Genomic DNA, 122,603 nt, shown 5'->3' on the forward strand with positions numbered 1-122,603 from the left:
GCAGCTCTAAAAATATCTGCCAGAAAGGCGCCACGAGCCAACGCACAGGAGGATGCAACACTTCTAGTAGAGTGGGCTCTCAACCTGAACAGGCAGGGCAAACCCTGTGCCTGATAAGCCAGGGTGATGGCGTCCACTATCCAGTGGGCCATCCTCTGCTTGGAGACGGCATTCCCCTTCTGCCAGCCTCCATGACAGACAAAGAGCTGGTCTGAGGTCCTAAAGCTTTGCGTCCTGTCAACGTAGCATCTCAATACTCGGACGGGGGAAAGCAAAGCTAGGGCTGGGTCTGCCTCCTCCAGGGGCAGCGCTTGCAGGCTCACCACCTGGTCCCTGAAGGGAGTAGTGGGAACCTTGTGCGCACAGCCAGGCCGGGGCCTCAGGATTACCTGGGAGTCAGCCAGCCCAAACTCTAGGCACGAATCGTCGACCGAAAATGTGTGCAGGTCCCCTACCCTCTTAATGGAGGCCAATGCCAGCAGGAGCAGAGTCTTCATTGAAAGAAACTTCTGCAAAAACTCAAATGGGCCCTGTTGTAGTGCTCTGAGCAATAGAGACAGGTCCCAAGAGGGCATGGGGGGGGGGGGGGGCCGTGGAGGATTTAAACTTGATAACCAGCAGTAGAATGGTAAGGAGCTCTAACATGTGTCTCTGAATTCACATCTCGCCATTCAATTTGTACCAATACTTCCAGGTTAAATTAATCAGGAAGGGTCATGTGACATTCATTTTAGTCAAACTGAGAATACAGCAAAATAAAGTACAATACCAACAAAATTAGGAAATTAATACGCACACAAAAATACACTTAAATCGTGAAATCATAAAGATACAAATAATATAAAAATTAATCCCTAAAATCGCAATACGGCCGTCATAACTCATAACTGACCTATCAGCGTCAGCTACACTCCCACCAAATTACCCTTGACTTATTTGAAAAACATGCAAAATGCAAACAATCAAATAATCAATGGAAATTTCCAGGCGTCAACACAATACATGAAATTAACCAACATAATTCCAACCCCACAATTCCAACTTCTCGCCCCCCTAAGGAACCTGATGATCAAGTCATGCTTCCCCACCGACTTGCCTTCCACGGGCTCGTGGTTGGCAGCAATCGCAGCCACATAGACTTTAAGGGTGGAGGAAGACAGGAGACAAATGGCACCAACGGAACCACCGACGTACCTGCGGTGGGGCAGCGAAGGGGAACGCAGGGACGCTGCGGGGTCAACGTGTGTGCAACAGCAACCTGCGTTCTGGCAGAGGGTGCCCACAGCTGCTCACTGGCGAGAGAGGAGGGTGAGTGTGAACCAAGACTGGCTCGTCCACAACTCCCCGTCCCCTCTGGGGACCCAGAGATGGAGGAAACTGCTCTTTTGTCGAGATTTTGGGTACCACTGACCATGAGGCCAGTGGCAGGGAAAAAAGAAACAAAAGATTCTCCACCCCCGGCCCTCCTCCGGGCGAGGGAGTGGTGCTTTCACCATCTCCCGAAGAGCATCCTCCTCCATCTCTGGGTTACCCGTCTCAGGGTCTCTTGCTCTTCAGCTTGCCACCAGGTTTAGCGGGGGCCTGGACTGCCCTGCGACCGTCTCCACGGCACTGCTTTGCTGGAGGCTGCTGCGTTTGCTGTGCGGGAGCGGGGGCAGCGGCAGGGGGCCGCCCTCGGCGATGAGTAGACTGATGCGCTGCCGCCAGCGGCCAGGTGGAGGCAGCAGCTGCCCGCCGGGGTAGGATGTGCCTGATGGCCTCAGTCTGCTTCTGTGCAGCGGAGAACTGCTGGGCGAAGTTCTCCACTGCTTCGCCGAAAAGGCCGGTCTGGGACACAGGGGCATTCAAGAACCGCATCTTGTCAGACTCCCTCATGTCGGCCAGACACAGCCAGAGATGGCATTCCTGGACCACCATAGTGGAGACCACGCAGTGAGCTTCGTCGCTCGTAGCGCAAGGTCAGTAGCGGTACAAAGCTCTTTGAGAACTTCTGGGTCGTGCTCACCCTCGTGCAAGTCCTTCAGTGTCTTGGCCTGATGAACCTGCAACAACGCCATAGTGTGTAGGGCGGAAGCAGCTTCACCACAGGCTGTATAAGCACTGCCGGTCAGAGCCGACGAGTACCTACAGGCCCGGGAGGGGAGCGATGGATTCCCATGACAGGTGGCAGCGGTATTTGGACACAATTGCATCGCAACCGACCACTTCACCGTGGGATCTCCGTATACCCCCGCACTGCCCCACCGTCGAGGGTGTTGAGGGAGGACGAGCCACCAGGACGGTTTCGGGCAGTGAAAGGTGCCATCCACGACCAAGTAAGCTCATCATGCACCTCCGGGAAGAAAAGTACCGGGGTGGGGCCCTGAGAACCAGCGCGAGCCACCCGTGAAACCAATAGTCCAACCTTGAGGGTTCGGGACACGGTGGAGGTCTCCACTCGAGCCTGTCCCTCTCAGCGGCCCGGGCAAGCATAGCCACCATTTCCAGATCCGAATCCGGCATCGCCGGCTGCCCAGATGGTGGCAGTGGTGCCGAATCCTCATCTCCAGAAAGGTCTGACTCACCCTCCGATACAAGGTACCAAAGGATACAAGTGGTACCCCACGAGAGGGTCCAGCCTGTTGCCTCGGCAGCTCCACAGGCTGCGAATTGCCGGTGGAAGGAGGAGCCCTCGGAGGTTGGTTTCTCGGAGGGGAATTCCTCACCATCACCGTAAGACCAGTCCGGCTACTGCTCAGATCTAGGAACAGGCACGGGCATCCCGCCCCTTTGCAGGAAACGGAGTCTGGTCCACGACGGTCATTTTCTCGCAATGGGAGCATGACTCATCCACAACGGCCGCCGCAGTGTGGTTAACACCCAGACACGAGAGGCAGCGATCGTGACCATCACCCGGCGCCAGGTAACGACCGCATCCAGAAATGCACAGGTGGAAGGGCATCTTTGAAGGACGTGTCTTTAAAAAGACGTGAATGCTCTTTCAGAGAAATTACTCTTTTAGTGTGCTGAAGCGCACAGGGGAGATGGTCGCTTGCAACACAATCAGAGGGTAGTGCAATCCGATGTGTGCAATCCAGTCGAGAAGGAAGGAACCACCGGCGCTGAAGTGCCGTGACTCCAGCACGAGAGTCTTCCGGAGAGCGTGCTTGACTTGCAGACACCGTAGTCGAGAGGCTATCAGGAGCAGAACGATAAGCGCTGCACCTGCTGTCTACTTATACTCACACTGTGATAATCGCATGCCAATGTGTTAGATACACTTGTAGTGGATTGGGCTCTTTAAGCAAAATCCCAATTTGTCGGTCAACCGACGTGACGCTGAGTGACCGACTGAAAGGGAAACAATATTAGAAATTGCAATAAGATTTAACAATGTTACTGTTTTTTTCTGTATTTTTGATCGAATAAATACAGCCTTGATGAGCAGACGAGACTCCCTTAAAAAATATTAAAAATCTTACTGGTCCCAAACTTTTGAGCGGCAGTGAGTGTGTGTGTGTGTGTGTGTGTGTGTATATATATATATAATAGGCAGTACAATAGACAAAATCTCTAACAGTACATATTAGTCTTTTGCATTACCGGATGTTTCAATTTTGTTATCATGGAAATAACAAATCCAGAAATGTGACCATAATGGGTAGCATGTATCCAAGACAACGAAGTTCAAATAAATATGAGGAGAGCCGTCAGTGAAGGTTTTGGATAATGCTCTGATCTGTTCAAGTTCAAACAGGCTGTACATTCAGACTTTGCCCCTCCTAGAAACTCATAGAGAAAGGGAAAGGACCTAATAGTGTTGACGTCTGTAGAGTTTTGTGTTGCATGTCATTTATTGCTCATTCCTGAATGTCTTTATTTTACTTTTCATGCTTGTAGGCTATTTTTTTTTTAATGAGCTCTTTTAACACGATCATCATGACCCAAAGGATTAAAGGCGTAATCCTGCTGTCTGAACAGGCATTATTCATATTACTCTACAAACAGCAGAATAACACCACAGCAGAAAAAGTGATGATTGCAAAAAGGATTTTACTGTGTATTTCATGGATGCTGTGTAACAAATCTAACAGATCCCGGAGCACGGAGGGATGGTCAAGACCTTGTTTTGCATTAATGGGGACAAGGGGTTTACGCTTTACATGTAGGCGTCATGTTTATACATATTGCGTTCACGGAAAGTCTGCGATTTCTCAGAAACGTTCTCTGGAAAGTTGAGGTTCCCTAAGTGCCTTGAACCCACTATTATAAATTGTTTGTTCAAAAAGACTTGGCGTAGGTGAATAAAAGTCACCAATTACGCATCTTTGTCAATTATTGTTTAAAGGAAATGACAGCATTGAGCAACGCAAGCGTCTATTTACAACACTATTTTGTAACATGAATCATATTTTTAAGCCTGTTGTAAACGGGAAGGGACCCTGCACCATCAGGTGTCTGTGTAATAGTGCCCATAATAAGGGTATTACTGGTATTACTGTCAATACTATGGTAAAATTCCTAAATGTCCCAATGACTTAGAAGTGAATTAGGTGGCAGGAAGCTGAACTCATAAAATACACTTTAATAAGTTGCATAGAGCTACTAATACTAATATTTAGCTTTTAATGAAATTAAAAATATCATGCTTGCACTATGTATTTTTTTCTGAAGTTATATATCCAAAGATTTTTTAGCACAACAGGTAAGCTTCTGATTTTTTATAAGCATATATAATATAATTTTTTTGCACAAAGAATATCAAATCAGTTTCCAGTGAAGAGCTATTTGAGAGTCCTTCAACCCAGGCTTATTGGAAATACATGCTTGTGGAGATATTTCTTGCAACAACGATATTACGTAGCTTACTTATGGAGATATTTTTGTGCCAATATTCATCAAACAAATCCAGTGTTTTGCAAATAAACACAATCTGCTTTGCAAAGAAAAACTCGACTTTCAAACAAACGCAAACTGATTTTCAAATTCAAAACTCTTTGAGAGAAAATGCAGAGGTATGGACAAATATATGTATTGTATGTTACAACTGTGAGACTCAATTTGCCTTTTTATGAGGAAACTTGGCTTGATTTTCTCACAAATGCGTGCAGGCTGATTTTCTCACACGAGTGCAGGCAGATTTTCTCACGTGCAATTGAGCAACTTTCTTTTCCACAAACAGCAGATGACGCTGTCGGTCAATTTACGCTAGTCTCCCGAGACCCGAAACACCTCTTTACCTTTTCAAACCAATATGAGAGGGGAACAGGTGAGTTTCTGTCTTACTGTCGCTATAATTAACCATTTAGATGTTTTCACAAAGTGACCCTACTACAGTGTCAGTGAAATTCACAACAAGTCTGTAAAGTTGTTAAAATGATTGATTAGTTCAAAAATCAGAGGTGACCTGGCTAAACATTTATCTAGTCTTTCCCTATAAAAACTGATCCATTCTCCGTACCTCTTATCCTCTGTTGGATCGCGGGATATAGAATATACATATATATTGATACAATTGTTCAACATTCAAAACAATGCAGGGGTATAACAATGTATCGTGTCACAATATATTGTAATACTAAAATGCAAATGTATAGTGGATAGCGACAATATTGTGTACCAAAAATGAAAGCATTTTGAATTTTATTTTTACGTTAGGTCAAGTAAGATTTATTGTCTTTCTTCTACAGTATGTTGAAATATGTTGAAACACAGCCTACAGTGGAGAGAAATGCTGTAGGCTACCTCTGCAGTAAAGGTTTAAACCAGTATAAAACTACACACAGACAACCTCCTGAAAGGAGTAGGCTAAACTAATTATACAAATAGACTACTATAATCAAACTAGTTTAAGTTCAGGTGAGCTTTATTGTGATTCAGCTATAGAAATGTACCAAAATATAATCTAAACATTAATATCCCTTATGAAAATTAACCATGGTTTTACTAAATAAATACCATGGTATTTGTAGTAAAGCTGCCTATATAGAAATGGTAACCTGCAAAAAAACATGGTTACCACACTTTTACTATAGTAAAACCAACTTCAATTTTCATAAGGGATATCATAGTTTATCATATTTATGTTTATATATAGTAATATACATGCCTTGTACAACATTTAAAACTGAAAGTGGCCTGTAAGGAGATATTTCATATTTCAAGCAATATACCAGCAGATTTTAGTCTGACAATAGCCTGTTTGGAGAAATTCAACTAAAATTATGTAGATTTTTATATATGGCCGAGCAACATTTTAACTCATGAAGTTAAGAATAAAAGGCTACCATCAGGAATTATATTAGTGGCTCTTTAAAATGCAAACGTTGGTCATCTGAGTCACTCCTAGAAGAGTCCTCGCTGTGTCTTCACCCGTGTAGCACGCTGTTTATTAAACCACTGCTTATTAAAATGATGAATTTAGTATTATATCAGTGTGAACTTGATCCTTCTCCCCAATTGACAGGACAAGAGTGACACCAGAAGATAAATATTCATCATTTTGCTAAGCTAAAAAATACGTAATTATTTTAGACAAATGATTGCAGTTACATCATTTAAAAAAAAAAAAAGTTTTATATATTGCACTAAATAATGTGATTTGTTTTCATTTTTTTATTAATAATTAATGACCTCTTGGGTGATATTACTATATCTGATACTAAATTAAATTGTCTAAGTTTTCATTTTTGGTACACAATATTGTTGCTATCTATTATACATTTGCATCGTTTTGAATGTTGAACAATTGTATCAATATATATGTATATATTTGTATATTCTATATCCCGCGATCCAACAGAGGATAAGAGGTACGGAGAATGGATCAGTTTTTATAGGGAAAGACTAGTTAAATGTTTAGCCAGGTCACCTCTGATTTTTGAACTAATCAATCATGTTAACAACTTTACAGACTTGTTGTGAATTTCACTGACACTGTAGTAGGGTCGCTTTGTGAAAACATCTAAATGGTTAATTATAGCGACAGTAAGACAGAAACTCACCTGTTCCCCTCTCATATTGGTCTGAAAAGGTAAAGAGGTGTTTCAGGTCTCGGGAGACTAGCGTACATTGACCGACAGCGTCATCTGCTGTTTTTGGAAAAGAAAGTTGCTCAATTGCACGTGAGAAAATCTGCCTGCACTCGTTTGTGAGAAAATCAAGCCAAGTTTCCTCATAAAAAGGCAAATGAGTCTCACAGTTGTAACACACAATACATATATTTGTCCATACCTCTGCATTTTCTCTCAAAGAGTTTTGTATTTGAAAATCAGTTTGCGTTTGTTTGAAAGTCGAGTTTTTCTTTGCAAAGCAGATTGTGTTTATTTGCAAAACACTGGATTTGTTTGATGAATATTGGCACAAAAATCGCTCCATACTTACTGTGTGTTTTGCGCCAGTTTTTAAAGGGAAATGTCCAGTGAGTGGCACTAAAATGCTCGTCCAATATGTCAACCATGGCCACGTTTTTTATTACGTTGGTACACGCATGTATTGCTGTGCTTTTATATTGCTTCAGGTACGTATTGCGACGCTTCAGAACTCAAAGTTCTGGGGAGTGTTGCTACATACCCCCTACACCAAACCCAGGGCTGTCACTATCGATTATTTTGGTAATCGAGTTATTATTCTGAAGATTAATTGAGTGATCAGATTATTATAATTTTTTTTTGTAGTAATAAAAATAGCCTTTAAAATTACTTTAAATACATATATAATAGCAAAAGCAAGTAATCATATGGTATTATTGAACAAAACTGTTAAAATACATAATGTACCATAAACGAGCTAACAAATGCCTGCAGAGTGGACACATTGTGTTCCCAGATGAACATTATCCTTAAACTTTTACGTTAACCTTTTTCCTGATGAGCCTACTGCGTTTAAAATTATGGGAGGCACTTCTGGAAAGTTCCACTCAAAAAGACTGCAAAAAATCATTTCAGATCATTAGATTGTAAAGATGGAAGATGGGGAAGTCGTGGCCTAATGGTTAGAGAGTCGTACTTGTAATCCAAAGATTGCGGGTTCGAGTCTCCGGCCGGCAGGGATTGTAGGTGGGGGGAGTGAATGTCCAGCGCTCTCTCCACCCTCAATACCACGACTGAGGTGCCCTTGAGCAAGGCACCGAACCCCCAACTGCTCCCCGGGCGCCGCAGCATAAATGCTGCCCACTGCTCTGGGTGTGTGTTCACGGTGTGTGTGTGTTCACTGCTGTGTGTGTGCACTCTGGATGGCTTAAATGCAGAGCACGTATGTCACAAAAAAAAAAAAAAAAAGGTTGTGCTACAAATAACCATTATCTGTAAATAATGAATATGGGACTAAATATGGGCTGTACATTTTCACTAATTTGATATTTTCAGAAGTCAGAAGAAAAATTTTACGTTTGATATTAATGTTACATGATATAACAACGATATCTATAGAATAGGTCTTTTCAGCCGGCTGCATTATTTTCCTTCTGATTATTTTATGTTTCCTTTGTATTCCGCTCTAAGTAAATAAAAAAAGATAACATATCTTGTGCATTTGTGGTCTGCTCTCCCGATTTAATTTACAATATAAACCATGAATAATTCCCTGGAATGTACTGAGAATCTTTTATTATTCTGTCCAAACACTCACGTTTCTTTCCAGGTTTGTTTTCACACGGACGCTGTAAAATGTAATTGTCAACAAATATAGACATATATTACTATAATGACATTTAACACATCCAAAATATTGCTGTGGATAGAAGGAGGATCTTTAGGAGTTATGGTATGTTGAAAGTAATTTTTTAATCCTTTTACACTTTTACATTTCCTTTTAATAAGCGATTATTAAAGGGTGAATAAAATAATGTCACCTCATTGCAGTTACAGTTTTTGAAAATGCTTATCATTGCATTCATAATAGCTTTAATTAAATCTAACCCTAAACCTACCCGACAGTGTTATAGATAAGTGATATAAAAATGCATTCGCTGATGTAACGGTACTATTTTAACTTCCTTTGGGTTTGGGCTTAGTTTCACAGGATTCGTACCAGCGCACTTCTCCTCACAAGTGCAACGCCGTATCGCATGACGTACCGAGCAGACCTACTGTGTTAGAAAACACATACAGTTTACAAATATTGGAAAACCAAAGAATTTGCGGGAGCTGAAGGATTTTTCTGAAGAACAGCAGGCAGTTTAACTGTTCAGGACAAACAAAGGACTCCTGAACAACTATCACTAAACAAACAAACACAGCTGAGGATCATTAAGGTAACAACACGGTGTTAAAAATCAAGGGTATGCAAACTTTTGAACGAGTCATTTTTATACATTCAACTATTATTTTCTCTTGTGGACTGTATGTAAACATCATTTATATGAAATATCTTATTCTGGTCAGTACTAAATAAACAATAACATGCATTTTGTATGATCCCTCTTATTTTGGTAAAACATTTAGCAGATTCTGAAAGGTGTATGTAAATGTTTGACTTCAACTGTATATATGAAGCTGAATGTGTGACGCTAACATTCAAAAAAGTATTAGTTTTCAAATCTCGCAGCATGTTAAAAACGTTTTGAAGTCATTACGTAATATTGTGCGAAAATTAGGCTTTCTTAATCAAAACTCTAGCCCTGTAAATCATTCAGTTTTGCAGAAATGTAGGAGGCATGTATTTCCAGTGAGCCTGGGCAGGATTTCTTCCTGTCACTGGCGTCCTGTTTGATGTCAGTAAGTGTAGTCTGTCTCTATTCGTTGAGACGGATCCCTTTAGATGAGCGTTCGCTGTGTTCACACATGCTCTGTATGCATTGGAGCGCAGGTCTGCAGCGGCATGCTCCTGTTTATTGAAGCCCACACATTCTTACTCCAAGCTCACTTAACCGTATCCTTAACTGTAACCATATGTGTGACACATCAGCCTTTGTGAAGGAGGAAGGACTCCTGGATTTCCTCGATCCGCCCGACCCCACCCACCTCTCGGAGAGACTCTGGATGACTGTGTGGCGTCGACCTGGAGGGCTGAGTTTCATTCAACACCCACTGGGTGAAACTGAAAGGTTCGAATTAAACAGAACCGAGGACTAACTTTGAAGTGTGACCTGTTTGCTCAGTAACTGACGTGCCAGTGCTTGTGCTAAAGGAAATGGCTCAGGACTGGATTTGTGAGGGTAGCATGTCTGAAATTACCACTGTAAATAAAACATTCTTGTGTGCCTCATCTGCCTACCTAGAATTAATAAAAAAGATTTTTGTCCTGTTTTCCAATAAAATATAAAACATCCTTAAAAAACATATATATCCTGCAAACGAGAAATTCAACTGATAAGCAAAACTACCTGCATGTGCATGTGATATTACAGAGAATCTCTTATATATCTTCCCTTTTTTCACTTTACATTCTGTATACATTTTTTTTTTTTTTTACCTTTTTAAAAACAAAGAATTTAAATTTACTTTACTTTTTTTATATATATATAGTATGGGATAAGATATTTTATATTAAGCATTGTTTTTTACGTACTGCAGCTATAAAGGTCCTGTTAAATTGGAATAATGAGCACAGTTGTAAGCTCGTCCCTTTGTTTTAATTAGCCTGTAGTGTTTAGTTTGTTACAGCGCTTGATAATTTGACACAGCTGAGTCAGTATTCGTAGAAGACAGAGACTGTAAATTTTATATTAATATATCTTCTGAAAAACACATTATCTAACATGACAAAGTAATTATTTATCTAAATGCTTGAAAAAAAAAACTATAAATAATTACATTGTCTACCCACATTAAATACACTGTATAAGCATAAAAAGACAAAGATGCTCCTATTTATTAGTAATTAGCAGAGACACTCAACATTAGTTTATTTCATTAAGCACTGATTTAAACATGTACACTCACCTAAAGGATTATTAGGAACACCATACTAATATTGTGTTTGACCCCCTTTCGCCTTCAGAACTGCCTTAATTCTACGTGGCATTGATTCAACAAGGTGCTGAAAGCATTCTTTAGAAATGTTGGCCCATATTGATAGGATAGCATCTTGCAGTTGATGGAGATTTGTGGGATGCACATCCAGGGCACGAAGCTCCCGTTCCACCACATCCCAAAGATGCTCTATTGGGTTGAGATCTGGTGACTGTGGGGGCCATTTGAGTAAAAGTGAACTCATTGTCATGTTCAAGAAACCAATTTGAAATGATTCGAGCTTTGTGACATGGTGCATTATCCTGCTGGAAGTAGCCATCAGAGGATGGGTACATGGTGGTCATAAAGGGATGGACATGGTCAGAAACAATGCTCAGGTAGGCCGTGGCATTTAAACGATGCCCAATTGGCACTAAGGGGCCTAAAGTGTGCCAAGAAAACATCCCCCACACCATTACACCACCACCACCAGCCTGCACAGTGGTAACAAGGCATGATGGATCCATGTTCTCATTCTGTTTACGCCAAATTCTGACTCTACCATCCGAATGTCTCAACAGAAATTGAGACTCATCAGACCAGGCAACATTTTTCCAGTCTTCAACCGTCCAATTTTGGTGAGATCGTGCACATTGTAGCCTCTTTTTCCTATTTGTAGTGGAGATGAGTGGTACCCGGTGGGGTCTTCTGCTGTTGTAGCCCATCCGCCTCAAGGTTGTGCGTGTTGTGGCTTCACAAATGCTTTGCTGCACACCTCGGTTGTAACGAGTGGTTATTTCAGTCAAAGTTGCTCTTCTATCAGCTTGAATCAGTCGGCCCATTCTCCTCTGACCTCTAGCATCAACAAGGCATTTTCGCCCACAGGACTGCCGCATACTGGATGTTTTTCCCTTTTCACACCATTCTTTGTAAACCCTAGAAATGGTTGTGCGTGAAAATCCCAGTAACTGAGCAGATTGTGAAATACTCAGACCGGCCCGTCTGGCACCAACAACCATGCCACGCTCAAAATTGCTTAAATCACCTTTCTTTCCCATTCTGACATTCAGTTTGGAGTTCAGGAGATTGTCTTGACCAGGACCACACCCCTAAATGCATTGAAGCAACTGCCATGTGATTGGTTGATTAGATAATTGCATTAATGAGAAATTGAACAGGTGTTCCTAATAATCCTTTAGGTGAGTGTATATTTAAACATTTAATTCTGCTAACATTTCAGAAAGGAATGCACACTAACACTTTTTGAGTAAGAAACTCCTCCCTTGCATGGGATCAGACACTTTCCAGGTCCTCGCTACTCTCTCCTTGACCGTGGCATCTAAAGTAAGATTTCATTTTAATAAACAGCTAATTAAACTAAATTATTTAAAAAGATACATTTATTGAGAATAACCTAACATTGATTAAAGAATGCCATTATAGATTTTTAAAAATTGATCAGTAACAGTGAATGTTGTGGTTTTTGTTGTTGTTTTGTTTTTTTGGTGCGTACACACACACGTTGGTTTTTGTGGATTATGGGGACTCTCCATAGGCGTAATGGTTTTTATACTGAACAAACTGTGTGTGCTATTGCCCTACACCAACCCTACACCTAAACTTAGCCCTCACAGGAGACTTTGTGCATTTTTAGATTTTCAAAAAAACACCATTTAGTATGTTTTTTTTTTAAGCCTTTTGAATTACGGGGACATAGGCAGTGTCGTCGTAAACCACCTTCATATTGTAATACCTCTGTCATACCCATGTCATTATACAAATTTGTGTCCTCATAAACCACATAAACATGCACACACAGGCATATATGTATTGTCAGTGTGTGTGTGTGTGTGTTTGTACCTGGTATTCACTACGTTATGGTCCAAATTTTAACCTTGAAAATCTAAATCTTCAGAAAGTTTAGTCTGAGGTGTAGGGTTAGGGTAAGGGAATAGAAAAGACAGTTTGTACAGTATAAAAACCATTACGCCTATGGAATGAACCCATAAAACATGGAAACCACATTGATATTAGACATTTAACTGTGCACAATTAAATCTTTAAAAATCTTGGTAACACTTTATTTTAGGGTCTCTTAATTAGTTGCTTATTAGCATGCATATTACTAGAATATTAGCCATTTATTAGTAGTAATTAAGCACATATTAATGCCTTATTCTACATCCCTAATCCTACCCAATACCTAAATACCTTTTAGGTATTTACCATAATACCATAATACCTTTTATTGTTTTAAGTGCACTCAGTTATTTGCTTAGGATAGGAAAGGAGCAGTACGTCAATGATTCATTTGTTTAGTTTTAAAGTTGCGATAGTTATTATAATTATAGTGTAGCCTGATCAATCAGATCTGCTTTTTTGTTTAGCATATTTGGGTAACACTTTAGAATAGGGAACACTTATTAACTATTAACTACGACATTTCCCTCAATAAATTCCTAATTAGCTGCTTATTAATAGTAAGTAAGGTAGTTGTTAAGTTTAGGTATTGGGTAGAATAAGATCATGTAGAATAAGGCATTAATATGTGCTTAATTACTACTAATAAATGGCTAATATTCTAGTAATATGCATGCTAATAAGTAGGGATGCACGATATTGGAATTCTGCCGATATTCGATATGCCGATATTTTTCAACTCATTTTGGCCGATATCGATGCCGATACCGATATATTTCCTTTTGTTTGAAAACAACACCAAGTCTCTCCTGTGCAGAAATTATAAGCAAAATATTATTAATTTTGGTTAGTTTTTAAACAAGAACTTATTTATTAGAATTAAATTAAAAATAATAAAGGTTTTTTAACAGTACATTGAAGCTTTGAAAATAAATATAAATCAACTATATCAATCGCTGCATTTTTTCCCCCAGAAAGATGCAGTGTTAACCCTAATATTTTATTTTAAGATTTAACATTTGTAGATGGTCTAAAACAAAAGAGTTGTAAAAATTCTGAAAATCTTTTAGAGCTCATGATTTGTTTAAAAAATAAAATGTTACACATTAATGAATAAATCAGTATATATAAAATTATTTAATTTACAAGTGTCATGTTTGTGATTTTTTTTTTTTCATGTAAGCTATAGCTTCTGACCATTAAATCAAAACATACTTATTTTATTACATCAATTACTGCTTTATTTAATCAGAAACACAGTCTAAATGTTATTTGTGTAGGCTATTTTACTTTTAATTTAATTAGAAGTAGGCCAACAGCGCCCCTACTATTAAAACTCCTTACCGAACGGGCATTAGGACCTGGGGGAGGCTGTCACTGCTGCCCCTGCTTGTGCTATAACTGTTTACTCTATCCCACACCGAACGCGTCATTCTGTACATGCCTTCACACATTAAAAGCAGCGATCCAAAACAGTCAATCTATTCATCATTCAGACAAAACTTTGCTTCAAGAATGAGCCACATTGCTGACGTGATCTAATCGCTAGCACACCCTGAGCACATGCGAGTTAACCCCTTCCCCTTATCGGCAAGACATATCGGCATAATTTTGCATGTCAGGCCGATGCCGATATTTACATTTAAAGTCATTATTGGCCGATTTCGATATCAGTCCGATAATATCGTGCATCCCTACTAATAAGCAACTAGTTAAGAGACCCTAAATTAAAGTGTTACCCATATTTCTTTTGAATGGATCCACATTGTAAAGCTCCAGTTTCAGAGTGTTGTAGGATGATCATCTTGGTTGCTGTAACAAGACAGATCCACATCAAACAGTGATAACAGCAAAAACTGAAATCAAGCGTGCGTGGTCTTGTCAAGCTTGCCATGCTTATGTCAGCGATGTGACATGCATCTTATGTATGACATAAGTATTATGTGTGTATAATATTTTTCTATTGATAAATTACTGCTGAGTATTTTGTTATGACACATTTCACAGTACTTAGTGTAATCACGGTGTATAAGTACAAGCCATGACAGCACCCATGTGACAACTTTGCCGTTTATACTGTACGCATGAATCAGAGCCGTGTAAAGAACAGTGCTGGGACGGTTGCTTTGGAAATGTAATAGGTTACAGATTACAAGTTATCCTATTTAAAATGTACTAAGTAGTGTAACTATTTCAGTTGCTTTATTAAAGTAATGTAACTGATTACATTTGATTATTATTTGATTGCTTTTCTAAATTTCGAATGAATGTTTTAACTTAATCATTGTCAAACATTTAAACCAGGCAGGGTTAACCTCAACACTGATTACTGTCAGACTTTCAAAATCCTCCATCAGTTGAATTAAGATTATAATCATTTAATTTAAATCAAAGCCACTACAAAATCAGACTTTAGCACCGCTTTTTACATTGAAACCGTTCTGAGGTTAAATACAGATTTAAAAACATAACATGAAATAATTTAATAGCTGTTTTTGAAATCAAATCATTGCATAACTATGCAGGAAACACTGGCATCTAACAGATAATCTTAAAAAAAAATAAAGCATATACATAAATCCAAATAGGAAATGAACAGTTATCGTATAAAGGCGTCCTATTCTGTGTCCTAAACTCCTGAAACATTGCTGTCTCATATTTCAGAGCAGTCAATGCAATTTGGGAAATAAATCAATTAAATATGTATATGTGTGGAAAAAATTCAGATGTAACCCCTTTGTAATCATTAACATTAGTAACTTGTAATTTAATTACATTTTTTTTCTTAGTAACTGTAACAGATTACAGTTACATTTATTTTGTAATTAAATTACGTAATTCCCTTACATGTAACTAGGTACTCCCCAACACTGGTAAAGAATCATGTCTTCAAAGCAGCAGCAGTCACTCTCTTAAATACCCTAACATAGCTGTGGTTACTAAATGACAAATAAAGAAAAGCAGAGATTAGTAAAGCACACACTGCTTGTAATGTGGGAGATGCAGAAATCTGACACATTGAGAGTTGGTCCCGCCTCTTTGAGCTGTAAAATACACATGCTCACGGGGAAGAGTTTCTGTTCAACAGTTGGCTGGAGGGAGTCCACATTCACACTTTGACTGACTGACATCTTCACAGACCTAAAGGCCATCATGTCTGAGAAGAATACAAGTAAAGAAGGGAAAAGTGGCGTAAAGAAAAAGGATAAGGACCCTGAGAGATCAAGCAGGTCTGACAACTCCCCGCAAGGTAAAGCGCTGCTCCGCTGAGGTGTGGGAAACGTGTCAGGGTTTGGGTGATGTGAATGGATTGACAGCTTGACTACTGAGTAGGCTTCAATTGTTTCTGAGTTCAGCTTTTTTTACTCTTGAGCTGCGCTTTTGGGTTACAGGTGTTGCAATCCACTGTGATGTTTGTTCGCCTGTGACTCTATCAAAGGAAAAAGGGCAGAAATGTTTGTAACCATTAACATGACCCACCGGTCTGGTGACTTCATGGAAAGGGTTCCCGTTTATCATTCAGGCTGCTTAACTTATAGATGATTTTATGATGGTTCGGTGGCATTCAACATTTCTCATATCGAATGCAAATTGTACCTTCACGAATTCTATTTATTTGCATTATATTTATCTAAAAACAATTTAAGCGAAAGGTTGAATTGGAAAAATGTACTTAAATGTGAGAAGGTCTCAGTATTTGGTCTGTCTTTTTTACTTTAATGACAGCAGCACTGGAGATGCATGAACTACACCTGATGAGCATGTTCACCAGCATGATCTGAGATGCTCCAAAGCAACAAAATTCAATATCAGGTGAAATTCTGAAATGCAATAGTTCAATATTCCATTTCAGAATTTCACTGTTTATTTTCAAATTTAAATTAGATTTGAATCAGATGCTGTCATTTTTGGACCCCATTGTATGTAACTGAACACAAACTCTTGGTTATTGATTATTAACACTAAGTATTAACATTGTGTGATAAGAAAAGTTTTCCATTAATATTTTATTTATTTTATGACAGCAGGGAATAGATTCTTTGAATGATCTCCTGGTGAAATATTAGGCAGAAGGCTTTCATTCATGTTTCTCAGCACTGATTCGGTAATACGCTCATGTTGAAACACGCTCGTGCCAGCTTTAGATGAAACTCGCTTGTGTAAAATGAGTCCTGTTCGTTGAGTTTCAGCACAGTGGCAGCATGTGTGTGTGTGTGTGTGTGTGTAAACACATGCCAGGAATTACTGAAGTGTTTGGACCTTCGAGTCAACTTAAAAATGTTTGAATGTCTCTCCGTTAGACATAAAATATCAAAGCAACTTTTATTTATTGTATGAAATCTTTGAAATCTAAAAGAAAAAATGATAAAACAAAAATAGATCTAGCGTTTAAAATAAAGGCAAAGGCATTGTGCCACTTTTTTGTGGTTAGTAGTCCCTGGTTAATGTGATTCTCTACACCTGTGCTTTTTCTGCTAGGACACCTGTGTGAGGAGAACTGACTTTATACATCACTAAAAATCAGCAAAACACCAGCTGATTCACAGCATGTTGATTTTGAGGAAAAAAAGTGATGTTGATGAATCATTTAGACATGTCTAAGAGCGGCTGAAGTGTCCAGATTGAATACTGTATATGATAGTAATGTAAATACATCTATGTACACTTTGTAAGGTAGTTCTGTTTGGTTTGGAGTTTTAATGTAAGTTTGTGTGGTATACTCCTCCAGTCAGAGGTATATCACTAATGGATCCCCCCCCCCCCCCCCCCCCCCCTTTAATTACAACAGTTTTATTATTGTTTGGAAAAAGGGAAAATAAGATCAGGGGCTGATCTGTCTGTCTGAACCTCATATTAGATCATGGAATTCTTCTCTCGCTGTACTGGAATGTGGACCCTGATCCGACTCGATTTTGCGGCCTAAGAATCAGTGTAGGAGTTTCCCCAAAGGGAACTGGTCCGTGACATAAAGAAACAGCTGGATGGGCAGCAGCCTGGACACAGAGACTGCGTCGAGTCGAGGAAACAGAGATCAGACACAAATAAAGCTGCTCAGTGTTATGTGTCCATGATTTTACTATGGTAAAATATGACATGCATTTATAACGCACTCAGTGGAGCATGTTGGTGGATGGACGGCATCTATGTGAGGAAACCCAATCGGTGTCCCAGTAGAGATTTCTTTCAGGTCTGTCTGTATTGCTGTCATCACTGTGCTGTGCAAACGATTCCTGTTATTAAAAGCACCTTGTCAAGAGGAAATGTTGTAAGATAAGGCAATAGCCTCCTGCGGATGAGCAAGATTTTTGAGCTGTATAGTTTATCATTGGGAACTGGGGGTTTGGACTGAATCAGAGTTTAGTGTTTCTGATGATTCACAATAAATTGAGCAGCTGTTCAGTAGAAATCTGACTTCTGTTAGATTTACCAGCCCAGAATTCAAGAATAAATAGCCAGAATAAAGGCGTTAACCTGTGCCATATGAGCTTCCCATGTCAAAAACTAAATTTAAAGTTTACTTAAAGTTTAAGTACAAATTTTGTACTTAATATACTAAAAATTGTTCTTTAGTACTTTTTAAGATAATCTTAAGAGCATCCAAGTGTAATCTTAAGAGCACACCATGAATGTGAACTAAAATGTGCTTTTAACATACTATCTCAGTATTAAAACATGTATTTAGCTACAACTAAGTACACTTCAACCCATCTTTCAGACACTAGTAGGTTCAAGTGTACTAAGTGTTAGTAATTTACTGTTAACTAAATACATTTTTATTTGCTGTAGTTATAGCGATGTTAAAATCACATTTTAGTTCATATTCATGGTGTCTCAAAATAGCACATTTGAGTACACTTAGATGCAAATTAGTGCATGAAAATAGAGCACTTTAAGTACATTTTGGAAGTGCACTTGTTTTTCACCTGGGTTGTGCTGTCTGTGGGGCCGTTATTGTAATCATTCCTATAACATTCTCACTATAATCAACACAGCAGCATTAGAGGGTGAATAATCACAGAAAAAATCTCTCCAGAACATCCTCTCTGAATAAATGAAAAAAACAAAAAACTTGAGTTATTACTGCAGCACTGCTATCACCCCCTGCTGGTTTGGACTTATAGCTAGTTTGTGCTGAGACAGGAAGATGTTAGGCTAACCCTATCTTTTAAAGAAGAAACACATGGAAATATTATTTAGTGTAGCTGTGAATCTACCTTTCCCGCTTAAGTCATGTTATGATGTTTCTTTCTTTAAGAGAGATGATGTGATGTTTGTAGAATTGAACCGAAATAATTAATGAAAGGATTACATGCAAAACCATTGTTTTATTCATTATAAATTTATTAATACTACATTTACAACACACTATATAAAACATGTGACAACATGGTCTGACCTGATATTTATGAAAAACACTTTCAGGTTAAATATGCATGAATTAAAGTATATAGTGTCTCTTTTGTGTCAGCACATATGTTTGGAACTGTCACTATTTTGAGAATGAATTCACACATATTTGTGTAATTGGGCTTGATTGATTGAAACCTGACAGTTTAACCTGTGTTTGTATGACATCCACTCAAGTGTGTGCACATTTTTACGAATTCAAAAATGTGTGGCTTTCAGTTTATTAGTGTCTTCATGGGTACTTCTGTCATATACTGCACAACACAAATTATATTTATATGGCTGTTTATTCGGCTGAATATCAAATCAAAGCATCACATTTAACTAGACAGTTTCATGGCATCATAAAATATCTCTGATGAGGGGACAATTATGCTTTCTTTTTTGTCTGTGTTAGTCATTTACTGAGAGGACAGCAGTGTGGCTTCCAGAGAACATCTGAGTAATATTTCTGCAAATAATTAAGCCCATTTTCCTTTTTTCTTTTTGACATGATTTCATGCCATTTAAGAAGAGCTTCTCCTCAAATGCCTCTACAATAAGAATATACTTAGAATGGGGTGAAATATTGCAAGATTCACCCTCGTGAGGGTTGATGGCTTTCTGTGAGTAATTTCTGTTTTATGTTCTGTGTTTTTGTTTCAGCGGAGCCCAAGTTAAAGGATCTGCGGAGCGTGACGGTGGAGGACGGAAAAAAGACCGTACTGAAGTGTGAGATTGTGGCGGGAAACCCAGCGCCCAGCATTAAGTGGTACAAGAACGGAAAAGAACTGGCAGGAAAAAACAAACCCAAAAGCATAAAGCTTAAAAAAAAGAAACAGTAAGTTCCTATAACAGAATAATATTTAAGAAGAAACATGATTATATGTTGTTCATGCTGCATGAAGATTTTGCTTCATAAGAAAAACACATGATTAGCTATGAGTTGTTCAGGATGAACAAAGATTTAGCTTCGAGTCAGAAATGTTACTGTTGTATTTACAGGAACAGATATCAGCCAGGTGTATTGCATGTGGGCAGGTGATTGTCAAATTTAACCCTGTGCAATCCAAACAGGCCTGTGCCGAGATACTGTGCAAGAGCATTGCATTAACTCTATTTTACACTTAAATTCAGCTCTTAATGATGCAAGACTGTTGATTTGGTACAGCGTTGGACTTTTGAGAAGCAATATAAAGAACCAACATAATGTAACTTTCTACAGGGGGAAAATATCTGAACTGCTGATCAGGAAGTCCACAGAAGCAGATGCTGGTTTATACACCTGTGAGGCAGTCAACAACCTTGGAAAAACAAACACTACAGCAAGCCTAACCGTCAGGAAAAGTAAGAATGCATCCTTTTTACAAGTATTAAAATCAATGTGCAAATCAGTGGCGAGGCTATAGTTACACTGGTCCACCCAGAACGATGGCCGTAGCCTACCACACAATCCAAGCTGCCAGAATATACTGGAAAAAAGCTAATCAAAACTGCAAGATCGTCCTAAGCGAACTTCTCTCTCAGGAAAGTCTGATTCAGGCTTATTAATCAGTTCATCCTCTCTTTTTCTCATACAATATGTAGCTTTGTGAAGTCAGATTCATTCTGGTGATTCAGTTTCTCCTCGACAGACCTCATGTAGCCTTGAAAAGTTGAAAAGCTAATCGGATTATATAACTGATTCGGTTATATAAATGAGGGAGTATTCAGGTTTTTGTACACTACCAGTCAAATGTTTTCGAACAGTAAGATTTTGTTTTTAAAGAATTCTCTTCTGCTCTCCAAGCCTGAATTTATTTGATCCAAAGTACAGCAAAAACAGCAACATTTTGAAATATTTTTACTATTTAAAATAACTTTTCTATTTAAAAATGTAATTTATTCCTGTGATTTCAAAGCTAAATGTTTAGCATCATTACTCCAGTCACATGATCCTTCAGATATCATTCTAATATTCTTATGTTTTCAGGCTGCTTTCAATAGAAAATTCAGAAGAACAGCATTTATCTGATATATAAACTTCTGTAACATTATAAATGTCTTTATCATCACCTTTGATCAATTTAAAGCATGCTTGCTAAATAAAAGTATTAATTTATACCCCCCCCCCAAAAAAAATAATATATATATATATATATATATAGTGTATATATATATATATATATATATATATATATATATATATATATATATATAGTATATATATAATAATATATATATATATATATATATATATATATATATATATATATATATATATATATATATATATATATATATATATATATATATATATATATATATACAGATTTGATTACAGAAATAAATTACACTTTAAAATATAATCAAATTGAAAGAAGTTATTTTAAATGGTAAAAATATTTCACAATATTACTGCTTTTGCTGTATTTTGGATCAAATAAATGCAGGCTTGGTGAGCAGAAGATAATTCTTTAAAAAACATCCCCAATCTTACCGTTCAAAGCCTTTTGACTGTAGCATATTTATTCAAAATCTAAATGTATAGTTTCTCTTCTTTTCTATGTTAGGGTTAGTCCCACTAACATTGAATTTTTAATTCATTCAGAAGCCCATTTTGAAATAATTCCAAATAATAAATGATATGATGGTTTAGAGGTACAGAATAAGGGATTTCTGGCCTTACCACTGCAAATAAGATACTGTAGGGCTGCCCGGAGCTCTGTAATGTGATGTATGAATCATGTTGAACGGTGAATCACACAGGAAAGTTTTATGAAGCTTCACATTTTTACATAATAGTTCAAACAGAGAGGTTTTATAAAAGCTAGATAAGCAGTTATTAATAAGCTGTTGTCTAGACTAGTGTTTCATGAGCAGGAGCTTAAAGAAAGGGCAAAGTTCTTCAAGTCAAGTGGTTTTCATGTAAAGTGCTTTGATGGCAAAGATCACTCTCATCACATCTGTGCAACACAAGATCAGCTGCTTTTTTAGGTTCAGTCTTGTTTAAAATTCACTTAAAGCTTGTTTAAAATTCAAATTATTTGCTTTTAGAATTTCTGTCTAATTAATTGGCTTATTAGTGTTGTTGGGTAAGTTGGTTATCAAGTACGAGTACTAGTGCTCAAAGTGATGCAGTCAAAGATATGAATGATTTCTTTTTAAGGAGAGGTGTGCTGTGCTGTTAAATGATCAGGTGCATCACTTTCACCTGCTAGACCATAGAATGGGTAAAACAAATCCCATTGATGCATATTGAAGAACCCAAGCCACATCTGAAGACCTGAATATCACTGTTAGTGCGTCCCAGTTCACGTAATTGCTCCACTTTGTAGTATAAATAGTGTGAGTGGTGTGTTAACACTGAAAATTCCAGCAAGAAGAAGTGCACTTCAAATAATCAGAAGATGCACTTATTTAAACCGAATGTTTGGACACTTAATGTGCTTGTTGCAGCTGCTCTAAACTCCACTTATAACCAGCATAGCAATGCCCTGGCCACCCAAGCATTGTGGTGAATTTTGCATGGGCAAACGCTACCTTTCCTCAGTAAAATATGTAACTCGCATTAAACTCATTCTGTCTGCTTACTTGCATCCACAACTGTAATACAGCCCAAATTGTGATATTGATCAACTGTTGTGAGTCTAAAAAGCAGTGGCTCATAAATATCTTCTGAAAGCTAAATGGGGCTCCTCTAGCCCAGTTGCAACATTGCAAAAATGATCCGTTTTCTGCTCCCGCCAATCCGGTTTCTTAATGCCTTTTTTTAATTAGTGAGAATGCAGTGCATTTGAATGATTGCCAAGAGAGAAAAGTATGAGCTCTTCCATGTCTCCCCTCAGGCATGAGAACAGCAAGCTAATCTGTTAATGTTAATTACTGTAAACGGCCTGGTATTGATGCCTCACAAACCAGCTAAAGAATACAGTTCTGTACAGATTTTCACTGTAGTGCGTGGTTTTAGGATGTTAAACATGCTGTGTTCATTATCATGGCCAGGAGCAGGAGACTAGAGCTGTGCTGTTCTAAATAAAATCAAAATAAAATGCAAATGCAGCCTGGTTTCTGATACATGTATAAACCCATTCACTAACTCCAAGAAAGTGTTTTCAACAGAGGAGGACCATCCTTTTAGAGACCCCAACTTCTCTGTCAGAGTTTGTAGAGAGGATGTGATGTATAATAACAGTTTTCCTGCGGTGATGGTGGTCAGTAATTGTCTGTGGGTGACTTTAATGAGTTAGAGACGTGCTGAGCTTTGTCCACTTTCAGAGCTTACAGTCGTATCTGAAGCCAGATAAACGCTGCATGCTCCAAAACCCTAAATCCATCTCCTTTCCAAAGGCTGTATGGATCTGCATTTACACTTTATTGATTTGTGGGATTTTGTCTGAGTAGTTTCCCCTCAGGTTCCCCATATAAGCGGTCCTCTCTTGTAACGTGAGACCACCGGCCACCATTAGACACTTCCTCATAGACTTCCACCAAATTCATCAAAGCTTCTCATTTGACCCATTTCAAGGAAACAGACTCTCTCCATTCCACTGATGCCACGACTGGTATTATATTCCAGTTGATCATGTAACACCTTTTTTATCTCAATTAATGTTGACAACACTGAGTTTTTGTGCTTCTTTTTTTTTTTTTTTTTGGAAAAGATATACAAACCAAATATAGTTCTGACTCATCTTCTACAAATCAAGTCACGTTTATTAGATGCACTTTATGCAATACAGATTAACGTTGTATAATTAATCAGTTATGCTCTACAGAAGACAGTAGAGTCATTATTCTGCTCAGTTTAATTCAGTGTTCTTTCAATTCAGGTCAATAACTTCCCTTGTGAAAAATAAATATACTAAAATGTATTTGAAAGACATTTATTTTGTCCTAAGTATACTACAAATACATTTACATATTTATGCACTTAATAAAAATACCCTGCAATTTTACTTTTAGTATACTAAACTGGTATACTTAAAATCTGCTAAACTGGAACAACTAATTTTGTGTTAAATGCACTTTAATTGTGCTGAAGTAGTGCTGAAGTCCAACTAAAGATATACTCAAGTATATTTGTGCTAAAGTGGAACTATTGCACTTTAGGTACACTTTAACATTTGACAATATGATATAATTTAAAGATCATACAATCTTATTAATAGTGTTTAATATTAAGAAATGTACATTTTGCACAAGTAGTACGCTCCAAATAAAGTTTAATTATATTTTTTATATCAGTAAGAGTCAGAAAATGTTAATAGATTTGAACTATACTTAGTATGAAATAAATGTATTTTAAATATATTATTTTTCTACTAGGGTATGAAACCCATTTAAAGGAGTCATATGATGCGATTTCAAGTTTTCCTTTCTCTTTGGAGTGTTACAAGCTGTTTGTGCATAGATAAGATCCCTGAATTTGCAAAGACTAAAGTCTCAAAACCAAAGAGATATTCTTTATAAAAGTTAAAGACGCTGTGTCCTGGAGACGCTGTGTTTCATTGTGAAAGAGAAACTACTTTGTTTCGGCTTCCAAAAGAGGACACAACTTGAAATCAGTGGTTCAGTTGTATTTACAACACTGTTCCAGGACAGTTCAACCCAAATATTAGAGTGTGTGCAGCGCATTTTACGGAGGAACCCGGGAGAGTAGCCTTGCTAGTGCAGTTAAATGGATCATTTTACTGAATATTAAGGATCGGTCCCACTTTATATTATATTCAGCAAATGTGAACTGTAAACTATATTCACACACCGAGGAAGACTTGGTAGCCGAAACGTTTGTGTCGTGAGTGCGAATCATAATTTCTTATACATATTTAATGCAGTTGTCACTCTCTGAACTTTGTTCACACACAGCCATAGTTCATTTCAATTCAAAGTTCTTGGTTCTCTGAAACAAGCTTGTTTGAGCCAAATCTGTATCTGCAGCAGTGGTCAAACAAGATTTACAAAACTCAAGACATTGCTCGGTTACATTACCACACAATGCTGCTGGATGTAAAAAAAAAAGTTGTTCATTTGGCTGGGAATTGGGAGGTGGGAGGAAAAACACTGACATTTCCGTTACTGGACGGCAAAAAAATCACAGACTAGCACTGATAAATGCAGAAATTACATCATGGCCCCATGTAAAACAATTAGGAGTGACATTTTAGGGCCAGTTTCATTTGTGTTTTGTCTCAGTGTCTGTGTGAGCTCTGTGGTCCGAATCAGTAAAGTCCAGCTGTGCTGCAGGACAAGAAGATATGTCATACATGTGGAATTTGGGTCCAGTATCATTCATTAGATTCTCTGCATATGTCTGAATGCTTTTCTAAGTGGTCATCTGAACGGGTCAGGTTTTAATTACAGTGTCTAGACATGTGTAAAGGTCTGTGGAGGACCGCTGATTAACGATAGACCAAACCAGATCAGAGTGAAATGCATTTTGGTGAGTGGTGCTTTCCTCTGCAAACCTCACTGCCAGCAGGCTGGAGTGCTGTGGGTGTTTGCCAAGGTCTCCCTGTACAGTCAATAGGGTGTTCTGCATCGCCTAGGGATCTGATGTACTGCGTTCTGGGTGGTTACTTTTTCACCAACCCAAAATATGAGTCAGATTGGCCTTTAGAGAGCGTCACAATGCTGTAGGTGTGGACAGGAGTCAGTTCTGGAGGTGTTACTGCAGTGGTCTGCAGACTGTAGCGTGTAAACGAGGTCTTTGTCTGTAGTGGTCTCTGTCACGCCACACTCTTCCGACTGAAAGCCATTTGGGAAAAGCTCAGAAGGAGAGAACACACTGCACCTCCAGACCACATGAATAATTACAGTATGCTGAGTGCTGCGCACTGCACTGCAGCAGGATCAGGAGAGTTTGGCTTTTACAGAGACATCATTACAATGATAAATTGACTAAATGCATCAGCAGTGTGACATTGAAAGGCTTTAAGAGAGATCGCAGAGCTTGGCAAGAGGATAATCATTTGTTTCATTGTTTTATATCTGCTTTGGCCTTGGACAAATGTATATCTGTTCAGATGATATACCGTATTTTCATTTCCAGAGTTAATTCCAAATTTAGAAAAATAAGTTAATAAAATCCTGTAAGTTTTCTTGGTTAATGTTCGGTGAATTAGTGATTGCGTAGCTGTTTCCTGTGTGAAGTGTTGTCTGATAAAAATATTGTCCAGTCGAGCAGTGCTAAATAACAATCAAGCGATCAAAATAATAATAAACAGGAAATACTGAAATGTACTAAAATAAAGAATGTTTTGAACTAGGGCTGTGCAAATAATCGAATGCGATGATCATGCGCATCTCATCACAGAACTGGCTTTACTGACGAGATGCACATGATCATCGCATTCCATTATTTGCACAGCCCTATTTTGAACAAATAAAAAGATCAACTAAAAGAACAAAAAAAAATTTCAAGATATGTACAAGTCTCAATATCTTGTGCAGTTTTGTTCTCATGCAAAAAAATAAACATATATATATACTGTTATTAAACGGTGGTTTACTGAACAAATGGCTTTTTCTTTAAATAAATTCAATAATAATGAATTTTCTTGGGATAAAAATCTACCTCAGCTATATGCTCTAGTCTAAATTATAAGCAGCTCTTTTACATTACTGTAAGGTTACAATTAACAACAGCGTTCAAACTTAAATTTAATTACCCTACTATTTATATTTAAATACAATCAACACTCAACTTAAAAAAAATTGTATGCAAACATGTAAACTGAACATTATGCAGTTTTTAAATTAACATGTTAATTAAAAAATTACATGAAGCATGAGATGTTCATTCATGTTTATTTCACATTAAAACTAGTAGTAAAGAGAAAGTGATGATCATGCTGCCGTTTGAATTGAGGCCTTTATACAGCTATATATATATATATATATATATATATATATATATATATTATTTATTTATTTTTAATTTTTTTACAGTATGAAACATGAAAAGATGAAACATGAAAAAGGCAGCATGGGACACCATTAGATGAGAAACAATGTAGGCTAGGATTTGTTTTTATATTGAAGTCTTTTGAGAGGTGGCAAAAGTTATATTTTGCTGAATCATTTCATAACATTATTTTCTTTGGATAACATGCCCTAATGTATCAGTAAGACCAGGAAGATGATTTCATGTTGTGTGAGATGGATGATCCTGCAACTGCGGCACCAGTCGGGCGGCTGCTGGAGGCGAGGACACTAGCACACGGTCAGACGTGACGCTGCGTCTGACTCCAGCCGTCCAGCACCGTGTCTCACTGCTCTATGATAGCACAGGAGAATTTCTTTAAAAGGTCCCCGATGTTTGTGCGTCAGCAGAGAAAGGCAGCGTTATTGAATTGCTGCCCAAGACCTTGTTCTGCTTTGTTAATAAAACTCTTGCCTTGACGTGTTTGGCATGAAAAGCGTCTCATCTCCTAATGCACAAGTAACCCGTCACACGCCGAACCCATGCTGTTTCACTTTACTGATCAGAGATTATTCCAGGACAGAATTCACAATTGTTAGCAATTTATAATTAATTAAACTTCCTGTTAAAAGGATTTAGAATTTATCCTCATTTCACTTCATGAATACTTAAAGTTAGCAGGTCAGATGTTTGAATTTGTCAAATAGTAGGTTTAAATAGTAGGTTTTATTATACTATTTATAGTGATACCATTGTAACTCTGAATACACTGGCCTTTATTATCTGAACAATTATATTTCATTATACCATATAGACGTATGCCATTTCCCTTTTAGTATGTAGATTTTTATCTATATATACTCAATATTAAAGGGGTCATGAACTGAGAAACCAAAATTATCTTGATCTTTTGACATATAAGAGGTCACTGTACTATAAAAACATCCTGTAAGTTTCAGAACTCAAAACGTAGCCGTTAGTCTAATGGCTCTTTGGCCATTCTGCCAAAACAACAGCTTGTGGATGTAAACAGCTTTACTCTATAATGTAATAGTGTGGATAAACACCGCCTCTGCAGAGGAAGATCAACGCCTGCTTCAACATCACTGCCTGTAGCCCTGCCCACCGATTCTACATCGCTGCCTGTTTAGCCCCGCCCACCGATTCTACATCACTGCCTGTTTAGCCCCGCCCACCGATTCTACATCACTGCCTGTTTAGCCCCGCCCACCGATTCTACACCGCTGCCTGTTTAGCCCTGCCCACCGATTCTACATCACTGCCTGTAGCCCTGCCCACCGATTCTACATCACTGCCTGTTTAGCCCCGCCCACCGATTCTACATCACTGCCTGTAGCCCTGCCCACCGATTCTACATCACTGCCTGTAGCCCTGCCCACCGATTCTACATTACTGCCTGTTTAGCCCCGCCCACCGATTCTACATCACTGCCTGTAGCCCTGCCCACCGATTCTACATCGCTGCCTGTTTAGCCCCGCCCACCGATTCTGCATCACTGCCTGTAGCCCTGCCCACCGATTCTACATCGCTGCCTGTTTAGCCCCGCCCACCGATTCTACATCACTGCCACTTTAGCCCCGCCCACTGATTCTATACCACTGCCTGTTTAGCCCTGCCCACCAATTCACGCATGTAGTGTAAATAACGAGGCGAATGCAGGTCTGTGCAGAAATCAAACGATAAAGATGCTCTGAAGACAACAAGACTCAAGTTGTGTTGCATTGCCTTCCTTCTGATCCCAACGTTAAGAAAGAGTGAATGAACTTTATTTTTAATGAAGATCCAGACTGTATCAGTAAGAACTCGGTCCTGTGTTCATTTCATTTTATCACAGATTTGTTTACAAACAAAGCACAATTTGATGCAGGATTTTCAGAAAGATTGAAACTGAAAGACGTTGCTGTGTCGACTATATTGGAACTGACAGTAATGTCACAACACAAGTGTGAGCAACTGTTTTTATTACATTATCACTATTGCTTTGTCTGCTAAACAGATTGCGTTTTTAATCTAAATCACAGCAGCGTCCATCTATGAAGAATGTACTCTGTGAAACATGCACAACTATTAGCCAATCACAGCAGTGGGCATTAACTTCTGAGTCTACAATCCTCCACGCCTATTCAAACAGAGCGTTCTGATGAGGGGGTCAAAAGCAGGACAGAAAATAGCCTTTTACTTCTAAATTATGATGTTTTTTTATGTAAAAATCTTGATAACCTTTACAAGTTGACCTCAGAGAACAGTACAAAATAAAAAACAGAGGCAGTTCATGACCCCTTTAACATATTCAGTAATTAAAAGTGACAATCTTAGTCCGCAGTAACCTATGCGTACAAAATCCCTCTAAAGGCTTTGTAGTAACTTTCTCAATCAAGCTCATTGTTGTCCTACTTATCAAGTACATCTGGTGTATATAAACTAAGGGTAATAGTTGGTCTCTACATAGAGCTGTGCAGGGAGATACACTGTTTCACATCACAGCTGTGTTTGTAAACACGTAAACCTTCTTTTTATAAGGACTTTTTTCTCAGTTGTTGCTGGTATGTCCAGCAGGACGCTAACATCTGTCCATACAATGAGAATCCATTTCCTTTTCTGTGAGAGTGAGGGGTCACGGCTGTTGACCTGACCTTATGACCCTACACACACCCTCGTGTACGTTTGAATCCCAGCCTAATGGCAATGAGACGTGGGACAGCTTAACAGGCCTGAGGGGACTTTACCCCTGCAGGGGCTCGATGCCACGTGCTGTGTGGTCACTAATCCCAGCTCATCTGATAATGGTGACAAGTCATCAGCCCACATCAGTGTTTGAGGGCCAGTCGAACGTAATCTGTATGTTTGTGTGCATAAAAGAGTGAGTTTGAACATCATCATCATCATCATCATCATGTAAAAACTTACATAGTGACGATGTCAAGGATGAGTCTGAATCTGACTAATCTGTTAAACAGATGGCCTCTGTCTGGGTTAACTCACTAGGTTTGGAGTCTCTCATGTTATAAACCTTGTTAATCTCATGAAACTCGTAAAATTATATTTCACTCCAAAATCAAAAGAAATTATGTTTTGCTCAAAGAATATTAAATCAGGTTTTTTCATGACAATTAAGCACATTTTAACTACAAAAAACTAGTTACTATGAAGCAAAAAAAAAGTTATTTTGTTTATGGTACTTTTAATTTAAGTTGATAAGTTGTTGTATTACAGTAATGGAAATCTGATGATGAAATGTCATTGAAAGTAATGGGGAAGAATTCAAAAGATTTATTGTCATGAAAATATAAAATGCAATATAATCCATAAGACTGAAAAAAGAATCTTAATAAAAACAGGCTTATTTTTTTAAATGCCAAACATAATTTCTTTTTTTTCTTGAGTTTTTGAAACTGAATATGTTGAAATTCACCCAAACACAAGTTTGAAGGATTTAGAGGTTTAGTTTCAAGGTACATTAATTTATTAACCTGTTTTGTCTTTGTAATATGCTAAATTATGTACATGCTAAATGTAATGTGTTAAATCATTCAATGATTTGTTATATTACATTTACACTTCCATATTATATTATGGCTTTAAAGATGATTCTCACTGTGTGAACAGTGAAATTAGCTTCATTTTGAGATCACTGAAGTGAATGAATCTAATGGCAGTGAAGGACTAGTAATGAACGACTTGAACTACATAATAGTGACAAAAGCAGTTAATTATAAAAGCTTTTGTTCTTATATGGTGTGTTAGCACAGCTGAGGTGTAAAGACGACGTCTCATTATATTAAAGCACTCTGATTTCCGGTGTGGCTGCAGTATTCCCTATGGAGTCTGTCCCTCATGCAGTATTTATTGGCCCTGGATGGGGGTTCTGGACCGCTTGCGATCTCTCGGCCCCTGAGTCAGCGTTCCTTCAGCATGTACAGGCAAATGTGATTATAGAACAGTAAAGGGCAGACTGAATGTACACCAACATTACTCAAACAAATCAATTTAGCCTTTAAAAATCAGTTCTGTGATTTAAAAACAGGCATTTGATTGAATGATGCTGTGAGGGGATCGTGAAGCATTTCCATTCATGTTTTATTCTCATTTATTATCAGCACCACAGCAGCCTTTTGAGAAAAGATAATACTTAAAATCTAATAACTGTGGTCATTTCTTGTCAGTTTCAACATCTACCAATAGACATTTAACATGCATATGCCTATTTTTTTATGTTTTGCAACTACTAAATTATAATTAAAAATGGTAGGTCCCACTTTATATAAAGTGGCCTTAACTACTATGTACTTCCATTTAAATTAATCATTTAGTACAAAGAACTTGCACTTATTGTTTACATACGTTTTACATTGTACTTATATATTTTTTTTAAAACCTGCATGTAATTAATTTCTGTAATTGCATTTATAATTACACTGTTGACCCATCCCTTACACCTTAACCCACCCTTAAACCTACTCATACCACCAAACCTGTCTCTAACCTTACCCGTATCCCACCTCAATAGCAGCAAATGTGCATTGCAATACAATATTAACGCAATGAGTACATTGTACTTATTTTTTATGCAAGTACATAGTAGTTAAGTCACCTAATATAAAGTGGGACCAAATAGTATTTTTAAAAAACTTGGTAAGCCGAAGAGTGAGCAGCACCTAAAATGTTATTTGATTTTAAATTTAAAATCTCAAATCTTAAAAAAAGCATGTGGACACATGATGCATCAATTCACCATGCATATACATGGACATAATATCTGCCATCGCCCATCCTGCCATCTAGATATCAGTATGGGCTATTAGCCATTGAAAAAAACATATCACTCGACCACTAATAGAAACAATAGCATCCTATTCCCCTGAGAAACAGCCCATCAATGTGTGAGATACAACTCTATCCTCATCCACAGCAGAATCAATGGCAGAAAGATGATGAGTGAATGAAAGAGAGAGAGAGACTGCCTCATTCGCTGCTGTTCTTCCTAATTGGATCAAGCACAGACTTGCCCGACTCTGTGCTCAGTGCAGACAGAGCAGGAGACAGAACGTGTGTGTTGGTGTGATGGATAAGGAGAGGGAGAAAGAGGAGGGGTGAAAGCAGGGGTGTGTGTAATCCTCACTCCTATCTACTCATCCTTGTGTGCGGTTCTGTGCAAGAAGTCTTTCCAAGAGTCGGTGCTTTGATCGGACATGCACCTGCTGCTGCTTTTGGATGATTCAGACGTTTTCTGCAGGCGCTCCAACCCTGCCCCCAGGTGAGTGCAGCACTCTCTGAGGCGGGATCCACCCTCAGGCGGCCTCTGGAGCATATGCCTTATTTATAGACTTGCTGCCTGTGTTTTTCTTCCTGCTCTGTGAGAACGAACCTGGGCGACAGAAGTCAGAGCCACGGAAGTCTTCCTCTTTAGTAACGAGGTTAGTCGGTTGAGCATTGTGTCGAGTCCCTTCCCCCTCGCTGGTGATCTGATAATGGAAAGAAGACTTTACGAGGCAGCATGCCTGCCGCAGCATTAGAGGAGTACTGCGCAGCTGCTTCTGAGCGACCGAACCAGGGGCAGAGATGAAGTCGGAAGCGGCGGAGGACATCTCTGCCGGACTTGCATCTCAAGAGGCTCCTTCGGATGCCTTGTCTGAGGTGGCCACGAAAGAGATGCCCGAAGAAGCGGAGGAAGACGTGGCGGGGGGCAGCGACGGCTCTGAGAGTGGATGCGTGCCTTTGCCTGTGGCCGCGTGCTGTGTGTGCCTCGATCTGGAGCGGGTGAGTAACTGCATCCGCTCTGAAAAAATCTGCATCTTACCCATCCTGGCCTGCTTGCTAAGTCTGGCCCTCTGCACTGCCGGTCTCAAGTGGGTCTTTGTGGACAAGATCTTCGAATACGAGCCGCCGACCCACCTTGATCTCAAGCGCATAGGACAGGATCCTATAATCAATTCAGACTTCACTCAGAACTCTGCATCAGTCTCACCTTCCACCCCGTCGACTCTGTCTGTCCCAGGACAGCCCAAGGTCTTTGTGGAAGGGGAGTCCACGGCCAGACCCTTTGAGTCGCCCTCATCGAAGGTGCCCGTTTTTACGCCCACTGCAGCAGTGACTGTCCACACAAATTCTGTGTCTCCACCCAGCCCCAAGAGCACCTTCAAACCCGTCCAGAATGCCACTGCAAACCAGTATCCATCTCAAACTCTGGAATCTAACGATATTGTTCCAAAGACCTGTAAGTACAATCTGTGTTCACGTCATAGTGTTCACATATGTGACCCTGGACCACAAAACCAGTCTTAAATAGCATGATGTATTTGTAGCAATAGCCAACAATACGCTGTATGGGTCAAAATGATTGATTTTTCTTTTGACAAAAATCATTAGGATACTAAGTAAAGATCATGTTCCATGAGGATATTTTGTAAATTTCCTATTATAAATATATCAAAACTAATATGCATTGCTAAGAACTTTATTTGGACAACTTTAAAGACAATTTTCTCAATATTTAGATTTTTTTTTTTGCATCCTCAGATTCCAGATTTTCAAATAGTTATATCTCGGCCAAATATTGTCCTATTTTAACAAATCTTACATCAATGCAAAGCTAATTTATTCAGCTTTAATGTGATATATACATCTCAATTTAAAAAAAATTGACCCTTATGGATCCAGGGTCACATATTTGACTGCATATGCATATTACAATTTTAGGTCTAGGTCTAGATGTTGAATGATTAAAATGGTTACGCAAACCCCTGTCAGTGCATTCTGTCCATTCATACAGGATCAAAGAACATTAATTGTTTATACATTTAAGCAATGTTTCATAGTGAGGGAAGAGCCGGATGTGAGTGCTTTTGTTAGTTCAAAGCAGGCGTGTTGTATCTTGTCAGTTGTGCTACACACTCCTGTGACTAAGCCCTGGACGTAACTAACTGAGATGGGCGTTGATAGTGACGCAGACGACCCTTTGAAGCTGCTTGACGATTGTTGTCAAATCTAAACACTGTTTCCAGTTACTTGCCCACACGAGTTGCATCAGACCCCACTCATGGCACATATAATGCATGATAATGCAGCAGTGGTGCAGTGAGAGGAGGACACTTCCTGTTGGCTCTGCTCCATTTCAAGGTCAGAGTCGCCACAAAGACTAGCAGATACCCTTCCAGAGCAAGATGATCGTCAGTAATACTATCCGCTCTCCACTGTGACTTTGAGAGCTTGAAGAATTATAACGCTGGAGGACTGCCAGACTTCCACTCTCGGATCTCGGATCTCCCTCCCTTCATTTTTTCTTTATCTCCTACTTTTTTTCTTGTAGCTCTGCCACTTTTAGCAATGTGCAGTGATGCACCGTCATCCTGCAAGAAGTTTCCTGAAGTCAGTCTGATAATGATGCTGCGCATGTATCTGCAGGTCACAGCTCATTATCATGCAGATGCCGAGCCCTTCAGTTCTCTGAGACTGAGATTTTCACTTTAATCCATTTGAAGGATTGGATTATCTCACCTTATCTTCCAAAGTTTCAGACGGCTGCTTGTGTTAAATACTGAGCAATTACAGAATCAAGATCTCCCAGGCGTCTGTTAGGAGATCTCAAGTAAAATCGCACTTTACTTATGATTGGGAAATATTTGTAATCAAGAATGCACCCTAGTCAGGCTGAGCATCATATTTATTTTGATGTGAATGAAAACAGAGCTGTGCTGGACTACTATACCTTACCTATATTGATTTTTTGTGTGTGTGTGTCTGCTGGACGGATTTCTTTTTCAGTGTACACAGCAGTCCAACCCACTGTCTCATTCATGTTAAATTATGATTATTCTGACCAGACCATTTCTGCGCAGACCGAATGTGATCAGTAACCTCACTTCACCTCAGAATTTTGCCCCATTTAGCTGCAGATGCACACTTTGCTTGAAGCAAGTGCTGCTGGGAAGCTCAAAGACCCTCCCTCTGCGAGCACTGTGATCAATTGTCCAGGCCTGAAATGGAAATGCGATCGGTTGTGTTAGAAATTTCAGTCTGAATCAATAGCAGACAGCAGATCAGCTGACTAACAAGGAAGCTGTGATTCTGAGCCTGATGGAATACATGGCAGATTTTGTGAGATGAAAGAACAGGACAGAAATATTACGAGAGACAAATGCATCATGGGCACATTCTGTATATGTGACTGCATTAGTACTTTATTGTACTAGTCATTTACATTTACATTATCACTCAAAGCCTGTGATTCTATCAATTACAGGTAACACTGAGTACTGATCTCTCTATATGATTGATGTGAGGAGAGAATGAGCAAATAGCTGGTTGTACACTCTTAAAAACAAAGGTGCTTAAAAGGTTTTTCACAGCGATGCCATAGAAGAACCATTTTTGGTTCCACAAAGAACCATTCAGTCAAAGGTTCTTTAAAGAACCATTTCTTACCTTTTTGTGATCTGAAGAACTTCTTTTGCCACAAAGAAGCTTTTGTGAAACAGAAAGGTTCTTCAGATGTTAAAGGTTCTTTATGGAACCATTTAGACAAAAAGATCTTCTATGGCACCGCACCTTTTATTTTTAAGAGTGTAACTATTTAAAATAGTGAACTTTGTAATTCAGCATGTGCCAAGCTGCAGTTGTTTGCCTGTTGTTTTAGAGGTTGTTTTTTAGAGTATATTAATGACTGTAATGGTTGTAAATAGTAGAGATACATATGTGGACCAACCCAGTAACGCTGATTTACTGTATTATAATTAATGTCAGTTTTGTGTTGTGTGGGAATTTTAGGTTGCTGAATGGTTGTTTGGAGATTAATGAAGGTTTTTTTAAGGTTCTTTAGATCAGTTTGTTGGTTTCTGGCTTCTTCCAGTACATAGATGATTCTCTACAGAACTTAATAATAATAGAATAAAAGAATAAAAAGTTGTTTGTGACTGTAAGTCGATGGCCTCACAGCTTCATCAGTCTGCTTGTCGTGTCCTTGAGCTCAGGGACAGTTCAACCTTTCATGTAGTTCAACATCAGAGCTCACTACTGAGCTGTTTTATAGATAGGCAGCAGTATCTGTCTTGGATCTAGAATATTTTGAGATGCTTTGCACGAACGACCTGACTCATATCTTACTGCAGTATTTCAGTGGGAGTAAAGCCAAGAATCAAACTTGGCCTTTTTTTTTACAATGCTGAATATATTGATGTCCTGCGTGGTAACAGCACTATAGTAGCAAGTTTTTCCTGTGGTAGATTAGTGTTATAGATTAAGTGACTGGGTCCTCTGTCATTTCTTTGTGGATTGGATTCTGCCTCTTCTTTTTTACTAAATATAAGGAAATTTAGGTGTACCCTTCAAACAGTAAAGGGTTCATGAACCAGCTAGTTTGTGCGACCACAGTGAAATGGTGCGTAGCACTAAGTACATTATAGTAAACATACATAAGCCATAGGTCTCTATCCCGTAAAACATGCTACTGATAAATGCACAGCACTGTGAACTCATTAAATAATGTATAAATAACTTCCCACAGACTTCTGAGCTGATGGCTTTATCGATCAGTGCTGCACGCCTCACCAACCTTTTAAAATGTCTTCCTCATGATGTCACAGACACATTTCACATTCATACCATTGCCATCAGGACCTAAAAACACAGTGTAGATGAGTTATTACTTAAGCAAGGAAAAAGACTCCTGAAGAAGCTTCTTTACTGTGATTTTGTTCTCAATTTTTCTTGAGTATTTCATATTTGGAATCCACTTACTGTTGTTTCCACTTTATCCTTTTTAATTAACAAATAATCTGTGAAGCTGTTCATTTCATTATTGGGTCTGTTCTCTTGCAGCTTTAGTTCAGTGTAATGAGGTTCACGCAGAGTTCATGCCCCGCTTTCAGTAGATGAGTTCCTCCCATCACAGCGCCTTTTACCTCTAATAATGAAGGTCTTGTCCTATGGATTGTTTTTCATCTTAGCTAGCTGGCAAATGTTTCACTTTCTTAATTGCAGCCACTGTTGTAAGTGTCCAATTGACCATGTGATGAAAATGGCAGTATTATTTCTCTTCAAATAGCAAACTCACTGTCATGGCGCCTTTTAACTGATTCAAGGATCTATTAATAGCATAAACATAAACTTAGTCCTTAAATTCAAAATGTTGACTTGTACTACTTTTATCACAGAATTCGTGGTTTCTCGATATTAACAAACCATTTACTACGACTTTTGCCTCAGTAAACTCCTAATTAGCTGCTTATTAATAGTGAAGAATATGTGCTTTATAAACACTAATAAACCGCCAATATGTTATTAATATGCATGCTAATAAACAACTAGTTAATAGTGAGCATTGGTCCCTATACTAAAGTGTTAGCGGATTCGTAGACCCAAATTATGCAAATATATTAACAAGACTGAATGTAGGAAAATTTGTTTACAAAATGTCATGCTCTCAATAGCTCACAGCATAAAACAGAAGCACCACACTAGTATATCAGGTGCAATCCAAAAGCTAAACCCAAACTAAATGCAAAACCTGATTTAACAATGAGCATAATGATAATGTGCATGCATGTAAGCATGCATCATCTTTTATTAGCCGTCTCTCTGGCGTTTTCTGTCCCATGAGGCCCATCTGCACGTGGACCTGAAGCTCATAAAGTCTCCGCAAGTCTCACACAAAGCCAAAGGACACAGCAAAAAATGGGTTTCAAACACCAGAACGGCTTCTTTTGCTTCATAAAACTTGTCTCTCAGAGGAGCTGTGTTTATCCTTATATGAAGGTAAAGTTAGGTTAATCAGGGCAATGCACATATTATTGATCACAGCATGTTCACCCCTTCAGTTACCGCACCAAATCCAAGTCTAAATCCAAACAGTGTATGGAGATGTGATTGTGAAATGGAGCCATGGGGTTGATGAATTCATTATTGTAATGGAGAGAGACCAGCTGAGGCAAACATCTCTGATTTAATTATGCTGGAATGAAGTGACATCTGGCAGTTATGAGCAAGGTAACGGTGCCGTTCTGAACAGAATCCTCTAATGGCCCGACATGTTCGATCCAGTGACTCAGCACATAAATAATGGTCTTATTTATGCTAGACATCCATCCTTAAAGTCATTTGAGTCAACAGCTTCTGTCTCACAAATCTCTTTGCGTTAGATTTTGGGTGAAAGTTTTTAATCTACATCATTTGCGGTAGTTTTTCCTGTCAAACTTTGAGCAGCACTGTATTGATTGTTAGATATGATTTGTCTCAGACACACAGACAGATAGTCTGTTCGCTACTGATGCATACTGCTCACAAAACGGGTCAATTACATGGGGTGGGCATGAAGGAAAACATTTTAGGGCGATACAAATGTCCTGGTTTGATACTGAAAACAAACAGAATGAAATTCTTAAAAAGAAAACCCTTTTAAGTACTTTGGCATAATGTTTATTAAATTTGAAAAGGAAAAAGAGAATAATATTTCACAATACATCATGTGGTGATACTAGCATGCAGAATAAAAAACAAAACAAGTTTTATGACTATGTCTCAAGATCAGTGTTAGCACAGGATGTACAGCTCCCCAAAATAATAATAATTTATAATGCTTTTACTTTGAAAAATATATTTTATTGTTATTGTTATTATTATTAGAAAATAAAGTTTAAGATGTGCACACAAATGTATTCAAGTTGTAAGGAAATGGTATTACTATTTACTTGATAGTCATACCACATGACTTTTAAATGTAATCTTTTCTTAAAAATTGTACAAAAGCCATATTAAACCAGTAAATATGAAGAGTTTGAACTAGGCAGAGATTTGACTAAAATATTTTTCTTCATCATAAACACTCTTTTACGTAATTGACCCATATTATGCTTTGTTTAATGTTGATAAAAGTAATCAGTACTTAGCACTTTTGGACAAGGATCACACAGTGTGTAGGTTTTGGGTGATTTCTGTTCAGTAACTAAATGTTTGATGCCATGAGCATTCAGTGGTATAGAGATGCTTGATAGTGGATTTCACAGCGCAATTGCGTCATGTATGTTTTATAGTGCACACGATTTCTGCTTTGCCTTGTCTTGTGGAGCCTTTGCTATCTGCAGAGGAAAATAATTCCGTCCATGTGTTATTTGGCCTTCTGCAGACCCTGGATTGATTGCAGAAAATTTTCCTGAAACGTCATGAATATGCAGATATCACAAGTGTCTTTTCATGACCTTGTTTGGTGGAAGGTAACAGGGTTTGAATGGAATGCCAAAGGCATTGTGTGTACAGCGAATATATGATACACTCCTGAGAACAGACCTCCCTTGAGTCTCTGCTGCATAATGATATTGGTGAGATGCACATCAGTCTTATATTACAATGCACATGGACAAGGTCAGCGAGACAGGAAACACTACGCCAGCAGCATCTCATGATGGCGACTGTTCATTTCATTGCATATTATCTAGAAAAAAATAAAGTTCATGGAGAAATAGTGCTTGCAAACAGAGAGATGTTAAAAATAAGTGTGTGTGCAGTCTGACTGTCCCACATTATCTGCTACACCTGTGAATCAGTGTGTGTCTGTGGATAGCTGAGCTGGGTTTACCTAATGATCTCCTTCAGAGTCTCATTAACACCACACACACACACACACAAACACTGTGTGTACCGTGTATGCCAAAGCGTACACGCGTGCCAAAGAGTGGCAAGCGTGTGAGAGCGTTTTCTGTGTTTGTGCGTCTGTCCACTCTGGAGATGGTGTGGAAATCACATTCCCCTCCGAGCAGCGTCTGATTTCCCAGCCGTCCACATAACACACGTCTTTCTGTGTGTTTTTCCTCTTCTGAGAGCAAGCAACATAATGAGCATTTGAATGCTAATGAGCCGACTTCTGAGAATAGACAAAAACATACCATCATGCTTCTCTCCTGATTACTGCATGATGAACTTTGATGTGTGTCCTTCATATGCTTTAAAGACACTTAATTTCACCACTTCATTTTACCTCTTCACCACAAATATATTTGGACAGTCACAGTTAGATACACTACCCACACAGTTAGATACTTCAAGATACCCAGACTTTACAAAGAAAATATTTGATGATAAAAAAAAATACATATATATATATATATATATATATATATACAATAGACAAAATGTCACTTTTCACTGTTTGTTAAACGTGTGAACTTCCTACAGCCTCTAAAAATCCACAAAACTTCATTAAAATTTATTTAAATACATGACATACAAGTTTCAATTATTTCAGTAGAAATTACGTTAATATTTCAGTTTACTATAAATACTTGTCTGTATTTGGCAGTACACTTTCACCATGTTTCAAAGAAAACAAAAGTAATTTGGAAAAGACAAATTTAAAATATAATACCTTTTTAATTTAATTTAACATGCAATTATCCAAAAACATTACTTTGCACAATTCTTTTAAAGTGTGGTTTTTTCTGTAATAACTATTCTTTTTAAAATGCTTGATTTGGTGCAGTGTTTGGAGCAACACCAACATATATTTATAAACAACCAGACCTTTTTTTAGTTGCTGGTCCAAGCTCTGGACAAAAGCCCTAATGAGCAGAAAGACTGGCAAAAAGCACAGTGCATACTTCTGTCTGAAATTGGTGATTAGTGCTGGAGTGCTGAGACTGAACTCCTGATGATCTGCCTTAAATATCCACTGAGCAGCTGCTTGCAGGATACAATTTCCATTGATGTATGGTTTGTTAGGATCGGTCAAGATTTGGCCGAGATACAACTATTTGAAAATCTGGAATCTGAGGATGCCAAAAAAAAGTCAAAATATTGAGAAAATCACCTTTAAAGTGGTACAAATGAAGTTCTTAGCAATGCATATTCCTAATCAAAAATGAAGTTTTGATATTATACAGTAGGAAATTTACTAAATATTTTCATGGAACATGATCTTTACTTAATATCCTAATGATTTTTGGGATAAAACTTTTTTTTTTTTTGACTCACACAATGTATTTTTGGCTATTGCTACAAATATACCCCAGCGACTTAAGACTGGTTTTGTGCTCCAGGGTCACAATATATATATATATATATATATATATATATATATATATGCACTCTTTTAAGCATGGTATTGTAAAAATAAGCCAGAAGAAGAAAAACACGAATAAGTGCATTACAAAAAAAAAGTGCATATACTGTGCTTGTAGCAATTAATTATGCTGCAAGCTAAATTTGGGCAGGTGTGTGTTTTGTCAAGGTGAGATTGTAAGTGAGATTGCTGCTGTGATTGTGATGTTGCAGGACATGATGCTGTGTTTGTTTGTCCTTTCTGCTTCAACAGCTCACAGTGAAGATCTGAAACCCCACAGAGAACAAAACACACACACACACACACACACACACACTCAATGTCACTCAGTATGTCTACACACATAATGTTCACTGACTGAGTTTAAAAATATGACACAAGCTCCAGTTTCCTGTAAAAAAAACCCAGAAACATTATGTGCCCATTTTATTTTCTTTGTGAATCAGCACTTCTGGGTGTTGTTTTTGCTCATTGTCATGGTTGACTTACTGAATTTAATTGCCTTTCCTGAGTAGATGTGTGTAATTGCATTAGTGTCAGAAAGTACACTAGAAGAGCACATGCTTTACTGTTGGGACTTACAGAACAAAATACTCCCGTTTTCACTTTTTACATAATGAAGAAACAACAGGCTGTTTGCATATATTTCTCTCCTCAGATAAATCACATTGTATTTCAGACATCAGCAGTGATGTAGTGTCTTGTTACACTGGGTCATTTGTTACCATAGCTGGTTACCACAATATAGTCCATTCTTTCCTTGGATTGTTCCTTGGATTGTCTGTGAAATGTTCAGCAATGACAGAGACACTGGATTGTTATGTCACATAGGTTAACTTATGATAGTTCACTAAATCTGGCTGAACTTGCTTCATTGCATTATGGGATAGGTTTTCTTCCTAGAATGTTTTGTGTGCCAGTTTGTGCCCAAAAAAACGAACTACTTTAGGTAGCCATAAGGCTTAATGAATCATGGGTAGATGCTCTTCAGGACCTTCTTGAGTATTCTCAACCTTCACATAACTAAAATAATCAATTTGGCCATTGCAACCATTAAAACATGCTAATTTTGCCAGTAGTCATTATATTTTTTCCGTTTTTGATTGGCTGCATCACCAGTCTAACAGACAAATGTGCAAGCAATAAGCAGTAATGCCTTCTTACCAGCTTTGCAGCAAATCAAAACATTGCTTACCTATTTAAAATTCACAGAATGGCCTGCTTTTATGCATGTTTAAGAGTCTTAAAAGCAGCATAAAATCATCCTGTCTCAGGATCCCACAACAGGTTCAGATCTGTAGCATTGATCAGAAATGAGTTTGTGCAAAATAGAGTCAGTATAGTTAATTAAATCTTTCTTTCCCGGTTCATCTTGTGCTGGCGACTTTACAGTCTATGAAATGGAAAGCTGTTAAGAGAAGTGCAGCTGGTGTGAAGACATTTCTTTAACAGGAACACATATTTTGCACTCCATATAGACTTCTAAAAACAGCGGCACCTACTTTGACTTCACCTGCCAATTTCTCTCTGTCTAGGCCAGTTAGATGAGGTACGATCTGGATATGGTCTCCTGTAGATCAGGATGCCTGTGGCTTTGCAAAAATCATCCATTAGGCCAGAAAGTTACCTACATTTTACTGCTGGTTATACCCTGTATAATTGTGTATGTGACAAATAAAAATCTTGAAATTCATGCATATGTGATTTAAGATTGACTTTTTACAGATTACTCATCTTTTCACTGTTTGTCACTATTATAATAGTGAAGCCATTAACAGTAGCTGGTGGTCAAGTGAGACTTCTGACCTGTTTCCACAGTACGATCATCAGTCTGTCCTTCTGCACAGCCCAGGTGCGACTAATTATTTTGAAGATGTTGGAAACAAAAGGATTTTCCTCACACCATCTGTCTCATAATCCCAGTGGTGTGCATGCTAAAGCGTAATTAACTGATCATATGACTAAAAAACAGACATTTCCCCGCCTGCTTTAGATATGACCTCACACTCTCTCTGTATGTTGCCTTCATCTCAGAGTACTTTTTCTTGTGTTGTTCAGACCTGTCATTATTAGTGCTCAAGTAGAGTATCACTGTATTGTATTTGATCAGACTTTTGATTATTTTCACCTGGTGGACAATAAAAGAGGAGGGAAAAAATCCCTCAGACTTGTACTGAAAGAGGGACATGAGCCAGATCACAGAGACTTGAGGTTGATTAGTCTATGAGAATGCAAATAAAGAAATCAGACTCTTTGCTTCTGCTCTGCTTCTGCTTTTGATATTCCTCCCTCTGGTCTACTCTGGTCTGTTAGTCATTTTTCATTTATTAGATTAATATTATGCTGTAATTAGGGGTCTAATGTTTATAAATGGCAGGTCAAAAGGTTTAGCTATTGCCATCCTCAACAGAAGGCAAGACGATCTACTCTTTTTTTTTTTACAGATTTTACAGACTTATGTTCAGCATTGCAAGTAGCCTAGCAAAACGTGCATGAAACTACATCTTATTCTGGACTGAGATAATACAAATTTGTCGAGATAGATAAAATGATTTTAGAATGTTTGACAGTTTATCAGAATACCTCATGGGCCAATATGTTAATAATCGTCATGCTAATAAGTAACTAATTAATAGTGAGAATTGGTCCCTAAAATAAAGTGTTACCAACGGTCACGAATCAGGCCTCTGTGGCTCTTTCCGATCACCAACAGACGGCACCCTCACCCGAGTATTAGCTCTCCACGTGCCTAGGACTGATTACCGCCAGGTGTTTCTCATTACCCCAGCTACTTAAGCCACACTCTCACTTCACCCCATTGCGAAGTCTTGTTTAGCCCCGTCTGACATTTCTGAGCGTTTACCCTGATTGTTTATTCTGTGTATGATCCTGGACTGCCTTGACCCTTGTGATTCTCTGCCGCCTGCCCCTTTGTTGTTTGATCTGTTCCTGACCTGTTCCCAGCCTGCTGCCTGCCCTGACCCTAGCCTGGTAACTCTTATGATTCTGGTTCTCTGTGATATTCCTGACGCTGTTGATCGACCACTGCCTGCTGTTGACTTTGATCTTAATAAACACTGCAAATGGATCCGACCACTTCTGACTCCTCCTTACAGAAGACTTCGCCACGCCAGGACCCAGCAGTGTTAAATCAACTCTCCTCAGAGGTATCAGTCCAAGCTTCGATGCTAGCCGCGCATCATCAACAGCTTCAGAAGCTCACCACACTTACCAAGGAGTTAGTAAGGACACTGCAAAAGTCCGCCATCAAACCCCACACCGCCCGCACCTGTGCCGGTGCCAACCACTCCATTTACTACATTTGCCAAATCTCATAACCTCCCTCTCATTTCATGTGAATCCCGGGTGGTGGTGGCAGCGCTAGACAGATGACCGTTGGGCTCTGGGAGGGTCAAATACCGAATTAGGACTTCAAACCTACACCTACACACCGAATCCATTAGACTGTTCGCCATTGAATCTCCTCAGAATCCTATCATCCTGGGCTTACCGTGGCTGGAGAGACACAATCCCCCTATTTCATGGTCACCACATCAAATTCTCCAATGGTCAGAGTTCTGTCAACACCACTGTTTGACCTCCAGCTACAAACCCACCAATCCTCTCACGGAGATGAGACCCGAGCTCAGAGATCTTCCTGAACTACCTATTGCATACCAGGACTTGTTTGAGGCCTTCAGTAAAGCCAAAGCTTCCAAACTCCCTCCACACCGACCTAGTGACTGTGCCATAGACCTCATCCCAGGATCGACACCCTCCAGAGGCAGAAACGTCCCTCTCTCACAACCCAAGTCAGAGACTATGAAACAATACATTGAGGAGGAGCTTCAATGTACCATCCAAGTCTCCAGCGTCAGCAGGATTTTTCTTCATCAAGAAGAAGGACGGAGGCCTCCGACCCTGCATTGATTATCGAGCACTTAGCGATATCACTGTCAAGTTTCACTATCCTTTGCCCTTGGTACCCGCCACCCTGGAACAGCTCCACTCCGCCAAATACTTCACTAAACTTGACCTGCGCAGTGCATACAACCTGATTCTTATCCTGAAAACTTTCTATTCAGGGACCATAGAAAGTGTATTGACTCAGTGCATCTCAGTGTGGTATGGAAACAGCTCCAATCAGGACTGCAAAGCACTACAGAGAGTTATGCGCTTAGCTGAGCGCATCTCAGGGTCTGCTCACCCATCTCTGTAGGACATCTACCTCAAACGCTGCAAAAATAGAGCTGTCAAAATAATCAAGGACTCAAATCACCCTGGTAACCGTCTATTCACTTTGCTTCCATCTGGTAAGCGCTTCTGTAGCCTGATAGCAAAAACTGAGAGACTTAGGAGGAGCTTCTTCCCCCAGGCCATCAGGCTCCTAAACTCTAACTCTGTGTCATAACATCACATGACTCTATGTAAATATCACCATATCAATAGCTATTCATCATTTTCTCTACCTCATATTGCTGCTATTTAAATACCCTGGACAACTTTTTGCACATTCCTCTTAGTACTATTTAAGTCAACAACATACTGACCTGTACTGACCTGCACATTTATATTTATATTTTTTATCTTTTATTTTATTCTCTTATTTTTTTCTACTTTTCTTTTTATTAATATTTGTATACTTTATAATTGCACTGTCCTTGGAGCGGACCTGACCTACATTTCACTGCTGGTTATACCCTGTATAATTGTGTATGTGACAAATAAAAATCTTGAATCTTGAATCTTGAATTCGAATTAGAGAGGGAGATGAATGGAAGACAGCCTTCTCGACTACATTTGGGCACTATGAATATAGGGTTATGCCCTTCGGACTTGCCAACAGTCCTTCTGTGTTCCAGGCATCCAGGCATGCTGAACCGATTCGTCATCGTCTACATTGATGATATACTGATATACTCCGACTCCCTTGAAACCCATGTTCAACACGTCAGGGCAGTACTCCAGCTGCTCATCAAGCATCAACTGTACGCCAAGATACAGAAATGTGAGTTCCACCAGACTCAGATCTCGTTCCTGGGCTATGTCATCAGCCCTGAGGGAGTTACCATGGACGACAGTAAGGTTCAGGCGGTGGTCAATTGGCCTAAACCCACGACAGTAAAGGAACTTCAGCGTTTCCTTGCATTTGCAAACTTCTATCGACGTTTCATCAGGAACTTCAGTGTGGTATCGGCCCCCCTCACATCTCTACTTCAAGGAGGTAAATCACGTCTCAACTGGACACATGCCAGTGAACAATCCTTCCAACAGTTAAAAGAGCGGTTTACTTCAGCTTCCATCCTACATCATCCCAATCCGGACCTGGAATTCACAGTCGAGGTGGATGCTTCAAACACTGGTTATAATTGTGACACTTGCAACATCTCCAAGTCATCCCATCAGCGACCGGCAGGTCTCCTCCAGCTTCTTCCCATTCCCCAACGACCTTGGTCCCATATCGCCATCGACTTCGTAACCAACCTACCCGACTCCAATCACTTGTGGGGTGGTGATGGCGCAGTGGATAAGACACATGCCTTTGGTGTGAGAGACCCGGGTTCGAATCCACTGTGAGACACCAATGTGTCCCTGAGCAAGACACTTAACCCCCTAGTTGCTCCAGAGGCGTGCGACCTCTGACATATATAGCAATTGTAAGTCGCTTTGGATAAAAGCGTCAGCTAAATGAATAAATGTAAATGTTATCGACCGCTTCCCCAAGGCCTGCCGACTTATTCCCTTCACTAAATTAGCCGCATCATTCGAGATGGCTGAAGCCCTAATACAACAGGTATTCAGGTTTTATGGCCTCCCAGAGGACATTGTCTCCGATCGGGGACCACAGTTTACATCACGAGTCTGGAAGGCTTTCTGTCAACAGCTTAACGTCAATGTCAGTCTCAGTTCAGGATACCATCCCGAATCCAATGTCCAGGTTGAGAGACTAAACCAAGAACTCACCCGCTTCCTCCGCTCCTACTGTCACAACAACCAGAATGACTGGAGCCGGTATCTGATCTGGGCAGAGTATGCCCAGAACTCTCTCAGGAAGGCAGCAACCGGACTTACCCCCTTCCAATGCGTTCTAGGATTCCAACCTCCAATGTTCCCCTGGTCAGGGGAACCCTCAGAGCTTCCAGCTGTCAATGACTGGCTAAGACGGAGTGAGGAGACATGGAACGCAGCCCACGTACACCTACAACGGGCAGTTTGGAGAGTGAAGGAACAGGCTGATCGTCGCAGGGAGGGGGCTCTGTCACGAATCAGGCCTCTGTGGCTCTCTCCGATCACCACCAAAGGGCACCCTCACCCGAGTATTAGCTCTCCACGTGCCTAGGACTGATTACCGCCAGGTGTTTCTCATTACCCCAGCTACTTAAGCCACACTCTCACTTCACCCCATTGCGAAGTCTTGTTTAGCCCCGTCTGACATTTCTGAGCGTTTACCCTGATTGTTTATTCTGTGTATGATCCTGGACTGCCTTGACCCTTGTGATTCTCTCCCGCCTGCCCCTTTGTTGTTTGATCTGTTCCTGACCTGTTCCCAGCCTGCTGCATGCCCTGACCCTAAACTGGTAACTCTTATGATTCTGGTTCTCTGTGATATTCCTGACGCTGTTGATCGACCACTGCCTGCTGTTGACTTTGATCTTAATAAACTCCTCCTTACACCAACGTTCCTAATGATTTTCATAAAGAATTCTATAGATTTATCCTGAGGATTATTATGGTCTGGAGCACATCAGCCAGCCCTTTCCAAGTAGGCATCTTGGTCATTACATAGATAAGCAATTTTGCTAAATATTAACTAGTAAAGTGACACTGCCTTTTAAAGAATGTGGATATTATTATTGCTAACAACAGTACGTTGAGAAATTAGAGACTAAAATAATGTGCCAGTGAAAGTAAGAGTTGTGTTTACTCTAACATCTGTAAACTTAATCAGCAGGACGCTTGAAGTGTTTAACAACTGTCTGAATTCTTCATTCAGTTTTTTTGTTTAAAACGTAAAAAGTATCTACACTGAAAAAAGTGCTTGTCGTTATAATAAAGAACATTTTATACTTGATCCAACTTAATAAATTTACTTTTTTGTCTTGTCATTGAGCTAAAGTAAAATATTTAACTGGAAGTAAAAGTAAGTTTTGTTGGTGTAATTTACACTATTTGCTTCAAATCAAATAACAAGTTTGCATTTTGTAAAAACCACGTGATCACTGACGTCATCAAAATTCGGTTTGAGAATTGTTCCCAGCATGCTTTTCTTTATGACTTAATAAAATGATGTAATTAAGTGTTATTTTATGTGTTTTCCCCCTGGTTTCACAGACAAGGCTTAAGCTAGTCCCAGTAAAATGCATGTTTGAGCTGTCTCAACTGGAAATATCTTGCACACCTTAATGTTTTCTTCTAAGGCATTTTTGTAAAAGTTGCTTTAATATCTTAATTTAACTAAGGACTAGTCCTGGCTTAAGCTAAGCCCCGTTTGTGAAACCGGGCCTTTGAGCAAGATGAGAAAAGTGGGAGACTTGTTTTGCTCAAAGAGCATTTAACACTGAGCATTTAGCATGCATGTACTATTTAATGTGCTATATGTTTGTTTATTTATTTATTTATTTAGTCATTTAGCAGACGCTTTTATCCAAAGCGACTTACAAATGAGGACATAAGAAGCAATCAAAACCAACAAAAGAGCAACAACGTGCAAGTGCTATTACAAGTCTTGGTTAGCCTAACGCAGTACAGATAATTATTATTATTATTGTTATTTTTTAATAAAAAGACATAGATAAAATACAATTAGAATAGATAGTGCTAGAGTTAGAGGGTCAAGTAAAGATGGAACAGATGAGTTTTTAGCCGTTTCTTGAAGATGGGTAAGGATTCGGCTGCTCGGATCGAGTTGGGCAGGTCATTCCACCAGATGGGAACAGTTCATGAAAAAGTCCTTGAAAGTGTTTTTCTGTGTTTTTGGGATGGTACAATAATTCGTTGTTCACTTGAAGAACGCAAGCTTCTAGAGGGCACATAAGTCTGAAGTAAAGAATTTAGGTAAAGGGGTGCAGAGCCAGTGGTGGTTCTGTAGGCAAACATTAATGCCTTGAATTTAATGCGAGCAGCTATTGGTAGCCAGTGCAAATTGATGAACAGAGGCGTGACGTGCGTTCTTTTCGGCTCATTAAAGATTAATCTTGCAGCGGCATTTTGGATTAATTGTAGAGGTTTAATAGAATTGGCTGGAAGACCTGCCAAGAGAGCATTGCAATAGTCAAGTCTGGACAGAACAAGAGCCTGAACAAGGAGTTGCGTTGCATGTTCCGAGAGAAAGGGCCTGATCTTCTTAATATTATATAATGCAAATCTGCAGGACCGGGCAGTTTTAACAATGTGGTCTGAGAAATTCAGCTTATCATCAATCACAACTCCAAGGTTTCTGGCTGTTTTTGAAGGAGTTATGGTAGATGAGCCTAACTGGAAGCTGAGATTGTGATGAAGCGATGGGTTAGCTGAAATTACAAGCAGTTCTGTCTTAGCTAGGTTGAGTTGAAGGTGATGGTCCATCATCCAGCAAGAAATGTCTGATAGACACGCTGAGATGCGAGCAGCTATCGTCGGATCATCAGGATGGAATGAGAGGTAGAGTTGAGTGTCATCAGCATAGCAGTGATATGAAAAGCCATGTTTCTGAATGACAGAACCTAGTGATGCCATGTAGACAGAAAAGAGAAGTGGTCCAAGAACTGAGCCCTGAGGCACCCCAGTAGCTAGATGTTGCAACTTGGATACCTCACCTCTCCAAGATACTTTGAAGGACCTATCAGAGAGGTAAGACTCAAACCACTGGAGTGCGGTTCCTGAGAAGCCCTTTCTCAATAGGGTTGACAAGAGGATCTGATGGTTGACTGTATCAAAAGCAGCAGACAAATCTAGCAAGATGAGTAATGAAGATTTGTCAGCCGCTCTTGCAAGTCTTAGGGCTTCAACAACAGAAAGCTTGTACTATTTAACAGAATATGTAACTATGCTATGTTACTATGTAACAGAATATGTACTATTTGTACTAAATCATTTTGAGGCTACTTAATTGGGTCACTTTTTCCAGTGTGCTTAATATGTACAATCTAGATTTGTATTCATGTGGATATTTGATTTAAAGTTAAGTTTATCCAAACAGATTCAGTGATAATTTGTAATAAAATTCTGTAAAAAATATATTTGGTTGAAAGTGAATTTTTAGTTTCAGTTGACTATAGAAATTTGATTTGGTCAAACATCTTTTTTTTCAGTTAAGATAAAGTAAACTAATTACTTGTAACAAGTTGAAGTTTTTTTTTTTTTTTACTTTGATCTAATGACACATGTTGTTCCAGTGTTGGGTTTTCTGTAGGGTTTCCCAGTGTAAAACCTTTAAATACTGTGCTTAATAGTAATTCTTCCATACAGGTCCATTAGAACAGGAAAACATGTCCGCTCCTGATCACACCGCATAAGAATGGCATTTTGCAGCCCGAAGGTGTGTTCTTTACACACATTACACAAGAGCGCTCTGAAGCACACATTCATTTCCTGCTGATTATGTTGAGTGAGACGTGTGGTTACAGATCAGCAGAAATCTCGTCGCATTGCTGCGTGCGGCTGTTGTGTGAAATGAATCCGGTAAACTCTGAGAGATTGGAGGGATGTTTGATATGACCTGCTTTACACAGCTCTTCCTGCCACACCAGAACCAACATTTGAAGAACAACGTCAGTTCTGCTAGTTTAGGCTTTCTCTGGTGTTTAAGCAATAGTGTGTCATGATTGAGAGTACATTGAAAAAAATAACTTGTAGGATTTACTTAAAAAAAATCGTAACAATTTGCATAATAAACACATTTTAGATCAATTTTACTGCTACTGCTCTGTACAATCTACTTACTATTGAACTTAACATTCATTAAGATATTAAGTAAATATATAATTTCACATATGGAATTAAGTAAAATCTACTTATTTAAATTAGGTCAATTTAACAAAGTTAGCTTGGCCAGTAAAAGTTTGAGTCATTTTTATTTAGTCAAAGCTAACTTAGCAATACTTTGATTTTTTTTAATATAGAACTAAATCATGCTTTTAAAGTGTACATTACTTAGAAATAAATAATACTATACATATCATGTAGACACCATATTTACATAATTAGTAATGCAGCACTCATCTGAACACAGAGACTTCAATACTTGGTACACAATACACGATGATGGTAACATTTTGTTTTGTTTTGTTGTTGTTTTTTTAGTATGAATGTGTCATTTTGAGTAGAAAATGTAATCAAATCACAAGCCACTAAACCTAACAACAAAATTGACTTTAAATTATTGCCTGAACTAGCTTTTCATATAGAAATTACATTTGTTTTTCTGTAGTATTTACTTGACCGCAGAATCATGTTCATCGGTGTACTGCTATGTTTTAGTATTCTAAACCTACTAATATTCTAACACTACTATGGTAGTCTAAACCTGACTTTATAATGTTATGATTGTTCTTTTCCAGAACAATACAATTGAATGCTTGAAAGCTTAGGGTACTTTTATTTTATAGAGCTCCTTTTTGAAGCTCGAATGCTCTAGTCCCCATTTTATTGTAACTGCAATAAGAATAGATAGCATGAACTGTTACCCGGTAGCCGATCTATGTTTAATTTGTGCTTAAATATTGAGCTTCTGTCCTCAGCTAGCATGCTGTGTGGCACGTGATCTAGTGTACGGCTTTAAGTGACCTGATTGTTCTTTAAGCGAACAGAAGTACTGTACATTGCAGATGTTGTATCATACTACTTTTAAAGAGGAAAGACAGCCTGTGCCTTGAACACACAGCACTCACTGAGTCACAGATAAACCTGCAGTATGATTCAGCAGTCTGTTAATATGTTTTTACATATTAGATTAAAACCCATCTGAAAGAACAAAATATACTTCAGTAAACCTATGCTCGGATGAATTTTTCTCCCTGTGTATTTGGGTAAAGGACACAGGAAAATGCTGGTCCAGCAGTTGCATTAGGAGAGGTGGCACGTTTGCACTGCAGCATGATGCAGTGTCTGTGCAGAGCCGGCGTCTTTGGTTTCTTCTCACCAGCAAAAAAAAAAAAAATGAAATGGAACCAAATCGATCCAGCAGTGCCCCTCAAAGTGCTCACGCAGAGAAAGAGACTCTGAGCGCTGCTGCATTGCAGTGGATGCGCTGCAGTGGCCCTGCACTGCTATTTTTAGGGAGCATTTATTTTGAGACTAGCTGCATCTTGCAGGTATTCTCACAGACATTAACTATACTACATGGGAAACTTTGCATTGGGTAGTTGACATGAAACACTTTTTGCAACTTGAAATGTCCTGTGTGACAATTTTCTGATCCGTTTATTGTTATTATACATGCCGCTGTTATGAGCACATAATAATTAAAGGTACATGAAATACTTGTATTTTCAAATATCGATTTGTTACACCACATGAACTAGCGGAAGTGAAAAGGTTTTTAAAAATGGTGAAAAACTTAGATAAGATATACACTCTCCTTTTTACAATACAGTTTAAATTTTTTACTGTTTTTATTAATTGCTTATTTTTATTATTTAATTGCGACTCCTTGACTCTGATGCTTCACTCAAGTTACAAATGAATTAATTTAATGTTCTATAACTGGACAGCTATGCTATATTATTTTAGTGTTTTATGTATTTTATATACTATTATATTATATATTTATATGCTATAATATTTGATATGGTATTATAGTACATTAATATTTTGAGTTGGCTTTTATTTTTATTTTTAGCTTGCATTTTAGTTTTGTTATGTGCTTTTGTCATTTTATTAGTTTTTGGATTGAGTTTAGTTATTTTTAATTTCAGTTTTTGCTGGAGTAATTTTAGCACTTAAACTTATTTCAGACTTTTTAGAGCTGCTTTACAGCACAATTGAATTGTGTTTTCATCATTAAATCATTATTTTCTTGTTTATCCCTGTAAAGCTGCTTTGCAATAATCTGTATTGTATAAAGTGCTATATAAATAAATGCTTGACTTGACTTTTTATATTCATATTTTAAACTAAAATCTTGATGGAAAGTAAAGTTATATGCCAACTTAATTTCAGCCACCACTTCTACAGTCGCCACTTAACTAAACCTTGGGAACTTTCCTTCTTTATGACCAGGTCAGTGTTCATTAACATGTCAAAAGACTCAAGTACAAGCATGAAGGTTGCACAGCAATGCAATTGTCCCTCCTCTCCTTTGCTCATCACTCATGTTTATTTGTAGCATCTTCGCTGTTTGCCGCCAGACTTTGGCTGCATTGAGATGTGCTCATACGTGAGTTGAATGATTTGGCTCATGTCTCTCACCTTCAAAAGACTCAAATGCACTCCTGCTGTTTTGCTGACAACTCCACTTTACCTTGGTGCCCATCACTGTGAGCGCAGGATGCCAAAATGCCAATATCGCATGAATAGTGTCTATTTAAAATCTTGTCATTCTACTTACAGTCTTTTGATTCTGCATTTTCTTTCATGCGCTGATGGTCAGTCGTATGCAAATGCGCGTCACTTTCCCATCTTTAGAAAACACTGAACGTTGTTGTGATGTGACGGATGATAAAATGTGCCTGATCACTAATGCTGCAGGTTTAATGGGAGTGAAAAACGGCAATTAGATTAACGGGACAAAAGCAATCTGTTACGCTGTCAATTATTCATGCAGTGCTGGTTGTCTCAAACATCAGCAGTTCGGATGGTAAAGATTGAATTACATTGAGCTCAAAGGCAGAATGTCTTCTGCTTCAGTGGTCACCTGATGGGGTCTGTGACCTACGAAGCTAACTCGATTATCTGTCAGGATGAAGGCTGAGTTTTATTCTAATCTGCTCATCTTCATACCAGCAGCGTCAAAATATCCCCAGCCTTCAGTGGCTGCTGTCCTGTATCGACAGTGAAGAGGGGAAGTCAGGATGGCCGGATATGGCCATGCGCTCCAGCCGTAAATGAGAGTAACTTGATGTCAGAGCTGGTTAGAGAAGGCTATGGATACATCCTGGTGGAATCGGTTTGGCCCTAAAAGCAGAAAATAGATCCATTAGTATGTGAAGTCATGAAGTAACTTCAGGAGGTTCTCAGTCAGTCACGCAGGGAATCGGTGGATCTCACGGTTGGGTTGTCACCAGTCCCTTCCTAGTAATGGTGACAGATCCAGAAGATCGAAAATATTGTTTGGTCAGTATAAATGTAACAGAAGTCTATGGAAAGTCCGCACAATTCACAGAAGTGTGTGTGTGTGTGTGTGTGTGTTTGTGTTTGTGTTTGTGTGTGTGTGTGTGTGTGTGTGTGTGTGTGTGTGTGCACGTTTTTGTGACAAATGTGGACATAAATTTATATAATGACACAGGTACACGGGTATTACAAGGTGAAGGTGACTTTTCAGGACATTGACCCATGTCCCCACTTTTTAAAACGCTTATAAATCATACAGAGTGATCAAAACACTGTGAGCTGAATGTGTTTTTTTTGGGTGGGGGGCATAGTTACATGTTATTTAGAATTAAAAGTAAATGTAGTATAGTTTAGATTTGTATTAAATGCAAATAAATGTATTGTCTTTGAAATATGGTTAAACTTTACAGCCAAATTTCCCTCCCTACCCTAGTGAAAAATAAATATAGGCTACTAAAATGAATTTGAAATACATTTATTTCATGCTAAGACTACTACAAATACATTTACATATTTATATACTTAATAAAAATACTCAATTACACTTTTAGTATACTAAACTGGTATACTTAAAGTCTGCTAAATTGGAACAATTAATTTTTGTACTTAATGCACTTTAATAGTGTGAAAGTAGAAGTCCAACTAAAGAAGTATATTTGATTATATTTAAATGTCCTCATTTGTATGTCGCTTTGGATAAAAGCGTCTGCTAAATGCGTCACGGGAATAAATTACATTTTAAAGTATATTAAAATAGAAACTGGTATTTTAAATTGCAATAATATTTCACAATATTACCATTTTTGATCAAATAAATGCAGCTTTGATGAGCAGAAGAAACTTCTTTAAAAAATATTAATATATATTAATATATCTTACTGATCCCAAACTTTTGAAAGGCAGTATATATATATATATATATATATATGTATGTATATATATGTATATATATGTGACCTTTTATTTCATATATTATCTTAAAGTACAGTTTTTAAAAATATACTTTTAAGATTTGAAGTGGGCTATAAGTACACATTCAATACAGTTAAGAGGGTCGGCCAGATTGTGACAACTTTGATTACTCGGTGCTGCATTGCTGACGCATTAGAGATGCAATGCCAGATGTGACGTGTGCGTTGAGCTGGTGTAGAGGTGCTCAGTTAAAAATGTTGATGAGCAGGGACTTTGCAGACCGGTGTGGCTGGAAGAAGTGCAGAGGAAGGCAGTAGATCCAAAGAGCTCAGGGAAACACTTTATCATCCCAGTGGTTGTCGACTCACAGGAGTGATGCGCTTTCATATATCCAGATATTATCGAAATGTTACAGGTACGGAGTGATATTATTTGATGCTGTTCAGATTTCTAGAATTGGTGTAAAATATCCGTGATTGCTGTTTTTGTTTGAAACTGTCATGCTTAACTAAATCACGGCATTGCATGATATTGCTGCTTTGTAAATGCCTATATTTGAGCAGAAACATGATTATTTGAATGTTGCTCGTCTTTGACTCTGGTGTAGGCATGCAATGAAGTAGCTGTTTAGTTGAGCAATATTACCATACCTGTTCACTCACATTCTTTTTTAAAGTGAAATGTGATGAGTTTGCATTTATTTTGGTCTCAACAGCCTGATGTTCATTGATGACCTTCTATATTTAGCAGATATTCTGTGAAGGTCATTTGAATCAGACACCCATACTGTGCATGTCATGATCTGCAGCTCAGATACTTGATCTTAGATTAGCGAAGCTCTAAACTAGTGAGTCTGTGCATTGAAGCTCTAACATAACTTGCTGTGCATAGAACTTCTTTCTGCATTGCAAATAACATGTCATTTCATAAGTAAGAAACATCTTTCATGTGGGCAAAATTTAGTCTTAACATTGCATAAACAAACTTTCTCTCACTGAGAAAGAAGCTTTTCAGCATATGTGTGCTTGCAATCTCTTCATTTGCTTATTTGCACTAAACATAGCATTAGTGTTCTTAGAAGCTCTAAACTAGTGATTCTGTGCATTGAAGCTCTAACATGACTTGCTGCACTTCATCTTTGATTTTCTGCAGTAAAACTGTTCCCTGCTCAGTGCACTTATGTGTTGTGTTGTTGTGTGCAGCGGCCACCAGCACCACTCCCTCAGCCAAGACCTCCAGTCATGTGACGCGCTGCAGCGAGAGCGAGAGGAACTACTGCGTGAATGGTGGCGAATGCTTCACGCTGGAGGTCACACCCGGCAACATCAGACGCCTCTGCAGGTACAGCTGCTCATCCGCATGTGTTTAAAACTGAGAGATTCAGTCTGCAAGTCGCAGAGCCGTTCTACTGTGAACGTGTTTTTCTCAAGTCATTTTAGTTGAGGTTAGATTCTCAGGTAGTAGGGTTTCCTCCAAGGACATGAGAGAGATAATGCCTCCTCAAATAATTAAATGAGAAAATATCCACAGTACAAAAAAAAAAAACATTGCCAATATATCACTCTTTAAAAAAAAGGTTCTGTCATCCAGCGACACCAGCTATGGAAGTTGCCATGGGAGGCACTGTCTCTCTTGTTCTCATTGTGTTTTAACCGAAAAAGCAAGGTATAAAGAGTTTGGTGGGTGGTAATTGCAACATAGGCTCATTGGAAATGCATGCCTCTACCTACATTTCTGCAAAACTCAAAAAACGTACCTATACACACGAATCGCTGCAGTTTCCAGTTGAAATGAACACTAGAGGCTTTTTATTCCTTTTCACACAAAATATGATTTGCAGGTCCACAGTTTTGATTAATAAAGCCAAATTTTTTGCATGCTTACTTGAGGAATATTATGTTATGAATTCAAAACAATTTTAATAACATGCTGAGAGATTTGAAAACTGATCATTTTGAACGTTGTCGTCACATATACAGCTTCATATGCATGAGTTTTCTAATTCAGTTTTTTTGCTCGATACGGCATTGCACTTCAGTGATGAAGAGTACGAACCCTGTTAAACTACGGTTCGAACAAAACAGCTCAAATCGGCATATGGAAGTAAAAATAGCAAGGCTGCATCAACACGTATACGTTTTTTTTATCACTTTTGCATTTGTTTACACTATCGGGTAGGTTTAGGGTTGTGTTTGGTGTAGGGGATATTTCCAACATGATAGAGCATTAACTTTTAGCGACACTCGAATATGCGAATTATGAACCACTGCAATAGTACCTGAAGCAACGTAGCAAAAATGTACCAGGGTTACGTATTGAACCTGTGTTGTAGCGCCACTCACTGGACGTTTCTTTTTAAAACTGCCACAAAACGTTTGGTAAGGTACTTAATAATGGTGTTGCAGAAATGTATTTCGAATGAGCCTGGGTTGGGTAATTGAGAACAAATGGGGAAAAGTCATGTGAGAGGAGGCGATGCCTCCAAACCGCTATGATTGGCCTTTTACACTGTCCATGCCATAAATCCTACCTCTGAATAGATTGTTCTGAATAAGGCTGGGCGATAATGCAAAATAAAAAAATCTCTATTTTTTTCAGAACTTTTGACCGATTCTCGATTTTGACGATTTTTAACTAGTCGACTTGAAAATGTAACTACAACATGATTCAAGTAACTTTTTCTTTATTAACCCTCTAGTTAAGAGAACTGTGCACCACACATGATGTTATCAACAGAATGCAAATGTTAAACAAATCACTTGTTTAATATATTTGCAGAAAAGATGCACGAACTACAACTACATCTTGTACAAACGTGTCTTATTATATGTTCAGAAATAATACAAGGAAAATGCTTTTAAAAAAATTCTCAAAAGTCAAGGTAGACTATTATTAACTATAAATGTTCTGTAAAAACAAGCTCTCAGTCTGTCACCATGATGCAAACATGAAATATCAGACATACAGACATTCTTTTCTCTTATGTTATCATTGGCATATCATTAACAAAGTGTCTAATTCTAGTGTTTGGTAATATTTCTGATTAGTCAATTTCTAAAAATTTAAAAAACATTAAATTCGAATTAACCGATAAAATCGGAAAAATCGCCCAGCCATAGTTCTGAATGAGTAAATACAATGATTTTAATGGGAAGACTAATTGTAATGAAAAATTAATTCTAAAAGTAAACAACTTATATATCACTGATTTATCACGTCAAAATAAAACTTGCAAGGATGGTGAATTTAAAGGTACATCAAATGTGTCTGTGACCATTTTGAAACCTGCCGTGTTTACTTGACTGCTGATCCAAAAATATGCTGATTGTTACAAATTGTTACAAACAGCTGAACATCAATACACAAATAAAAATAGACTTGAAATATGTTGCTATAGTTACTATTTCAGAATAAATATAAAAATGCTTACAAAACCTTTTTTTGAAAGTTTAGGCAACATTTATTTATTTGACCTGAAAGATGTGGTAACATTAAACATAACTGCAATTTAATTTACTAATTTACATTGGATTCAACTAAAGCATTAAATGCAGTGAGGACTTGGCCTCCTCATTTCAGATCACATACTGCTAGCGAAGGTTTTTTGCGTGCATGACTCTGACAGCACTCTCTGGGGTATTCATGCTCTTACTGTCCAATTCGGTGAATAAGCACAAACCCGAGTGCTGAAGTCATCAGTAAGCACTGCAGTCAAGAGGAGCTTCTCTCTGTCTCTCTCTTTACTGTAAATGCAGTAGCAGTCAGACGGCAGCGCTCCTCGGGGACTGTAGATCTCTTTCCATTTCTGCCATCCATCAGGGGCCACGTGACCCTTAACAAACACATGGAATTAGTGCCAAGTCAAGTATCACTAGTAGTGATTTGATCAGGCTAAGTATTGATGTTCAGTGTGTGCTCCAGACATGAGAGGTGTGCTGGTACTTTACTAAGTGATCAGACACACTACTTACTGGATGATAAAACAGGAGGAAAAGTCCCACAGGGTCCTCTTCCTGTCTAAGCACAGATGCACATTGAAGGAGAAAACCAAGCCATATCTAGAGACCAGAAGATCACTGGTGGACTTGTTTCATGTTGGACTATAAAAATGCACTCAGAAATTCATGAAAATCACCTAGCAACACCCTAGCAACCACCCACAACAGCCCTGCATCAAAGCGACTTTTGGATGTCCAACCCTATTCACATTGTCCTCAGGGAAAGCCAAACATCTAGTTGCTAATGTGTTCACTCATTGTCTTCTTATTATGTAAAGGCACCGATATACTCAGTCTTTTTTGTTCTTCACTCAAGGATACAAAGAACATCCTGACCATCACTCTGCTGGGAGTCGCCTTTAAATGAATAGGCAAATATTAGGGGTGTAACGGTACACAAAAAAGATGCTTTGGTACATTTTCTGTACAGCAGGGGGAAAAGCAAAACATAAAATTGCTTCTTTTTTCCCTTTTTATTAAATAGTTGTTTACTGAACAAATAATGGCTACATACAGCCCTGTTACGCGCACAGTGCTATATTATTATTAGATATAATTAACACTCAAATAAAATATTTCTATGCTTCTAAATCTAATAAAATGATGTTCTTACTCCAAATCCGTGCTGCCTTGAGTCTCACATGCCATATCAAAAAGCATCAAAACGGCATTTATTGTTTGAATTTCCAGATTAAATGTGTACCGAACTGAAAGACCATGTTTCTTAAGTAGTCTCTTATGCTCATCAAGGCTGTCACGGTTGTGAAATATTATTGCAATTTAAAATAATTATTTTCTATATTAGTATACTTCAAAATTAAATGTATTCCTTTGATCAAAGCTGAATTTTCAGCATCATTACTCCAGTCATAGTGTCACATGATCCTTCTGAAATCATTCTGATATGCTGATGTATTATCAGTGTTGGACACAGATGTGCAGCTTAATATTTTTGGGACCTGCAATATTTTTTTCAAGATTCTTTGATAAATAAAATGTTAAAAAGAATAGTGTTTATTCAACATAGACATTTTATGTTACAATATACACCATTATTCAGTAGTTTGGAGTCAGTAAATTCTTTCTTTATTTTTTTAAAGAAATTAATAGTTTTATTCAGCAAGGATGTGTTAAATGGATAAAAAGTGATAGTAAAAACTTCTAATTTAAATATATGCTGTTCTTTTGAAGTTTTTATTCATCAAAGAATCAAAGAAAAAGTATCACAGGTTCCAAAAAATATTAAGCAACACAACAGTTTCAATTTGCAGCAATATTACGGACATGTTAAATATCATTATAGTAATATATGTCTACATTTCGTAACAATTACATTTTATAGCATCCGTGTGAAAATAAACCTGGAAAGAGACGTGAGGATTTGGAGAGAAAAATGAACGATTCTTAGTGCATTCCAGGGAATTATTCATGGTTTATATTACAAATATAAACTCATCAGGTGGATAGATCAGGTGCAGATATATTTTGTGTTACATGAATGAATTCAGTTGTGAAGAACGACTGTAGATGGACTGGAGATGATTTTACTTTGCGTTCTAATCCATCTGCATGTATATTTTTTTCAAAAAGTCCCATGCACCCGCAAACGGCGCCGATGCCTGTGAGAGTGTTTGTGTGTTGTTGTGTAATGTTGTGTTGTGCTGTGTTCATCCTGTTTCTAACCCAGGTGCCTTCCCGGATACACAGGGAACCGCTGTCAATCCACAGACCCTGTGAGAGTCGTAGACCCCAAACGTATGTGCAGTCAGTGAACATCCCCTTCACCCCCAAACACCGCTGTTTCCACGCTGCCTCGCCACCTCCGCCACTCACAAAACAGTCTCTCTGTCACGTTTAAACTGTGATTGGCTCTTGGGAGCGGAGACGTTTGCGAGACGTTCAGCGGGCAACACTGGAGACAAGCGTGTGTGCGGGGGACTTTTGGGTGTCAAACTCACTTCCTGTCTTCCTCTCTTTTCTCTCTGTGACTTCTGTCTTTCCCTCTCAGGTGCCCCAATGAGTTTACTGGTGATCGCTGCCAAAACTACGTAATGGCCAGCTTCTACAGTACGTCTATTTCCTCTTCCTGTCTGTGCTTGGATTGGAGCATGCTCAGTCAGCTCTTCCTCCTGTTGCTTTGTTTTTGTGTTCTCGATGGACGGGTCGTCAGATCAGACAGCGATCTAGTTATTTTGGGATTCTGTTTATGTTTTCCTTTACTTCTCTTTGCATGTTTAGTGTTTATTAATCTAGTTTTGTTCTGTTGGATGCTAGTTAGCTGACAGTGGTTAGACAGGGTTGACATTCATCGATCTGGACATGTTAGTTATTAAGGGTTTCTCTGCTTCACATCATCTTAGACTTAGACAGGAACAGACGTATCGAGCTCTGTCTGCAGAAAAACAATCACAGCAACTGGCTCACGATATGTTATGAACAGTGACTTTACTCTCAGCTCATCAACATGTTTTTTTCGAGCTAGTCGGATAATTACATCCAGTAAAACGCCTAAGGGTCCTTCTCAAGAAACATTGAACATTTGTGCTTTTTTTCTTTTTTTTTTAAATACTGCTGAATTTTTTAAAATGTTTAGTTTGGAACAGTGTTGTTTTTGTTTACTAAAAACTAAAACTATTACAAATCATTTTCATTTGTTAAGCTGAAATAGAATTAAATAGAAATATTAGATGAAAAACATAAATGTAAAGAAACTTAAATGAAAATTAGAAATATTGCATTAGCAGCTGCAGTTGCTGAAATCAATTTAATTTGTATAAATTACTCCAACTAAATCTGAAATTAAAATAAATTAAAGCTCAATAGAAATATTTTCATAATTAAAAATATCAAACACACATAAATTATTACAAAACTTAAAATAAAAATAAAAACTAATTATTAAACTATATTATTAAAAACAAAAATAGTATATAAATAAAACTAAAATAACGATGGTTTAGAATTCCCATATTTTATAATTCATAATTGAATTAATTCATAACTATCAATTCATAGTAATAATTCATAACTATCAAATGTATAAAATAGTATAAGTTCAGTGCCCTGCCACAAATTGTACCTTTCTCTGAGAATGACCCTATTAAAGTGGCCTGCCACAGTGAAAACCATAGTTTCTCTAACTGATGCACTTAAAGCACACACTTCAGAGTCTCTGAAGCAGATCTGAAGGACCCCTGCTCAAACCCATCAGTGCACCGTGAACCTTGCTCAATAGAGACTTCAAATAGGACTTTTAGGGAGGTATTATGGACCAGACAGAATATCTCCATCGATTTATCTGAAGTGCTAAAAATAAAATGGCAAAATTTACTGGAGATCTGCAGACAATCTATTCTCAGCTATTATTAGTGTTCGCTAATATGCCCGTCATAGCATGACCTCCATCAGATGCTCTGGCTCAGTGTCCAGGGAGGTTTTATCACTGATAAATGACACGCAGGAAAGATCAGAGATATCAGTCAACGGCTGAAACAACACTTCATTATTAGCTCAGCATTCCAGTCAAATAATTGATAAGCAAGGGTGATTATTTTAAATTATATTAATATTGGTCATTTTACATTTTTTTGTGATTGTAATATCACTCCAGTTTATGGGTGGAGAGCCTTTTTTATGCATTCTGTGTTTATGGCAAAGAATGACATTATTTCGGAAATCCGTATGTGCATTTCTGAGAACCTCATTTTTTATCTCAAATTATATTTCTGGAATCAATTTGCTAGCATTATTGCCTTCAAATTTTGACTGGCTCAGGTATCAGACAAGCAGCAGCAGGTTTTCTTCTGGACGTTACAGATAGTTTAGGCGACCGCGATGTGCATGTGTTTAACAGCATGTTTATCTAAAACATGTGCTGGCGTGATTACATGAATAACCGAGTCTGACTTTGTCCGTAGTGAAATGTGGAGGGTTGGTCTCCTTTATAATGATGTGAGCGCAGTGACATCTGCATGTGCATGTCCTTGTGTCATGATGACAACCAACCATACGAGTCTGTATATAGAGATGCACATCACTATATACGTGTGACAAACCATCCATGTATCTCTTAATGAACTCTAAAAGCATTAAATGATGCATATTCATGGTGGGTTTAAAGTCAAACAGAATAGGCTTGAATGATTTCTTTTCCAATGTGTTGTGTGTCTGTGTGATGTGCCATGCTGTACTCTACATGCTGAGATGATTCCAGTGTTTTCGGAGGTGGTTTGAGGTGGTGTTTGTGTGCAGTCAGTCAGATTTGACATCACCGCTCAACTGTTTTCTGTTTGTTTGTGTTTTGCTTTCTTTTCATCACCTTGTCTGCCTTGGCAGAACATCTTGGGATTGAATTTATGGGTATGAATCGTTCTTTCCTCCTAGTTTGCAGTTTCGTAGGTCTAGAAGCTTGAGCCTGTTTCCTTCAAATTCAGCTGGTTTCCTTTTGCTCATGAAGGGATCAAACAGCCATAACAAGATGATTGGAGATTGATATCATTATTACTCTTTATTATATTAATGCAAAGGACTTCAGATGGCTGCTCAGAGCCACTCTGCAGGTTTCTAGGGTTTTAGGCAAGAAAGTGGATAGCCGCTCCAAAGCATATGATGTGCAGGTGGGCATTAGGTAGGAAGGATGTTGTTAATTATTCATGAAGACCTCTGATATCTCCTATTCAAGGCAGATATGTAAGGCTCTCTCACACACACACAAACACACTGAGCCAGCTAAAATAATTCACACACAGTTCAGCTGTGCAGAAGAGAAGCCGTACTGCAGTAGTTATGCTGTGTTTAGATCCCTTCAGCTTTGCTTTGCCCTCCTGCATCCCTCTGTCTTCAGCATGACATTGCATTCCTCACTTTCTTCCATGTTTTCTCCCATTTTTCTGTTTCCTCCTCAGTGTTTTATCAATGTCTGTTTGTAGTGATTGCCATTGTGTTGTGTGCATCAAGAATATGCTATACTTAGAGATTTAAGGTCTAAATCAAATGGGTGGTAGTGTTTGCTCACATGCCTCAGTAATGTTTATTGTGACAGGAACTTACAGTATTCTGTGCCATAAAGACCCTGTGAAGTCAAAAATAATTAAAATGATCTTTTTTGCAGAGAAAATGGCCCAAAAATATTGATGACACCAATATTTCACTCAGGGGTGTGTACAGATTTTTGTCCAATCAAATGCTCTTTGGAATAAGAATGCCACGCCCCCTTATACAGGGCTGTCTAAACCTGTTCCTGCAGAATTAGGGTGTGTTCACACTTTTAGTTCGGTTCTCTTGGTTCGAAAAATGATACATTTGGTCCTGGTCCGGTTAGCGTTCACACTGGTATTTTTGACAGCGAACCTAAAGATACCAAACCTAAAGACATAGTGATACATTCACAACCTGATTGGTCGGGTTGAATGACATATATTTCGTGACAGATCTTACCGAACACCCCAAACAATAGGTGTTGCATTCATATTTCGTTTGAACTGCGCCAGAGTTTGTCTGGAAGCAGACCGAGGCCCATCTTTTTAGTGGTCTCGGTCCGCTTGTTTGGTGCGCACAGGGTCTGGATGGCAACGTTCACACTTACTCGAACCACATTAACAGAGCAGTCGCACCAGAGTTTGTATTAATCGAACCAAACATGACAAGTGTGAACACATTTAAGGTCCAACACACCTGCGTCAGGTCACCTTGCTTCTAGTAGAGGTCCTGAAGACCTATCATACACCGCACGATGCAAGTGTGTTTTGCTAGTTTCAGCCCGATTCAGTTATCATTTTCACGTCCTGCGCCACGTTGTTTAAATAGCAAATGCATTTGCGCCCTTTTGTTCACTCAGGTGCTGGTCTGAAAATGAGGTGTGTTCAGGTGCATTGCTATTTTGAGGCAACTGAAATAGACCAACTAAATTGACCAACTAAAACACAGTATTTTTTTTTTGTTATTTAAAGAGCACTTTAGTAATATGCGCCTATAGGCGGGTCCACAATGCACGTACACTCTGCTTATTACACACACAGGGATGCGCAGCAGCACAAACATGCCAAATATTACACATTACTACAATGTAAAAGATTATTATTGTGTAGGCTACATAAATATAAAAATGCCTACATGTCAAAATGGATAGTCATTGCATGTATCAGAATTGCTACCTAGTCTTTACGCTGTGTAAATAGCGAATCCGCCATGGCGCAAATGCAGCTGGCTCTTAAAGGGAATGGGAATGAGACTTTGATTGGTTTATTGCTGGTTGTGCCCAAAACACACCCATTATTCTTTAAGAGAATAGAAACAACCTTTTTAGACCATGCGCCGGGTGCGCCAACCGTTTTTCCCGTCGTTAAACTAGCAAAAGTGGATTCAGACACGCCCTAAGTGCACCTGCGCAGTGCGCTTTAGACCATGTGCTTAGATCGTTAAAATAGGACCCCTTGATTAGATGTGTTCAGTTAGGGTTAGAGCTAAATTCTGCAGCAAAGTGGCCCTCCACAAGCAGGATTGCACACCCCTTGACTACTGCAAGCTGCAAATGGATGTCATGTAAACTAAACACAATTTATAAGAAATTTGCTATGACCCATGTCAAACTGTCCTGTGTCAACACAGGAAAGAAAAATATGTTTGTCAAAGAATTTCACGGGGTCTTTTCAGCCATACAGTTGTGTTACCAAACTGTGAGTTTACACCACTACCAGTTCATGACTTTTTATTAAAGCCTTTAGCATCCATATCTATTGAACATTCACAATAATACAAATCAAAACAGACTAACAAATTAACAACATGAAAAAACAACACAACTTGCTGAAGGCTTCGATAAATTCAGTCTGTCAGTGTTGTGATTAAACCTCATAACGAAATGAGTGAAATGCATGACTGAGTGTTGAAGACTTCCCAGAGGCCTCGGGCCCTGCAGAGTTTGCATTTCATGTAATTGTGATGACATGATGACTCTGAACTGACCTTGAATTAACACGTCCCGTTGTCTCCTCCCCTCCCCTCTCAGCAAAACTACATCCTGAGATCAATAAGCATCTGTAGCAGTAAACTCTGTCTAATGAAACGCTCCAGCGTCACTGGAAACATACATGTGTGCTAGCTTCTGTTCTTACTTGGAAATCTGTTGACATAGTTATCATTATGCAAATATTCCAAGTAAGAATGTGACAGATGTGTGATGTGTGTGTGTTTCACCTGGAAGCTTCAAAAGCAGTCTGTCCTCTCTTCCAGAAGCTGAGGAGCTCTATCAGAAACGCGTTTTGACTATAACAGGCATCTGCATCGCTCTTCTAGTTGTTGGCATCATGTGTGTGGTGGCTTACTGCAAAACAAAGTAATTCACTTTTTGAAATGTCTTAGTTTGTACTAATGTTTCACTCAAAAACTAAAATGAGCCATATAAATTATTGATAGTCGTTGAATGCGATTTAAGAGCTGTTCGTGTTTTTGCACATGTAGGAAACAGAGGAAAAAGCTGCATGATCGTTTGCGGCAGAGTTTGCGAGAGCGAAACGCTGCAGCCAAAGGCCCTCAGCACCCTCACCCTCCACCTGAAGACCTGCAGCTGGTCAATGTGAGTACCGTTACCGGAAACATTTTTAATCCTGTACACTGCAGTGTAGAAGTTGTCCGAAAAAAGTGATGCCATTTATGTTAACATTAGTGGTCACCAAGTATTGTAACAATCACCTAAAAACTTCAACTTAAATTTATTTCGGTCCTCACTGACAACTTTTCACAATAAATAAAACTAAAAATATACATAATAACCGAAAAAGGTGTCGGCCGAAGCCTTTGCTTACTATGCCTACCTTTATACTGCACATATTTTTTATACATATTTATCTGACGAGCTTCACTTTTTCACTGGATTTGATAAAACAAGATGAACAAAAAAGATGACATAAGACATTTCCCAAAATGTACATACATAATTACAAGCATATATAATTACACAAATACACATTCCAGGTATTATTTCAATATTTTAAGTATTGAAATAACATTAAGTACAAATTGTTCATATAGAGTCATTTAATTATTTATCATCTTGTTTTTAAACATTTTCTTAAATTTGAAAAGTGAAATACATATTTTTAATTTTAATCACAATTATTCCATAGATTTACCCCTTTGACAGGGGTACACCTCATTTTTGTATTAGTTATTGCCCTTATTTTTTTAAACATACACATTCCTCTTAGTTTATACTGACTTTCTCTTTTTTCAAACAGCCTCTGGATACAATTTTAAAAACCAATATTAAATGATGTAAAAAACAGTTAAAGTTGTTGTTAAACAAAGTGTATAACATGCTAAAAGAAAAACAGTGTTATAACAGTGGACTTTTGTCTGATTTCAGCATTACATGCCGAAAAATACCATCCCTCCTCATGTGCACATGACAGACAAAGAAGTGGAAACATCTCTCTCTACAAACGAGTTTACTTCAACACATCCGTCCACTGCTGTCACTCACTCCTCCAGCCAGTGGTACAGTACAATCCCACATAACAACAGCATACACACAAGATTACTAGCTGGAGAAATCAAATGTCAGTCAAATCAAGTCCTATTTATTTGTATAGCGTTTCTTATAATACACACGGTTGCAAAGCAGCTTTACAGGAAGTTATGTTGAAACATTATATTTATACTGTAGTGTCTTTTATGTCTTTAAATTCATTGACCATTAGCTCCTATGGTTTTTGACAGATTGTTCTGTAGAAGTGTGTATATATATATATATACATGTATATATACAATGTCGTTCAAAAGTTTGAGATCAGTAAGGTTTTTTATGTTTTTTAAAGATGTTTCTTCTGCTCATTAAGAATGCATTTATTTGATCAAAAATACTGAAAAAAACAGTAATATTGTAAAATATTATTACAATTTAAAATAATGGTTTTATATTTTAATATACTGTAAAATATAATTTATTCACGTGATGCAGCGCTGTATTTTCAGCATCATTACTCCAGTCTGTCACATGATCCTTCAGAAATCATTCTAATATACTGATTTATTTTCAGTGTTGAAAACAGTGATGCTGCTTAATATTTTTTTGGAACTTGTGATACTTTTTTCAGGATTCTTTGATGAAAAAAAAGTTAAAAAGGACAGCATTTATTCAAAATAGAAATATTTTCTAACAATATAAATCTTTACCATCACTTTTTATTCATTTAAAACCTCCTTGCTGAAAAAAAAGTAATTTATTTGGAAAAAACAAAAAACAAAATTACTGACCCCAAACATTTGAATAGTAGTGTATCAGTAGAAATCTTACAAAAGATTCACGAGGGACAGTCGCTGTTTAAAGATGAAGAATGAACAACATGACTAGATGTGATGAGTGGCTTTGCCTTTGGCTTCTCACAGCTGGAGTAATGGGAAAGCAGAGAGTGTGGTTTCTGACAGTCACGCAGTCCTGGTCAAGTCATCGGTGGAGAACTGCCGGCATGGTACGCCCGGTCACAGGGGGCGTCTGAATGCTACCGGAGGAGTCCATCAGCTCAACGATCACCTGAAGAGCTCCAGAGAAACCCAGGGCTCCTGCAGAGACTCCCCCTACAGCGAGAGGTACCGTTCACTGCATAGCACTCCTGCAGGATCCCATCTCTCCTCACTGATGATTGTGAATAAATATCCTGTCTTACATAATGAGCAGAGTTCTGTCATGACAACTCTCGGAGGGTTTAGCATGGTAATGTACATGACAATTTTAATGTGTTTGGTCTTGGCGGAATAGATCTGCTACACTGCTGCGGCAGAGCAAGTATCAAGACTTGCTACTGCCAATACATCCACAACACGCTGCTGTGAGCATGTAAGAAATACTGCTGCTGCACATATAACATATATGAATCACCCCCTCGTCATGAATCACCTCGTAGTAGATAGAGCCCTGCATAGGCCTCAAATTTTGGCCCTAGCCCGGCCCTGGCCCGAGACGCTCAGGCCCTAGCCCGGCCCGTGTCCGACAGCTTATCAGAATTACCGGCCCGAGCCCGTCTTTTTTCCCCCTTCTCCCAAAACAGTTTATACTACTGTTTCAGCTATTAACATAGTTCAGTTTTGTATGGCCTCCTAATCATCCCCATACACTGATTGACTTCATCACTCTGTCTCCTCTCCACCAATAAGCTGGTGTGTGGTGGGCGTTCTGGCGCAATATGGCTGCCGTCGCATCATCCAGGTGGATGCTGCACATTGGTGGTGGTTGAGGAGATCCCCCCCCCCACCTTCTATGTAAAGCGCTTTGAACCGAAACTCAGCGAATACATGCCTCACAAACCAGGTTTCCATCCAAGGATTTGTTTGTGAAAAAATGTTTAGCGCTTTAAAATATTTACGATATAGCTGATGGAAATGCCAATTATCGATTAAATTTCTCATTTGTCAACAAAATCTTTTTCCGTGTAACTTTAGCGCATAAATTCCATATCGATACTTCAAATGTCGCAACAATTTGTTTGGAAACACTTTTTGTCGAGAAAAGGGGCTTTAACGCAAATAAATGTGGAGTCACGTGACAGAATTAGCCTATAGGCAGCGTCCGTGTTCATGGTGTTGCTCAAGTTAAAGCACCGTTTCCCTGGAGTTCAAAAGCGCATTAAATCATATTCATATTATTAAATTGTATCTAAAATTATTTTATACATGGTAAGAAAAAGACGAGTTACCTCTCAAACATACTTATCTTAATTTGGTGTTAGTAGGCTAGCCTACGTTTGCATGATTATTATTAATCTTTTTTTACAGTGCACTGTTCAGTTTAAATAGCCTGTAGTCCGTGTCTTTCAGCTTGACCACCATAACCCTGTGATATTATGCCAAGCACATTTGGTTTTACTTGAACGTGAAGTACAAAAGTTTAAATTAATTCGTTTTGGCTTGTTAGCTTCTTATGTTTTTATTCTTGCTTTGTTCTGAGTTCTTTCTACCGTTACATTTAAATGATTTGTTGTGGAGTGAGGGGAAGTAAAATATTTTTTTCATGTTTCTTCAATATTTTTGGCTGTCATTATGACATGAACAGGCTGTGTTGTGGGGGCTATGCTTAACTGCGCGCGAGGCGCCGGCACGATCGCTTGTTTTTTTTCCTTGTAAAAGTGGAAACAACTTGCACTAACCTACTCCATTTGTGGTCATATAACAGTAAGACGTTATTCAAAACTATTCAAAATATGTATTTTATTTGTGTACTTATTGTGTTTATTTACGTACTTTTGTGAAATAAAGGAAAACTGCCGCTTTCTCAAGAGTGCATCACAAAAATGAACTGAAATTCTGCATATAGGCTGTTAATTGTTGCAGTGTTTTTTCTTTCATTTTGTTAATTCATTAATTATTTATAAAAAATATATTCTGCATATGGGCCTGTTTTTTTTTATATATAAAAGCTTATGTTTTTCTCATTTGCGTGAATCCTCACCTTCATGTTGCTGCTTTTTGCGTGTATAAAATGAATCCCTGGAAAACTAATTTAGGTATTTGTAATGGGTCAAGCCTCCTATCAATTTAAACTTTATTTAATTGTAATTTAACAGTCTTGTCGGTTAACGGTTAATATGACGGTCGGTTAGGAGAAATAAAATAACCGGAATGAACATTCATATTTCCTATAAACGTTAATCAGAAAAAATGATAATAATACAACTGCACCTGTTTATGATCATTGCTTGATTATCAACAGTGGCCTATCTATCTAGTCTATAACAAAGTACTCACAAAAAAAAAAAAACTCATGACACTTAATAATAATTATTTTATGTAGGCCTATACAATTTAATATAGGCTTTTTTTGTTTGTTTGTTTCAAATGGATGAAGAACAGCTAGCCTAGCCTATAATTTACGCAATAGGATAAATTATGTATGGAAACAGCTCAAGGGCAACATTTTTTTGCGATACACCAAAACTTATGCGACAATTAGTTTTTTAGGGATGACGTCATGACGCACACCATTTTATCGGTAACAGGCCAGATGGATGGAAACAGGCTGTAGACAGCAAATTTTGCATATATATTTTTTTAACGGATATCTCTTTGTCGATAACAAAACAGCGCATACAGACATGATTTTTCTGTAAACAACAGCACATTTTTTATCTGACACACCTATTTCCATTTCAGTCTCTACTAACAAGTTATGAGTTGAATTAATTTAATGCACAAAACGTAGCGGGACACAGAAAACGAAGTATGCCTTAAGTCTTAGATGCTTGTAACTATGTTTCAAAAGAGCAGCTGTCACTGCACTACTATATGATGAGTGGCTTGTAGCTTAGTGCAGTTTTGTAGCAGCTTTTCCAACACTATTGCTGTGTCTCATTTCAATGTATGCGCCCTCCAGAGGTCACATTTGTTTATATCGACACCTTTTGTTTCAGTTGGAATAAAAGCATTCTGATTGATGAGTATTTACATGAACGCTAGGATTTGATTAAAAAAAACAGCATCATAACTATTATACTATATCTTATGATATTAAATCTGTATTTATGCTCAGAGATCTCAAAGTAAAAAGTGCTAAAGTGCTAAAATGATTATAATCTTAATTCAAGTGATGGAGGATTTTGAAAGTCTGACAGTAATCAGTGTTGAGCACTGCTGTAAGGTTAACCCTGCCGGCTTTAAATGTTTGAAAATGATTATCAGTTGAAAACATTAGAAATTTAGAAAAGTAATCAAATGTAATCAGTTACATTACTGTGATAAAGTAATTGAAATAGTGACACTACTTATTACATGGGGTGCATGTCCTGATTTAGCTGATTACACCTAAACCTAACCTTAACCATAACTAAAATCAGAGGACATGATAGATGAATGACACTGATGTACAAGCACCAAACACTGATTGTAAGCCTAAGCTTCACAAAAACTATAACTTGTTCTTCAAATCTGATTGGTTAATCACAATGTTGTTCCAGGGTCAACAAAGATGTTGATCCAGGAACATGTCGCACTTGGTCAAATCAGGTTCTGCGGGTTGGCTGTGATTTTCCATGTAAGACAGGTTCCTGGATCAACCTCACTGTCCAAAAATAGACTTAACCCAATCCCTACCCCTTAACCTAACCCTACCCATAATTTATTCCTAAAATCAGAGGGAAATGATAGCTGATTAACAAGGGTGTAGAAGCACCTAACCCTGATCATAAGCCTAAAACTGAAATTTCCTGAAAAGTTCTCTCTCAATTATGATTGTTTGATTGGAATGTTGCTCCAAGATCAACAAGGATGTTGATCCAGGAACATGTTGTACTTGGTGAAATCACGTTCTGTAAAGTGTAATCTGTAACCTATCACATTTCCAATAGATACTGTAAAGTGAGCCTGTGTTTCTTCCACAAGGTATGTTTCGGCCATGACTACCCCCAGCCGTCTGTCCCCCATGGGGCTCCTCTCTCCGGTGACGCCCTCCTCGCCTCCCTCCGAGATGTCGGCTCCTCTTTCCAGCCTGGCGACCTCCGTTCCCTCCATGGCTACGAGTCCCTCAGGGGAGGAGGAGCGCCCCCTGCTGTTCCGGACCCCGCCGATCCTGCGTGACAAATCCAGTTCGAATCAGTCAGGCCATAATCTCCGCAACTCGGCTCACTACAATCACGGCCTGGAGCTGCCCAGCCCTCCAGCCAGCCCTCTGCACTCTGTGGAGCAGGAAGAGAGTTCACAGCAGAACCAAAGCACAGCTGAAGCGTCCGCCCCGAACAGCTCGAGAACTCAGCCTAGCGTCCCCATGGCGCCGGAGCCGGTCAGCGGCAGTAACTCAGAGAGCAGCAGCTCGGAGAGCGAGACCGAGGACGAGCGGGTGGGAGAGGACACGCCGTTTCTGGGCTTACAGAGCCCTCTGGTCGCTGGATCGGTTGTTCTGGACGGGCTGGAGGGCAGCAGAACTAACCCCGCGCTGCACCTCTCGCCGCAACACGCCCTGCAGAGCAGACTAACGGCCGTCATGGTCAACCAAGATCCTATAGCTGTGTGAAAGATGCATTGAAGAAAAAAATCACCACTAAACCTTTATTTTCTATAATCAAGTATTGCAAAAAGAAAAACTTCAACTTTTATTTTAGTGATGTAGTGAAACAAAGACTTTTATATATGTGTACGACGTGTTTGTGTCATGGAAAAAAAGTGCCATTCACATGTAGCTGAGGTCACAGTATTTCAATGGCAGAACAGAAAAAATATAATCTATGGTGCCTTTCATTTGAAGGTAAAAGGACTGCATCATGACACTGGGCCATATATTCATGACTTTAAGGCAACAAAATAAATTCTGTGTGTGACTGAAAAAAAAAAAATCCACCAGCACTCTATGTCCTGTTAATCCTTGCAATCGGATTAAAGTGTAAAAAAGCATCATGCACTCTTAAAAATAAAGGTTCTTTATTGGCATCAATGGTTCTATGAAGAACATCCATGGAACCTTTCAAATGCAGAAAAGGTTCTTTATAGTCAAGAACTTAGTCAAGGTTCTTTAAAATGTTCTTCAAAATGGTTCTTTTAGGAACTGTTCACTGAAAGGTTCTTTGGGAAACCAAAAATGGTTCTTCTATGGCATCACTGCAAAAACACCCTTTATTTGTAAGAGTATGGTCTCGTAACCCCGTGGCTTTCCTGTCGACCCGCTCTCTCTCTTATTTAACACACCTGAGTCATGAAGTGAACTGTGTCAGATAAGAGAGACATACAAAACAAGCTGCACTGTGGGTCACTAGGACTAACCGTACTGTGGCAAAAATATTTGTTTTTTTTAAATTCCGTTAATAATTATTTATGCATTTTGATTTCAAATATGAAGTGTGGCTGCTGCAATCTGAAAACAAGACCATTCGAAAGCTATAGAAATTAGGAGTAAATGCTAAAAAAAATACTCGCAGGAAGCAAATCATGTACAATCAGCTGGTAATCAAACATAATCACTTTATTCTGTTTTATATTATGGTTGTCATGTATATCTTCTATGAGACAGCTGATTGTTTTTTTTTCATATTACTGCAGAATGACTGAATATATGGCTCACTTTGTCGATAGTGCTCATTGGCTTCTCGAGCAATGCATTGTGGGAAAATTACAGCACCACATTTATGATACTGACATCTTTTTATTTCTTATTAGTTATTGTCCAAATCATTTTTTAACATTTGTCCTTTGCTATCCATGTAGAATGTTACATTTATATTCAAAGTGTTCCTTTGTGTCATATTATTTTTCATCATGTTTGTGTATATGTGTGATCATTTAAAGAACAAATCACCTGTTGTACAGTATTTTGCTATGTTTGCATCACCAGATTACTACAGTAACTTATGTATTCACAAGGTTTTACTGAAAATAGCCTCTAATAGTCTATTCAGCTTGCTAAACAGAAGGAACTGGTTACACAAACAACACTTTTAACCTAGAGCTCACTATAAAGCTCACGGCTCTAGTGCGTGAAGGCCTTTTCCCCTAAGTTTTCATTTAAATGAAATGTGGCCCATTTTATTATATTTATTTTCTTTATTTATTTGTTATTTATTTATTTATTATCTGGGCCTTATGGAATCTAGCATCTATAAATCTATATTTTAATAGCAATGATAATAAGAGATGTTTGCAGTCTTTGGGTACATCAACAATTGTTTTTTTGTTTGTTTTTTCTCATCACTCCATAACATATGTGTGTTGTTTTGCCATTTAGGCCTAGACTCTGTTATTAAAACTCTCATTCAAAAACAATAAATGTTCACCATGACAAATATCCATGAACCTGATTATACAATTAAAATGAGCCGAACTGCGTCCGGGACACTTGAAAACAGCCTTTGTTATGTTGCTTTTAACACAAGCCTTTATGTAACGATTCAGATATTTGATTTTGGATATGATACAACGATCACAGATCACCTCTTCCATCATCAAACTTGGTTTTGTTGTCAGAAATGGCTAATCATTTACTGTTTGGATGAAATGGTTTATTACGTTTTGCAGAAATATTCAAACCAAGGTATGTACGTGAGGTGTAAATGCATCAGTGTTCCAGCATAGTAGATTTTGGCCTATTGTTTGATCTCCACAATGCCAGTGAAGATAAAGGAAGAACGGAAAATCTCCTAAAAAAATCATGTCGTTCTGATAGCTGCATGAGCACAGGAGGACAAACACAGGCATGCCTTGCACAACACATGCAAACAAGCATGGGCAGAGATGTCAATCATGACCACTCTCTAACTGAGAACAAAATGTTCATTTTCATCTGCTCTTGTGTGAACAACTCTATAAAATGTCTGGGCAATATGTATAATAGCTTTACATTGTGTTGGATCTCTTTATTTGTGCAATGTCTTCTTCTCTAAGCTGTTTAAATAAGTTAAAGGTCTTAGCAGGTGTTGATGTGTGCACTCATAGACATTCGAGTCCCTCTTAAGTGTTTGCATTTGCGTGGATGTATCTGGTAGCTTCTTTCATCTGTGCTCTCTGGCTGCCAATAGACAGGTATCAGTATTGCTGGTGACAATTTTGAGGATTTTATTCAGCACTTGGTAGCACATCAAAAGTTTTGATGGTTTAATATTTCGAATTCTCACCGAATTAAGTTGAGTTAAATAATGCTGATCAAAAGTTATTCTGTTATAGCAAACTCATTGTTATAGCCAAACAGGAGCAAGGACTTATATCCACAATGCCTTGCAATGTTGGCATGAAGCTTGGTATGTATTGTCTCTGTAACCTGGATTTGGCGACAGCACCACTGGACAAAAATCATTATAATCTTGAAAAATATTTGGCTTAGACTCCTGATAATTTTCTCCATATATTCCTTTTTTTTTGCTAATAGTACAACTGCATTCAGAACGTCATTTTCAATTCAGTTTTCACAATACTGATTAAACGCATTTTTAAACAACAATTTAACTGGCAAAAATTACAGCCAAACAACAGGCCAGGCTGGACTTCTGCAACACTTACTGACATGAAGGGCTTTGCATGGATTACTGCACCAGTGTGTTTGGACCAATATTTCATTACACTCTCGCTTGACTTGGATATCAGTTTAGATTGTTCAGAGGTAAGTTAGATTTCAGCAATGTACTTTCTCATAAAATCCCTGTGATGGACTGGCCATCTGTCCAGAGTGCTTCTACTGCCTACAGAAACACTGGGATAGACTCCAGCATCCCTGTGACAGGTTTAGAGGATGGATGGACTTAATAAGAGACCAACCCACTGAAAACCATTAGTGCTCTTTATACATTACTTAATAATTTTGTTCATAATATCCACTATAATCTTATTTTTCTTTTCTTTTTTTGCTCACAATGAAGATTAAAATGTCAGTTACCAAGCAAAGTTGCAAACTGGCAATTTGTGGATAGTCTGTGATGCATTTCTTAACAAAATGAACATCCTTTTTAGTTAAATTGATGGTTTGCACTTTAACTGACTGATGAACTGTTGACCCACACCCCAGCAAAAGATGTTAATGGCACGTCTGGTGCGTGTGGCATTTATGAGAACAATTCCATTCTTGCATTTTGTCAGAAACAGGAAGTACCCAAAAATTCCCTGAGACAGAAGAATTTGTGCACAATTGATCGTGGGCCAAGATAAATAGTTTACACAAAGACATTTACTATTGCCTATATCTAGAAATGGCAAGTACCGTCTTGTAGGTTGTGAAATACATAAAACATATATGAAGCTATATTATCTACTGTTTTAACTGCAGAACAAGACCGCTCACTAAAAAAGGGAAACACCTTTTAAAAAAGCAAAAGTCCCACCAGTGATTTCTGTTGATCAGTAAGCAGATATGACATGACATGTCTGTTATTTGCTGTTTCAATTGGTTGATGAAGCTTATTTCTCTGAGATCACGTGTGCTATCTGGCCAGCCAAGGGGGATTGATTTGGAAACCTGCACTGAAAAAAATGATTCATTGAGTTTACTAACATGTACGTTAGACCCTATTCCATCTAAACTACTAAAAGAGCTGCTTCCAGAAGTCATAGATCCTCTTTTGGCTATTATTACAGTTTTTCTTGATTGCTAACACACAATTCATGAAACAATTCACCATTTACCATTCATAATTACACACCAACTTGTCCAAACTTCAAACTACCAGGTCAAAATCAAATAGTTTAGTCAAAAACGTTCTCTTTTGTCAGACTCAAACTTTGGCCTCAGATGATACACAAACCTGTCAAATACTCAGGAAAAAAAACCTACAAAAACCTCCTTTTGGGAAACAGGAATCCTTTTGCTAATCAATGACTTTTACAGTATACGGCATAAATAAAGGGGTGCATGCAGTAACATTCAGCAATAAACTTTAAGAAATGTTTACTTTCATTACACGACTGTAAAGATGTCTTACAGTAGATAAAAAGCACTGGAAGAGAAAAGTTTAAAGACCAAACAACCGAATATACTGTCGGTTACTGTAAATAAATGAATAAATTCATTCATTCAGCATCCTCAGCCAATTTGCATTACAGTATATGTATCTGTTTATTGGTTATAGCAGTTTCTTAGTCTTCTGACAAAAGACTTCTCTGCCTCGCCTAGACAGACGACTCTCAGTTCTGCACAAATATAGTACATGTAAGGACTACTTAGCTACAAATCAATTCAACAGTAATGAGTTTGAGGGTGTGCAACGTGCTACAGTATTTATTGTGCATAGAATAATGAAAGTTGTCTCATCTGAAGTACTGCTATGCACTATAATTATATTGTATGCGTCAGTAGTATTGAAACCCTGTAGCTGAGCCTGTAGGCCAACTTCCCTCGTGGTCAGTCCATGCAGAAGAACATGGTCAACTATAGTGCTTTGTATTTCATCAGGAACAAAAGTCCTTTGACCTCATCCCCTTCATTTTTATTTTCCCCTCCAATTCCTATTTGTCTCCCACTACCAGGATTAATTTTCCAAAACACAAAATCACTTGTGCTCTTGTTCATATCATCCTGAGATTCTGACTTGGGTGTTATAATTTTTGCTACTGAATGTTCACACAGGGATAAATGTGTGCTGTTTGAGTTCATTTTTTGATGCTTGAGTTAATTATATTGTCTGTTAGTGTTTTCTAAATGAGAGCATGGTTAAACCTGTGCAAAATGATGGCGTTTTTGTGTAGAGTTTTGCAGAAAACACTGAGCAAATTGGAACATGTGCAAACAGGTGAAATGTGTTAAAAGTTTTAAGAAACGTGTCTTTGTTTTGAGAACTGTATGAATGGTTTGGAAAATTGGGCCAAATGAATCAGTTATAGTGTGTTAGCAATCGAGAAAAACTGTAATTCATCACTCTCATTAGGATATGTCCCCAAAACCTTCAAATTGGCTGTAATTAAGCCTCTCATTAAAAAAACACAACTTGACCCCAAAGATCTAGTTAATTACAGACCGATCTCAAATCTCCCTTTTCTCTCAAAGATACTAGAAAAGGTAGTATCCTCACAATTATATTCATTCTTAGAGAAAAATTGTATTTGTGAGGAATTCCAGTCAGGATTTAGACCGTATCATAGTACTGAGACTGCTCTCATTAGAGTTACAAATGGCCTGCTTCTACCATCTGATCGTGGTTGTATCTCTTTATTAGTGTTACTGGATCTTAGCGCTGGGTTCGACACTATCGACCACTACATTCTTTTAAATAGACTAGAACACTTTGTTGGCATCAGTTCGTAGCAGTGAATGAATAGGTATCATATCGTATCATATCGATCACAAGTGCAGTATGGAGTACCTCAAGGCTCAGTACTAGGGCCGTTACTTTTCACGCTTTATATGTTACCCTTGGGAGATATTATAAGGAGACAAGGTGTTAGCTTTCACTGTTATGCTGATGATACTCAGCTCTATATTTCTTTGTGGCCCGGTGAAACACACCAAATTGAGAAACTAACGGAATGCATAGTCGATATAAAAAAACTGGATAACGAGTAACTTCTTACTGCTAAATTCTGAAAAAACAGAGGTGTTAATTATCGGACCTAAAAACCCCACATGTAATAAAGAACACTATTTAACACTTGACGGCTGCTCTGTAAATTCTTCTTCATCAGTTAGGAACCTAGGTGTGCTGTTTGATAGCAATCTTTCATTTGAAAGCCATGTTTCTAGCATCTGTAAAACTGCGTTTTTCCATCTCAAAAACACATCTAAATTGCGACCTATGCTCTCAACGTCAAATGCAGAAATGCTAATTCATGCAAGGTTAGACTATTGTAATGCTTTATTGGGTGGTTGTTCTGCACGCTTGATCAACAAACTACAGTTGGCCCAAAATGCAGCAGCTAGAGTTCTTACTAGAACCAGGAAGTATGACCATATTAGCCCGGTTCTGTCAACACTGCACTGGCTTCCTATCAAACATCGTATAAATTTTAAAATTTTGTTAATTACTTATAAAGTCCTGAATGGCTTAGATCCTCAGTACTTCAGCGAGCTCTTATCACATTATAGTCCTCCACGTCTGCTGCGTTCTCAAAACTCTGGCCGTTTGATTATACCTAGAATATCAAAATCGACTGCGGGCGGCAGATCCTTTTCCTATTTAGCACCCAAACTCTGGAACAATCTACCTAACACTGTTCAGGAGACAGACGCACTCTGTCAGTTTAAATCTAGATTAAAGACACATTTCTTTAACCTATAACACACTAATACGCTTCTATTATTCAAATCCGTTAAAGGATTGTTAGACTGCATTAATTAGATCAACCAGAACCGGGAACACTCCTCATAACACACAATGTACTTGTTACATCGTAAGAAGAATGGCATCTACGCTAATATTTGTCTGTTTCTTTCTTATTCTGTTTCTCAGTCCGTGTCCGGATCAGATGGTGGATCGGCACCGGGAGATGATTTCTGCGGCCCTGATTGTCGGCGAAGGCCGGGACACCTGGATGAGCCCCGGGGACATATCCCCAGTAAAGATTTAAATACAATAAAAATAAAAATAATAGAAAATAACTAAAAATATAATAAAATACCTAACTGCATAATAATATTACTGTTAGAAATTTCAACAATATAAAATAGAAATATAATACATTTATACATTTAAATTTTTAATTAAAACAATAAGTAAACAATAAATAAACAATAATATCCTGGCCAGAGGAGAACTGCCCCCCGACTGAGTCTGGCCCAAGGTTTTTTCTCCATTCTGTCTCAGAGGGAGTTTTGGTTCCTTGCTGCTGTCGCCTCTGGCTTGCTCAGGTGGGGACACTTAATTTCTAGTGATTATCGTCGATTTGATTTTGACGACAAAGTGGTTGCAATCAATTTATTTTAGCGACATTTAAATAATAAACAAATTTAGTTGACTAACTTTCAACATATTTTTTAAATTAAATGTAGCTAAAATAAATTGTTTGCAACCACTTAAATTTTTTTTTATAATTTTTGTGTTTAAATGCATTGATTATTCATGACGCAAAAGGTGCATAAATTACACATTTCACTCTTAACTACCAAATGACATCTTCCAGGTAACAGCATGAACCCCTGGATATATTAGCATTATTAATAGTTTTTGTAGCATTTTGTAGTATTAGTAATTTTGTCTCATACTATTACATTCTTTCCTTTTTGATCAAATAAAAAAAAGATGGTTAAAAATATGAAAATTGACTCAAAGTCAACATCATCAACTGCCAAGTCTCTTACTGATTTCAGTATCTTACTACAATTTTAGTCATCATACAGGCACAATGATTAACTCTTTATGCCATCCTGTTCAGTCTCATCACCATGTAAATAGCCAGGTTATAATGAATAAAGCTCAAGTATCAAGAGTTCTGAAAGTCTGATAAACCCTTATAGAAGTATTTGCAACACAGGAAGGTTCCAGCTACACTACATTAAACAAAGAATGAAGTTTTTACTGTCATGGGATAGAAACTCTATCCCATGACAGGTATGTGCTGTCAGATGTCTAAAATGTTTGAAATACCTTTCAGTCAACTTGAAAGCAAGCGTTCCAAGCAAGCATGCCTGCAAGCATTCCATTCATTATTTAAAGGAAACGTTCTCTCATCATTGACTCACCTTGGACTTTCGATCTTCTGCAGAACACAAACAAAGAATTTTAGAAGGATATCCCATACACAATGCAAGTGAATGTAGGCCAAAGCTCCCAAAGGCAGCATAAGTAATCAGTACAACTCCAGTGGTTTAATTCATGTCTTCTGAACAGATCTAAGAGGGGTCAAAGCAAACCAAAAACTAACACTTATTTCATCTTGCCATTGCAGTCTACTGATTTGATAGATTTGTGCTTTGATGATCTGAAAAATCTGATTGAGATTAAATCTGATGTATAAAATAAATGAACACTTTTTAAATTGTATGCTCCTAAACTTTACACCCAATACAAAATGATACTCAGCTCTATATTTCTTCTAAACCAGATGAAATGTCTAAATCGGAGGCCTCATTTATAAAATGTAAAAAAAAAAAACATCCTAAAATTGATTTTACAATAATCTCTCAAATATGCGTACGTGTAATTCATAGAATGAACGTACGTACAGAAAACACATCTTCCAGATGTGAAATCTATGAATCGCAAATGATCTTGAACTTGCGTGCAACTGAATGTTTTCAGCTCTCTGCCTTGTAAACGACTGAAAGTCATTAACATATAAAAGATCACCAATCATCATCCAGATTCTTTAATTTAGAACAGCGAGCTGCAAGAACATCTTATATTTTCAAAAAACTGCAGTACTCCGACAAGAAAAAGTGTGTGTGTATTTTCCACGTCAAAGACCGTTTTTATAAATATGAGCGTGGATTTAAGCGTACATACACTCTACGATCAACTCTGAGCGTACACATGCTTTATAAATGAGGCCCCTGGTGTTTCTTAACTCTGGCCCTCAAGGTCCACTTTCCTGCATAGTTTAGCTCCAGCCTTGATCAAACTCCTCTACTTGTCTCTTTCTGAATCCTGAAGACCTTGATTAGCATGTGTATGGGTGTTTGATTAGGGTTGGAAAATGAACCTCAACACAGTAAAACCTCCAGTGTTAAATCAACACTCCCAGTGTATACAGGTCCTTTTCAAAAAATTAGCATATTGTGATAAAGTTCATTATTTTCTGTAATGTACTGATAAACATTAGACTTTCATATATTTTAGATTCATTACAACACAACTGAAGTAGTTCAAGCCTTTTATTGTTTTAATATTGATGATTTTGGCATACAGCTCATGAAAACCCAAAATTCCTATCTCAAAAAATTAGCATATCATGAAAAGGTTCTCTAAACGAGCTATTAACCTAATCATCTGAATCAACTAATTAACTCTAAACACCTGCAAAAGATTCCTGAGGCTTTTAAAAACTCCCAGCCTGGTTCATTACTCAAAACCGCAATCATGGGTAAGACTGCCGACCTGACTGCTGTCCAGAAGGCCATCATTGACACCCTCAAGCAAGAGGGTAAGACACAGAAAGACATTTCTGAACGAATAGGCTGTTCCCAGAGTGCTGTATCAAGGCACCTCAGTGGGAAGTCTGTGGGAAGGAAAAAGTGTGGCAGAAAACGCAGCACAACGAGAAGAGGTGACCGGACCCTGAGGAAGATTGTGGAGAAGGACCGATTCCAGACCTTGGGGGACCTGCGGAAGCAGTGGACTGAGTCTGGAGTAGAAACATCCAGAGCCACCGTGTACAGGCGTGTGCAGGAAATGGGCTACAGGTGCCGCATTCCCCAGGTCAAGCCACTTTTGAACCAGAAACAGCGGCAGAAGCGCCTGACCTGGGCTACAGAGAAGCAGCACTGGACTGTTGCTCAGTGGTCCAAAGTACTTTTTTCGGATGAAAGCAAATTTTGCATGTCATTCGGAAATCAAGGTGCCAGAGTCTGGAGGAAGACTGGGGAGAGGGAAATGCCAAAATGCCTGAAGTCCAGTGTCAAGTACCCACAGTCAGTGATGCTGGTGTTGGTCCACTGTGTTTTATCAAGGGCAGGGTCAATGCAGCTAGCTATCAGGAGATTTTGGAGCACTTCATGCTTCCATCTGCTGAAAAGCTTTATGGAGATGATTTTATTTTTCAGCACGACCTGGCACCTGCTCACAGTGCCAAAACCACTGGTAAATGGTTTACTGACCATGGTATTACTGTGCTCAACTCTCCTGACCTGAACCCCATAGAGAATCTGTGGGATATTGTGAAGAGAAAGTTGAGAGACGCAAGACCCAACACTCTGGATGAGCTTAAGGCCGCTATCGAAGCATCCTGGGCCTCCATAACACCTCAGCAGTGCCACAGGCTGATTGCCTCCATGCCACGCCGCATTGAAGCAGTCATTTCTGCAAAAGGATTCCCGACCAAGTATTGAGTGCATAACTGAACATAATTATTTGAAGGTTGACTTTTTTGTATTAAAAACACTTTTCTTTTATTGGTCGGATGAAATATGTTAATTTTTTGAGATAGGAATTTTGGGTTTTCATGAGCTGTATGCCAAAATCATCAATATTAAAACAATAAAAGGCTTGAACTACTTCAGTTGTGTTGTAATGAATCTAAAATATATGAAAGTCTAATGTTTATCAGTACATTACAGAAAATAATGAACTTTATCACAATATGCTAATTTTTTGAAAAGGACCTGTATATAATCCACACTCAGAGTGTTAAAAAGTAACACTGTTACTGTGTTAAAGTTAATGAGATAATTAGTTTAGTAATTGAGTGATGATTGAGCATTAGTGATGAACACCTGCTGTTAACAAACTGAATCACTGAAAGAAAGAGAAACAAGAACACAAAAAAGAGACGAAATGAGCAGATGAGTAATGAGTGAAGCTGGTGATGCTGTTTATGGAGTTGTTTAATCATCCTCTGCATGCCGAGATCTTGAGAGATTTATTGTGTTCTTTTGTCTTGTGTTAATTTTATCTTCTGTTCTTGTTTCTCTTTCTTTCGGTGATTCAGTTTGTTAACAGCAGGTGTTCATCACTAATGCTCAATCATCACTCAATTACTAAACTAATTATCTCATTAACTTTAACACTGACTCAGTGTTACTTCTTTAACACATGTTGACATGGTGATATCGCATAAGCAGTCTTTCAGAATGCTGTCAGTTACATATAGATGTATACTGTACACATTAGTGAGTGGTGCTTATGGGGTATCGCTTTAGGACGGGTGAGGGAGGGAAAAAAATCACAGTATGCTCACTACAAAAAAACTAGACTACACTACAAGATCATTCACGATTCATAGATTTCACATCTGAAAAAGAGGCGTTTTCTGTGCGTACGTTCAATCTATGAATCAGCATTGTAGTGAATTTGCCAATGAAGGGAGGCAAAATAATGTAGTGATGGGTACTCACATCACCAATGATGTTATGATTTTTGGATCACGTGTCACTTAAGGTCTGGTTATGAGTACATCACGTAAGAAAGGTTGGTGGGATCTCTAACTTGTAGAACCTCTTTCTGTATCATTAACACAAGGAAGACACAAGTGTAATTAAATAATTTTATTAACAAAAGATAGACAAGAGGGTAACACTTTAGAATACTGTTCCATCATTAATGAATAACTACACAAGAACTCATAAGTGATTATGTTGGATGTTGCTATGTGAGAGCTACGTTATCTAGAAAGATAAACTGTTGCTACTCTGGAATGAATAAGGTGAAGAACTTTATTATGCATCAAACAAATACGTGAAAGATCATTTGTTATCAACTACAATCAGCTATATAATATCTAATGTAAATTAGAAAATCATATACTGATAATATACAACAATGCCAAGGTCTCTGGAAGAGGTTTGGATAAATGATATTTACGTTTTCTGCGATCGAGTGAGCAGTGCGGTGGTTTCATCCACTGTTGTGCTGGTAACAAGCAGGAATCCGTTTCGACAGCCTTGAACATGAAGCACTGGAGGATTCTGATCTCCTGGAGCACCAAAGGGTCATAAAATCTGGAACATGCAGATGTGGCTCTGGAGTAGGTGCAGAAGGTCCTTAGCCTGAAACACACAAGCAAAAGTAATTGCCCGGACAGCACACGTACGTCTGTCCGACGTCGGCCCAATATCGAAACGTCGGCCTCATTACCTGAAACATCTAAAAAACATCGGCCAGGCGTAGGCCAATATAATTCGGTCAGTGCTCTGTTTTCCAGCTCATCAAACGTCGGCCCTGGGTCGGCTGTCGCCCGCAGGCCAATGAAGTGTTCATCTCAGCTTAACCTTGTTGCAAATGTCTGTGTATCTTCTGCCTCTCTGGGCTAGAGACTCAGAACTTGGTCAGTCCGCTTTGTCTTGCTAGGATGAAGACTCAGGATGTGCTGCATCTGTTGTTGTCTCGCTGGAAGAAGACTCTGAACGTAGAATATATCTCTCCTTACAGGACTGAGACTCAGAACATGGAGTGTCTCTTGGGAAGGTACCTTTATCTTTTTCCGATAAGGAGGGGATTGCAATCTGGCGCTTCTCCATTTCTGAGCTGTGATTGGCTGTTTCCATCAGAGCGGAGGACACATTCATTTGACTAGCTGAGTTTGTGTAAGATGTTGCACTACACATCGCTGTCACTGAGAATACTTATTTCTCTGAATAAGTATGAGATGTGTGTGTTGTAGTTTAAGGTTTAATGTTTGAGAACACAGTTATGAATGGATTTAGATGGATCTCTGTGATCTCTCTCTTTGTTTCACCCACTGCTGCTGCATCCAGAGGTCCTAAGGAATTTTTATGGTGGGCACGGCCCGCGAGTGCCCCGCCTTGGCACCGGCCCTGCTGACAGAGAAGATTTTAGAACTAGAGACACGCATCTAAACTTTAGTTGAGGATAGTAAGAATGTGAGGGATGTAGATACGGCCTTGGATGCGACTAGCTCGGGGAGTCCTGTACATTGTTCGGTTCCATTAGAGCCCATGCAGCAGGGCAACTAGGTGACTGTAAGGCAGCCTAGTTGCGGGTCAAAACACCGCTCTTCTGTTCCGATCAGAACATCAAACAGGTTCTCCCCACTCAGTGACACTCAGTATTAAAGAATTTGCTGATTTTCTGAGTTAGTACTGGCTGCAGATAAAGTCTTAATTGTTGGCGATTTTAATATCCATGTCGATAATGAAAAAGATGCATTAGAATCAGCATTCATAGACATTCTGAACTCTATTGGGGCTAGACAACACGTTTCAGGACCTACTCATTGTCGAAATCATACTCTAGACTAAATATTGTCACATGGAATTGATGTTAGTGGTGTTGAAAATCTGCAGCAAAGCGATGATATCTCAGATCATTATCTAGTCTTGTGTAAACTCCATATAGCTAAAACTGTAAATTCTACTCCTTGTTACAAGTATGGTAGAACCATCACTTCTACCACAAAAGCAAAACAAAACTAGAGGCATTTCGTATAGCCTGGCGGGAAAATACCCTATCCTACAGAAAAGCATTAAAACTGCTAGATCTGATGATTTTCGTCTCTTCTAGAAGAAAACAAACATAACCCCCGGTATTTATTCAATACAGTCACTAAATTAACGAAAAATAAAGCATCAACAGGTGTTGGCATTTCCCAAAAGCACAGCAGTAATGACTTTATGAACTACTTTACTTCCAAGATCGATACTATCAGAGATAAAATTGTAACCATGCAGCCGTTAGCTACAGTATCGCATCAGATAATGCACTATAGATCCCCTGAGGAACAATTCCACTCATTCTCTACTATAGGAGAGGAAGAATTGTATAAACTTGTTAAATCATCTAAACCAACAACATGTATGTTAGACCCTGTTCCATCTAAACTAGAGCTACTTCCAGAAGTCATAGATCCTCTTTTGGCTATTATTAATTTATCATTGTCATTAGGATATGTCCCCAAAACCTTCAAATTGGCTGTTATTAAGCCTCTCATTAAAAAACACAACTTGACCCCAAAGATCTAGTTAATTACAGACCGATCTCGAATCATCACAATCTCACCTTCCTGTTAGGCTCATCTACCATAACTCCTTCAAAAACAGCCAGAAACCTTGGAGTTGTGATTGATGATAAGCTAAATTTCTCAGACCACATTGCTAAAACTGCCCGGTCCTGCAGATTTGCATTATACAATATTAAGAAGATCAGGCCTTTTCTCTCGGAACATGCAACACAACTCCTTGTTCAGGCTCTTGTTCTGTCCAGACTTGACTATTGCAATGCTCTCTTGGCAGGTCTTCCAGCCAATTCTATTAAACCTCTACAATTAATCCAAAATGCCGCTGCAAGATTAATCTTTAATGAGCCGAAAAGAACGCACGTCACGCCTCTGTTCATCAATTTGCACTGGCTACCAATAGCTGCTCGCATTAAATTCAAGGCATTAATGTTTGCCTACAGAACCACCACTGGCTCTGCACCCCTTTACCTAAATTCATTACTTCAGACTTATATGCCCTCTAGAAGCTTGCGTTCTGCAAGTGAACGACGCATTATTGTTCATCCCAAAGACACACAATATCACTTTCACAGACTTTTTCATGAACTGTTCCCATCTGGTGGAATGACCTGCCCAACTCAATCCGTGTAGCCGAATCCTTACCCATCTTCAAGAAACGGCTAAAACTCATCTGTTCCATCTTTACTTGACCCTCTAACTCTAGCACTCTCTATTCTAATTTTATTTGATCTGTCTTTTTCATAAAAAATAAATAAATAAATAAAAATTAATAATAATAATATTTATCTGTACTGCGTTAGGCTAACTGAGACTTGTAATAGCACTTGCACGTTGTCGCTCTTTTGTTGGTTTTGATTGCTTCTTATGTCCTCATTTGTATGTCGCTTTGGATAAAAGCGTCTGCTAAATGACTAAATAAATAAAAATAAATAAAATAAATCTCCCTTTTCTGTCAAAGATCCTAGAAAAGGTAGTATCCTCACAATTCTATTCCTTCTTAGAGAAAAATGGTATCTGTGAGGAATTCCAGTCAGGATTTAGACCGTATCATAGTACTGAGACTGCTCTCATTAGAGTTACAAATGACCTGCTTCTATCATCTGATCGTGGTTGTATCTCTTTATTAGTTCTACTGGATCTTAGCGCTGCGTTCGACACTATCGACCACAACATTCTTTTAAATAGACTAGAACACTTTGTTGGCATTAGAGGAAGTGCCTTAGCATGGTTCAAATCGTACTTATCTGACCGCCATCAGTTCGTAGCAATGAATGAAGAGGTATCATATCGATCACAAGTGCAGTATGGAGTACCTCAAGGCTCAGTATTAGGGCCGTTACTTTTCACGCTTTACATGTTACCCTTGGGAGATATTATCAGAAGACATGGTGTTAGCTTTCACTGTTATGCTGATGATACTCAGCTCTATATTTCTTTGCGTCCCGGTGAAACACACCAAATTGAGAAACTAACGGAATGCATAGTCGATATAAAAAACTGGATGACGAGTAACATCTTACTGCTAAATTTTGAAAAAACAGAGGTGTTAATTATCGGACCTAAAATGTAATATGACATGTAATAACCTAGAGCACTATCTAACACTTGACGGCTGCTCTGTAAATTCTTCTTCATCAGTTAGGAACCTAGGTGTGCTGTTTGATAGCAATCTTTCATTTGAAAGCCATGTTTCTAGCATCTGTAAAACTGGGGTTTTCCATCTCAAAAACATATCTAAATTGCGACCTACATCAATTCATGCGTTTATGACCTCAAGGTTAGACTATTGTAATGCTTTATTGGGTGGTTGTTCTGCATGCTTGATCAACAAACTACAGTTGGTCCAAAATACAGCAGCTAGAGTCCTTACTAGAACCAGGAAGTATGACCATATTAGCCCGGTTCTGTCAACACTGCACTGGCTCCCTATCAAACATCGTATAGATTTTAAAAACTTGTTAATTACTTATAAAGCCCTGAATGGCTTAGCTCCTCAGTACTTGAGCGAGCTCTTATCACATTATAGTCCTCCACGTCCGCTGCGTTCTCAAAACTCTGGCCGTTTGATTATACCTAGAATATCAAAATCGACTGCGGGCGGCAGATCCTTTTCCTATTTAGCACCCAAACTCTGGAACAATCTACCTAACACTGTTCGGGAGGCAGACACACTCTGTCAGTTTAAATCTAGATTAAAGACACATTTCTTTAACCTGGCTTACACATAACACACTAATACACTTCTATTATTCAAATCCGTTAAAGGATTGTTAGGCTGCATTAATTAGATCAACCGGAACCAGGAACACTCCTCATAACACATGATCGTTACATCGTAAGAAGAATGGCATCTACGCTAATATTTGTCTGTTTCTTTCTTATTCTGTTTCTCAGTCCGTGTCCGGATCAGATGGTGGATCGGTGCCGGGAGATGATGTCTGCGGCGGAGGCCGGACACCTGGATGAGCCCCGGAGACAGATCCCCAGTGAAGACCTCAACTTAAAATACAAAAAAACTAAAAATAAAACAAATAACTAAAAATATAATAAAATACCTAACTACATACTACTATTATTGTTAGAAATTGCAACAATATTAAAAATAGAAATATAATACATTTAAAATTTTAATTAAAACAATAAATAAACAATAATATCCTGGTCAGAGGAGAACTGGCCCCCGACTGAGTCTGGTTTCTCCCAAGGTTTTTTCCTCCATTCTGTCTCAGAGGGAGTTTTGGTTCCTTGCCGCTGTCGCCTCTGTCTTGCTCAGGTGGGGACACTTGATTTCTAGTGATTATCATCAATTTGATTTCACAGATACTATTTAAACTAAACTGAGCTAGACAATGACATCTCTGAACTCAATAATGAAATGCCTTTAACTGAAAATTGAGTGTTTAATTTTATTATTATACATTACTGACACTCTATCCTCCAATTTGATACGGTTAAGTGCTTTGACACAATCTGTATTGTTAAAAGCACTATATAAATAAAGGTGACTTGACTTGACTTGACATTACTACAAAGGTCCTGGGGCCTCATTTATAAAGCAGATTTGACCGAAGAGTGTGCATACGCTTAAATCCACGCCAGCGCTCATATTTGTAAAAAAACGGTCTTTGACGTACAAAAGTGCTTAGCGTCACATCAGGGTCTGAGCCGCACTGAGCCGTGTGTGAGACGTACACACTTTTTCTTGTTGGAATACTGCAGGTTTTTTAAAATGTAAGATGTTCTTGCAGCTCGCTGTTCTAAATGATGGTGATTTGTGATCATTTATATGTTAATGACATTAATTATGAGTCGTTTACAAGGAGAGCTGAAACCATTCAGTTGCGTGCAAGTTCAAGATCATTTGCAATTCATAGATTTCACATCTGAAAGAGACGCGTACATGCATTTTCTCTTAGTACGTTCATTCTATGAATCGCACGTATGCATATTCGAGAGATGATCATAAAATCAAATTTTGGATGTTTTCTGTGCAACATTTTATAAATGAGGCCCCTGGATTGGGAACTTCTGACCTAGATGGTTTTTCTGTAATGTTTAGATTGAAAAAACTAAACTGCATATAAAGATGTCATATAGATTATTCTAATATGTGACCCTGAAGCAAAAAAGCAGTCATAAGTAGTACGGGTATATTTGTAGCAATAGCCAACAATACATTGTATGGTTCAAAATTATGGATTTTTCTTTTATGCCAAAAATCATTAGGATATGAAGTAAAGATCATGTTCTATAAAGATATTTTGTAAATTTCCTACAGTAAAAATATTTTAAAACGTATTTTTTGATTAGTAATATGCACTGCTAAGGACTTCAATTTGACATCTTTAAAGGCAATTTTCTCAATATTTTGGTAAAAAAAAATTTGCACCCTCACATTCCAGATATTCAAATAGTTGTATCTCAGCCAAATATTGTACTATGCTATACTAGCTTTCAGATGATGTATAAATCTCAATTTTGAAAAATTGACCCTTATGACTGGTTTTGTTGTCCAGGGTCTCATTTGGTCCTTAATTTCAAATGTGCATTGAAATAAAACTAATGAAAGAGGAATAGATCAAATTGAATCTAAATGCACCATTCCAGAGAAATAATTTAGGTTTTGGGATTGGAACTCAAATTTGTGAGACAGTAGCAGGAGCAGAGTAGCCCTAGAATTAGTAATATAAAACAGTGGTTTTCAGTGGCAACAAGGACTGAAAATACACATCTAATGTAACCAAATGACATTTATTTTCATATTAAACACCCCTGCTTTAATTTAACATGCCTGATTCAGATCATCAGCTCGTTAAGAGAGCTGCATGAGCAACTGAACTATAGGAAATACAGGAAAACCAAATCAGTCAGACAATGAGTTTAAAGAGGAAATGCAATTGTATTGGAGCACTGGATAATTTTGTCACTGCTTCAAAATTGAATAGTTTTTGTAGTCCTTTTATCTTGTGCCAACTTCACTACCTATTCTAATAAACTTGAAATGTATTGTTTGGGGGCCTTAAAACAGGTCTCCAAGCCCACTTGTGTTCAATTCATAAAGATGACTTGTGGAATCACCTCTAGCCCCTTCCACAGTCCTTAATGCAGCAGATTTCTTTATAGTGCATTAAACATTAAACAACCATTTTTTTTACTTAAATTTGCAGTCGCACTAGACTTCATCCTCCATTCACTTTTATTCATCAGAATGTTGCCAGATATGCTAAAGTTTCATCCTGCTGCATACCAAAATTCAAGTTTGGCGAACTCTAACCTGTGAATTTGAATAGCAATCGTCAGACACTGGCCTTAAAACTAAAAGGTGCAGTGATGCAGGGTCTAAAGTACTTTCTCATGTTCAAAACCTGGTGTGATTGCAGCTTAAGAATTTATTACAAGTTGTGTAGAGTAATTGGTACTGAGAATATCCCTGTAGAGAAGGGGTGTCCAGTCCTGATACTGGAGGGCCACTATCCTACAGAGCATTGGAGCCAAACTCTGCTTGGTACTAAACTCTGCTGCACTGTAAAAAATTATTGTGATTTTAATGATAAAAGACAGTAATAATGCTACAGTAAAAACCTATTAATTAACGGTAAGTTCCCCCTATATAAGGTGAAACACTGTATTGACATTACATGTAATTTTACAGTAATATATAGTTTGAAAAATAATGTATAATTTACAGTGAAAAACCATAAATTGACATTCCCTGTGTTACAGTTTACATTTGATGTTTTTTTGCTGAAACAACTGTTTCTTCTTAGTTTTATCAGTTATGTTCATTAGGGTTGTATTTAACTCTTAATGTTGTTAAATTAATGTTTATTGCATATTTCGGTTTTATGTGTGTTACCATGATGGTGTTTAGGGTTTGTGTGAATGACACTGTGCACCTTCTGTATATGTTAGTATTGTCTTTCTCAGCTTGTGGAAAAGCTGTTTGTGATGAACTTCGGTTCATCATATGACTTTTTCATTACCACTTGCTTTTGGTGGTAATCAGTGTGTTTACAAAGGTACTAAACAGATTTCAGTGGGTTGGTATATTAACATTATATGAGTTAATGAAGTATGTTTTTTAAATGTAAATTGAAGTCAAATCCATAAAACCTAAAAAGTTGGTACCGTATTTTTGAATGGCAAAATTCTGGCTGACACCACAGCTGACTTTTTTTTTTTTTTTTTTTACCATACATTTTACTGATTTTTTTTACAGTATGGATGTTGGTTCTCCAAGAGCAGGATTGGACACCCCTGCGATAGAGGATGCAGCAATGAGTCCTAATATCAGGAAATGAGTTACCATTTTAGCACTTCCAGTCAGTGGGTTTTCTGATTGAGTTTTTGGTTAATTGCCAGAAATATGGTCTATGGTTAACACAAGCTCAAGATATTTTCAAATTTTATTCTATGACATAAAATACGTCAGTAATACTCCACTCATGATTTTTTTTAAAGCTTTTATGTGTCTTCAAAAAGGTGGTTGCTAACAAGTGTCTAAATAGGACTACAGAGGTTGTGAGGGAAATTAATTATCACACAAATTAAATCAATGTACCTTCTTTTTTCAGTTTAGTGTTCTGTGTAGAATTTAGTTTTATTCTGCAAGTGCAAGTGTTGTTTTCCATTTGCCTGCTTTGCTTGCCATAAATGAACCTGCGTGAGGGTGCATCTTTCTAATAACAGTGGTTAAACATGCCTGTGTCTCTCACAACCACATATCATCAGAAGCATGTACTTTGTCCAGCAGGCTGGCCCTCCAGCACAGATGCTCTAAGTAGTGAAGTTTAGAGTGTCCATTGAGGAAGAACAACTGTGAAGGTCTAATGAAGTCTCCTGACCTACAATTCCCTAAATTATAGACATTACTGTTGTATTTTCTCTTTTGGTGACGGACATCTTTTGGTCTCTTGTTTTTTTGTTTTTATTTTTTATCCCTTCTCAAGACCCCTTCCACAGCCAGGAAAGGGGCTGTGTCTTTACCCACTTTTATGGACGTCTCTGCTATTTTATGACTTGCTCTTATCATCTGATCATGGTTGCATCTTTCCGAAAATTACATTGGCATTGTGGAATTGCATCTGCATGGTTCAAATCGTACTTCCCATTATCAGCTTGTAGCAGTAAGTTAAGAGATGTCATATCGTTTACAAGTTTGGTATGGAGTACTGCAAGGCTCAGTTCTAGGACCATTGCTTTTCACCCTGTACATGCTACCACTGGGTGATACCAGCTGTTATGCTGAGGATACTCAGCCCTATATTTCTGTGAGGCCAGACAAAACGTACCATGGTTAATATAGTTAAACTATGGTAACCACAAATTAACCATGGTTTTGCTACACTAACCATAGTTTAACAATGATATTTGCAGTAAAACTGTGGTTATGCACATGGAAGTCAATATGCCAAAATCTATTATTTTTACGCTTTTAATATAATAAAACCATGGTTCATTTTCATAAGGGTGGTAACCAAACAGTTTGGTTACCCATATTCTTCAAAATATCTTATTTTATGTTTTTATGTTATTAGTGGCACCACCTACAGTCAAAAAAAAAAGTTTATAAAAACTGGTGACCATTTATGCTGGAGTGCATTTTTTTCTACTTCAAAATGTAATCTTTAATTCAGTGTGTTTAATTGGAAGTGCTTTTAAATGGAATTGCTTTTTATATGGCACTCATCACAGAAAAAAGAAAACAGCACTTATTCTACTTGACCATTTCAACATCCAGATTGATGCTCCAATCCCACCTCAACATCTCATGCTTCCTTTGCCATCGCTGCTCAGCTGATTGTGCTTCATATTCCCACTGTCTAATCTTTAGTAATCTTTTCATCAGTTAAACATTCCTTCAAGCTGGATATCTACCCATCAGAACTTCATAACTGAATTACATGTAAAAACTCGCCAACAGTTAAAACTCGTAGTTCCAGAATGCTGATTTCTGGACCAAACAAAGAAAAGTATGTGATGATTCATACTGTCTGCATTGTTTGGCTCTGCAGATAAAACAAGTACTCACTTGTACTTGAAAAATGTTTGCAATTCCAGTAGCTTTTGGGTATCTAGAATATTTTAGTCTAAAATGTTACACTAGCGTGGTATCATAAGACTATGTAAATCATCTGCAGACTGATGATTGTGTATCAGTGACTTACTGCTGTATAAGTTTTAACACCTTAAACATTTGAATTCATAATTTTGCTTCATTTTGTGTCAGATTTATCTTCCTGTATGAAAATACAGTAATGAATTAACAGAAATGTATTGATTTCAACCACAGAATAACATAACACAGTTGCAGTACTTAAGTTTCATAAGTACTTTTGTAACCCACTATAACTTATAACTATACTAATCAACTTTCTATCAAAATTTATTAAATTTGTGGTAGATCCTGGCTGAAATGTAACCTCTGTATAATTCTTTGTAAACTTTACATAATTAATTACATTTTAACATAAGTTCACATTCAATAAGCTTGGAGTATAATTTTTTACACAATTACATTATACAGTAGAGCCAAATGAACATGGAGATATAAAAATGTATAATTTTCAAGCAGCACTACTACTGATAGAAGAATAGAATATCAGCATCGCTCCTTGTATATTGATATATATCTACATACAGAGACAAAATACAGAAAATATGGCACATATTTCTACATAGATTGTATGTTTGTGTCTCCATCTAGTGTCGAGAAAGGTGAAGAGGAAGCACTACACAGAAGAAAACAGCAATAAAAGGGGATTTCATTTGAAAGCCAGGATCCTATTAATTATATCCATACTACAAGGTGTAAAATTGTCATTTATTTCAAGTTTATTAGGCAGCGTCTGTTGTGTTGAGTACTGAACACTGACTACATGAATGAATGATGCATTTATATAGCGCTTTATTGTGTATTGTTGTACACCCAAAGCACTTTACAATCATGTCTCTCCTCAAACCACCACCAGTGTGCAGCATCCACTTGGAGGATGCTATGGCAGCCACAGGACAACGGCACCAGTGCGCTCACCACACACCAGCTACAGGTGGAGAGGAGAGAGAGAGAGAGCCAATTCAGTGGATGCGGATTATTAGGAGGCCATGATCGACAAGGGCCAATGGTGGGTTACACCCCTACTCTTTACGAGAAGTGCCATGGGATTTTTAATGACCACAGAGAGTCAGGACCTCGGTTTACAGGACGGTGCTTTTTGACAGTATAGTGTCCCCGTCACTATACCGGGGCATTAGGACCCACACAGACCACAGGGTGAGCACCCCCTGCTGGCCTCACTAACACCTCTTCCAGCTGCAACCTAGTTTTCACCGGAGGTCTCCCATCCAGGTACTGACCAGCTCAACCCTGCTTAGCTTCAGTGAAAGACCATCTGCCATACTCACATTTTAATGCAAAGAAACTGCTTAGGAAACAAATATTAAATATGATGTTTAATGTTTGCTTCTGTTGTGTTTTCTGTATTTTTGCTAAACTGTAACTGAATTGATGAAAATCACAGTTTTCAGGGAAAAAAATAATTAAACATCTTTCATGTTTTTATTACAGAGAGTTAATAAATTTGCAATTTTTTAAATTTATTACCAGTTCATAAGAGACAATCACTTTTTCCACACAAATTGTTGTATAATTATAATTTACTTAACATAAATGGCATAAAAACGTAAAGTGCATTTCAGTGTTTAAAAAATGAAAAACGACAAGGGTGTCCAATCCTGCTTTAAGCCAACCCCCCTCCCCCCACTGTAGACCTTTTTGGTCTTGAAAACACTTTAAAATGATTTCATTTGTTAACATTAGTCAACTATATTAATGAACATGAACAAAAACTGTATCTGTTAATATTATTTAATATTACTCAATGAGCAGTTGTTGTTTTTTGTATATATTAAAAAATCGTCACCTTGGAATTATAAGGCTCCATCTGTCATTTTTTGTCAAAATGGAGTTATTCATATATTCTTATTCTGTGACAACTTATTTACATCATGTGATTTATTTATTTCTTTTTAAGTTTGTACATTTTGGGACTGATGTATGAAAGGGACTTGTTCCCATATTCCATACCACAATATGGAATGCAAAAACTTTGATGCTCAATATCTCAAAACTGCTCAGAATGTAGATAGAACCTAATAGTTCCAAAGTGATGAAATGTTACAAAGATTAAAAATACAGTAACAAATGTAATCATCATTGTTAATGCATTAACTAACATTAAACTAATGGGACCTTATTGTCAAGTGTTATCTGCCTTTTGCATAGGATATCAAGGCTAGATATGGTTATATACTATAAAAACACGTTAATGCATATCCTGAGCATTGCACTGACTGTTTAAGAGAAAATGTCATGTCCACATAAAGATTATGTTTCCACATAACATGAAAATAGCCCTATGAATCACACATCACTTTTGCTGTTGTTTTTCCTCTTGAAATGCAGCCCACAGGTAACCAGAAACATAATAACTGCATTTCAGTTATTAGTTTTCTTCAGTCAGTAAACACTTCTCTCCAGAACTGCGTGACCGTAAAGTTTCTGTTCCTGTGAATCAGCAGCCCCAGCGCTCGGGCTTCTCGTCTGGACTGCTCATAACTGGCTCTCCATATCTGCCGAGGAGACGAGCTGCTTCTCGCCGCAAACTCAAACAGTTTTGGAGGCGGGCATGTGAGGTGGCTTTCTTCAGCTCGCCAGACTTTAGACGGCAGTTTCTGTCACAGACCAAATAAAAGAGGAGCAGTTAACAATATCGGTAACACTTTAGATTAGGGAACAAAACTGGTTGCTTATAATGCATATTACTAGCATGCTGGCTGTTTATTAGTACTTAGTACTAGCTACATGCAATGGAATTATGTCATTTAATTACAGAAAATATGTCATTGTAATCAGTTTGTGTAATTAAATTACAGTTACTTATGAAAATGTTAATGATTACAAAGGGGGATACATCTGAATATTTTTACATACAGATTTGATTTCTTTCCTAAATTAAATTGACTGCTCTAAAATATTATATAAAACGGTTATTCAATATACTTAATAAGGTTTCATAAAATAAAACAGAGCAAATAAGTGCAATGATATTAATAAAAACAGTATTCTTCCACCAAACAATGTAGTTCCTCAGAAACAGTTGTGGTTGGAACCTATGGTTGGAACAAAGTGGTTGCAAAGCAACACACAAAGTAAACAAAGGTGTAGGTTTGTAGTGTAATTTACAACGGCTTTGAACGTGGCTCAACCAATCAGAATCAAGGACCAGAACTATCCGTTTTATAAAATTAAAATATAATAATCTTAATTCCAGTGAAGAAGGATTTTGAAAGTCTTGACAGTAATCATTGTTGAGGTTAACGCTGTCTTCTGTAAATATTTGAAAAGTAATCAAATGTAATCAGTTACATTACTTTATTAAAGTAGTTTAAATAGTTACAAGACTTATTACATTTTAAATAGGATAACTTGTAACTTGTAACTTGTGATCTATTACTCTTCCCAACACTGCTTATAAAGCACATATTAAAGTCTTATTCTGAATGACCATATTCTAGATCCCCATCCCACCCAATACCTAACATAACTACTAAAACAACTACCTTAATTACTATCAATAAGCAGTAATTAGAGTTTATTGAGGGAAAACTCTTAGTTAATAATGAATGTGTGTTCCCTAATCTAAAGTGTTACTATAAGAGAATGGGAAGTCTAGTGAAATCATAATTTCATTACCTTTTCCTGCCGGTGGATATTCTCCCAGACTCTGTTGCACACCATGCACTCGAAGGCATCAATGAAGTTATCCTGACCAATATCCTGAACACCCCACGGACGCTCCTTCAGCTCGGTCACCAGATTCATGTTAGATATTTCCCGCTTGTGCTTCCAGTCCAGATACTTCAGATACTCCCAGTCATTCTTGTCCAACCTCTTTAAATACTGAGCGAGCTTCTTCGGCGGCTCATCGGGATCGACCACGACTGCGCTCCTGTTATCTGGCAACCACATGCGCATGTTAGGAGCTCCATAGTACACCGGCACAACGCCTAATTTGAGCGGCCTCCACAGTTTCTCAGTGATATAGTCATCACAGATGGCGTTCTCAAAAGCCAGGATGAACTTGTACTGGGCGAGGATCTGGTAGAAATCGTGATCGTCCATCGCAGTGGAATCTCTCAGATGGGGCGGCAGGTCTTTATTATGAAGGCACTGTCCGTATGAGTCCACTTGAATGTGCTGCATCAGCTCTCGAACGTAAACATCTCTGTCAGATGGCGGGTCGCAGTCGGACTGGACGTACACCACAGGTGCCAGAGTTCTCCTCAGCTGGTTTTTGTAGGACAGAGGCAGCAGGTGTGTTTGTGCACTGAGGGCGTCGAGGCCCTCCAGGTGTTGCGTGGTGAGGGGCAGGTGAGAGTGGCGGCTGAAGGTCGCTGTGTGATTGAACAGGGTAATGAGCGGCTCGTGAAAGAGCTTGTAGTTATTCTTGGGTGACTCCTCGTGAAACAATGCCCACTGGTGCTGCTCATGACGCGGAAGAGGAAGACTTTCAATGCTGAAATCTGTACCTGGAAAAAAGACAAATCTTAAAGGGCTACCCTAGTGAAAAATAATAATAATTATTTTTAATAATACTAATTCATGCTAAGTATAATACAAATACATTTTCATATTTATGTACTTAATAAAATGCCTTTTAGTATACTAAACTGGTATACTTAAAGTCTGCTAAATTGAAACAACTAATTTTGTATTTAATGCACTTTAATTGTGCAGAAGTACAATTAAAGATATGCTTAATATATTTGATTGTGCTAAAGTGGAACTATTGCAAGTATACTTCAGGTACACTTTAAGTATTTTGCATTTAAAGACCGATATTATTCAAAGATCGTACGATTCTCTTCAAAAGTGACATTTAAACACATTTTAGACTTAATATTAAGAAATGTGCATTGTGTACAAGTAATATGCCAAATAAAGTTTAATTATCATTTTTATATCAGTAAGTCTCGAGTTATCTGTCAGTAAATGTGTTAATAGATTTGAACTATATTTAGTATGAAATAAATGTATTTTAAATATATTACTTTTTTACTACTTTTTCACCCAAAAATGAAAATTCTGTTATTAATTACTCACCCTCACGTCGTTCCAAACCCTTAAGACCTTTGTTCATCTGGGAACATTGCAGTTGCATTGCTGTCTATGGGAGGGTCAGAGAGCTCTCAGATTCCATCAAAAATATCTTAATTTGTGTTCTGAAGATGAACGAAGGTCTTACAGGTTTGGAACGACACGATAATTTTTTTGGGTGAACTATCCCTTTAAAGGAAGTATCTGTGTTCATCACCCTAAAGAGAGCAGCTCGGAAAATGGAGCGCAGCTGGGAGAAAACAAAACTAGAGGTATTTCATATAGCTTGGCAGGAAAGTACCCTATCCTACAGAAAAGCATTAAAAACTGCTAGATCTGATTACTTTTCGTCTCTTCTAGAAGAAAACAAACATAACCCCCAATATTTATTCAATACAGTCACTAACGAAAAATAAAGCATCAACAGGTGTTGGCATTTCCCAAGAGCACAGCAGTAATGACTTTATGAACTACTTTACTTCCAAGATCGATTCTATCAGAGATAAAATTGTAACCATGCAGCCGTCAGCTACAGTATCACATCAGATAATGCACTATAGATCCCCTGAGGAACAATTCCACTCATTCTCTACTATAGGAGAGGAAGAATTGTATAAACTTGTTAAATCATCTAAACCAACAACATGTATGTTAGACCCTATTCAATCTAAACTACTAAAAGAGCTGCTTCCAGAAGTCATAGACCCTCTTTTTGGCTATTATTAATTCATCATTGTCATTAGGATATGTCCCCAAAACCTTCAAATTGGCTGTTATTAAGCCTCTCATTAAAAAAAAACAACTTGACCCCAAAGATTTAGTTAATTACAGACCGATCTCAAATCTCCCTTTTCTGTCAAAGATCCTAGAAAAGTATAGTATCCTCATAATTATATTCCTTCTTAGAGAAAAATGGTATCTGTGAGGAATTCCAGTCAGGATTTAGACCATATCATAGTACTGAGACTGCTCTCATTAGAGTTACAAATGACCTGCTTCTATCATCTGATCGTAGTTGTATCTCTTTATTAGTTCTAGTGGATCTTAGTGCTGCGTTCGACACTATCAACCACAACATTCTTTTGAATAGACTAGAACACTTTGTTGGCATTAGTAGAAGTGCCTTAGCAGGTTCAAATCAAATGATCTGCCCGCCATCAGTTCGTAGCAGTGAATGAAGAGGTATCATATCGATCACAAGTGCAGTATGGAGTACCTCAAGGCTCAGTACTAGGGCCGTTACTTTTCACGGTTTACCCTTGGGAGATATTATCAGGAGACATGGTGTTAGCTTTCACTGTTATGCTGATGATACTCAGCTCCATATTTCTTTGCGTCTCGGTGAAACACACCAAATTGAGAAACTAACGGAATGCCATAGTCGATATAAAAAACTGGATGACGAGTAGCTTCTTACTGCTAAATTCTGAAAAAACAGAGGTGTTAATTATCGGATCTAAAAACCCCACATGTAATTACCTAGAACACTATCTAACACTTGATGGCTGCTCTGTCATTTCTTCTTCATCAGTTAGGAACCTAGGTGTGCTGTTTGATAGCAATCTTTAATTTGAAAGCCATGTTTCTAGCATCTGTAAAACTGGGGTTTTCCATCTCAAAAATATATCTAAATTGCGACCTACATCAAATGCAGAAATACTAATTCATGCGTTTATGACCTCAAGGTTAGACTATTGTAATGCTTTATTGGGTGGTTGTTCTGCACGCTTGATCAACAAACTACAGTTGGTCCAAAATGCAGCAGCTAGAGTCCTTACTAGAACCAGGAAGTATGACCATATTAGCCCGGTTCTGTCAACACTGCATTGGCTCCCCATCAAACATCGTATAGATCTTAAAATCTTGTTAATTACTTATAAAGCCCTTAATGGCTTAGCTCCTCAGTACTTTAGCAAGCTCTTATCACATTATAGTCCTCCACGTCTGCTGCGTTCTCAAAACTCTGGCCGTTTGATAATACCTAGTGTAACATCTTGACTTACCTTGTGTCCTGAAGGTGGCACCGTAACCCTCGGGCAAGTCTCGAATCCCAAGAGAGTACAGCGAGTAAGAGTAATAAAAAGCATGTAGTTGAGAAAGCTCCGTGTCTGTTCCAGTTATTACATCTACAATATAGTTTAGCCAGTGAGCAAACATTACATGGTGTCAGAGTAGAGGCTAATACTCACGTCCCGAAAGAAACATGGATAGTTTCGGCGTCCCAGCACCCAAAATGGATTGGGAATCAGCTAACTTACCGGAAGCATGGCGGCGTTTCAAGCAGCACGCGGAGCTAATATTCTCCGGACCTCTACGGGAGAAACGCGAACAGGACAAATGCAGCTATCTCCTCCTATGGATCGGGGAAAAAGGGCGTGACATTTTCAACACATGGACACTAACAGATGACGACGCGAAGAAACTACAAACATACTACGATAAGTACACCGCGTACCTAACACCAAAGTCTAACCCGATATATGCAAGATATCGTTTCCATGAGAAAACACAAGGTGATGGGGAAACTTTTGAGCACTTTGTCACGGATCTGAAGCTGTTAGTTAAGGACTGTGGATACCCCAACAGCGACGAGATGGTGCGAGACCGCATTGTTTTCGCTACAAATTCACCGCGAGTGCGGGAGAAGTTGCTCAGCCACGGCGCGGAGCTAACGCTAGACCAAGCCATCGACATCGCGCGATCTCATGAGCTAGCACAAGTCCAACTCAAAGAGATGGTGGGAAGTAAATACCCCAATAATGACGCTGTACACGCCATAGCCCGAAGACCGGAACACAGATCAGTGCGCACGAGTCACAAAGCCAGGCCGAAAGAGCCTGCCACAGCACAAAGAGAATGTGACAGATGCGGCGGCCTGCATACGACCAAAGACGGCGCCTGTCCAGCTAAAGGCAAGCAATGCATGAAATGCAAAAAATTCAATCACTTTGCAAAAGCATGTAAGTCGAAACTACACACAAACACCCGCACAAGAAAAGTGATTCACACGATGGATGAAGACACTGAAGATGAGCAGGTAGAACTTTTTATTGACGGACTTACAAGTGAAAACACAGGAAAAGGTAATGAACAAGCTTATGCTGAAATTGAAATCGGGACTCAGAAAGTTAAATTTAAAATTGACACTGGCGCACAGACCAATGCAATTCCAGTACAGATATTCGAAAGACTGTTCAGAAACACTGCCATAAAACCAACCACTCAAAAAATCTCAGGATATGGCGGTGAGTTTCTGAAAGTGAAAGGCACCTGTCATCTAAAGTGCAAGTATAAAAACACCTCCATTGTGCTCGAATTCTACATAGTGGACACCAAAGCACCTCCCATCCTAGGGATGAGAGCTAGCCTAGACCTTAAGTTAATCAAGCTGATACTAGCTGTGGCCGAGGAGGAAGCGAAACCATGCATAGACATAGACAGCCTCCTTAAGGAATACACAGACGTCTTCCAGGGCATAGGAGAGTTTCCAGGGGAGTGCAACCTCCATGTCGACCCACACGCCACACCAGTAGTGTATCCACCACGAAGAGTACCGATCGCTCTGTGAGACAGGTTGAAAAAAGAGCTCGACAAGATGGAAGAGAGCAACGTAATTTGCAAAGTGACAGAGCCCACAGAATGGGTTAATGCCCTCGTTGTTGTAGAAAAACCCCAGACTGGCAAGCTGAGAGTCTGCCTGGATCCCAGAGACCTCAACAAGGCGATAAAAAGGCCACACTACCCCTTACCGACTTTAGAGGATGTCACCACAAAGCTTGCCGGAGCGAAGTACTTCAGCGTCCTCGACGCCAGATCAGGCTATTGGGCCATAAAGCTGAGCACAACGTCTTCCCTACTAACAACATTTAACACCCCCTTCGGCAGATACAGGTTCCTGAGGCTGCCATTCGGAATCAATTCAGCTCAAGATGAATTCCAAAGGCGCGTCGACGAGACATACGAGGGCCTCACAGGTGTAGCTGCCATCGTCGACGACATACTCGTCTTCGGCAAGACAAAGCTTGAACACGACAACAACCTCAGGGCCATGCTGAAACGCACGAGAGAAAGAGGGGTAAGGCTAAATCCTGATAAATGCCAAATATGCGTATCAGAGGTCAGCTACTTCGGCCACACGCTCTCGCGAGAAGGTGTCAAGCCAGACCCAGCGAAGGTGAAAGCGATACAAGACATGCAGCCACCCACAAACAGAAGAGAGTTAGAAACCATTCTCGGGATGATTAACTACCTGGCCAGATTCGCACCACGCCTCTCCGAGATAAACGCACCACTACGTCAACTGCTGAAGCAGGACAGTGAGTTTTTATGGGACAAAAACCATGACAAAGCATTCACGCAGACGAAAAAATTAATAACAGACCACCCTGTGCTCGCATACTTCGACCCACAAAAAGAACTGAGACTCCAAGTAGACGCCTCAAAATGTGGCCTCGGCGCTGTCATGCTCCAGGACGAAAAACCCATTGCCTACGCTTCCAAGTCACTTAACAGCACCGAAGTGAATTACGCTCAGATAGAGAAGGAACTGTATGCAGTTTTATTCGGATGTAAGCGTTTCCACGAATACATGTACGGCCGGAGAGTGATTGTAGAATCCGACCACAAACCTCTGGAAGCTATCCTCCGAAAACCGCTGGCTGCAACACCACCGCGGCTACAAAGGATGATACTACAGCTCCAGAAATACAACATACAAATCATCCACCGGCCCGGAAAGGACATCCCAGTGGCCGATACATTGTCCCGAAAATCCATCGAGCACCAAGACAGCAGCCTTATGGAGAGCATGGAAGCACAGGTACATACACTCATAAGCACTGTTCCAGTGAGTGACAGGAAGCTACTGGAGATCAAGGACGCAACAGCACAGGATGCACAGCTCACCGCACTCAGAAGAGCCACACAGAACGGATGGCCAGACGAAAGGAGGAAATGCCCACCCAGCATCCAAGAATATTGGAACCACCGAGATGAGATCTCCGAGATGGAAGGGATACTTTTCAAAGGTGGGAAAATCATAGTTCCCCTGAGCCTCAGAGGAGACATGATCCAGCGCGTACACGCAGGACACATGGGCATGGAAAAAAGCAAACATAGAGCACGAGACCTCCTGTTCTGGCCCGGGATGGGCAAAGAAATAGAAGCAACAGTAGAACAGTGCAGTATATGCCAGGAGCGACGGGAAGCCAACCTCAAAGAACCACTGTGGTCCCATGACATACCCGAGAGACCATGGCAAGTGGTAGGCACAGACCTCTTCACATGGAACACTCAAAACTTCATCATCATTGTAGACTACTACAGTAGATTCTTTGAAATGGAGCAGCTCACAAATACCACCTCACTCGCAGTAATCGCCAAATTCAAGTCCGCATTCGCTCGTCACGGCATCGCAGAGACAGTCATCAGCGACAACGGACCATGCTACAGCTCTGAGGAATTCCGCCGTTTCGCAAACGCGTGGGACTTCACCCACACCACCACAAGTCCGCGTTACCCACAGAGCAACGGCCTTGCTGAAAAGACTGTCCAGACAGCAAAACGCATCCTGGACAAGGCAAAAGCCGGAAATACAGACCCCTACCTCGCTCTGCTGGAGTACAGGAACACTCCAGTTGACAACCTTCGATCACCGGCCCAGCTTCTGATGAGCCGACGACTGCATTCCATACTCCCAGCGACCAGTAGGCATCTGCAGCCACAGGTAGCACCTCAAAGAGTTGTCCAAGACAGACGAAAGGCATGCCAACACCGCCAACAAGCATACTTCAACAGAGGCACCAAGCCGTTGCCTCACCTACCTGCTAGCACTCTCATTCGTTTCCGTCAGGAAGATGGCTCCTGGAGACCTGCAACGGTAACACAACATGCACACACACACAGGAGCTACCAAATCCAGACAGAAGATGGACAGACTCTACGGCGCAACCGTTGGCACCTCCGTGACAGCAGAGATGCTCAAGACACCAAAGACAGACAGCATGCAGACACACACAACAGTAACACACAGCCACCACACCCCGAACCTGTGGACCATCCGCAACCAACAAACCAACAAAAACCCAATTACACAACAAGGTTTGGCCGCATCTCCAGGCCAAGACAAATCCTTGACCTATAATGTAAAGGGTGTAGGCGGATCGCTGCCCTAAAAAAAAAAAAAAAAAAAAAAAAAAAAAAAGGAAACAGGAGAAAGGTGTTTTCGTGTTTTAACACCTGTTACTTACCTTCTACCTCTTAAATCAGTTTAACTGCCTGTTCTGTTTTTTTTTGCACAACTAGTTCACCTTTAAGTACTTGAATCATATGGGAAAGGAAAACATTATTTCTGACTTAAACTAAGGACTTATTGGCACACATTCGTATGTCATTTAACTGCTTCTTGTACTTGTTTACATTACAGCAATGACATTAACGACCACAGACTGTATTTGTCAGACCGTTTATATGTGCATTCAGCAAAATTGTTATGTTCGCAGAATTAATGTTGTGTGTTTAAGTAATGTTATTTTATTTTATTTTATTTTATTTTTTCTCTTGAAAAGGGAGATGTAACATCTTGACTTACCTTGTGTCCTGAAGGTGGCACCGTAACCCTCGGGCAAGTCTCGAATCCCAAGAGAGTACAGCGAGTAAGAGTAATAAAAAGCATGTAGTTGAGAAAGCTCCGTGTCTGTTCCAGTTATTACATCTACAATATAGTTTAGCCAGTGAGCAAACATTACACCTAGAATATCAAAATCGACTGCGGGCGGCAGATCCTTTTCCTATTTAGCACCCAAACTCTGGAACAATCTACCTAACACTGTTCGGGAGGCAGACACACTCTGTCAGTTTAAATCTAGATTAAATACACTTTCTTAACCTGGCTTACACATAACACACTAATACACTTCTATTATTCAAATCCGTTAAAGGACTGTTAGGCTGCATTAATTAGATCAACCGGAACCGGGAACACTCCTCATAACACATGATCGTTACATCGTAAGAAGAATGGCATCTACGCTAATATTTGTCTGTTTCTATTCTGTTTCTCAGTCCGTGTCCGGATCAGATGGTGGATCGGCGCCGGGAGATGATTTATGCGGCCCTGATCGTCGGCGGAGGCCGGACACCTGGATGAGCCCCGGAGACAGATCCCCAGTGAAGACCTCAACTTAAAATACAATAAAACTAAAAATAATAGAAAATAACTAAAAATATAACAAAATACCTAACTACATAATAATATTATTGTTAGAAATTTCAACAATATAAAATAGAAATATAATACATTTATACATTTAACATTTTAATTAAAACAATAAAGTAAACAATAAATAAACAATAATATCCTGGCCAGAGGAGAACTGCCCCCCGACTGAGTCTGGTTTCTCCCAAGGTTTTTTCTCCATTCTGTCACAGAGGGGAGTTTTGGTTCCTTGCCACTGTCTCCTCTGGTTTGCTCAGGTGGGGACACTTCATTTCTAGCGATTATCGTCAGTTTGATTTCACAGATACTATTGAAACTAAACTGAGCTAGACAATGACATCTCTGAATTCAATAATGAAATGCCTTTAACTGAAAATTGAGTGTTTAATCTTATTATTATACATTACTGACACTCTATCCTCCAATTTGATACTGTTAAGTGCTTTGACACAATCTGTATTGTTAAAAGCACTATATAAATAAAGCTGACTTGACTTGACTTGATCAATACAAGGATCAAAATCAATATTATTTGTACCATATTGTTGAATGACTTTGGAAAAAATATTATGATTTTAAAAATTATTATAGAAAATAATTTGTAAAGAGTAATTTTTGATATGGGGTTACTGTTCTAGCAGGATGATCTAGCATTCATTGATCCGTCATTCTGTATTATATTTTATTATTTTATTTTACATTAGGCAGCGGCTATTTGCACTAAGTGATAATAGCATATTTTCTTAGCGATAGATGCTATTTACATTAAGTGCAAATAGCCATAGATTTCTGCTATTTATACTACTTATTGCAAATAGTGCCAAATATTTGCACCTCAGTATTGATTACGAAAGGCAGATTTGATCGCGTCAAAAAGCACATGCCTAAACATCGGCGGCACTGGAACTGTTGTTAGATGATTGTCTTTTGTAATGTTGACTACCCCAATCACATGTTGGTGGGCGGAGTTAGTGTAAATAGCCTCTGCCAACAAGGTGAGCTATTTGCACTTAGTGTAAATAGATACTCCGTTTATATTATTTTACCATTGTTGTTTAGTCTTATGATCCTGTGGTTTCAAGGAATATTTGTCTTCATGAGTAAGAGATAGGAAATTGTCTCGATTTCAAGGTTTTTAATGTCACAGGACGATGTTGTGAGGCAGTCATTTTCCATTGCCTTTGCTTTGGTACTGTATAATAATGTAACACTTGTTGTATTTGTGCAGGTCAGACAAAGTCTAAGGATTGAAACATACACAACTAAGATCATTCAATAAACTCTGCTTATTTCTCATCCCTTCGTCTCCTGCTTTCTGCTCTTCTCTGGCATCTTCTATCTGCCTCTTGGGCCGACAAATGACTGTTAATACAGTTTTTTGAGTATCACACAAAATCCGTTAAAACATAACAAACGGATATTTTCTGACAGGATCTGGCATCCAGAGTAGGATCTAATATTCCTGATGTGGAGACACAATCTCACATTTTTGTTGTTGTTGGCACAATCTAGCATTACCTTTGCTGTCATCTAACACTCTTAAAGTTAATCTTTAAAAAACACAAATAATTTAATAACACTGTTAAAAGCAATCTAAATGAAAATAGATTTTTCATTCTGTACACAATAGTAACTGATTACATGTAATCTGGATTACATAATCAGATTTAAAAAATGAAGTACTTGTAATTAGACTAAATTACATTTTAAAGTAACTGTAATCAGAATACAGTTACTTTTTTATTGATTACATTTTTACATATTATTCACAGAATAGCAATAAATTAGTCATCATTTTTTGATTTAGTAGTCATATAGTTACACAGAAAATTGAGAGGGCACACAGCATTTGACCACTGGATTTACAAAAATCATTTAAATTTTAAAAAGTGTTCTCTTAACATTTCATTGCATCGACTACTGATGAACACATTAATGTTTTTAATCTGAATTATCACTCAGTGGTTATTTAGCCATGTATTACTATGTCTTAGGAAGGTTTTTGTCTTTCAAACACATTAATGTGCGCAAATTCATATTATTTCTTATTTACGTGTAATGCAGGGATTCCCAAAATTAGTGTCAGCTGAAAATCTTTCACCTAATATATTTTACAGTAATAAGTTAATAATTCAGCAACATTTGCATGTTTACGGTTCACTGATGTGACATGCAAGTAAATCAATTATTCATTCTTTTTAAGTAAGTGTTTTATTTAAATTGTTGTTATTTTTAAATAATTTAAAATCATTTTAATGATTTAATTAGTGCTGATTAATCGCGATTAACTGCATCCAAAATAAAAGTTTTTGTTTATGTAATATATGTGTGTGTACTGTGTATATGTATTATGTATATATAAATACACACACAGTATTTTGAAAATATTTACATGTATTTACTTTTTACATGTATTTTATATTATATGTAAATATATTTCATATAAAAATATAACATATTTTTCTGAAATTTAAACATGCATGTGTGTGTATTTATACATAATAAGCAAGCATACACAGTACACACAAATATTATGTAAACAAAATGTTATTTTTGATGCGATTAATCGCGATTAATCGTTTGACAGCACTAGATTTAATTGTTAATTTGTTTGTAAAATTAATTTGTTAACTCAGAATTCCCCAAAAGTTACCTAAAATGTGTAATGTAGTGGATTACATTATTAAATACAATTTTTGTCATGTATTTTGGAATCAGTATTGGACTACAATGTGTAAGTAATCTACCCACCACTCTCAGTACATTACAATGTTTTGATGGCTAAATTCATTTGTAGCGTTTAAAACTAATATCAGTGTGGTGTATTTTATTTTTTATGCAGACAAAACTGTATACAATTTTAATTTTGAATTTGAATAATATAAATGCGAGTATAAAATGAATGTGTGTATTCATTTGCACTCACCATAGAAAAGGAAAGCTTTTGTGTGTGGATGGGAATGATAAGACTTGTTAACAGTGAAGAAACATCTGTTTCGGCCGCACTCTCCGAGACGCCCCGGTTCTCCGGTCAGAGGAGACCACCACACAATGACAGGGTCCTGGAGCTCTGAGCCATGAGGAATCGTCTCAGCGGCCTGTCTCTGTGTTAACTGCTGTCGGAGTGCCTTCTGCTCAAACTCTCCAAGCTGTTCGATAACCTGCAAACACAGACAAGCCTGTGAATACATGACCACTGATACTGCACACATGAAGGATGGATTTACCGAGGAAGGTTTGGTCAACAAACATATGTGACCCTGGACCACATGTATATCTGTAGCAATAGCCAACAATATGGGTCAAAATTATAGCTTTTTCTTTTATGCCAAAAATCATTAAGATATTAAGTACAGATCATGTTCCATGAAGATATTTTGTAAATGTTCTACCGCAAACTTAATTTTTTGATTAGTAATATGCATTGCTAAGAACTTCATTTGAACAACTTTAAAGGAGATTTTCTCAATATTTAGATTTTGTTGCACCCTCAGATTCCAGATTTTCTAATAGTTGTATCTCAGACAAATATTGTCCTATCATAACAAACCATACATCAATGGAAAGATTATTTATTCATGATATATACATCTCAATTTCAAACCCTTATAAATGGTTTTGTGGTCCAGGGTCACATATGAGTCGGCTGTTTAATAAAAAAAAAAAGAAAAGAAAAGGTTTAATAAATATTTTATTTGTTAGAGAAGTGGAGAAAATTAATGCAATGCGTCTATTTAAAAAACATCAATCAATTGCTATTTCATATGACAGGTTGCAGGGATGGGAAAAAGGAGACTTTAGTAAAAAGGAGATACCAAGGATGAGGAAAGGACAGAGATTTATCCAAATGTTAGTGAGACTCTGATCAGATCCCAAAGGCCAGAGGACATCTGCAAACAAGAACAACTTTAAAACCAGCATATTCCACACTTATGTTCATCTGCGCTATATTTAGTGTCTCAAACCAGAGTGAGCTGCCTACCTAGACAGCATTCTTGTGCGCTTCGAGCAGGCAGCTAGACGCGTTCCTGCCTAAACATGCTAATATATGAGAGTCCACGGCGCTGAAACATGCTGTCTAGAGACACGTCCCATCACAATACAAAGTAAAACATCTGATGTTTAGGTAAGCAAATCTTTGAGGTTTCTATCTGAGGTTTGATTTAAAGGCAGAGTTAATATTTTACCTGAAATGTCATGATTAAAAACACAAAGGCAGACGCGCAGAAACAAAAAGCACACCGTTTTTTCACAGAGACTGGCCACATGTCAAACCCTCTCTCCGTCAGCGCACCATTAAAAACAAGAACACTTCCAGACTATTTATTGTGATGGTATGTTTTTTCGAATATTTGCGATCTGTGATGCGTGATTTATTCCTGTAAGTATATTGATCTCATAGCTGCAGTCCGCAGAGCGTGCTTCCAGCGTCACTTCCGTTCCGCGTCCCTTTAAACCACACACACTTCCTCTGCGAAGCGAAGCTAGGATATTCTACCACAGAAACACACACTCATTAAACAAATGTTTTTGCTGTTTGCTATGCAGCATTCTCATAGTGACTAAAAGAGGTGGCAAATGTTTAAAAATTGTTAGTAAGATGTATAATGAATGCATTTTTTCATCAAATTACCGCAGTAAGTAAAAGTTACCCTAATAAGTAATCAGCACACATTACTCTAAATATGAAGCTCCATCATAAACTTGGTCTGAGCACCTATATTTCACTACTACACGTTATAAATTACTTTTGATATCTGTCTTATAGGCTATATTTGTTAAAGTGCCGTTAATGTAAAATACTAAATCATCTGTTCTGTTGTTGGCCAGCTGAAAAGGCAAAGACAGAATCCATTTTCATCTGAAAGGTAACATTATTCTATATCACTTATGGGCATTTGAATAAATTTAATTGCCCATATTTAACTGAGGGTATGTCAAAACAGCAACAAACTCAGATTTAAGGATTTTGCTCATATGTGACGCTGGACCACAAAACCAGTCATAAGTGTCAGTTTTTCAAAATTGAGATTTATGCATCATCTGAAAGCTGAATAAACAATCTTTCCAGTGATGCATGGTTTGGTCAATATTTGTCTGAGATACAACTATTAGAAAATCTGGAATCTGAGGGAGCAAAAAAATCTAAATATTGAGGAAATCTCCTTTAAAGTTGTTCAAATGAAGTTCTTAGCAATGCATATTACTAATCAAAAATTAAGTTTTAATATATTTACAGTAGGAAATTTACAAAATGTCTTCATGGAACATGATCTTTACTTAATATCCTAATGAAAAATGGATAATTTTGACCCATATTGTTGGCTATTGCTACAAATATATCCGTGCTACTTATGACTGCTTTTGTGCTCCAGGGACACATATAGGTTTTAATAAATAGTAATTCGATCTGAAATGTACATCTAACTGTGAGAATTGTTGAATAATAAAAGCACAAATTACAATAAGGCCACATACACACTAAATTCAGAGTGACAGCAAATTTGACATTTTTCTCTCTTCCAACCAGCGTAATCAATCTCTCTGTGAATTCTTTTTGAATTTATTTTGTAAGGCCATAGAAAACCTATTATTTCATAACAAACAAAACACAATGACTCTGCCGGTGGTGGTTTGGTTAAAATTGTCTAAAATTGTGATTCACTGCTGTATTTAAATGCAATTGTTGCACTTGAAACTTTACACTGTGTACATGGCCTAAGTATTAAATTAAAAAACAATAATAGTAATAACATGCCACTGAGCGCCAATTCTGGGAGGCCCATTGTGCCCTGAGTGTCTAATTTGACATTTTTACATCAAAATAAAATCTGAAAACAGTATAAGACCTGCCTGTGTCACATTGCCACATACAGTTGTATGTAAGAACGTGTTCTGGCTGTAATCTCAAATCTGAAAACACTAAATCATTACATTGAGTTAGACTTTGTGTTGTCTGTAAACTTGAGATGCATTAAGTCTGCTACAGCAACATAAAGTTCATTTGAATATGAATTGAATGTCAAAAAAAGGGGAACTGTCCGTAAGATGCGCACTGCTTGTGTGTTTTGTGCTTTAATAGATGAAGTTCACCAGGACAACCGTGAGTCATACCTGCTTGCTGCCATGGCAACAACACAAATACTCTGAGTGGCCGTTCTCCTTTAATGTTTCAGAGGAGAAATCCTTCTCTTACAGCATCCTCTCATAGAGTGCAGCACTAACACATTGCTTCACACTAAACCACACGGCTGTCAAATACAAAATACATTTTTGTCAAGAAGTTTACAAATAGTACTGCTTTAGGTTTTTTTAATGTTACAACTGACTGTTGTTTAATATCAGTGTGTTGTTGTTGTTTTTAAACTATAGCCAAACAGACTTTCAGACAAATTCCTGGACATTTACATTTATTCATTTAGCAGACTCTTTTATCCAAAGCAACTTACAAATGAATAGAAGCAATCAAAATCAACAAAAGAGCAATAATAGTGAGTGCTGTGACAAGTCTCAGTCAGCCTAACACAGCACATGTAGGAAGGGTTTTATATAATAAACAGAAAAGTAGATAGAATAGAAATAGAACAGGGAAGGCTCAGTCGGGGGGGCAGTTCTCCTCTGGCCAGGATATTATTGTTTATTTATTGTTTACTTATTGTTTTAATTAACATTTTAAATGTATTATATTTCTATTTTCATATTGTTGCAATTTCTAACAATAATAGTATTATGTAGTTCAGTATTTTATTATATGTTTAGTTTTATTTTTAGTTTTATTGTATTTTTAGTCGAGGCCTTCACTGGGGATATGTCCCCGGGGCTCATCCAGGTGTCCAAGAGGATCTATGACTTCTGGAAGCAGCTCTAGTTTTGATGGAATAGGGTCTAACATACATGTTGTTGGTTTAGATGATTTAACAAGTTTATACAATTCTTCCTCTCCTATGGTATAAAGGTCAATAAAGGTATTGACCCCTATAAAGGTCAATAAAGCACATTTTGTACACAGATTTTTATTTAGTGGGCTGAAACTGTGTGTAAAGGCAGAGTAAAACACTAGAGCACTGATTGCTCACTATTACATGATTTACAGATTTCCATTTCCTATAATCAAAGTGAAGAGCACTCCACAACACACAATAAATAGCTACTCACCAAACAAAGACTAATAACAGCATCTCTCATCTAATGTCTGCATCTCATTGGCTCTCACTCAGCCCACTACTGATTCATGAATGATGCTGTTTGACTTTGAACAATCCACAGATGAGCCGTTCATACAGTTCCCACTGTCACCCTTAACTCGTGATGCTGAACAAAGATGAGAGGAAATAAGACTAGATCTATTAGTCGTCACCTTTATTTATATAGTGCTTTTAACAATACAGATTGTGTCAAAGCAGCTTTAGGAATAGGAAAAGTGTGTAAAATACAAAAGGCCAATAGTAAACACTCAATTTTCAGTGAAAGTCAGTTCATCATTGATTTAGAGATGTCATCGTGCAGCTGAGTTCAGTTCATATATGTGACCCTGGAGCACTAAACCAGTCTTAAGTCGCTGGGGTATATTTGCAGCAATAGACATTGTATGGGTCAAAATTATCTATTTTTCTTTTATGCCAAAAATCATTAGAATATTAAGTAAAGATCATGTTCCATGAAGATATTTAGCAAATTTCCTACTGTAAATATATCAAAACTTAATTTTTGATTAGTAATATGCATTGCTAAGAACTTCATTTAGACAACTTTAAAGGCGATTTTCAAATTCTGTAGTTGTATCTCAGCCAAATATTGTCCTATCCTAACCATACATCAATGGAAAGATCATTTATTCAGCCTTCAGATTATGAATAAATCTCAGTTTTGACAAATTGACCCTTATGACTGGTTTTGTGGTCCAGGGTCACATATTATCTGTGCAATCGAGTTGATATTGCTGGAAATTAAATGTCTCCACTTAACAGGAACATTTAAGGGTGTTTCCAAAGCTTGTTTGTTTTAGGGATCTGAATGAATTGCATATGTTAAAGGACAATTTCAAATGAATGTGAAGATCATTTTAAGTGTAAAACTTTATGTAAAGCATTTATCTAAAGGACCTTTTGAATTTTTTATCAACTATTTCTGTGTGGCCTATTAACCTGTGATGCACTTAAATTCTAATGTGCAAAGTTTTGTAGGACTAAAACTAAAACTAAGAAAAACTTATTTTGCACAAATTATAATATACAGTGGTACTATATAATAATACAATGCAAAAATACTACACAGATTACACAAATTGACATAATAATTAAGACAACATATTAGAAGTAAATAAATTTAATTGAACACATTTTTGGGCCTCAGGTGCTTCTGAGCTGATGTCTGGTTGTATGAGAATACGCCATCTGTTTGATTACTTCATTAAATAAGTGTTTATATATTACACTATGTATTATCTTAAAAGAGACTCCATTTGAAATTAACAGCAATATATTTAATTATGTCTGGCAGCCTGACAAATATGGTTTATTGGGGTAAAAGTTGAAACACTTAATGATCACAGACTTTATGTATTTATTTGTTTTATTTATTTATCCTTTTTTTGCACTAATGATATGAAACTGTTCTGTCAGTACACCATAATTATATAAATGAACAAGATCTTTGCATTTATTTCCATTCAAAAGGAAACTGACAGAACTAGAAGAGTTCTCATCATCCTCACTATCACAGCATTCATCTTTCATTTGAAACGGCTGATAGTTCTGCATCCAGAGCATAAGACATTAATGAAACTAAGCATGTTTGCTCATCATGGATTGATCAAAACCTGACTGCCTCTGCTAGAAATCTTATAATGGGCCATGGTTGGATCTTCCATCAGGGCAATGATCCAAAAACAAACATCAAAATCAACAACAAAATGGGTAAATGAACACAAAATGAAGGTTCTGCTATCACCATCCCAGTTCCCTGACCTGAACTGTAGGAGACTGAGGAGTCCCTTCTCCCTTCTTCATCAGTTAGGGACCTAGGTGTGCTGTTTGATAGCAATCTTTCATTTGAAAGCCACGTTTCTAGCATCTGTAAAACTGCGTTTTTCCATCTCAAAAACATATCTAAATTGCGACCTATGCTCTCAACGTCAAATACAGAAATACTAATTCATGCTTTTATGACCTCAAGGTTAGACTATTGTAATGCTTTATTGGGTGGTTGTTCTGCACGCTTGATCAACAAACTACAGCTGGTCCAAAATGCAGCAGCTAGAGTCCTTACTAGAACCAGGAAGTACGACCATATTAGCCCGGTTCTGTCAACACTGCACTGGCTTCCTATCAAACATCGTATAGATCTTAAAATCTTGTTAATCACTTATAAAGCCCTGAATGGCTTAGCTCCTCAGTACTTGAGCGAGCTCTTATCACATTATAGTCCTCCACATCTGCTGCGTTCTCAAAACTCTGGCCGTTTGATAATACCTAGAATATCAAAATCGACTGCAGACGGCAGATCCTTTTCCTATTTAGCACCCAAACTCTGGAACAATCTACCTAACACTGTTCGGGAGGCAGACACACTCTGTCAGTTTAAATCTAGATTAAAGACACATTTCTTTAACCTGGTTTACACATAACACACTAATACACTTCTATTATTCAAATCCGTTAAAGGACTGTTAGGCTGCATTAATTAGATCAACCGGAACCGGGAACACTCCTCATAACACATGATGTACTCGTTACATCGTAAGAAGAATGGCATCTACGCTAATATTTGTCTGTTTCTATTCTGTTTCTCAGTCCGTGTCCGGATCAGATGGTGGATCGGCGCCGGGAGATGATGTATGTGGCTCTGTTCGTCGGTGGAGGCTGGACACCTGGATGAGCCCCGGGGACATATCCCCAGTCACCGTAGCCACCCGATCCGGTCCGTATCCAGCCCAGATGGTCACTGCAGTCACCAGATCCAGTCCGTATCCAGATCAGATGGTGGATCAGCACCCAGAGACGACCCAGAGAGTTCAGCCCTGAACGTCAGCGGAGACAGGACACCGAGATGAGCACCAGAGACAGATCCCCAGTGAGGACCCCGCCACTTAGACAGCCATCAGGAAAGACCACTGGAACCAGTTGAGCCCTTACAATCTGACTTTGCTGCAGTTGAATTGAACTGCTGGTTTGTTTGGCCAGAGGAGAACTGGCCCCCCGACTGAGCCTGGTTTCTCCCAAGGTTTTTTTCTCCATTCTGTCACCGATGGAGTTTTGGTTCCTTGCTGCTGTTGCCTCTGGTTTGTTTAGTTGGGGACACTTCATTTCCAGCGATATCGTCGACCTGATTGCAAAGACACTATTTAAACTGAACTGAGCTGGATGATGACATCACTGAATTCAATAGTGAAATGCCTTTAACTGAAAATCTTTTTTTTATCTTTTCATTTTACATTGACACACTATTTTCCTTTTCTTGATATTGTGCAGTTGCAGTGACACAATTTACATTGTTAAAAGCGCTATATAAATAAAGGTGACTTGACTTGACTTGAGGAGAAGCACCAGCATGGAGCTGGGAATCTGAAGGATCTGGAGAGATTGAGTGTAGAAGAATGAACTCCGATCTCCAGCCTCATCAGCCTGTAGGAGGAGAGCCTGTTGCAAAACAAAGATTGAATAAAAGGCCAACTTGTATTGGAGAAAAACCTTTATTTCATAACGTGTTTTATTTCAATGAAAGGATGGAGTTTTGTGAATCGAATGTGAATGTTTTTGAATGTAAATGCTGTTATTTTGGTCTTTTTTTCCATCAGAGAATTGAACTTATTGAACAGCAAATCAGTATATTAGAGTGATTTCTGAAGGATCACGTGACACTGAAGACTGGAGTAATGATGCTGAAAATTAAGCTTTGAATCATAGGAATTACATTTTGATTGAAAAATGCAGCCTCGGTGAGGAAAGACAACCCCCCCAAAAAAAATCTTACCAACCTAGAACTTTTAAACGGTTCTGTATATAAACAAACACACTTCTCATGCTTATTTCCATCTGTGTACATCCATGTTATTTATTAACAGATGTACCAGAGAATCGTACAGCATTGTATATGCTGTTCAAAAGCTTGAGCACAAATGCATTATGATGGGAAAGAATTAAAGTGTAAACCAAACGAACAGTTATCTGAGAAACCTCACGAGAAAGAGCATGTAAAATATTATTCTCTGGAAAGTATATCTGCAAGTTTATGGCTGCTGCTAATTATAACTAAAGCAAATGCTTTGGGTTTGGTTGCTAGTGGCAACATGTGTAGGTGGCCACAAATTTATACACTGAAGACACGAGTCTAATTACTGAAAGCACAATTGGGCACTTAACTTTGCTTGACTTTGATCATGTGTGTGCTGTTGACACACATTAAAACTGCCTTGATTTAATGGACACATACTGTTACTTAGCATCTTACACGGCACATATGATTAGAATTCATTTATAACATCATTCACTTTGATTGCATGAATTACAATCCTAAATAAGATACGAAACATGTCATCAGACAATATATTTTGTGTAGCCTACTATGTAAATTTGATGTCCTTCAAACAATTGTGAAACTGAAATACATGTGGACAAAACCAGAACCGTATGTACAGACATTCAGTGACTTTCCAACACATAAATGTCAAAGTGCTTGTGGAATGAAGTAAACCCACACAGATGTCCTTCCGGACATCACATGCTTCCTGTCCATTAGCTCCTTATCTGTCCTTGACTCCGTCTCCATCATCTGAAGAGCATCTCAGCAATCTGGTTTCCAAGCAACCGTTTCCAATCAGGTTTCATAAAGCACTCGTTTACCTGTTTAAAGAAAGCGTGAAGCTGTTCTGACCGCACCAGGTGACGCAAAAGCCAAGATTAATGCTTCATTTCATTCAAATCTTTTGATTCTTCTTGTTAATGAGGAACATGATGATCACTCACTTTAAGTGCCTTTTAAAGTTGAAGCTGAAAGCGGATGAGATTCCTCCTCAAGATCTTCCTTTAGTCGCTGTTCGTCTCCTTTTGTACCTTCTGTTCAGCCCTCTGCTTTTGTTTCATGGTCTGTCTTCTTTGCCTCAGTTTGTTCAGATTAATTATGCTTCCTAATCCTAATAATCTTTCATAATAACTGTAATGTACAATTCGACTATTAAACATATTTTGGCATAAGAAAATATGAATGATATTCTACATCTGCTGTGCTTACTGAGAAAACTCAATGGTAACTCCAAAGCTCTCAAAAAACAGAACTCAATTAGTCTTTTCGGTCCCACTTTATATTAAGTGGCCATAACGACTATGTACTTCGTTCTTAAGTAATACTAGTTTGTTTTGTTCATTTGAATTTGTGGTAACTTTAGTATAGGGACCAGTTCTCACTATCAACTAGTTGCTTATTAGCATGTCTATTATATTGGCTGTTTATTAGTACTTATAAAGCACATATTCTGCATGAGCATATTCTACATCTCTAATCCTACCCAATACCTAAACTTAACAACTACCACACTAACTATTAATAAGCAGCAAATTAGCATTTACTAAGGCAAAAGTCATGCTTTATGGTTTGTTAATGGCGAGAATTGGACCTTAAAATAAAGTGTGACTGAATTTGTTAATTCACTAAATGCAAAATGCCATATGCAGCCTACAAATTCATCAAGGCAACTACATATATATTAGTTGTACACTGACCTCAACACTTGACCTGTAAACCTCCAGAACAGAGGCAAACTAGTATTAGAGCCTCTGGCCATTTTGACTCAAGCAAACTCAAACATTACAGGAGTTATGAGGCAGAAGAGAAGATCTGACACAAATCAATGTTGTTTGCAGATGAGATTTTGTGACCCTCTCAAATCTTTACCTCCATTAATGAGTACAGCTGTATTCAAGTGTGTCAGGTTACAAAATAAATTGGGGAAAATCTGAGGCTATGCCAATATCTAAAACATGTTATGCCCATGTGTGACCCGATTTGGCTTTAGGGATGAAGTACCTATGAAAGAAACTGACTCAGAATTTGAACGAAATAAAACGATGTTAAACTATGAACCGTTGCTGACAAAGATAAACAGTAATGTAGATAAATGCCTCTTTGTGGGGCAAAGTTAATGGTGTCAAAATGGTCATTGTGCTGCAGTTCAATTATATAACTATGGAAAAAACTATGATTAAAAGATACAACAAAATCCTCAAGGACTTTCTGTGGGCAGGAAAAAGGCCACAGATTATAATGAGCAAACTCTGCTCCCCGAGGGATGGGGTAGCCTTGGATTACCGGACGTAAGGATGTATAATCTTTCTTTTGAAAAGGCCAAATTGGCTAAACACTGGGGTGAGACAGACTCGGGATGGACTGGATTAAAACAGAACAGAAACTGGCATCACCATTTCATCCCACTGGTACTCTTTCACAATGCTCTAGAGAGGAATGGTACTCAAATCCAGTGATGATACATTCAAGATATGTATGGAGCAAACTTCATAAACTGTGCAGGACATCACATTATAGACAGTGGTATGCATCACTGTGGAACACTTATGAATCTGTAGGCAAAGCAGTGGGGTTTTGGAAACAACTGCAACTCAAAGGAGTGACTGTAGTTAATGTTTTGTATGAAAATGGAATTTTTATGTCATACTCTGAATTGCTAAAATAATATAATATTGGGGAGGGAACTTATTATGCAGTGTGTCAAGAACAAATGTGTCAGTGCAAATGAGAATCCTGTCCATGCTTATCTACTGCTGCCATGTGAAGCTCAGACTGCTTCTGTGTGTTACAAATCAATGCACCGTGTAATTTCAGACACTTCCACAATCTGGAAACCATATGGCAGAAGAATTTGGGAACTGATATTTGTGATGAAGATTGGCTGGAGGTAAAAACATTACAGGAAAAGTCATTACATGCGTATCAGTACATTATTATGCCTTCTTGGAGATAAATCAGTGCTACCCAACACAGCAAAAAATGCATTTATTTTCAGATAGGTTGTAGGTCATTTAAGGCTGCCGGGATGATTTTACGCAACTGGAAATGTCCCAGAACACCAGAACTGAACGACTGGATTGATGGGATGACTGATGACCACATTTCAGCAATAATGCTCAATATGAAACTGTGTTTGACAAGGTGAGACGACATTTGATTTAAATGTTTTTTTTTATGTACTTTCAGGTACAGTAATTCACAAATCCTAGTATTTGTGACACAAAAGGTCCAATAACCTGAAAAATGTTTATATAAAAAAAAAAAAAAAAAAAAAAAAACATTGTGCAACTGGGTGTTAAAGAATACATTTATCATAAAGTTCATAACAAGAGTAATTTGTCTCCCATATCTTTCTACCTCCTGATATTTCCTCTCTTTCTTTATCTGTTCTCCTATTCTCTCTCTTCTTCTTCTACCCTCTCAGTCCCCAGTGTTGGGCAAACTACTGAAAAAATGTAAACCGTTTAGGCAGAAAAAGATATTTAAAAAAAAAGGAAGAAAAAAAGAAACATCAATCCATATACAATAGGTGCATGAAATATCAACATTACACATTACATTAGACCTGTGTCTTAACTTTTACATTCTCTACATCCTCAAACACTTCCGAAGTAACCCGGCAGGTTTTGCTCCAAACATGATGCCAAACGGCTGAACATTTCGGTATGCATGCAAAGTTGTGTACAGCAGCTTATATCATTCTCTTAATGTACACGTAGAGGATCTGCTGCTTTTTTGTTCCTTATTTCTCAGCCACATGGCCATGCAAGTCCTGTTTTTCATCAAAATCCTGAACAAATGTCTATTGTTCAGACCCAGTAGCCTCTGTCTATGTGATTGTTTGCGACTCTACTTTGCCAAAACACTAGTTGTCAGGAGGTGATGTTGCTTGACTTTCATGTATACAAATGTGACCTTCTCCATCCAAAGAGTGGTGTGTAATCAGCCTCATGGCTTTCATTAGCAGCAATCAGGCTCTATTACATTCATTTCCAGTGGAAGTGAAGCTACCGCAGGAACACTTTTTTTCTGGTTGCAGTGTTTACTGATCACAGCTGTTCACGTGCTGTAAAAGTTGGCTCTCCAAAAGGTGCCATTGTCTTATTTGAAGGCAAAATACTTTTTTTTTTTATGTTGTCCACAGAAATCATGAACTTACTTCAGAATTTCTTGCAGAAAAGTAGCTTAAGAGATCATGCCATTTGAGTTGAATATATATAAACTGTGTTCTTACAGGTTTCTGAAGCAGGGATGAGCAAGACTATTTGACTAAATGGTACTGTTGCAGTTTATCGATATTGGAAATTGGATATTACAAAGGCTACGTCTGAATTGCTGTCATGTAAAAGCTCCAATTTGAAAAGAAAACCATTGATTTCACCTCAGACCTTCCATGTGTTTTCTCCGTGTCCCTGCATCTCCACACAAGATGAAAACATTATGAATGACAAGTAC

General features: G+C 38.2%; 2 protein-coding genes across 3 annotated transcripts; one reads left to right on the forward strand and one right to left on the reverse strand.

Annotated features, from left to right (window-relative positions):
- The first annotated feature begins 15,824 nt into the window (after nucleotides 1-15,824).
- Nucleotides 15,825-75,602, forward strand: LOC306865439 (pro-neuregulin-1, membrane-bound isoform-like). Its single transcript, XM_079410034.1, has 10 exons — nucleotides 15,825-16,041; nucleotides 19,845-20,019; nucleotides 20,404-20,525; nucleotides 56,509-56,647; nucleotides 60,992-61,059; nucleotides 66,535-66,637; nucleotides 66,763-66,877; nucleotides 67,667-67,797; nucleotides 68,689-68,889; nucleotides 72,670-75,602. Exons 1-10 carry the CDS (start codon nucleotides 15,945-15,947, stop codon nucleotides 73,295-73,297), a joined length of 1,779 nt encoding a protein of 592 aa, XP_079266160.1. The 5' UTR covers nucleotides 15,825-15,944; the 3' UTR covers nucleotides 73,298-75,602.
- Nucleotides 75,603-96,196: 20,594 nt separating this feature from the next.
- On the reverse strand, nucleotides 96,197-111,573 carry pofut3 (protein O-fucosyltransferase 3). Of its 2 annotated transcripts, none has more exons than XM_079410035.1 (4): nucleotides 111,317-111,573; nucleotides 110,056-110,290; nucleotides 98,510-99,345; nucleotides 96,197-97,488 (listed from the first exon to the last, which is right to left on the reverse strand). In XM_079410035.1, exons 1-4 carry the CDS (start codon nucleotides 111,395-111,397, stop codon nucleotides 97,270-97,272), a joined length of 1,371 nt encoding a protein of 456 aa, XP_079266161.1. In that variant the 5' UTR covers nucleotides 111,398-111,573; the 3' UTR covers nucleotides 96,197-97,269. The 2 variants fall into 2 exon arrangements, with proteins under 2 accessions (XP_079266161.1, XP_079266162.1); XM_079410036.1 differs by having other exon boundaries at nucleotides 96,203-97,488; nucleotides 98,510-99,339; nucleotides 111,317-111,569.
- Between the last annotated feature and the right edge of the window lie 11,030 nt (nucleotides 111,574-122,603).

Source organism: Barbus barbus (genome assembly GCF_936440315.1).
Source record: "Barbus barbus genome assembly, chromosome: 47".
In the NCBI taxonomy this organism is placed as follows: Eukaryota; Metazoa; Chordata; class Actinopteri; order Cypriniformes; family Cyprinidae; genus Barbus; species Barbus barbus.

Coding starts and splice junctions, on each gene's coding strand:
- LOC306865439 (XM_079410034.1), top strand. CDS start 15,945: ATGTCTGAGAAGAATACAAGTAAAGAAGGGAAAAGTGGCGTAAAGAAA. Junction 16,042..19,844: donor GTCTGACAACTCCCCGCAAG/GTAAAGCGCTGC, acceptor TTTTTGTTTCAG/CGGAGCCCAAGTTAAAGGAT. Junction 67,798..68,688: donor ACTCACTCCTCCAGCCAGTG/GTACAGTACAAT, acceptor GGCTTCTCACAG/CTGGAGTAATGGGAAAGCAG.
- pofut3 (XM_079410035.1), bottom strand. CDS start 111,397: ATGTGGCCAGTCTCTGTGAAAAAACGGTGTGCTTTTTGTTTCTGCGCG. Junction 99,346..110,055: donor AAAAGCTTTCCTTTTCTATG/GTGAGTGCAAAT, acceptor TCTTTTTTCCAG/GTACAGATTTCAGCATTGAA. Junction 97,489..98,509: donor ATATCCACCGGCAGGAAAAG/GTAATGAAATTA, acceptor GGTCTGTGACAG/AAACTGCCGTCTAAAGTCTG.